The sequence below is a fragment of the Sminthopsis crassicaudata genome, chromosome 2 (assembly GCF_048593235.1).
Source record: "Sminthopsis crassicaudata isolate SCR6 chromosome 2, ASM4859323v1, whole genome shotgun sequence".
Taxonomy (NCBI): Eukaryota; Metazoa; Chordata; class Mammalia; order Dasyuromorphia; family Dasyuridae; genus Sminthopsis; species Sminthopsis crassicaudata.
The window spans coordinates 409,671,930-409,816,108 of NC_133618.1; the positions used below are offsets into that span (position 1 = coordinate 409,671,930).

General features: G+C 34.3%; 2 protein-coding genes across 12 annotated transcripts; one reads left to right on the forward strand and one right to left on the reverse strand.

The window, feature by feature from the left end:
- Nucleotides 1–3,298: 3,298 nt before the first annotated feature.
- TTC1 (tetratricopeptide repeat domain 1) lies at nucleotides 3,299–48,974 on the forward strand. Of its 3 annotated transcripts, none has more exons than XM_074291958.1 (8): nucleotides 3,299–3,438; nucleotides 4,776–5,111; nucleotides 18,205–18,265; nucleotides 22,667–22,779; nucleotides 25,073–25,109; nucleotides 29,668–29,816; nucleotides 41,957–42,011; nucleotides 42,735–48,461. In XM_074291958.1, exons 2-8 carry the CDS (start codon nucleotides 4,803–4,805, stop codon nucleotides 42,785–42,787), a joined length of 777 nt encoding a protein of 258 aa, XP_074148059.1. In that variant the 5' UTR covers nucleotides 3,299–3,438; nucleotides 4,776–4,802; the 3' UTR covers nucleotides 42,788–48,461. The 3 variants fall into 3 exon arrangements, with proteins under 3 accessions (XP_074148059.1, XP_074148060.1, XP_074148058.1); XM_074291957.1 differs by having other exon boundaries at nucleotides 3,300–3,438; nucleotides 48,319–48,974; XM_074291959.1 differs by lacking the exons at nucleotides 41,957–42,011; nucleotides 42,735–48,461 and adding an exon at nucleotides 39,244–41,950.
- Nucleotides 48,975–69,862: 20,888 nt separating this feature from the next.
- On the reverse strand, nucleotides 69,863–105,506 carry PWWP2A (PWWP domain containing 2A). 9 transcript variants are annotated; one of them, XR_012486667.1, is made up of 5 exons: nucleotides 103,413–105,506; nucleotides 87,382–88,349; nucleotides 75,554–75,674; nucleotides 73,447–74,010; nucleotides 69,863–72,253 (listed from the first exon to the last, which is right to left on the reverse strand). XR_012486667.1 is itself a non-coding variant. In XM_074291963.1 (4 exons), the coding sequence occupies exons 1-4, from the start codon at nucleotides 104,045–104,047 to the stop codon at nucleotides 72,166–72,168; spliced, it is 1,812 nt and encodes a 603-aa protein (XP_074148064.1). In that variant the 5' UTR covers nucleotides 104,048–105,506; the 3' UTR covers nucleotides 69,863–72,165. The 9 variants fall into 9 exon arrangements, 8 of the variants coding, with proteins under 8 accessions (XP_074148064.1, XP_074148066.1, XP_074148069.1 ...); XM_074291963.1 differs by lacking the exon at nucleotides 73,447–74,010; XM_074291965.1 differs by lacking the exon at nucleotides 73,447–74,010 and having other exon boundaries at nucleotides 75,550–75,674.
- Between the last annotated feature and the right edge of the window lie 38,673 nt (nucleotides 105,507–144,179).

Consider the following 144,179-nt stretch of genomic DNA (forward strand, 5'->3'; position numbering starts at 1 on the left):
CTGAGTAACCATTATCTTTTAGAGTCCAGTCTTCCGTCTTCCATGAAAACTTTCTGGTCCTACCAAACCAGTGATATTTGCTTCTTCTCAATTTCCATAGTACTTTTTACATTTCTGATACATGTTACCTACATTATGAAAGCTAGCATTTAACCTAAATACACTTTAAATCCTTAAATAGGTTGTAAATTCAATGAAGGTGATGAGGTCAGTGGTAGTTGTGAGGATGGGAAACCCCTTTGATCTGAGGCGCAGTTCTCTTGCAAAATAATTTGAAAACTCTAAATCTGCATGGCAAAAGGGATTTATTGGCACTGAGAAGTCAGCTTGCTAGGAAGACAGACTTCACCAGTGGCAAAAGATCCTGTTAGGAAGATAGCAAAAGTTAACACTGAGAAGAGAATATCTTCACCAATGGGCAAAAAAGTCCTGGCAGGACAGCTTGCTAAGAAGGCAGCTTCCTTAGCAAGCATAATCCTATTTAGGACTTCTGCAAAGATTAGGATTCAGAGTGATTTTTTTATTAGCTGGCTGAGGCTTCAATTCAAAATTGAATGAGATCACTTAACTGGAAGTTTGAGTCAATGTTGACAATAGAGTGCCTGGTCTAGAGTCAAACAGATTCATCTTTCTAAGTTCAAATCCAATCTCAGATCCTGGGCGAATCACTTAATCCTATTTGCCTCAATTTCCTCATCTGTCAAGTGAATTGGAGAAAGAAATGCCAAACCACTCTAGTATCTTTTCCAGGAAAACCCCCAAATTCAGGGTCTTGAATCAGATAAAACTGAACAACAATAATGTGGATCAAGCATAGTATTTTCACTTTTTTTGTTGTCCATGCCATTGTTCATTTGCTTGTTTGTTTGTTTTTCTCATTTTTTTCCCCTTTTGATCAGATTTTTCTTGGCCAACTTGAGGAATGTAGAAATTTGTTTAGAAGAATTGTATGTTTAACCTATATCAGCTTGCTTGTTCTCTTGGGGAAGCAGGAGAAAGGAAAGAGGGAGAAAATTTTGGAACACAAGGTTTTGCAAAGGGGAATGTTGAAAACTATCATTGCATGTATTTAGAAAAAATAAAATACTATTTTAAAAAATGGTTTCCTGAGGAGCTGAATGAAAGGTTGGAATAGTATTCTTTTCTTTGAGGAGTATTGACTCCTTGTATCACTCAGTGAGAAGCTAGCCATCTTTTCCTTTTGTCTCCCTTCTCCATCTTCCTTTCTGAATCTCAGTAATCACAAAGCACAATGATGCAGAGACTGAAGTAGTTGGGGAAAAAAAATTTAAATGCCTTTCCTTTTACATCAGGGTTAATGGCAATTGGCATCATGCCCAAAGTTGAATTACCTAGCAAGATTTGGGGCATCATATAACTGGTTTTTCAGTCCTTAAATAGGCATAGATATTTAATATAATGATGTGAGAGCTGGGAAATTTTTCCATAACTTAAAATAAATTGTGTGGTCCATGCTGATGAGCTCAGAGAGGTTTTGCTAGGTCAGGCCACGACAGCTTTGGCTTAGCCACTGAATTTCCTTTTTCTAACCAAAAACGGGTGCCAGCAGTGAGTGAGGAAGAGACCTTAGTACAGAAGCCATATCATGTTGGATTTCATATACCATAATTTACCCAACCATTCTCCAATTGATGGACATCCATTCATTTTCCAGTTTCTAGCCACTACGAAAAGAGCTGCCACAAACATTTTGGCACATATAGGTCCCTTTCCCTTCCTTAGTATTTCCTTGGGATATAAGCCCAATAGTAGCACTGCTGGGTCAAAGGGTATGCACAGTTTGATAACTTTTTGGGCAGAGTTCCAAATTGCTCTCCAGAATGGTTGGATTCTTTCACAACTCCACCAACAATGTATCAGTGTCCCAGTTTTCCCACATCCCCTCCAACTCATGTTGGATTTCAATATAATTTGCAGCCTTTTTAATGGTTTCATCCATTCAGAATATTCACGAATAATATGTAACACAGCATCTTCATCCATTTATTACTGCCATTAACAACCATTATCCACAGCCAGCTTCCAAACCACCATCTTGGACTTACTGTTTGTCACTAAAAAAAAAAAAAACTGCTGAGGCTTTTTAAAAATCATCTTTAGAGAATTTTTTCTAGTGATTATTATAATTTGCAGCAAGGAAGAGCAAGATATTAGACATCTAAAACCATATTGTGGTGGGAAAAATACTGCCAGGCTTGGAGTCATTTGGAGAGTTTCAGAAGTGTTTCTGACATTGGACAAGTTGTATTCCTTCCTCATCTCTAAAATAAGAGTAATAATTTTAAGAACTTGTATTACCTAATTATTATAAACATTATTATTATTAAATATTTCAGTTGTTAAAAACTCATTTAAAATTACACAAAGTAGCTAGGGGGTGCAGCAGAGGGGAGTCGGGAAAACCTGAGTTCAAATCCAGCCCCTCCCCCTCTAGCAGGCTAACCATAGTGGTGCTACTTAATATGGACACCCATTCAGCATTAGCCACTACAGCTCAGAAAAAGGGAGGAGACCAACGGCTCATTGAATTTGGGCGGTTGTTTTTTTAAGTAACTAAGTTTCCTTTCAAGACTCAGCTCCAGACAGCTAGGTGGCGCAATGGATTGAGCACCATCCCTGAATTCAGGAGGACCCGAGCTCAAATCTGGTCTCAGACACTTAACGGGTCCTAGCTGTGTGACCCTGAGCAAGTCATTTAACCCCAGCCTGAGGGGGGTAAAAAAGACTCAGCTCGCCTCTACAGGAGGCCTTTCCACTCTGAAAGTGGAATTTTCACATTTATGTACAATTTGTATTTTCTTTAAAATATTTACATGTTGTCCCCCCTCCCCCATTCTAATGTAAGCTTCTCGGGCATTTTATTTTTTCCTCTTTTTTTTGCTTCACTAATTACCTAGCAGTTGCAGGCAAATAATAAGCACTTAAAGTTTGTTGATTGGCTATTGAACAACTTACCAGAAGAAACCCTAGCGGGTTTTGGGAAAAGGCGTCTTACTCGAGGGTTGGGAAAGACTATCTCTTAGCAGGGGGTTGTTTTAAGTGTATTATTCCCAAGAGGGCGTTAAATGAAAAGGAGGAGGGAATTTCCGACTGATTATAGAGATTGCAGAAAATTTGCGGGGAAGTTTTCTAGTCTCACACAGCTCATTCCCTGCCGTAACACAACATGGCATCCACCTGGACGACACAGTCCGTACAGGAATGTAGCTCCGCAGGGATCGTTGCTTTCCCCGCCCCTAAGGCTCACAGCACGATTCCCAGAATGCTTCGCGACACCGAGACCATTGGTCGGCGCGAGCGGAAGTGCGCCGGACACCGAGAGGTGAAGGGTGAGAGTTGTAGGGAAGGTGAAGCAGTGTCGGAGACTGCTGGTTCTGCGGAGAGAGGAGCCCTCGGACCGGGCCTGACAGGCCTCCGGTGAGCGCTAGGAGGAAGGAGGCCTAGACATCTCAGTCTCTGGGGACGGTGGCTTCATAGTTCCTGGGAGCTCGGACTCCGGGGTCGGGGAGATTGGGCGCCGAGCCCCTTGGGGGAGGGGAACGAACGGAGCCGTTGTGGGCAGTCGGGTGCCGGGCTTTCCGTGCCAGTCTTCCAAAGCAGGCCTGAGGCGGGTTCTCCACGGGGCATTTCACGCTAGTGCTTGGAGTTTGAGGGGAAGCTAGGCTACCTGCACGGAGATATCCGGCAAAAACCCTAAGGAGGTGGGAGGGAGAGCCCCGAATTGGTTCTGGGAACTTTACGCTGCCCTTCCCCCCAAAAAGCACTATCTAGACCAGGGGTTTTCTACGGCCTGTGGGCCAGATGCAGCCGCTGAGGAAGTTTATGCGGCCCGCTTGGTTGTGGCAAATGGGCTGAGAGGCGGAGACTGAGTGTGCGCTTTTGTTTTTACTATAGTCCGCCCCCCCCCCCCCACAGTCTGAGGGATAGTGAACTGTCCCCCAATTTAAAAATTTTGAGGGCCACTGGTTCTAGACCTCTCCCACTATTGCCTGTCTCTGCATGTTTCTCTGTCTCTGCATGTGTGTCTTAAACTTTCCCTCCCTCTCTTTCTGTATTCTCACCTTTCTCCTCCCTCCTATTTTCCTCTCCCCTTCCCTCTTAATATGACGTCAAGCAAGTCCCTTCCCCTCTCCGGATCAATTTCCTCCTCTGAAGAAACCGACAAGTGTTTGACTAGTTCCTTTTCTAATTCTCTTACCATATCACATTGATATGTCATTGTGCAGACATTAGAAGGAGCTGGCTTCCCAAATCCCTTCACTTTCCCTGACTATACTCTGCTACTTAGTATTTATGTTTTATTACCCTACTAGAAAATTCGAGGGAGGGAGAGATCTAATCTTACTCTCCTATTAGAATGTTCTATGAGAGAGGTCAAGTTATAACCAAATTTTTCCTTTCTTCCATTGTTTTGTACAAACAATTGTTCTAAATAAATAATGGGTAAGTAATATATTAGCATTTCCAACAAAGATTTACCAGGGAAGAGATAAAAGATAAATTACCATTTATAAGCAATCCTGGTAATATATTTGACCTAGAAGGTAGTCCTTATTTAAAATTATTTGTATTCTTTCTTCTCTTGGCTTAAATGTTTGAGAGTTTTACTCTTTTCAATAAATGTAAAATAATATTGTTAACCACAGTTTTTTGAATCTTTATAAAAAAACAGTACTATATACACAGAATGGGACAGTTTCCTTTTACAGTACTGACCAACTTAAATAATATTTTTTTCTCTTTGTCTCCCAAAGTTCTTATCTTTGCCCCCACTTCCCAACATGGGGGAAAGAACAGAAGATTCTAAGCCTCCAGAGGACTTGTTCAATGGCTTAAAGATTACTGATCCCCAAGAGTCAGAGTGTGCTAGTTCCCTGGCATCTAGTGTTAAAGATGAGTATATTCACAACAAACAACTAAAGGATGTCCAGGACCAGGGAGAAGAGGAGTGCTTTCATGACTGTAATGACTCCTTTGAAGACAAGGAGGATCCAAGAGTGGAAGAGTCAAAAGATGAAATGAATCCCTCAGAACTAGAGGAAGAATACCTACTGAGATTGGAAAAAGATATGCCAGATGATGAGAAACAGGTAAATATCTTCCCCCACATTGTGAAAAACAAGTCACTTTAATTGAAGGTACATTTCTTCAACTTAACCAATTAAAGATATTTACAAATGATTACTAGATCCAGCAAGCATTTATTAATTTAGCACTTCACTTGACTTTCCTCTTTATTCTTATCCAGAATATAGTGACAGGATAGAATGTATAATATTGTAACAATTGAATGTGATCTAATCAAGTCTTAAATGTTTTTCTTTATGTTAACCATCTCAAATAGGAAAAACAAAAAGGAAATTTTGAGAAAACAGGAAAAAACCATTCTTATTCTTTAAAATGGAGGCCTATATTATAAAGTAGAGTTTCTTCTTGGTTTTTAAAGTTGGGTGGTAGGTTGGAGTTTTTTTCTTTTTTAAGTTTCATCATAAAAGTGAACATTTACATAGTATTTTAAAGCACTTGATATACATAATCTCATTAGTCACTAAGGATACAAATACCATAAATGAACTTTTTCTCATTTCTCATAAGGAGCTTTTGGTCTAATGAAAGACATAAGACATTTAACTGTTTCGTTTCCATTTACATTAGTAAATATTGTACATAAATAGCTTTATGCACACATAGATGCAAAGACTCATTAAATGGCAGCACAGCATGTGGACCTTGTCATGTCATTTTGACAATAAACAACCCCTTTAGTGGGTAGGCTCAGTATTTTAGAAACTAGGAAGTATGGATATTCTCTGAATATTTTGACTTAAATGACATTTTGATTTGTCTGTGCATCTGATAGATCACTAATAGTTGACAGCTGGTCACATTAGATTAGAAGAGGACTTGAACATAAGCCAACAAGCATTAAGCATCTCCTGTGTGCCAAGCACTATATTATGTGTTGAAAAGTATTTGGGGGGAAAAAAAAGAACAAGAACAATGCCATTAGGTTCTTAGAATGTCACTTTAATACTTATATCAGGGAACTGACGGGAAGCAGGGAGTAAAGAGTAGAATATCTTAAGGGTTTTCTTTTTCAAATTTATTGGTTTCAAATTATGACTATCTTGTAAAAAGAATAAAAACATGGAGATATTTTAAGCTACTTTAATGAAAATATCTCTGAAAAGGAAATTATTGAGCACTTAATGACTTGATAATTTTAGAGAAATTATTTCCAGAAATCTGTAAATTTTTTTTAGTTTAGCATTTGTTTCACTAGTACTATCTCTTTAATTATTCAATTGAAAATCTGTTTAAAAATCAGTTCAAGACTTCCTTGGCCTTCTACCTTGGTCTTTGCTAGAATGAAAGACTTGATAGATTAGAGAGCTTTTGAGAATGTTTTTAGTGTTTGTGTTAAGATGACAAAGCTTTTCTGGAAGGACTTTCAAGGTTAGTGCACCATGATGTATCTAAACATCTAACTTTTTTAGTCTTGTGAATCCTGCATCAGTTTTATTAGATCTTTCACGTTCACATGAAGTAATTGGTGATAAATAAACTTATCTTAAAGCTAGACTTCCAACTTGTTAATTTGTAGTGGATATGATAGCTAGCACTGGGGTGTTTGAGTACAAATTAAGAAAACCAAATTACATATAACTCAGAAGGTTGCTTAGTGAATATGGAATCATATCAAAAGAATTTTTGTTAACTGTTTTAAAGATTATCCTTCAATATTTTAAATATGGGTCTAACCCTGGAAGATATTTATACTCTTTTGAGAGTCTATATTTCTTAACATCCTATATTTCTGCTTCATTTAAACATCTTCATAATGCCAGCATACTTGAGGGAAAATGAATTGTTTTCATTGGACTTTTCCCTGTTGCCTCTGGAAAAGCTTCTAATTTCATCAATTATTATATTTACTTGTTATATCAACAATACAGTAGTTATATCACAAAAGGCATTTCTAAATTTTCTTTTTATTTTTCCCTACATTTTAACAATATTAACTTTTATATCACTGTATTCATCAACAAGTTGATATACTTATTAATATTTGGCTTAAATGAACACTATAAACAAATGCCAAAGAAGAATTATAAAGCTTAAGTCTGAACTAGAGAATATATCATTTTAATCCTTTCGAAGATTGTATCACTCTGCATGTTCTTTCTGCCAACACAGATAATAGCCAGTCCATACTTTAGCAGATAGCCTTTGAATTTTTCAAATTTAAGGATTCTATGTCTTGGTGACAGGCATAGTGCTTGATGTGGGAACTCTAGTTTGTACTCTGCTGCTGGCAAAGCAATAGAGCTTTAAAAAACAGTTTTGTTGAAGCTATTTCTCTGAAATTGAAATTCACAGTTACAGCCAATAAGGATTTATCAAAGTAGAGGTAATCCATTCCTTATGAATTAACTTTCCACAGTAAGATAAACAAGGATTAGTGATAAATTAGTTTTGACCATAAAGTAATTTGAAAAAAGATCTCCAAAAGTCCCTAGAATTACTGGTAATTTAGGAAGCATTTCAGGGAAGATCTTTGAAAGTTAATTACTAAACAGACCATGTCTTTTTGTGTAAATATTTTTAAAAGAAGCAATCTCTACTTTCAAAGGTAATAATTCTGGCAAAGTCACTATTTATGAGATTGCTCAAGAAAATGTGAATTCCCTCCTATTCTCACTAATCTTTAAATAGTTTGGAGGATTAATTTCTTCAGTACTTCCAGTTTTCTGAGTGTTTTGCCATCATAACCATCAGCACTCTTAAGATGTTATGTCCAGTAACTTAGAAAATGGCAGATTAGATCTTGGGATCAGAAAATCTGACTTCTAGTCTTAAGTACTCTTGACACTTATGGGTTTTATCAACCTGCCTCCCCATTTCTGTTATATGAGGGTGATATTTTATTCATTTGCCTTACCAAAAATTTTTGTGAACTATACACTTTATATAAACTTTAAAGAAATCTATACATATAAGTCTATCGAAGGATCACGGATTTAGATCTGGAAGAGCCCCTTCTAAAATATAATCCCTTCATTATATAGATGAGGAAACTGAAGCTTAGAGAGATGACGTGACCATTTCAAAGTAATCAGGCAAAGTTGAGATTTGAATGCAGGTTCTCTGATTCCAAATCCAGTATTCTTTCTACTGTCCCAGAATGTTTGATATTGTTATAAGAGCCATTATTGTGAGTATCTTAGTAAATTTATATCATTCTTACTTCTTGCTTGAGTTTCTAATGTGAATTTTACCTTTTTTTTTTTTTTTTGCTAATACCAGTGTTAAATTCAGATAAATCTTATAGCAACTTATAGCTTATAGTTTATAGCAACTGCTTCGCTAAACTGTAGGTGGTAGCAGATAGCTGCTGATAGAGTTAAGATTTGGGAATAGACTTGTCTGCCTTAAGTCCTTGAATTTATTCCTTTTATTTCTCAATTACTGCAGTTGTTTCTACAATGAGTCAAAAGAACCAAAAAACTTATGTTTAGAATAAGTATTTGCTGCTTAATGTCATTTCAAAAGAAGTGAATGTCCCTTATGCTCTAAGCAATTAGGTTACATACATTAGATCAGAGCCTAAAGACACATATTATCCAGATGAGCCTCCACATTGCCTAGGATCTCCTTGAAAGGAAGGGTCTATCAATGACTTCCTCAAAATGTAGAAGTAATTATACATTCCTCTTGTGTACTTGATTTTTTAAAAAAATATTTTCAGGATTTCAGGCATGGATAATGGCAACTAACATAGTCAACAAATGCAGTTGGAGTTTGGTTGAATGACTGTTTAAGTAACCATCACAGTGTTAACAAAAGATGTGGTACTTTGTTTTTCATAAGGTTTGTGTTTCTTTTTGCTCTTGCTTGGCTTCATTGTCTAAGGGAAAGGGCATTTTTGTAACCTGGTATGCAGTGGATAGAATGCTTGACATGGAGTTGGAAGACTTGCATTGAATTACTGTCTCAGACACATACTTCTGTGACCTTTGGACAAGTCAGTTAACCAACCTCTCAGCCTCAGTTTACTCATCTGCAAAATAGGGGCATCTACCTCATAGTGTTATGAAGGTTAATCAAGGTTATGAAAGAGAAAATCATGCTAATCATTATGATTTGATCCACTGCAGATTTATAGTACAGGACCTCAACTGGAACCTAACTGCTGCTAGGTATTCATATTATACTTATCTTCTCACAAATTTTCATCCCTCTTCAAACTTCAAACAAAGGGAGCCATGCTTCCCTTTCCTCTTCCTTCCCCCCACCATTTTCTTGACTGAGAAGCATGCCTGGTGTTTTACAGAAAGAAATTCACTGAGTTCGTTCTTTCTTCTTCCTCATCTCATAATATTAGTGCTCCTTTTCCCACTCTCTCTTCCTTCACCCCTGTCTCAAAAGTATCTTACCAAACTAATCCTTTGCTTGATCAAGCAATCCCATTCCATTCTGTTTTCTTCAACAGATTATTCCCTCTACTCATTCATCTCTACTCATCACTAATTTTTAAGTCTTTCCTTACTTACTAATTCCTTATTTCCTACAAACAGGCATATATCTCTCTTAACCTGAAAAAATCTTCACTTGATTTTTCCATCCCAGCTAACTAGTGCTTTTCTGCTCTTCTCTCCTTACACTTTCTTCTTAACCTGTTACATTCTGGCTTCCGAATATATTCCACTTTTAAGTACTCTCCAGTTACTAATGATGTGTTGCCAAATTAATGCCCTTCTCTCTCTCTCTTTTTTTTTTTTTTTTTTTTTTGCTTTTGTGCTGAGGCAATTGGGATTAAGTGACTTGCCCAGGGTCACGAGCTAGGAAGTGTTAAGTGTCTGAGGCCAGACTTGAATTCAGATCCTCCTGATTTCAGGGCTGGTTCTCTATCCACTGCGCCACCTAATGGTCTACTCTCAATCCTCATTCTCCTTGGTTTCTCTGCAGCCTTTGACACTGTTCACTGTTGTACATTCTTTCCTTCTTGATGCTCTTTGGTCCCTTTTCTCCTCTCCCAGTATACTACTTGGTGAATTCATCAATTTCAAGCAACTAATTACTATCGCTATGCTGCTGATTCTCAAATGTCCCTATCCTACCCCATCCTCTCTGCTGACCTCTAATCTCATATCTCCAGCTTTGAGGCATGTCAAACTGGATGACTAATAAGCATCTTCAACATGTCCAAAACTGAACTCATTTATCTTTTCTTCCTAAATCCTCTTTCCTCCTACCTTCCCTCTTACTACAGAGGGCAACACTATCCTTCCAATCCCTCAGGCTTATTACTTAGGCAACGTTCTGAACATCGCACTAGCTCCCCCTGACTTTATCTCAACTAAAATCCCATCTTGAAGGCTTCCCTGATCTCTCTTAATTCAAATGCCTTTTTCTGTTATCGCCTATATATCCTATATATAATTTGCTTTGTATATATGTACAAGTTATCGTCCCTATTAGATTTTGAGCTCCTTGAGGGCTGGAATTGTCCTTTGCTTCTCTTTGAATCCCTGGCACTTAGCATGGTGCTTTGTGCATAGTAGTTTAATGTTTTTTGACTGATTGAAATCTCTTCAACTCAGTATGTCTAAAATTAAGTACTACATTCTTTTCTCAAACCAAGACCTTTTCTATTCCTAATCTTACTATTGAGAGACACTGAATCATCCTGATAATGTATTATCCTTACTTTATTCACTTTTATTGCTAGAACCTCATATTTCCATACTTTGATCAAGTAATAAAAATTAAGAATAGGACAGAAATGGAAGATAAATAATAAATGAAAATGAGAATTTTTTTTTAGAAAAAAGGCAACGAAAAGGCACAACGAAAAGTAAAAAAGCAAACGAAATTACAGTTGGAATAGAAAGGAAATTTTACCCAACAACTAAACAGAAAAAAAAAAATTAGAGAAAGAATGAAATGACTAAGTAAAAGGAAGAAAAATTTCATGCTTTCCAAAACTAGTTCTTTCTTACATTTTCATTCTCCTATTCTAATCCCTTCCACAAATTCTGTGATCCAGTGATACTAACTTCCTTTTGGTTCTTTGAATAACATACTCCGTATCCCTATTCATTGCATTTTCACTGACAGTTCCAATTGTCTAGAGATTCTGTTCCCCTTACTGTTGCCTCCTGGCTTCCTTCCAGTTCCCAGCTAGAATCCCATCTTCTGTTAAGGCTTTCCCTTGACTGCTAGTATCTGTCTTTTGTCGATTATCTACAATATCTTGTTTGTACTTCGTTGTTTGCATATTGTCTTCCCCCTTAAATTCTGAGCTCCTTGAAAGCAGGAACTAGTTTTTGTTTTCTGTTTCTTTGTATCCCTTGGATTTAACTCATTGTCTAATACATATTAAGTGCTTAATAAATGTTTCTTGACTCAGTTTACTTGACTTAAAACTTCATATACTAAAATTTAAGTGCATTATGAATCCTGTCTTAAATAGTCTTTATTATAGGAAATGACATTTTAAGATTTCCTTCTTTGAAAAAAGGTTACCATCCAGGCAGCTAGGTGGCAAAAAGTAGACAGAGCCCTGGTCCTGGAAGCAAATCTTTATAAGTTCAAATCTGTCCTCAGACATTTAACAGTTGTGTGGACCTGGGCATGATGAATAGAGTTTCTTCATCTATAAACTGGAAATGATAATAATAGCACTGATTCCCCAGGGTTTTTATGAGGATAAAGTGAGCTGATAATTTCTAAAGCACTTTTCAAACCTTTAAATTGTTATTAATAACATCTTGATTTTCAAGTAATATTTTGCTACTATTTTATTGAATGCTATACCTAATATATATTTCTAAACCAAATAAACAGATTTTTTTGGTTAATTATAATTGAATCATTTTAAAATAATTAGAGTTTACTATTTAGAAGAATTCAAGAGTGTTGTGAATTATTTAATGAAGTGATGTGGTTTATATTTTAATATCCAAATTTCCATATGCCAGACTAGGTTTGCTTAAAGTAGAGTACACCTCTAAGTAATTTATTATCAGCCAGGTGGCATAATACATAATCAAGCAATACATTTATTTAAAGCCTACTATGCTCTAGGCCTCACAAATTAGTAGAGAAGATAATATGCAGATATATGCAAAGCAAATGATATATTTAACAGAAAGTTTTACTGGTACCTAAACACATATTCAGTCTTACTAATTTGATAGGAATTACTGGAGTTTTCACTCTGCTGAAAACTTTAAAAAACATCACATTACAAACATCAGAATAGCACTGACTTCAGAATCTATTAGAGGATTCATAATTGATTCCTGATTTTGCTTCCTACTACCTTTGCCATCTTGAACTAGTTTCTCTGGGCTTCATTTATTTGCCTCTTCTCTAAAATAAAGGTATTGAATTAGAAGAGAGGTGTCAAATATGCAGCCCACATGTGACCCAACAGTTCCTTGTGTGACCAAATCAGATTAAAGTATATTAACAATCCTTCCAAAAATGTAATAACTATAAATAAAAATACAATAAAATGCATAATATTAGATTTAAAAACCAAACCATTGTGTGGCCTAGAGATCCTTATGTAAAGATTGATATGGTTTGTCATTTCCATTTGAAACCACTAAAATAAAATCCCTTCTAGCTCTAAACCCTATATTTCTGTCTTAGTGATACCTCATCTGGATGAATTCAGCTTAAAGCAAAGTCATACATTCAGGGAAAACTCTTTGGAAATTGAGAGTTTTACACTCTTAGAGCATGGTGAAGTACAGCTGTGCATTTCTTTTATGTTAGGGATCTTATTTAGGGAATAGATGAAGCTATTTTGCTCAAGATACATTTTAAAATGATGAATCCTTTCAAATGTAGTAATGATTCAAGGGGACTCTTAAACACCTTGTCTGATGACCACTCATTTTCTGCTATTGATTTAGCAACAAGACTTTTATCAATGTGCTTCAGGATGATAGTAGGAAAAGAACTTAATTCTGTAGTTCTGATTTGTGAAACTTAATGGCAAATAAAAGAAAAGAACTTGATTCTGAACATTCACCTTTTGCCTGAATTGCCGGTTGTTTCTTTTTTTTTTTCTTTTTCTTTTTTTTTTTCCTGAGGCTGAGATTAAGTGATTTGCCCAGGGTCACACAGTTAGGAAGTGTTAAGTGTCTGAGACCAGATTTGAACTCTGGTCCTCCTGAATTCAAGGCTGGTGCTCTATCCACTGTGCCACCTAGCTGCCCCTGGTTGTTTCTTAAAATGTAACTTTTGTAGTGTTGTATTACTTACCAAGCAGTTGTCCAGAAGGCCAAAATTGTTGCTTTAACAGAAGGATATTGGTTTTGAGAAAGTTAAAGATTAAAACACTGAAAGATTGAAAAAGTAAGAAGAAGCAAAAAATGTATTTTCTTAGATACTTGTTTCAAACAAAAATAATTATTCTTAAAACTTTCTTTGTTTTATATATATATTTTTTAATCATCACAGTCTCCCATATCAGCTTTTTTTTTTTTCTTTTTTTGGCTTTCCCATTTAGGAAACCATTATCTGAAAAGTAAGAATGAATATTGAATTCTTTGGCTTCACAAAAATCCTGTAACATCTCTTAGTAGATGGTATTCTTTCCTACATTAGCAAGGACGGATAAGGTCTTCAAAAAAAACAAAAACAAAAACAAAACCCTGCAAAATGACCCTGCCATTATTCAACTAAACAGGAATCTGACATGCAACGCATATTCATCTGAAAATAGTTTCATGAGATCAGCAATTTAAGCAAACTGAAATCCACAGTTGAAACATTATTACCACCTTTTTTTTTTTTTTTTAAATGTGGGATACATAAATAGAACTCATAACTTAAAGATTCAATTATATAGCTCTGTGGAATTGTCCTTAATAGTATCATAAGATTTGACAGGTATCTTAAAAATCATCTAATTCAATGCTCTCTTTTTGCAAATGAGGAAACTAAAAGCCCAGGGAAGAGACTTAGCCAAAATGACAAAGCTGAGATAAGAACCTGGGATCTTCTGACTCTTGTGCTTTTTCCCCATTTGTTAATGAAAATCTGGCAGTAATAGTTAACATTTATATCATATAGTAAGTGCCAGGCACTATGCTAAATACAGTTATTCTATTTGATCCTTATAACAACTTTTGGCAATAGGTACTGTTATTCCCATCTTATAGACAGAAAGTGGTTAAGTGCTTGCCCAGTGTCACACAATTAGGAAGTATCTGAGACCAAGTCTGACTCCAGCCCATTACTCTTATTTTATACCACCCTGCTTTCCTCACAAGAAGTTAAATTCTTTTAGAACTTTTAAAGCATTACCATAAATCAGTTGTTAGGTTCCAGAGAATGTTCTATGGTATTCATTCTTCTCTTTTCTCTTGCATATATATTATTCAGATCCTGACCTTGGATGAAGTCAAACTCACTGTTTTTAGCAACAAAATAGTGGTTCCATGAACCTTGTTCAGTATATTCACTCATTTTAAGAGGACAAACCAAGCCACAAACTAAAAGTGTAGTTTTGTAGTTTTTTGTAGAATATTGGTTCTTTGATATATCAGTAGATCCATGATTTCATTTATGTGGGCATTCTTCCAACTATGTAAAGTGAAACTTGTCCACATCTTTTCAAGCTATATAGTATGAAAATTAAATACTATTGTTTATGACCTTCCATAAATCTTTCCTAAACTATCCAACCACCAGAGGCCTTTCTTTGTATCATATTTTGCAGAATATTTGCTATTCTGATGCTTGTAATGTGATGTTTTTAAAGTTTTCAGCAGAGTGAAAGGCATATTTTGTAGATGTTGCACCACCTAGTGCAATATTCAGGGTGGTATTTTTTGTTTTCCTTTGTACTCTTTTCTGATTATATGTATCTTTGATAATGTAATGTATTTTATACCACTTGTATGTAAGTCATGCTTAACTAATGTGCTATGTAATTTGTCATCCTTTGGATCACCTGCAATTTCAGTTCTAAAAGCATAATGTTCTTGGTCTGCAGCCATATAGCATTACTAGAGAAATATTGGTAATAAGAAATGGGCTCAGGGAAAAACTTGGTATCATTGAAAGCACTGCCTAATTTCCTAAAAATGAATTATTCTTTTATTCAATTTTGGACCCAATTCATCCAACTATAATTAAATATTCAGATAGTCCCACCAGGCTCCATAATCTAGGCAATATTTTTTTCATTTTTTTCCTTCAGTATATATTGATGTGTGATTCTTTTGAATATCCATGGATCTTTCTGTAGATGCAGTCAAGAAATAATCATCAGAAAAAAATGTGTATGTATATATTCATGTATTCACCAACTATTTTGTGTCTAATATTTATGAAGCTTTTGCTCTATCCCTAGCATTAGACTTGATGCTGAAAGATATAAAAGAAATGGTAAAATGTCTCTGATCTTCCAGAGTGTACAATCTAGTTGGTGACATAAATGAAAGTATTCACAAAATTAGAATAAAAATTAGGATATTATATATGTACATTGAAGTGATAATGATAGAAATTCTGAGAGAAAAGCATTTGTTTTGTGTACAGATGAAGAATTTGAATCCCACAGAGGGAAATTATTTGCCCAGAATCACATAGAAAATAAGTGGTAGAGCCAGGATTCAAACCCATGTCCTCTGACCCCTAATTATATGATCTTTATTAAGGGCCTTTTCTGTTTAGAATTTCTCTTAAGCAACTTCCACTAATGAAGTTTATTTGCAATACATTTTATTTTTTCGCTCCCTAAGTTTTTAATAGCAAATTGGGCACTGGATTCCTTGAATGCTGAGGTAAGAGTCCAATATAATCTATTCCATCTCTTACTGAAATAGAACGAGAGAGCAGATGCTTCCTTATGAGCCTTTCTGGAATTCTTTAAAAGGAGCTATAGAGGAATATGAGGGGGTTCCTTGCCATAATTAGAAACTTTTTCATTTTTAGAGTAAAAAGAATATATTATGAGAAGCAGTGTCTGTGATTGCTATAACCTTGCACCACTACCTAAGATTTCTTTGTAAACATCCTAATATAATAACTGGTATACAGCTATAAAGTTATCACAGCCTTTTAAATCTATATTTGGAAAAATTATTCCAGTAGTATGATATGTGGGGAAGTACTATACAGAGAATATACAGCAACAAAACAAACCCTCATCTTTATGTAAGAATAGAGCAGATCTCTTAGAGCTAGTAGATGCTGTAGCTCTCTGTGGAGTACTATTTTTAACTGTTACCAAGGAGATGTTCTGCTAGATATTGATAATTGCATTAATTCTCAATTTATACAATCTGTGCAAAGGGAAGCAGCTCCTTTTCTAATGTGTGCTATTTAATCGCTTATTGCATTGTAAATTTTTCAAACTTTTCTTTGTGTTCTGAGTGTAAAATGTATGCTGGTCAAAACATGAAATTGGCTTTAGGAATCTGTTTGGAAACCCACCACCTATTAAACTTTTTATTCCTAATACTCTCATTTCTCTAGGATTGTGTTATACATGGACCTTCAAGTAGAGAAATGCTTTTAGAGATACTGTGAAAATGCATTGTCAAAAGCTGACAGGCAGGGATGTATACTAATCTTATATCAGCAATGTAGTTAAGATGTTTATGGTTGAAAGCACATACATACTGAGCATGTGCCATCTTTGCTGTAGAATTGGGTTGTGTTTTTTTGTTTTGCCTATCTGTGAAATTCAAAGAGAAACTAATGGGGAAAAAAAAAGATAGTTTGTTTATTTTGATTTCTTAATCTTTCTGTTTGTCTCTTTAGAACATTTTAGTGACAGAAATTTAATTGTTTAGTCATGTCCAACTCTTCATGTCCCATGGACCATAGCGTGTCAGGCCTTTCTGTCCTCCACTAAGGTTTTAGACACCTTCCAACTTGAGGGGCTCATCTTCCAAAGTCATAACTTTTAGCATTTTCATATTGTCCATGAGTTTTTTTTGGCAAAGATAATGGAATGGCTTGCCATTTCTTTGTCCAGTGGATAACCTTTTGTCAAAACTCTCCAATATGACCTGTTCATCTTTGGTAGCTTTCATGGAGAACTCATGAGCTAAGTGAACGCTTCTGCCATTCAAGGCTGTGATCTATGAAGGGAAGAAACTAATATTTTCCAATTTGTGTACAAAGATTTTGTTGATTTTTTTTTTTTTTTTGGAGTATTCCACTACCATACCTGCTATGTGACAGGTACTATGATAAATCCTAAACAAAAAAAAAAAGAAAAAGACAAAAGACAGCCCTTCTACTCATGGAGCCCACAATGTAATGGAGAACCATATGCAAATAAACTATGTAAGAGATAAATAGGAAATAATCAATAGAGCAAAGGCACCAGAAATTAAAACCATCTTTGCCTTTACAAATTTCAAGACCAAGAATGAAGCACTTCTGCTATAATAATCTATATGCCTTTTTCCTACCAACACATTAAAGTTATCCTTTAGAAATGTCATATGTAAAAAACAAAAACTTTATAAAATTGGGGATTGAGCAGTGTTGGCTAGAAGGAAGAAAGATAAGTGAAAGGAGTAGCCAAGTGAGGGGCAAATGAGAGAAGTGGGCACTTTTCTTACAGTTTCCAGTTTTAGAAATAAATACCAGAAACAAAATTGATGGTCAACTACATCTGGTACCTCAGTTGTTACTTTTCCAACCTAGGATAATTAGTTTGATATGGGAAAACATGTGTTGTTTCAGCTACTTAAAAATCTTATCAAATAATAAATCTGAAAGTGGTAGCCATTTGAATTATGTCAAAGTATAGCATTTCTTTATTATTCTTGATCTCTCACAAAAAGAGTGCCAGACTGGATCCAAGTCACTCAAGTTTCTGCTTTGGTAATGCCATCAGGATAGCATTTTATAAGAGCTCAGTAGCGAGAGCCTAAGTTAGGGACATATAGGTTGTCTAATGTACCTAACACAGTGCTTAAAGTTTATTATCTAGGCAGTTAAATATTTTGTTGATCAGTTTATTTTTTTTTTCACCTTCCATGCAAAAATCTAAGCACCTTAATCTTCCACATATATCTTTAAAAATAGAGCAAGAACATTGACCAGATATCAAGAAAAATACTGTCTAGTCATAAACCATTGACCTGATTTGTCACTATTTAGGTATCATAAAATAAATTCTTATATGTTTTATAGAAAAGAAGAGAGGAGAGCACCAGATTAAAGGAAGAAGGGAATGAACAGTTTAAAAAAGGAGGTAAGTTTAAAAAAAAATTTAAATTGATGGTCTTCCTAAATAAACCTTTATCTTTTGTTAAAACCATGAAAAAATATTACAAAAAAAAATTTTTTTTGCAGCTCTTGCTAGAACTACATTCTTTGCTATTTATATTTAAATTTTGCTTCCTAAATCCGTTAAATTGTATTTACTTACTAAATCATAGACATATTCTTAGTTGAGATGGCTCATCTTTCCTAGGAATAATTTTAGCACAAGTCTCATTTTCTTTTCCTGTGATCCTATGACCTTTTACTACAAAAATTAAAGGAAAAAACCCTTAAAGTAAGGTTTGTAACCTTTAAGGCTTTTTACTGTTCTAATTCTCATTGCATGTATCTCTAGGTATGAGTCTTAACAAAATCATTCGTTTTTCCCATTACGCGGTTTTTGCTGTTCCTTTTCCTGATGTTCTACACATTTACTTTCATATCCTGTAGTGGCTTTTGGATTAACATGATTTTGCAAAATTTTGAAGAGCCATTTACTTTTGTAACAATACTGTGTCCCATAATTTCAGAAGAAATGTGTGTGCTTTGAACATTCTAGGCATATTCATATTTTTACTATTTTCATAGAAAAAAAAAAAAAGATACAAACCAGGTTATATGGCAAGTGCAGGAGCAACAGTCAAAAATGAAATAACCCTGTTAATGAGCATTTTATAATCTCATTAAGAAAGTCAACACACACACACACACACACACACACACACACTATCTCTCTCTTTCTCCCAAAAGTTTTAATGTAGTGTTAAGGTTTAATGATTTAAAACTAGTTTTTAAAGCTGTTAAAAGCATATAACCATGCTAAGGCTTTTAGGACATTGTATAACTATATACAGTATGCAAAATGAATGCCAAAGTAGTTTTGGAACAGAAAGTATTAGCAATTAGGGTAGAAAAGAAAGGCTGCATGGCTTTCTATAGAAGGTTGTGTTTATATACATTTAATAAAATTCAAAAGAAATCAGATATATATATATATATATATATATATATATATACATATTGCTGTTCACAAACTGATTTTCATTATGGGGTGTTTTTTTTAGTATGACATAAACAAAATAGAAATATTTTTCTGGCCAATAAGTTAGCCAATAACATTGATTTCATCTTGTGTCTTTTGTTTGTTTGTTTGTTTGCTTCATTTATTTTTTAAATAATAGCTTTTTGATTTTCAAAATATATTCAAATAATTTTCAACATTTACCCTTGCAAAACTTTGTGTTCCAAATTTTTCTCCCTCCCTTCCTCCCACCCTCTCCCCTAGACAGCAGATAATCCAATATATGTTTAAACATGTACAATTCTTCTATACATATTTCCACATTTATCATGGAAGGCTGATAATTTTTATCCAAGATTTCCAGAAGCAGAGGTAAAAAGTAGACACATTTCAGACATAAGGGTCAACCAGAGCAAAGGCATGGACATGGGAGGTGAATTAGAATGTCATGAGTGAGGAATAGCAAGTAGGCTACTATTACTGGACCAAATAATATATGGAGAAGATCCATATGTAAGAATAGGGAAGAAACTGGTTGTAAAGAACTTTAAGTGCCAAACAGAAGAGTATTTGTTTATTTTAAAGGTGATAAGGAACTATTTGGATATATTGAGGAAAATTGACCTGGTCAGGCCTGCAATTTAGGAAAATTACTTAGGGAGCTGTCAGGAAAATGAACTCTAACGGGGAGAGAACACACTTGAGAAGGGACGCCCAACCGGAAAGTTCTCATAATAGTATAAATAAGAACTGATGAGAACCCTGCATTCAAGTGTTGGCTTTGTAAGTAGGATGGATTGTACATGAGAGATGTTGTGAAGGTGTGAATGACAAGATTTGACAACTGATTGTTGATGTGGGTTGAATGAATGAGGAGTCAAGGATAATACTAAAATTGCTTATCTACAATACTAGAGAGATGGCAGCAGTCTTGAGAAGTCTAGAGACTCTTAGACCCTGCCTTTGGAAAGAAAGATTAATTCCATTTTAGACATGTTGAATTGGAGATGCAGGACATCTAGTTTGAAATGACCAATAGGCAATAGTTTAGGGAGATCTCATTGAGGAATTTTATTTTTCCTAGTGAGGAATTTCATTTTGTCACCTTCTCTGCAATTTGTCATTTTAGAGTTACCTAGGGATACTGTGAAATAGGTTAAATGACTTGCCTGAGGTCACGTGACTGGTATATGTCAAAGGCAAGAATAAGTCAACTCTATACACTATGCCAAACTTCTAAAAGCTATGCATTTTAATCTATTTAAATATTAGACCTAAGAAGGCATAAATAAGAAATTTTAATACTGATATTATGTAGGTGTGCATACATATATATGTACATGTAAATTATATATAAAATTATTCTTATAAAGTCATCACCCTAATGCAGAGTCCTCATCACTTTTCACATAGACTATATTATAAGAATCTCCTCCGTGTTCTCCCTTTCTTGAGTCTTTTCTCCCCCCACTCATCCATTCTTCACATAGCCCCCTAAGTGATCTTCCAAAATAGCATGCATGACTATTTCAGTCTTTTTCCACTAAACTCCAGGGATTTTCTACTGCCTCTAAGATTAATATTTGTGTGTGTTAGGTATGTATATAAAATTTCTTATCTCTGAGTAGTCTTTGGTAGCCATCCATTTTTTTTTTCCCCCCCTGAGGCTGGGGTTAAGTGACTTGCCCAGGATCACACAGCTAAGAAGTGTTAAGTGTCTGAGACCATATTTGAACTCGGGTCCTGAATTCAGGGCCAGTGCTCTATCCACTCGCCACCTAGCTGCCCCGCCATCCAATTTTTAAAAAATTTTATTTATGTCTTGTTTTTATATCACCTATTTACATATACATCTCCCATTTTTCTCCCCATCCCAGAGAGCTATTCTTAAAACAAAGAATTTTTTAAAAAGAAAAATATCAGTAAAACAAATCAACATATCAAAAAAAATTTTGTGTTCCATATCTGTGGACCCTTTCTTCCTCTGCAAAAGAATGGAACTGAGTATCTTTTTTATCTGTTTTTTGAAACCAGATTTTTGTTTACTTTTGATTGTTTTTAATGATTTTTTCCATTTATGTTGTCATTGAGTATATTAACTATTGACTTTGATTTACATCAGTTTGTGTAAATTTTTCCATACTTCTCCATATTCATCACATTTATCATTTTTTTTCCCCCCCCTGAGGCTGGGGTTAAGTGACTTGCCCAGGATCACACAGCTAGGAAGTGTTAAGTATCTGAGACCAGATTTGAACTCAGGTCCTCCTGAATTGAAGGCTGGTGCTCTGTCCACTTCGCTACCTAACTGCCCCACATTTATCTTTTCTTACAATGCATTAGTAATATACCATTATATTTGTATACCACAGTTCTTTTTTTTTTTTTTTTTTTTTTTTTAACCATTCCTCAATTAATGGACATTTGCTTTGTTTTTAGTTCTTTGCTACTACAAAAAGTGCTGTTATAAATATTGATGTATGTGGAGACTTTATTTTTGTCATTGATCTCTTTGAGGTATATCTTTTATCAGCGTACTCACTGAGTTGAAGATTAGTATAGATATATAATTCCAGATTGCTTTCCAGAATGATTGTTTATTCACAGCTCCAGAAATAATATATCAGCATTTCTCTCTTTACACAAGCCATCTAACATTGACTATTCTATCTTTAATCGTTTTTGCCAATTTGCTAGGTTTTGTGTTAAAACCTCCAGGTTTTTTTTTTTGTTTGTTTTGTTTTTTTAATTTACATTTTTCTTACTGATGATTTGGAGTATTTTTTCATAATTAATTTATAGTTTTTTGAGAACTGTTTGTTAATATCCTTTGATTATTTATTGGGGAATGGCTTTTGCCATTCAGTTTTAACCACAAACAAAATAACTACTTTTTACTTCCATACACACAGATTTAAATCCCTTTCTCTTTTTTCTACTTTCTCCTTTGAAGAAAGCTAAATTGATGGAGCTCTATGAAAGTTGAAATTTGGGATTTAATATAGTAGGAAACTTTGGGAGTTTTTAAGGATAGTGTCCCCTGATTCAACATCCCTAGAAATGAAAGCAATTATGGATGATGGGTTGTTGGGTTTTTTTGTTGTTTTTTTTAAAGGCATTAGTTAAATAGAATTCCTGCTTTGGATCTCAGTGAAGGAATGAAAATGCCTTGCAAGATGAGCATAAGGAGCACAATTTCTTTAAAACATACCAAAGATAATTATAGTGATTTCTGTGACCAAAAAATTACTATGGTTGTGACCACTGTTCTAAGTTAAAACTTCATAGAAAATACTATAACATACTAAGAGAATAGTGTAAAAAATGAAATAGTAAAGACTAATTACCTCATTACCTTACAAATTTCAGAATATGTGGAAGCAGAAAGTTCTTATAGCCGAGCTCTTCAAACTTGCCCTGCCTGCTATCAAAAAGACAGATCGGTTCTGTTTTCAAACCGAGCTGCTGCAAGGATGAAACAGGTACATATTCTTTATTGTTTCTGTCTTTTTTTAACAGTAAATTGTTAAATTGAAACTAATAGAACAGTAATGTTCCACAGTGTTGCTTCTCTTTGAAGTTTGTTTGGTGGTCTGATTGCCTCTCTGGATATGAAAAACAATAAACCAAGTGATATTTAACTTACAATAATTACCACTTCTTATTCAGACTCTAGGAAGACTTATGATAGGAGGGGGTGCACCCATTAAAATGTTCAGTTTAAATTTACTAATCTGTAATATTGAGCAAATCACTACACTTCTCTTTTATATATTTACGTGTGTGTATAGGAATATTTGGGGAAAACCTAAGCTCTTAATAGTGTTAGTGTAAAAGATGCTCTATAAAATGCATTTATAGTCAAGAGCCACTTGGAAAGTGTTTTCAAATAACTAAAAAAATAAAGATGGGGAGAATCGTTTTATGAAAACCCTATGATGTTAATTGAAATAAGCAGTAAAATTCTTCAGAAGAATTTATTTGCTAATGGTGAGATTTTTTTTTTTTTTTTTTTGGGTAGATGATGTTAAAAGTAAAAAGGTTAGAAGATCAGAATCTTTGCATTTTCATGTTGCCACATTCTAGGATGGGATGTTTAATCATTATTTAATTTAATTTAACCATATAACTTTAAAAATCCATAAATTCAGAAATAATACATATATTTATTTGCCTTTGGGAATTTGGAAATTGTGTGATTCTGCAATTAAAAACTTTTTTTTTTTTCCCCGAATTCATGGGCCCCTGAAACTATCCATGGATCTGAGGATTTAAAGTGAAGAAAAAGGAAAGTGCACTGATGAATTAAGCAAGAAAAGCTTCATGGTGCAATAGAAAGATTGCTAGATTTGTAACATTGAACTTGAAGTCATGAGTCATGAAATCTGAATTCATTCTTTCTCCTGCCTTTTGTAACCTAGGGCCAGTTAATTAACTTTTTTGTGCTTTGGTTTGTTTATCTATAAAATTAAGGGTTTTGATCAAGTAGAGCTCTAAATTTATGAACATATGTAGGAGTTTCCACAGGACAAAGACTTGAAACTAAAGCAGATATGAAGAGGGAGAGCTTATTTAAAGCAGATGGACAGTCCAAATTTAGAGGGAAGATTACAGGTTGTATTGCATTTCAGAAAAAGCATAATACTTTGAACTTCCCCAAGTTGTTTCTCAGCACATGCAAGGGGGGGGGGGGAAATCTGTTTTAACATCAGTACTCCAGTTATATTAAATGACTGAATCAGGAAATACAATAGTCTTCAAAAATCAGAATTTCAAGGCTGTGAAAAGATACATAGTGGATCTAGATAGTCTACATCATATAACCTACAATTTCCAAGAAAGATTAGTATAAAAGGTAACAGGAAAAATAAAATTGTAAGGAAAAAAAGGCAGCAAATTTGATAGGTATCAAAAGCACAGAGTAACAGATGGACAATATGATACATTGATACTTTTGGAATATCAAAAATCAAAAAAAGAGTAAAGCCTCCAGCTCATTGGGTCAGTTTAAATCTTTTACAAAAGGACGATGTTATGGACCAGAACTTGAAACAAGATGCTGTTAGTGGAATTGATAGAGACAATAGTTTTCTAATTTAGCATGGTTCAGTATGATTGATTTAATCCTGCAAGAAGATGTTATGGGCCAGAACTTGAAAAAAGATACTAAGTGGAATTGAGGAGACAGTGGTTAAGTATAGTTTAGCATTGATTTAATCCTACAACAAATAATGGTTTCCTAGTGATGTAATGATTGGTGTATACTCAGGATGGGGCATATAAGTAAGAAGCTCTTAGGGCCAAAGGGACAAGCGCACTAGAAACTCTCAGAGCCTTAGCTAGGATTCAGTCGGGGAGATTCAGAAGCCAGAGAAGGCCAGACAGGAGCTCAAGCTCTCGGAACAAAGACTATAGAAGGCCTCTAAGAAAGCTAACCGGGTCACAGGAAAAGAGACAAGACTTGGAAAGAGACAGTAAAGGATTTGGACTTTAATGCCTGGCTGCATTTGGGGTGATTACTGAACTGAAACTAAGGCTGCCTCCAGAGACTCCAAGGAAACCTCAACAGAGAATATTACATTTTAGAGATTAGGAATCGCATAGTATTAAGGAGTACATGAGCTGCTCCCTGCCACAAGTAAGAGATAGTACTCGTGTTGAAGAAATCACAAATCCATTGAAATATAAAAACAATAAAGTAGGATCCGTGTTACTAATTTTTATATTAAGTCATTAAAATTGGATAAAGCAAATTAATGGTGTTTTTCTTTTTAGGATAAAAAAGATGCTGCTATTAATGACTGTAGCAAAGGTAAGATGATTTTTGTTTTAGTCACAATCATTGTGAACACCGGACTGTTAGTATTTAAAGAAGCAAATGTAGGGACTTGTATAATACTTATCTGTTGGATGAGGAAGGAGAAGGGGGTTTACTAGTATGGAAACAATTAAAAAGAGACTTTGTTTTTCAGGTAAAAGCAATGACGTTGGATAGTCATTAATCTAACATCTTTCTCCACTTGGTTTTCTTATTGGTATTTTAGGCTTGTTGTTATCTCTTTTCCCTAAAACTATTTTCCTTCTTACTTCACTATTTCTTTGTGTTCTACCTCATTCACTTGTTTTCCCCCTTTTAAGACCTTGGGCTAATTTGGTCTATTTACTCTTCTTCACCTCTTAATTAATTATCAATTTCTTTTGTTATCTGAAGTAACTCATAGGTACCACTTTCTCTATATTCATAGAATACAAGGATTTACACTTAAATATCATGTTGTGTAGGAGCTCTTAAACTCAAGTCTATGAATTTGATCTTTTGCTGCTTTAAAAAAAATTTTTATGTTTTAACATAATTGGTTTCCTTTATAATCCTGTTATCGTAATTAATGCATTTAACATTAATCTAGAAGGGGTTCATAGGTTTCATCATACTGCCATAGGAGCCCATAACACAAAAAAAGCTTAAAGAGCAAAGATTCTTAGTGTAGCCTCCTCATTTTATAGTGAGGAAGATAAGGCACAGGAAATGAAGTGATTTATCCAAAGTATTCTAGTTAGGAAGTAACAGAGCCGGTATTTGAACACAAAAGCAGTTTGCCTCCAAATGCAGTGACTTTTTCCATATGCTTTTTTGCTACTACACCAGTATAGACCCTAGTCACACCTGCTAACTATAGGTATTCTCCAAAGTTCTTCCCTAAGTTCTTTTCTTACACACTATTTCACTTAATATCTCCTTAGTTCCTATAGAGTCAATTATCAACTCAATGCAGACAATTTTCAGATCTCTTTATCCCGAACCTTTCTCTTGACCTCCAGTCTTATATAACCAACTTACCATTAGAAAATATGAAACTAGATATCCAATAGGTAGCTTAAACTCTTTATGTCCAGAATTAAACTCATCATCTTACCTCCTTGAATAATTTTTTCTGCCAAATTATTACTGTAAATTACCACCAGTGACCCATCTAGGAAAGTAGTCATTACTAATCTCCAAACTCCTTACTCTTTTACCTTCCATATAATCTGTTGTCAGTTTCTCTTTTTTTTGGGGGGGGGGAGGCAATTGGGGTCAAGTGACTTGCCCAGGGTCACACAGCTAGGAAGTGTTAAGTGTCTGAGGCCAGATTTTGAACTCAGGTCGTCCTAACTTCAGGGCTGGTGCTCTATCCATTGTGCCACTTAGCTGGCCCTCCAATCTCACTTTTATACATCCTTTTCTCTTTCCTGTTGCTGCCAGTTCCCTGGTCCTCATCACCTTATTCCTCAACTACTGCAATAGCTTGATGATGGATATCTCCTCCCTACTTCATCTCCACACACTCCAGAACAGCTTCTACTTAACCTGCCAGAGATTTTCTTGAAGATTAAATTTGGTCATGTCTCTTCCTCCCTCCTGCTATTCCCCATAACCTTCAGGATTAAAAATAAAATCTCTTCTGGGGCCCGCTAGGTGGCGCAGTGGATAGAGCACCAGCCTTGAATTCAGGAGGACCCAAGTTCAAATCTGGTCTCAGACATTTAACACTTCCTAGCTGTGTGACCTTGGGCAAGTCACTTAACCCCAGCCTCAGGGGGAAAAAATAAAATAAAATCTCCTCTTTGATATTTCAAACTGTTTATAATCTTGCTCCTTCTTAGTTTTTCAGACTTCATATACTTTATTTCCATCCAGATACTTTGTGTGCTGACCATACTTACTTTTTCTGATGGTTTCTTGCACAAAAGACTTCATCTCATCTCACATCTACCTTTTTAGGCCTTTTTCTGAGTTTGGAATGCACACCTGATTTCCTTCAAGATTCTGCTCAATCCCACCTTTTGCAGGAAGCCTTTTCTAATCTGCCCAGTTCCTAGTACTTTCTGTCTGAAAGTACTTTTATCTACTCATATCTCTTCATAGGTATATAATTATTTACAAATAGTTTTCCATAGAGCGCCAGCCCTGAATTCAGGAGGACCCTGAGTTCAAATCTGGTCTCAGACACTTAACACTTCCTAGCTGTGTGACCCTGGCCAAGTCACTTAACCCCAGCCTCAAAAAAACAAACAAACAAACAAATAGTTTTCCAGTTTAAATATGAGTTTCTTGATCAGAGACTGCATTTTTTTTCTCCTTTTGCATATTCAGTACTTACTATGTACCTTAAATGCTTGTTGATGTGTCTAATAGACAAATGCTTACACTTGAGTCTAGTAGTAGTAGTAGTCATTGGAGTTTGTTCCTTGCAAGACTGACTTAGAACTTTGCTTAAAGAAAATAATTTAGACAGCTGAGTAGAGTATGAAGAGAGTCTTGAAGGGAAACACTGATTAGAAAGTCTTGAGCTAGGCATTAGGTTGTGAAGGGCATGAACTAAGGTGATAGCTGTGAAATGCAAAAGATGTTATAGCAATAGAAATAGCAGAATTTATCAACTAATTAGATAAAAGGGAGATGGAGAAATAAAGGCCAATACTAAGTACACCAATTAGAAGAATGGTAGTGGCTTCTATGGAAATATAGAAGTTTAGAAAAAGGATTAAGTTTAGAAGAAAGATCATTTGTTTTGGATCTGCAAAGTTTGAGAAATCTCCAGGATGTCTGGTTTGAAATATCTTGTAGACATTTGGTAATATAGAATTAATACTTGGTGGAAAGACTGGAGCTAAATATTTAAATTTTGGAGTTGTCTGCATAGAGGTAATAATTAAACCCATGAGAGCCAATTCTGTCAACAGGACATTGTAAAAAGAGAAGAATAGGAGGCCTATTTAGGAAATAACTACAGTTGTGGGGCTTCATGTAAGAGGAAATGTTTAAAAAGGAGAACCATAAGAGAGAGCAGTGTTTCAAAAGCCCAGAAAACCCCTCCAGGAGGAGGAACAGGGAATCAATGGGATCAGATCCAGCAGATGAGCCAAGAAAAAAGAGAAGTGGGGGAGGGTGGAGGAGATTTGGCAAGAAAACCATTTTATTTTTATTTTTTTAATGATTAGGTTGGAAGCCAAATGTCAGAGGGTTAAGGAGTGACGAAAGGAAGTAGAGGCAGCAAATGAAGAAAGCCATTTACTAAGATTTTGATAAAGGCAAAAGATTATATAGGAGCTTGAATTGTAACTTAACTAATGAAGCAAAAGGATAGGGGGAACTTTGGCATGTTTGAAGGTAGTAGAAAACATACCAGTGAATGAAGAGTAGTTAAAGATGGAGGTGGGGGAAATGATATGAATAATATGAAATAAATTTGGAAAGGTAGTTTGGAAATAAGTCTTAATACTCAAGTATGAAATAAGAGTGAAATGTTTGTATTTTATAAAAATTTTATTTTAGCAGGAGAGTGATATGGTACTTGATTGAGAATTCAATTATTGTAGCTCTATATCATACCTAAACATGCAATAAACAATTTCTTCAAATTATTTTACTTGGTTGAGGGAAGTATCACCTGAAGGAATTTTGGGGAGCTATTTTCTGATTTGTTTTTGTTTCCTCATTATTCCTCTCTTGTACATCTTGAATTTAATTATTATTTAGGATATTGTGGTATCTCCTTCCTGACTCTCCATATTTTACTATGTTTATTAGTTTGAAATCTTTCTAGACTTTTCAATGTCTAACATTTGCAAATTAACTTTTACTTACCAGTGCCTTACTTAGGCCGGAACTTATTTAATACACTTTTTCTTTATTAATTGAGAAACAAGAAAAAAACTTCAATGTTATAAGGATTTTTCATGTTGTATCTCTTGTGTGAGAATTGTAGTTTCTGAATAGCTTAAATTAGATAGCAGCCTGCTTTTTCTCTGTTGCTTCCTGTGTAACCAGATGGGTGGAAAAATGCCTTGAGGGAGTGTATGATTAATAGTTTGAAAAAGAAAACAGTTTAGCATTCAGTTCCAGCTGTAACACCAAAGTATTGTGTTCCAGCTGTAGCACCAAGTATTGTCATTCCAGCCAAGAAATTAAGAGGAAAGAAAAGAATAGCAATAGTGCTTCCCAGGGTTTTTTTTTTCCTAGTGTTCTTCTGCCCATTAGTACTCAAAAGAGATCCCTTGTATTTATAAGTACCTCCCATTAGACATGATTTAAAAACCCATCATTTAAAATGATCCAATGTCTTATAGTGTATTCTTCAAATAGAAATTTATTATTTCATTTGAGCTTCACAGCAAAACTCCTTGAGATAAATAGTATTATTCCCATTTTGCAGAGGAATAAAGTGGAACTCAGAATAAATTGATTTCATATAACTATTAAATAGATCCATGTTGAAAGAGAGTCTGTGACAAGAACAATTCCATTTTGTACCATTGGGTGGCATCATTAAAGAAGAAATCTCAAAGCAGATATAATCATAATAACAACTTCTTCATTTATTCTCCAGCAATTGAATTAAATCCCAGTTATATCAGGGCACTATTGAGGAGAGCAGAATTATATGAGAAAACTGACAAGCTAGATGAAGCCCTAGAAGATTACAAATCTGTTCTAGAAAAAGATCCATCAATATACCAAGCAGGAGAAGCTTGTATGGTAAGTACTACTTAGATTTGCAAAACCTTTTCTGTTTCATCTTTTTCTTCTACTCCCTTTGTTTTTACATATCTGAATCACAAGCCTTTGGACCATATTGATTATACTCTTAGCCTAATTTTGGTTGAGGCAGTTAGGTGGCCAAATGAGTAAAATGTTGGGCCCAAAGTGAGGAATCTATGAGAGTTTAGATCCTGCCTCACAAATATACTAGCTGTAGGACCCTGGATAAATCACAACCCTATTTTCCTTAATTCCTTATCTGTAAAATGAGCTAGAGAAGAAAATAACAAAGCACTCCAGTATCTTTGCAAAGAAAACCCCAGATGGGATCATGAAGAGTTGTCACAATTAAACAGTTTTGACTAAGACACTCATTGAAGTCCAAGAGAGGTCTACTTATAACATGAATGTATATCCACTCTAACTATATGCTCAGTAATATTTGCTCTAAAACCTAAACTATTCTTAGAATAACTTGTTGAATGTTCCAAAGTCCTACATGGTAGAGGTTACCTTATTTTGCTGCCATTTATTAGGAGGCTTTTAAAAAATTAATAGCTACCATGCCTCACATCCTGGTAATAAAACCTTTAATTTCCTCATCCCCTGTATTCAGTTACCAAATTGATTTTTCCTTCAAAATGTCCTCTGGGTTCACCCAACTTTTTAATTTACCACTATTACTGTACTAGTCCAGCCCCTTGGCATTTAATGTCTACAGTATCTTAACCAGTCTCCTTGCCTACACAGTCACTTTGCTTTTATTTGGGCTTTCAGTTGAACAACTAACTCTGGATTTATTGACAGTTAAACTCTAACACTCCCAAACCAGACAACAGATAAACCTTAACCTCTACCAAACTTACCATTATTTCCTTCCTCTTCAACTTCTAAATACGAATCAGGTTATCTTAAATGTGACCTGATGTAAGGTTTTGTAATAAGTGCTATACTGTGAATGCATGCATTGTAAATGCTTCACATTGCAGAGATCTGCAGTGTGTAGCCAAATGTTAAATTGTAGAAAATGTTTTCTCCAATTAATAGTCTTTGAAAATACATGTCAGTAAGCTATTTGGTAGCTTTGTAATCTATAGTTACCCAATTGATTTTTCTTTTATATTTTGTTTATATTAATATATTGCTTTTACTTCAACTTTTTCTCTACATCTATCTTTCTCCCCTCCTTTATTCAATGAACCATTCCTTGTAACAAAGATTTGGGGGGATGAGGAAGCAGTTGAGCAAAATCAACCAATATATCAATCATATCTGACAATATTCCACATTTTTAGTGGCCTGCCTCTCTAAAATGCACAGGGTAGTTCATTTCCTTTTCTTTGTACTCCATTGATTTGTCACTCTGTTCTGGGTGAAAGTGATAAAACCAAAGATTGAGAAGGTTAAACTCAGAAATTCTATTTATTTATATTATGAGTATGACATTCTTGAGAAGGGTGAAGCAATTTCCTAAAACTATATAAATTATTGGTTCCTGTCTTTTCTGACATATGTACTTATAAATAGCCTTTGTTTGCTTTGACAACTTAAATGTGCCCCTGACATACCTTAATCTATTATCTTGTTTAAATGAAAAGCCATCTTGCTGTAAATAGAATCCTCTTCTTATTTAATTTCCTTTTCAATATTAAGGGAAATTAGATTTCCCACTACTTCAATCTAATACCCCCAAATATAGAAGAGCTGTCATTCAGTCAACAAGCATTTGTTATGTGCCAGACACTGCGCTGATCCCCGAGAACACAAAGACAGGCAAAAATCTGGATCCTGCCCTCAAGGACTTCATATTAAACCAAAGAGATACTGTGCAAACAACTCTCAAACCCTCTGTTTTAACTTTCCATTCTTGTTTCATTTAACTTCCTGCTCCCTAACTTTAGAATCCTGTAACTCCTGCATTCTGCATTCCTTGCAAAGAACATTTCACCTCCCAACTGTATGTACAAGAAATAAACAGTAAATGGAAATGAACATAGGTACCTGGGGAAATAATGGGTCTCCTCAATAGTTATAGGGAATTTGGAGGAGGGGAGAGTTTAAGGGAAAAGAATTCAACTTTTCAAAAAACAGTTCAACTTTTCGGATATGGTGAATTTGAAATTATATGACAAGAATTTATTAAGCACCTGCTATGTGCCAGGCACTATGATAATAATAACTGGGGATATAAGGAAAAGTGCAAACACTTTCTGCTCTCAAGGAGCTCACATACAGTCTGGTAGAGACAATATACAAATAACTATGTACAAATAAAATAGACAATAAATTGAAACAAATCAACAGAGGGACAACACAATCATTTAAGAGGGATCAAGAACTGATGGATTTGACTTTTGTGTTGTTTGTTTGCTTGGGTTTTTTTTTTTTTTTCTTGTGTTTTTCCCTTTTGATGATCTGATTTTCTTATGCAGCATGACAAATATGGAAATATGTTAAGGAGAATTGCAGGTTTAGCCTATATCAAATTGCTTGATATCTTGGGGAGCGAAAGGGAAAAAAATTTGGAATACAAGATTTTGCAAAGGTGAATTTTAAAATGTTTGTCTTTGCATGTATTTGGAGGAAAAATATTAAAAGAAAAAAAGGGAGCCGGATCAAGAAGGACTTCCTTCAGAAAGTTAGATTTGAGCTGAGATTTGAAGAAGTGGAAATGAAAAGGGAGAGAATTCCAAGCATGGAGGACAGCCAGTGGAAAGGAACAGAGTTGGGAGGTGAAATGTGTTCTTTGCAAGGAATGCAGCTGTTACAGGATCCTAGAATTATGTGGAAAGGAGTTAGGTGTAACAATAATGGAAAGTTAAAACAAAGTTTTATTTTATTCTGGAAATAATAGGAAGCAACTAGAGTTATTGACTAGGTGGTAAGATGGTCAGACCTGCGCTTTTGGAAGAGTGGGGGAAAGTCATGAGTTAGGGTGACCTATCAGAAGGCCATTGTAATAGTCAAGACACGAGGACGACCTATACTCATGGTGGTGGCATTTTCAGAGAAGAGTAAGAGTCATTTTGCTAAGATAAAATCAACAGGACTTTATAACTTTTTGAACATAGGGAGTTTGAATAAGAAGGCAAGAATTATAAATAGATTTTGTGATTAAATTCCTTCAAGTTGACATAAAAGTGAATTGGGAGAAGAGGAGGATGAAGGGGAGTTAGTTCAGTTCAGTATTTACATATAAAGTTTAAGATGCCTATGGGATGTACAGTTCAGGATGTCCAAAAGGCATTTGATATTAAAAAAAAAAAAACAAAGGTCAAGAGGGAAACTAGGATTATGTATTTATATCTGGGAATCATCTGCATAGAAGTTTTTGAATCTATGGGAGAGTATGTAAAGGAAGAGAAGATAACCCAGGACTACATTACTCAGGCACTTTTGCCCTATTTTTCTTTTCCTTTATCAGTCTTTCAGGAATATGTAGCCAAAGAAGATGCATCCTTTATCTCACTTCATCTTCTTCAGCAGATTGTCTCTTTTATCATCCTTCCCTCTCTTCAATATGGCATCCAATAATGGACATAGCCTGGAGGAAGAACCAGCAAAGCAAACTGAGTAGTTAAATGGGTAGGAGAACTATAAGAGAGTAATATTACAAAAACCTAGAGAGGAGAGAATATCCAAGTGAAACAGGTGATCAGCCATGTCAGATGTTGCAGAAAGGACAAGAAAGTTGAAGTCTGAGCAAAAGACAATGAGTTTGACAAGAGATAATTAGATCAGTTTCTGTCATATGATGATGGATTGCAGAGAGTTTAAAAGAGGGTGAGAGGCGAGGAAAAGGAGACCTTTAGTATAGCTTTCTTAGGAATTTAGCTGAAAAGGAGTTGAATAATACCTACCAGGCATGATAGTCAAGTGTGGAGATTTTTAAGGGTGGGAAGAGACGCGGGTATGTTTTATGTAGTAAAGATAGAAACTGGGAGAGAGAGAGAGGAGGATAGATGATAGAAGAGGCAATCTGCTGAAGAAGATGGAGTGAGATCAAGGATGCATCTGCCTTGGCTACCTATTCCTGAAAGACTGATAAAAAAAAAAACAGGACAAAAGTGCCTGAGTAATGTAAGATGAGAGAACTCTTGGCAAATGACCCTTAGTTTTTTTGTTTATTGTTTTTTTTTTGGTGAAGTATGAGACAAGATCCTTATCCAAGAGAATGAGAGGAACATGCCATGGAAGGCTTGAAAAAAGAAAAGATTTGGAATAGCCTTAATCAAATCGAAGAGTATAAAAGGATTACTACTACATTAAGGGCCTAGTTAATATTATAGATATAAATTTGTAGTAGTCCCAATCAGCACAGTTTTGTGACTTTTCTCTAGCTCTGTTCAATAACACATGAATAGGAACTTAGGTGATAGTGGTGGGAGTAATCTAAAATTGGGCTTTGGAAAAGCATAAATACAAGCAAAACAAAGGTGTAAGGGATTTAAATGTACAGAATAGTGTAGAGTTGAAGTGATTTCTCCAAGGAGTCAAAATAGAACTATTAATTTTAGTTAATATAGGATGATGCCCCAGGAAGGGATTGTGGTATGGTGATTATGGTGAGGATAAAGAATAGTTAGGAGGCATAATGCAGAGGAAAAATTGATGTTATAGAAGATTATCATGAGGTAAAGGAATTTCAGACTCCATATACATGAGAATTAGAATACTTGTGGGTGATGGCAAGATTGAAGGTATGACCATTTCTCTATGTTGGACTTGAGATAGAATAGAGGAATGAGCGTTGAAGTTGAGTAGTTTAAAAAATGAAAAGTTAGTTAGTGTATTTGAGGGATATAAGTGTAATGAAGTCTCTTAATATGAGTGCAGAAGATGGAGAGAAGACTGTGAGCCAAGCAATGAATTCCTTTAGGAAGAAAGGAAAATATTTTATGATATCAATAGAAAACACTCACAAGAATCCATATTGGGTGACAAATTTGATGAGTGAACCTCAAAATAGGAGAGATTACTGAGAGGTAGGGAGAGAGCCTAGAAGTGGCAGTAAATTGCCTGCAATAACCAGTGAAATGAAGGATTTTGTGTGCAAGTTTGGAAAGTGACCAAGGATGCAGTATCATGAGGAGGGAACCAAGTCTCAGTGAAAGTCAGCAGACAGAAGGTATGAGAAAGAAAGGTTTAAAATGGAAAACAGGTTTGGTAATTATGCAGCTGGCATTGCAAAAAACACAATGGAAGGGGATGGATATTGGAAAAGGTTGGGAGGGATGATGGGAGCAAACAGTTGGGAATGGTGAATATGAAGTACCTGGTAGTTGGGAAACACTGTCATATCAGTATGAAGGGTTATGCTAATTACTGATGAATAAGTCCAGGCAGAGTATTTGTAGCTGGAAGGAGATTCATTGAGAATGAGTAATTATACTTTAAAGTTGCAATTTCATAGAAGGTCCCAGTGGTGTATCTTATTAGAACTAGGAGGTCTATTATTCTATAGACAAGAGTAGGCAAAAATATACCCTAAAAGAGTCCAGTCAGGAGACAAGAACTGGCGATTCAAGTTGGGTCAAGTTAGGGAAAGGCTTCTGAAATAGAAGACTAGAACAAAGAAAACAGGCTGACACAGCACTCCCAGAATAGAGTCTAGAACAAATATGTATTCAATAACATTATTTCCTACACATGATGTTAGATGTGACTTCGTTTTGATTCCAAGTTTACTTTTATATGGCTCTCTGATAGAAAAACATGTTCACGATTTCATCCTTAAAAGATGGTTATGGTTGGTATGTTACCAAATTAAGACCCCCTTTAAGGTGATGGGAGTCTAAAAGATGTTCATGAAATTCAGATGTGCATATCCATGTGCTGAATAAAAGGTCACAGAACAAGTTTTTAGACATTTCCAATAGCTAAGTAGTGATGTGGCCAACAGTGGAGTTTGAACACTCTGTTGAAGAAAAAAAATTACTAAAATACAAGCACACAATTTGCTTGGAATATAGTCATCGTCATCAATCTGGGTTGAATTGCCAGCCAAGCTCCAAAGAGCAGCTAATGTACTCTTGCTCTCCCACCCGCCTGCTTCCAATCTTGTTTTTTGCTTTTGATTTGTAAACATTCAGCCCTATGTGCATCATTAATTCCCATCTGTGGTACCTTATTATGCTTCATGCTGCTCCTCTCAAATGGTGCCAGGGTAAAATAAAAACACCAGCCTAGTCACTGTCATTGTCCCGTATGTACAGTTTTGCAGAGTGTAGTAAATATCACTTGTGTCCTTAAATCTTTAGCTTTTGATTTCCAATAACTTTTAAAAGTGAAAGGTAATAGCAACCAGAGCAAAGATAAATGTTACAAGACTCATGGAAAAGAAGGAAGTTAAATGAGGCAGGAAAATGCAATAAGAGATCTTTTGGAGCCTTTTAAGGAAGATCCATGTACATTGTCATAATCGGTCAATATTTTTATCAGCCCTTTTGTATTTACATAATCAAGTTAGGTGATTTTTCTCTAAAGTTGAATTTTGTCTTTCACTATTAAACAGATGATGTCTGCTTCTGAATACATAAAGTAGATGAATTGGATAATAATTCCACACTGAATATGGCTACAAGCATATGTAGAAACTTCCCAACTTCTCCCAAAAAATTAAATTTTCAACTATTTAGTGACCACATATGCCAAGTTTTAAGACCCCCAAACTAGTAATTATAGTTAAAAAAAAATAATATATATATATATATACCAAAAAGAAATAAAAAATAAACTCAAAGTTAACTGAAACTTTAATTTTAGACCCAGTAGAATCTCATAAAAGTCTCACATGATAGCATAAAAAGATGGTAATTTTGAAAATGCCAAAAAGATTTGTTATGTTAACATGTTATACATGAGCCATAGTTGTACTACCCCTCCTAAGATAAACTAATTTCCCCCCCTCTATTTTGAAAGTTTGAGTTAATTTTGTTTTACTCAAAATAACTTAATACTATTTAAGCAAATTTTGAGAGGCAATATGCATAGTGGATAAAGGACTGGCCTCAGAATCAGGAAGATCAGATTTCAACTCCTGTTTATGACACATGCTGATTGTATGACTCTGAACATTTCTTGATGTGCATTAGACCAAAAGTGTCAAACACATGGCCCACAACACACCAACGTGCTCCACACTAGACTGAAATATGTTTGGGAGATACTTAACCAAGTAAACAAAATTCAATAAAACATAGATACTACATTTTGAAACTTAAGTTAATATGTGGCTCACAGGAATCCATATACATCTATTACTAGCTCCCAATAATGGGGGCTATTCATATAGTTCATATAATGAATGAAATAAATTTATATAAAATGCTAGGAGAGTCCTGCTTTTAAGCTCTAATTATTATTCTTAAAAACAAGTCTAAAATTTTTTTGCATTGTCTACCCCATTGCTCCTAATTCTACATGCTGGAACCAAATAGAACAAGTTCTCTAGATGGAAATATGGCAATTCTACACACAGAAAACAAATATTGTTTCCCTTCAAAATCTTCTTTATACTAAACATCCCTCATTAGTTCTACCAGTATTAAGGTGGCTTATCTGTTCTTCACCATCTTAGTTATGCTCCTCTGGATGAGAGTACCATTATTTTTCCTTAACTATGGCTCCAAGAACTGGACTCACCAGGATAGAATACAATAGGACTCTCATGTCCTTATTCCTGCTGTGCTTCTCTTAATAGATAAGGCTTCCAACAAAGTAAATGCAATCTTAAACCAATATAGGTTAAGATTTGCATTTACTTTATTGGAAGCCGGATCACCCTGTTGAGTCATTCTGTGATCTATAGTTGACTTCCTATTCATTAAAACCCCCAAATATTTTTTTATACATTGTCATAATTAATAAACTAATGGCCAACCATACGTCTTTCATTTTTTAATTGTGAAATCTGTTTTTTGAAACCTATGTTTAATATATTATGCTTATCCCTGTTAAAGGGTAAAGGAATATGAGTATTCATTTCAGTCCAGTTTTATCTTGATCTTTTTGAATATTAATGCTATCTTTCATTGTATTATTTAATTATCCTTCCCAACTTTGTATCACAGACAAGTTTGATGAGCATGCTATCCATGTCTTTTTCCAAGTTACATATAAAAATGTTAACTATCACAGAACTAAAGACAGGTGACTGGCTCACTGTACTAGAAATCTCTTGCCAAGTTGACATACAAACATTAATGGCTATTCTCAAGTCAATTCATTCTGCCAACTCCGAATTCATGCAGATATACTATTATATAACCCACATTTCTAATTCTTTTACACAAAAATGTCATGAGGTATTTTTTACTTGGATGCGTCTCTTAAATAAGGAAATGTTTTTCAAATGCCTATTATGTGCTCGGCACTCTGCTAAGCACTTTATAAATACTATTTAATCCCTGATTAAATACTGTTTAATAAATTAATAAATTCTTTTTAAGCCCTGAGAAGTAGGTGCTGTGGTGGTTTTTTTTTTTTTGTTTTTTTTTTTACAGTTATGTAAACTAAGGTAGACAGATTAATCACTTTGCCCAAGGTCACACAGATAGTACTGACTTCAGACTCATTGCTTTCTCCACTGTATCTTCTTGCTATCTTTAAATCTAATTAAACCATCTATATCCTTTCCCCTCAACTACCATTTTATTAGTCATGTTCAAAAAAAAGAAAAAATTGAGAGTAGTCTGGCCTAAACTGTTTTTGTTAGAACCATGCTGGTTCTTTGCTATCACCATTTCTTTTTCTAGATGATTACTAAACATCTCTTAAAAATCTGTTTTAGAATAAATCAAGCTCACTCCTTTAGAGTTTGTTGTCTCATCTCTTTCCTTTTTTAACATGTGCCTTTTTACAGGCTTTTTGTCCCATTTTTCCCTGATGTCAGTTGACAGAGCCTCACCAATCACATCTGCCAGTTATTTCAGTACCTGAGATGCAGAATTAAAGGTGCACCCAAAAAGAATTTTCAAAAGATGTTTTGAGGCTGTATTTGATTATATAATGTTTGTAAGCACTATACATTAGTAACATTGAATATTTCACATGAACTGTCTTAATAGATGTGGGAGTCACATCAGAATCAGGCAGAATTATAATAAAGGCCAAGTTCCACATTGCCTGAGAAGAAAGGTTAAAGATGTAAGAAATACATTGTATATAGTTGCAATAGCATCTGCTTGATCCCTCCAGATAAACTATTGATAGTAAAAAATGAGAAAAAAAAGAGAAAGGACAAAAATTGTTTACCTTCACGATCACCATCTCTGATATAATATAATGCTACAGCTAGTCACAAGAGCCTAGGCACCTCCTTGGCCAACAAATTCTTTTATTCCTTGATGAACAGAGCGATAATGACAATCTCTATTTATAATGTAAACTTTTTTTTTTTTTTTTTTTTGGTAAAACACTACAGAAAAGCATGTCAAAAGATGAACAATATTGCATCATGAAACAGTAAGAAACCACAGAAGTGAAAAGGGCAGAAAACTTGATGTGGAACCCAAAATTCATAGATAAAAGTGAGAAGACAATATACAGATGTTTAATATGATAAATATGTTAGCATTTTAGTAACAGTTTGTTTTCATCATCTATGTCCATGGAGTTATCTCATTTGATCTCTTCACATTGCAGTTTTCCTCTCCATCTTAACAAGGCATATGAAGAAATAGAAATGGAACATAAAAGAGAAAAATAAGAATAATAATGATTGAACTGGACTCAGCACATATAGAGATAAATCTATCCAACAATAGCACAATCTTAAAAATACTGAAATATTGTTTTACACAGTAAAGAGAAAGAAGTTTTAAGGTTGTTATTGTTTTTGTTTTGTTTTTTTACCAAAGACATCAGTAACTATGCATATGCCTTTCTCATCCTTGTAAAATTTAGGGAAATTTATTGAGAGGTTATTTGATGAAAATAGGTGAAGAAACTGATGAGGCTTTAAAAAAAAAAAAGCAAACAATTATATACTTGACCATAAAAGATGCAGAAAATAAAAATTCCCAGTGTATTTATTTATTAATTATGAAAAATATTTGGCTCAGCAGAATAAAGCACAGCCTTAAAGTTATTCTCTAATATGGAAAAGATAAAGTGTTAAGGGATTTTCACAAGCTTTATGCCAGTATTTATGAAGAGAAATTAATGTATAAGTTTGCATCTTAACTTGAAGATAACTATACTTCAGTAGTATATCATGTATCCATTTGCCAAAGGCAAAAATGGTTCTTCCAGAAATCTTGTTCATATAGTGCAAAATTTAGAACCAAAATGTGTCCATTTCTGTACCTTCTCATTGAAGTTCCAGGAGGTGGGAACAATTTTATGCCTACTTAAAATCTAATTTCTTTAAAATTCCTTTAGGCGGGGGGAAAAAAAAAAAAGCTATAGTCTACAGCTAATGTATCTGAAGTATTTGTGTGTGAAGCAATACTATTTGTTGACAGAAAAAGATAGGTAGTCTCCAAGGAAAAAAGTAATCTAGTCCTTTGTTATACTGTAACTTTTTCTCTTTCCCACTCCAAAGTGTTTTTATTTGCAAATTAAATAAGAAGTATGTTTTCTGCAATGTCACCCAGAAATAGCTCATTTGCTCCAATTCTGTACAAAAGTCAGAATTTTTTTTTCTCTTGATAATTTGGTGTAGTATCTTTGCAACTCAGGTCTTATAAGCACATTTTTGCATTAGGGCCTATATGGGAAAATCTGAGCAATTTATATTTACTTATCTTTGTACACATTGTAGCATCTCAAGAGAATGTGAGCTTCCTGAGAATACGGATTATTTCACTGTTTGAATTTGTATCCTCAGTGCCCATTATAGTTTCTGAGATGAGTACATAGTAAATCCTTGCATATTAATTTGGTAGAATTTTTAAAAAAACCTTCATTGAACTTCTATACCTTTTTTCCCTCAGAGGAGAAAGTTTCCCCAGGAAAAATAAAAAAGTCATTTTATGTAATATTTTTCTGGCATTTGTGTCTATTGTATTCTAACCCCTACAGATTTATTTGGTCTTCCTGGATAGTGTTTTTACTCTTTAAAAAACAGTACAGTGATCTAGTCTGCTAATTTAATTTGATTTAATAAAAGAAAGGAGTATAGACAGTATTTCAATTTCTTAGAGTTTTGTTAAACTTCAAAGCTATGATTTCATTGAAATGGATTGTAACCTCTCTGCACTGCAACAGAAGATCTTTAAATTGCTGTGGCCAAAAAATTCCTCATTCTGGAGTGAGTCTAAAGATGAGTCTTTGAACTCTGGCTGCTCTTACAGAGCTCTGGAGAACTCAGAGTCTCCTCAATCCCAATAAGGCATTAAAATTGGACTTTTGAAAAGAGCCAGCCTGCATGAACTGACCTCAGAGAGGAAGACTTGACTTTGCGTTCTTCCTCTGACAAATCTTTGCTGTGGCTGTTACCTGGGGACCCCAGCAGCTCTAAGCATTGCTAGTCACATAATTGCCCTTATGTATATATAATATAGAGAATTTTCTCACCACAAGTATATGTTTCGTAGAGCAATAAATCTTAGATCTGGTCCCTCCCCTCCTTCCCCCCCCAAAAAAAAACAAAACCAATATGACTTCAGGAAGATTTTCCAACAAGAACGTTTTGATCATTTAATTTCTCTCAAAGCTTTGTTATATCTCAGCATGTCTCTCTTAATACAAGGCTTATAGAAGGTGAGCATTTTCTTTTTATAACTTACTTCTCTGACCTTTTCTGCTTCTTCCCACACTATCAAGCAAGACATGAGTCTACCGACATCTTTGTTACATTCACTTTGGAAACAAAAAAAACTGTTATTGTTACTGGAAATATCAATTGAGTAGGCAGTGGAGAGAACAAAAGTATTATTTATTATAGGTGTGTTTTTTATACATTTAGAGCTGTGTTGATTTCCATTTTAGGACATTTTTACTGTGGTAATTCTTAATTGATTTTGTGTGTATGTGTGTGTGTGTACTTTGATTCCTAAAAATCAAACCATATCTTTCATGAAAGTAATGTGGCCTTTTTTTGGCTCCAAATAATTGTTTTCCAAGTAACCTAATCCAAGACTTTTATCTGTAAGAAAAACATCTTTATTGTCCCTCTCCTCTTTTTCCCTCAGAGATTACCTAAGCAAATTGAAGAACGGAATGAAAAACTAAAAGCAGAGATGTTAGGTAAGTACATTCTTTCTTTCTGAAGGAGCTATTATTCTGAGAAAATAGCTATTTATGATAAATTCAGTATAGTACTTCAATAGATAACTTAGAGATCTTATATGACTTTTAAGAGAAAGATTTTTACTTGAATCCCACAAACTATTATTGAATAAAGTCCTATCCTGTTTTGAAAAATACTGTAGATACTATGAGAATTAACATACTTTGCTACTAGCCTAAATTTTTCTTCTGAGGAAACACATTTCATTTGGGCCATCAGAGTCTAGTTGGCAGAGTACTTCCTCTGCCTCTGGGTACCTTTTTTTTCCCCAAGTAGACCAAATATAGAAAGACTTGGGTTAGCTGCAAACAAAATCTGACCCTATTGTTATTCCCAACTAATTCCAACTATTCTGTGTGATTGAAATCCTAAAAGAAAAATACTCTTTTATTCTCTTAGCAACAGTAGTTTAATTATCTTAGTTGTTTACTGTTATATCTGTTAGCTCTCCAGTGCCTCTGTTTCAGCCTAAATTCTCTTGGTTGCTTTCATTTGGCACTTAACTTTCAGAAGATTTTTAGAGCTATGTCTAGCATATGATTTAATGTTGTTAAATGTTAGTTCTTTTTCAGTAGCCATATTTTTAATGAATATAAAAATCATTAAAATATTGTTTCTAAATGTGACCCTGCTACAAAAGAAAGGTAAGTTACTTTCCACATTAACTCTTAACCCAACAGATGATCCTTGGAGTACTTTTCTTCTGATTTGCAGCCTAACTGACCAAGATTGATGTACTTTGAGATCCTTCCAAAGAGAAAGGTTAATGTTGGCCCAAGATAGTATTATTTCCTTAAGTACAATTTCTCTGACAACTTTTTGAAGTCTGCTATACATTTCAATAGTGTTGGTACCCAAAGGAGTGACAATTATGGCTGGAGAACAATTATGCTAAGAATAACTTGTAAAAATTGCTATTTGTTATTGGAAAATATGAAGTTTTTATGGTTATATTTCCTTTCTGTTAGAAGTAGAGGCCATTTACCTCATAGGAAGAAAGTCCTTGAGGAAATTGTTAATTTTTTTTTTTTTTTTTCCTCCCTGAGGCTGGGGTTAAGTGACTTGCCCAGGGTTATGCAGCTAGGAAGTGTTAAGTGTCTGAGACCAGATTTGAGGGTCCTCCTAAATTCAAGGCTGGTGCTCTATCAAGGCCACCTAGCTGTCCCCTTGAGGAAATTGTTAATGGGCTTTACAATTTTTGTCCTTTATTAATATAGTCCATTAGAACTCAGAAAGATTCCCCAGATAACAGTTAATTCTTTGTTAATCAGACCAAATGATTGAGATAGCTCCAAATTTGAGAAGAGGGATAGGCAGTAGGAATTCTTTCTTTGATTATAGGCTCTGTTTTGAGAATATGAAGTAAGCAGAAAATGTTTAAAAATGTATAACATGTTGTACATGGCTACCTTCCCATTTTTTGGCAACATTGATATTTCCTGAAAATTAATAATAGCTCACTGGGTCTAGATTTTAGATACTAACTCTTGAAACAAAATCTATTTTGGGGTGATGTGTAGGAAGCAATTGTACAACATCTCAGGTGAGTACCAGGATAGAATTGGACATATAGCAGCAACAGCAGCTTGGACTAGAAGTTCTGTCCTGAGGAGAAATACCCAACACAAAAGAGAATAAAGGTGTACAAGTGAGCATTATTTTTCACCTTTGCTTCATGCTACACCAGAACAGGAGTGGGGGATAGAGAGAGCTTGTCTAATGTTTTGCTGCCTATAATAGTGAGTATAAAACGAATCTGCTAAAATGCTTGGGATTTTGTTTTCTCAATGCTGCCATCTCCTGTGACTCCACCTGTGCTGAATGCACAAGTATTTGGATTGGTTCTTAGCTTTAGCCCACTATTCCTTGCATCTTATTGACATGCATGCAGGGAATTGATAGTACTGTCTTGAGTGGATTCTAATTCTGAAAATTTGATAGAGGTGATAGTAACTAGTCTATTGAACCAAGGCAATATTGTTGGAATAACAAATTATTTACGTGTAGCTAGACAATTATTGCTCCTCTGTTGTGAAAATCATGGATTTTCTGGGCCTACAGTAAGAATGAACTGAGGTCATTATTCCCTCTTTAGAAATTGCCAAATAATTCTGGCTGTCTATATGTATCACATTGCCTTCAGTGCTACTTCTAAAGTCTTTAATGATTCTATTCCTTTGTCCTAATTTCAGCTGTGCTTCTAGCAGTTTCTATAAATAAGATTTTTTTCCCCCCTCAGTATGTTGTGGCTTATTGGAAAGCAGTTCACACATTACATTAAGTTTAGTTGATTCTTACTTGTTGAGGAATTAGATTGCCATTTGCAAATGATCTAGAGTCTTGATTTGTTCTTATTTACCTACATTTCTGCTTCTTAGCTCTTATGTCCAGGGATCATTCGTGCTCTTTTGAGTATGAAAAGAAAGAGTCCATATTCCTTTTTTTATCTAGTAGCTAATGTGAGAATCTCTAGGTATGGAGTACATTTTCTTAGAGTTAGGCCATTGCTTCTAGAAAATCCAGAGTTGGGTGCATGGCTAAAATTTGTGCTTCATGAAAGAGGAAATGCAGTGTCAGGATCTAATTTTAAGCTGTTAGAGGAAAGGAAACCCCAAAGTAGTTGTATATTGTATATACATCAATATCAGTGTTAAAATGATGAAAACAAATGGTGTTTCTCTTATTTTTTCCATTCAACTGACTTGTAGAATACTTTCAAATTTAAGCTGCCATACTCTCTGAACTGTGTATGATTAATCTGCCTGAGATACTGGCATATTTGACCAGTAGAGCTCATAACTTGACTGGAAGGCATAAAAATTAACATATATTAGAGCTGAAATTCATTGATTTTTTTTTTTTTTTTTATTTTTTATTTTTTTAAGGTAAACAGAATTGTAATGGCTGAAAATGCCTGTCTAGCAATACAAATGACCTTCTGGTTACCCTTTCTTCCTTAATATTTCAAAAGGAAAAATAATGACTCTTGCATTATGAAAATTCCTAAAAGTTAGGAGCTCATTAAAACATGTAGTTAGTGATCATGTTGTAAGCAGAAATGAGGACGTTTAATTGATTGTTTCTCATACAGGGAAGCATAGAATTTGATTATAAAACATAACAGATTGGTGAATCTAAAAAGTGAGCCTATTTTGAGTGCAGGGAAATTAGCAAATAAGTTCTATTGATAATAGCCTCATATGATATCTCTCCCATTGCCATCACTGTTATTCTTTCTTACCTAATATTATACATATAACTGAGCTTTACCATTTCTAACTTCATTTCTCCTCCATAGATTGCCAAAACACCTTCCTAAGGCAGAACTCTGATCACATAATTATATGGTTCCAAAACTTTCAATTAGTCTTCATGTCCTATAGGCTGGGCCTTGTATTCTGCTGCTTCCCAGCACATATTCAGAATGTAAAAGTTGAAATAGACTATAGGTGCCATACAGCACAACTTGTAAAGGGTGCCCCATACAAAGTATTCGACAAGCCTTCCTTCAGAGACTTTTTATTTCCCTGCTCTTAATATAGAAGCAAAAAGTTAAGGGCAGACAATGTTACAATCATGTCAGGTATGATTAGTGTGTTAGCGGGTTTTGTTTAACTTTTGTTACCAGAGGAAGCTGTTTGGGCGAGAGACTGTTAAACTGTATCCACAGCATTTTCTGATCTGCCAGTCTCATAATCCTGTCTAGTCCTCTTGACTTTAGGGCTGGTGCTCTATCCACTGCGCCATCTAGCTGCCTGAAAGGAAATGATGATGTCTGCTATGCCCTTTTCTCAATCAAACCGTGCTTGCTAACTCTATGTTCACGAGACATTCTGTTAATATTTTTCATAATTCTACTAGCAATAGAGGTAAAACAGAATAGAATAGAGGTATTTTACAGGTCTGTAGTTTTGACGCCACTCTCTTAAAAAAAAAAAAAAAAAAAAGACATTTTTGTCTTTCAGCCCTACTGTACCCCTCCCTTTCCATGGAAAATGTACTGCATCCTGAAATGATGATTTGAATTCTTTGAGGGCAGCTAAGTTGTTTCTTCTCTCTTTATGTGATATTTCATCTCAGAATTTCAGAATCAGAAAATTAGAAGAATCTTTCAGAGGCCAAATAATAACTATACCTAGTCTGATTTTCTGGTGATCGTATTTTGTTTTGTTTTTTCCTTTACAGTCCAAAGATTATGCTCCTCGGAAAATAAAGCAAAAATAAATTAAGATTTCTCTCTATTATCTTCCATCACATCCATCCCAACATTTTTTAAAATGCCCTTTTTATTGCCCTTTGCATTTGTCACTAACCTTGGTTCATTCTGAGCTTTTAGTACTCCTGAATTTTCTTGTTGTTAACTGAAGCCAATGACACTTCACAATTCCCCTCCATAGTTTATGCTTTTCCTAAAATCTAGGGCTATTCCTTCCATCACCATCTCTTTTCTGCATTTCCGTACATTAAAAATTCATTTATTTTTCAATACCCAATTCATGTCACTTTGGCTGCCTGATTTCTACCATTGGCTTCACACAGAAAGTTTAAAAAAATGTATATCCATTTTGACTCCCTTCCCTTTAGAATCTCCATGATGGAAAAGTTTATTAAATGAATTATATTCAGCTTCCTGGCATTCCCTAAATAAGAGACTGTTGTGGTGATCTCTACAGATCAGAGAGCCTGTAACCATCAAGACTCCCCAGTAAACAGAAACGTCAAACTTTTGATTAGGTACAACTACAGAAGCGGGAGGGAGGGGGTGGAGTAGAGTGGCAAGGGGAAGAAAGACAGTGACACAAAAGAGAGCTGTATCAGAAAATGTGCATAGGTACGCTGGGGGAAGAAGGCATCCAGCTATAGAAAGTAAAGGATCAAGTAAAGTCAAAATTAAATGCTCCATTTATATCAGGCCCTATTTGAGTCTATCTGTTCCTTGTAACTTTCTTGCTCTGCTTTTATAGGAGTATTTATTTTAAAATGGTCCATCCTTTATATACAAAGATCAGTGGATCCATGTATTGAATTCTTTTTCTGGTAATAAGAGGTTGTACTGATTTGGACCTACCCTAATCCAGCTGCTCAGAAGATCATTGAGACTCTGTCAGACAGCCCTAGGCCAGATTGCCAACCCTACCCATGCAAAACCAAAGTGGCCCCCATAGGAATTGAACCTGTGTTCCTTAGGATGTGTTAACTCACTAAGTCCCTATATACATTGTTGGGGCCAATTTAGGTACAATATTATTTTCCCAGGACTTGTTTATAAATTTTCCTCTCTCCTTACTCCCTTCCACTCCCTTCAGCTAATGATATACTGTGACTGATCCACCTGTCTAATAGTATTGGTTGTTTTCAAAAGAGGATATTTACCCTAGGCATCTGGACAACTATTCCAAACCCAAATGGTTTCAAAAATGTTAAATGTTCCTCTTTATTTTATGGGTAGCAGCTTAACTTTTGTATGGTAAAGCAACAAATAATTTATTGAGTACCTACTTTGTATAAGTACTGATGGAGGAGAGAATGCAAAAATGAGTTTCTGAGTTTGGTACTGTTTTCTCCCTTTGTAGAAAATAATGTCTAGATTCTCCTGTGTCTTTTCTTATATTGTTCTTTGCCCCACCTCCATCAATTCAGATTAATGATAGATATTGAGAAATTGTAGAAAAAAGGTTCTAGCATGGGCCAATTATGGTTGAACTGAAGTCTAATAGAGGAGAAGAATTTTTTGAGCAACAAGAAGGACAATCAGAATTAGAGCCACTCTTTTTGATGTTTGAAACATGAGACTCGGCAATTTTTTCTCATCAGAAATAATGTTTTTAATGTACCACACAGACAGTAGATTTTTTTTTTTCCCCTTCTCACCCAGTCTCATTGATATCTCTTGCCTGACAGGAAATTATGAGCTTTTAAAATTCTTTCTAAGTGATTCTATAATTGAGACAGGAACTTCCTATTATTTGATTGTGAACTTTTAAAGTTCTTTCTAACTGAGAATATATCTAGAATAGGCTACAGAATTGAAGTGACTCCATGATTGAGACAGCAACTTCCTATTATCTGGGCCTTGATGGAAGAGTAAAGTTGGAAGGTGTTAGAATTCAGCATCAGGTACTTAGATTTGCTTTCCCCTTCTGGCAAGGAAATGCCTAAGGATTTCTTCTTTACCTTTTTGCCATCAGATTACAATGGAAGACAACTCGGTTTCTCTCTGTCTCTGATCCCATTCCCTTATAAGTCTTTTCTTTTGCACTGCAGGTAAATTAAAAGATCTTGGGAACTTAGTTCTCCGGCCTTTTGGATTATCCACAGAAAACTTCCAGATCAAGCAAGATTCCTCAACTGGTTCTTACTCTATTAATTTTGTTCAAAATCCAAATAATAACAACAGATAACATAAGATAACCATAGTAGCTACCTTAAAAAGTTGGCTTGGAAATTGTGTGCAGTTTGTAATTAGGAAGGGAAAAAGCACTGTCAATGTTTAAGTTATAAAAGCTACCTAAAGGAAAAGCTATTCAACAGAGCACAGTACTTCTTTTTCCCTCTTGTTTTACAGTCAGAGTGAAATACATTTACTGATGCAATGGGCCTAATTTTATCTCCATTTTATGATGTCCAGCTACTACCCTTAGTGCCCTCTGCACATCATTTGTCCTCTTTCCTGGGGAGACCTGCAAAGTAAGGCTGACCCCTAAGCAGCACAAAGCCATTTGTTCTTGTTTGATACTAGGAAACAGCTCCTTGAACTAGCCAGGCCTGTCTAAAGAAAAGAAGTTATTACTGGTTTCCCAACCAACATCCCTTACTCCCCTCCATCATTTCTCTCCAAATACACTGCCAAAGCTCTTGTGATCTCCAATATTTTATTATATCCCCTTGTGGTAATAAAGGCTTTCTGTGACTTACCTGGATTTGGTTGTGACTTATTTTGGTTGTTTTTGCCCACATGGACAAAGGAAACCCAAGTTTTTCTAAGATTTTTAGTGTCACTTTGTTAAAATAAGCCCAGCAGCCTTTGTCCTTTCTTTGCAGATATTGGAGACTTTTCTCTTTTAATCTTCTCTTTTAGAGAAGGATTGAGACGAATATATTTGGAAGTAAAAACAGAAGACAAAAATAAAAATAAACCCAATGCTAATAAGTTGGTTATAATACAAAGCAAACATTTAAATATCATAGATCTGCTCAGTATATTAAATATCTACCCTGAAGATTTTCTTTAAAAGATTAATGCTGGGATGATTTCAGAAAGTCCTGGAGAGAATTACATGAATTGATGCTGAGTGAAAGGAGCAGAACCAGGAGATCATTGTACACTGCAATAACAATACTGTATATGATCAATTCTAATAGACGTGGCCCTCTTCAACAGTGAGATGAACCAAATCATTTCCAATTGTTCAATAATGAAGAGAACCAGCTACACCCAACGAAAGAACTATGGGAAATGAATGAACCACAACATAGCATTTCCACTGTTTTTGTCCACTTGCATTTTTGATTTCCTTCTTAGGTTTTTACCTTATTTCTAAGTTTTCTTATGCAGCAAAATAACTATATGGATATGTATACATATATTGTGTTTAACATAAACTTTAACATATTTAACATGTATTGGTCTACCTGCCATCTGGGGAAGGGGATGGGGAGGAGGGGAAAAATTGGAACAAAAAGTTTTGCAAGGGTCATTGCTAAAAAATTATCCATGCATATATCTTGTAAATAAAAAGCTATAATAATAATAATAAAAATTAATGCTGATAAATGTGAACATGTTTAAAAGAACTTGATGTGTTTAACCTATATTGAATTGTCATGGGGAGGAAGGGAGAAAAATATGGAACACAAGGTTTTGCAAAGGTAAAGTTGTATTTTGAAAAATAAGGCTATTAAAAACTTTAAGGAATAAAAATATTTTGATTTTTATATTAAAATAAAGTTGGGGGGGAAAGAGATTAATGCTTCATTGGAATGTTGAGATTTCCAAAGTGTCACTTGCATGGTGCTGCAGTGTACATCTCTGAAGGCTGTTATGAAATTGTTTAGCAAAATCCATTTTTACCTCCCTACTTAATATTCCACCCTTTCTCTGACTTAAGAAACAAATAGCTTCATTTTAATATATGCAAATCCCAGAAAAATTCATAACATTTCCAAATTATGTTAATGCTATGAATGAGGCAGCTTTTAAAATGGATTTTCTTGGCTTTTATATAATGTATGGAGATTTTTGTTTGATAGTAACACTTGTCAACAGTATCTGTAATAGTATCTTTTTTTTGTCCCCTTTACTTTTGAGGCCCCAGAATGAGCATCATATAGATAATGCTCTGATAGAATGTTTAAAGAAATAGTATGGTATCATACGTCATACATAAAATATGAATTATGTGTCTCATTGGTTACAGGCCTGGAATCGAGATCTAGGTTCAAATGTGGCCAAAGATAGTGACTAGTTCTGTGACCTCGGGAAAATCAATTACCTTTAAAATCTCAGTTTCTTTAACTGTAAAATGAGGATAAAGATAGCATTTGTCTCCTAGGGTTGATGTGTGGTGCACATAATGTTATATAACGTTTGTAAAATGTTTAACACAGTGCCTGTCATATAGTAAATACTCTATAAAGTGTTAAATTATCCATTATTATTACATGATCATTCCAGATCTGTTCTTAAAGTTCTCTTGATATGATAATGTGTAGGAAGTGTTGCAGAGCCTTTATTGAATAGTACTTTGTCATATCTATTTCCTATATTGAAATAATGCCACTGCCTGATCATAGAATTTAAAAAAAAGAGAGAGATGGAAGGAACCTTAAAGGATCTGAAGCTTTTCTCAAAATGTAACTTAACCCCAATTGCCTCAGCAAAAAAATAAATAAAAATCATATTAAATAATAGTTTTTATTTTTCAAAATACATATAAATACATATTTTAATATTAACTCTTGAGAAACTTTATGTTCCAACTTTTTCTTTCTCTTTTTTCCCCACCTCCTCCCCTAGACAGCAGGTAATATGTTAAACAAGTTCAATTCTATACATATTTCCACATTTATCATGCACAAGAAAAATCTGATCAAAAAGGAAAAGATGAGAAATAAAAAATAAACAACAAAAAAAGGTGAAAATGCTATTCTGTGATCCACATTTAGTCTCCATTATCTTCTGTCTAAATGGGGATGGCACTTGACAATGCAAATCTATTGAGATTGCCTTGAATCACCTCATTGTTGAAAAGATCCAAATCTATCACAGCTGATTATCACATAATCTTGTTGCTATGCACAATGTTCTCTTGGTTCTACTCATTTCATTTAGCATCAGTTCATGTAAGTCCAAGCTTTTTTGAAATCAACCTGCTTGTCACTTCTTAAAGAAAAGCAATAAGGAATGTCTGATGTTGCCAGGTTTGAAATAAATATGGTTGATTACTTGAGGAATAGGAGTTGAGAAAATACCTATTTTAGACCCTTAATCATTAAAATTGGTCCCTTTGTCCTAGCTGCTAAATCTTGTGTTCAGAAGAACAAAGATAATCAAAAATTTAAGGCATCACTCACCAAGTTGGCTAAGGGTGAATATTCAGATTATTCACCTCTGCCATTTACACACATTACAGTAAAATAAGTAGTCCAATAAGTATTGGACACATCATAAATTATCAAAATAACATGTAGAGAGGGAAAAATGAAATTCATGATCATAAGTGTACTATTTAAACATGTTTCCTTTGTTTAAGCCAAGAAATTTTTAGCATTGGACTTCTCTGGGAAGATGACCTTCTAAATGAGAGGCAAGCTACCCAGTTCTCTCACACTTACTCCAACAAAACCTAAAGTAAATTCAAATCAAACCAAATAGCAACTAGAAAGGTAAATGAAAAACTACAGTGAATTCTCCAACTACAGGCAGCCAGAAACCCATGGACAATAGAAAAAGAGATCTTATCAGCAAAGCCAGTACTAGCTGAACACAAAATAGTATAACTCAACCAGAGACATGTACCCTACAAGAGTCTCTCTGAACATACTAAGAGTGGTGAATTCCCTGGAAAAAGCCTCAGGATAAGTACTTTATATACTCCAGGGAGTGACAGCAGACAGCAAATAGCTTGGTGCTAACAACATACCAATAAGCACTGTACTGCAAAGCTTGGCAAAGGAAAACAGATTTGGGTTCTGAAGTCCCTAACACTATTCATTAGTGCCTAAACAAGATTAAGTGGAGACCCAGAACAAGCCCTAGCAAAAACAGCAGAGGCACAACCTTAACCTGGCACAAATTTTCAGTTTAGGAAATAAAAGCTGGAAACGTGAATAGAGGAAAACATAAACTAGTATCAATAATGTTTTCTTTTTTTTAATTGTTAATTATAAGGAGATACTGAAATGGGGAAAAAATGGATTTTCTCCAAGGATTACTGGTATACCTGGAAGAAACAGTTCAGTTTCTTTTTTTTTTTTTTTTAATAGCATGAAAACTCAAAAGCATAAGTAATTTAGAAAAGAAAGTAAAAGCAGAACTCAAATCCAAAGAAAACTAAAGACCAAATCGATTTATTGAGACAGCAAAAAACATCAAAATTATTGAAAAAAAAATAACAAAACTGACCTAGAAAACAGATAAGAAAACAATTAAGAAATTATTGGATTTCCTGAATGGGAGGAGGGAGGTCTGGGACTATATCTTAAAAACTCAATAAATTTGCTTGCCATCTGGGGGAAGGGTGAAGGAAAGGGGTGGGGAAGGCAGAAATTAGAAAGAGATTTTGCAAGGGTCAGTGTTGAAAAATTGTCCATGCATATGTTTTGAAAATAAAAAGTTTAATAAAAAAAATCCTAAAAGCTTCCTGCTTCTGTAGAGCCACAGGACCAAATAAAACAATATGTGAAAGGAAGCTCAAAAGGAGGAGTCCCAGGACTAGGATAGCCAAAATCCAGAGCTTTCACATCAAAGAAAAATTACTGTGAACATTTAAAAGAAAGCAGTTCAAGTTAAGGAACCATAGTATCATACAAACCAGAGATTGGAAAAACAACATTCAAAAAGCCAAAAAATAGTCCTCTCCAGGTTTGCAAAACATTATTTTTTGTTTTTTAAAGTTTTTTGTTTTCAAAACATATGTATAGTTTTCAACATTCACCCTTGCAAGTAATGAACTGAACCAGCTACACTCAGCGAAAGAACTCTGGGAGATGACTATGAATCACTACATAGAATTCACAATCCCCCTATTTTTGTCCACCTGCATTTTTGATCTCCTTCACAGACTAATTATACATTATTTCAAAGTCCAATTCTTTTTGTACAGCAAAATAACTGCTTGGACATGTATACATATATTGTCTTTAATTTATACTTTAACATATTTAACATGTATTGGTCAACCTGTCATGTGGGGGGAGGAAGGAGGGGAAAAATTAGAACAAAAGGTTTGGCAATTGTCAATGCTGTAAAATTACCTATTTTAGTAAAAAACTACTAAAAAAAAAATTACCTTGTGTTCCAAAATTTTTTCTCCCATTCCCTTCCCTAGATGGCAAGTAATCCATATATGTTAAACATATGCAAATTATTCTATACATATTTCTACAATTATTCTGCACAAGAAAAAAAATCAGATCAAAAAGAGAAAAAAAATGAGAAAACAAAATGTAAACAAACGACAAATAAGTGAAAATACTATGTTGTGATCCACACTTAGTCCCTACAATCCTTTCTCTGGGTGCAGATGGCTCTCCATCACAAGACCATTGGAACTGGCCTGAATCACCTCATAATTTTTATGGTACAATAGTATTCCATCACATTCATATGCTGTAATTTATTCAGCCATTCCTTAATTGCTGGATACTCCCTCAGTTTCTAAGTCTTTACTCTTTTACAAAATAAAGCTATATTTTTATACATGTTGGTCCTTTCTTAATTTGATATCTTTCAGATATAAACCTACTAAAAAGATTGTAAGATCAGTTTAATAGTTTTGGGAAGAGTATATTTTAAACTTTTCCAGCAATAGACTAGTTCACAGTTCTACCAAATGTACTGATTTTCCTAGATTTCCTCCAGCATTTGTCATTTTCCTTTTTTGTCATCTTTTTCAATACATGGTTATGAGGAGACAGCTCAAAGGTATTTTAATTTTAACTATTCTAATTATTAGTCATTTAGAGCATGAAATTATTGATAGTTTGGATTTCAAAATCATCTTCCTAATTAACATGCCCATCAAGTAATTTTCTTACTTTTTTTTCCCCTGAGGCAATTGGGGTCAAGTGACTTGCCCAGGGTCACACAGTTAGGAATTGTTAAGTGTCTGAGGCCAGGTTTGAACTCAGGTTCTTCTGATTTCAGGGCTGTTCATTTTCTTACTCTTAAGTATCTTTTGCTTACTTATCTATTGCTCTGTCAAAAAATATAATCTCTTCACCTTGGCATTTTGAAGCCTGCTACACTTTGGTTCCAACTTTTCAGCTTTCCATCACATTACTCTTGACATGTTCATGCATTCTCATTTCGAGCGCGTTCTCATTTCAGCTAAGTCACCAGATTGCTAGCTATTCCCTAAAATTTAAATTCCATATCTGGTCCTCTGGATTTTATATTTCAAATCTCTGTCAACTGCCATCTCCACAAAAGTCACCAGGATTCTCTGCTCCAGCTAGTTATTTGGGAATTTCTCTTTTTTCAAGTTACCAAAATAAAAATGAGCAAGTAAAGGAGAAAGAACATAACCACAGATAACCACTATAAGAATAGAGAAGATCTGGGTTCATATTTAGAGGAAGATAATGAAGTTTTTAAAAAGACATTCTTTTTTCAGTGAGAAATGTGAAATGGTCCCAAGCACAAAAAGATTTCTTAGAAGAAATTTAAAAGGACTTTAAAAATCAAATCATAAAAAGAAAGTCAACCAACTTGAAATAAAAAACTAAAAACTAAAGGAAGAAAATAATTCCTTGAAAACTAGAATTAGATAAAGAGAAGCTAATTACATTTTAAATCACAAGGAAATAATAAAACAAGATCAAAAGAATGAAAAAATAGAAGAGAATGTGAAACATCTCATCAGAAAAACAAGTGATCTGGAGAACAGACCAAGGAAAAATAATATAATAGTAGTCATCTGCCTGAAAATTATGATAAAAAAATCTTAACACAATATTATAAGAAAAAATATTAAAGAAAATTGCCCTGTAGTTCTACAACAAGAAGGCAAAACAAATAGAAAAAAAAATTCATTGGTCATCACCTGAAAGAGGACCCAGAAGAAAACAGGAATATCATAGTCAAAGAAGCTCCCAGGTTAAGGATAAAATATTGGAAACAAGAAAAAAAATTATAATAACATGGAGATACAATAAGGATTAAAAACCATCTAGCAGTTAATACATTGAAGTACCATAGATCTTGGAATAATTCTATATTTCATAGAGCAAAAGGGGGAGGGTTACAAACAAAGGTAACTTACCCAACAAAGTTAAGTATCATCTGAATGAAAAAAGAAATGGACATTTAATGAACTGAAAGATTTTTCAGGTATTTGTAACAAAAACAATAACTGAACAGAACTGAAGGGAAAATCCAACATATAACATCCAGGAGAAATATAAACACTAAGAACCAATTATAAGGGACTCAATAAGGTAAAATCATTTACTTCTTATCTATAAAAATATTACTAGTTCTTTTATCTCTATCATATTTATTTGGATAATTTGAAAATTGAGTAATTCAAAAAAATAAAAAATAAAACTGTAGAGAGAGATAAAAGCAATCAGTTATTTCATATAAATGAAACAACAAAGGAAAAACCGACACACAGAAAATAGGATGGAGGACAGGTAGTGCTGAAACCTTACTCTCATCAGGAAGAAAGAAGTTAAAGAGGGAACAGTGTGTGTGTGTGTGTGTGTGTGTGTGTGTGTGTGTGTGTGTGTGTGTGTGTGTGTGTGAAAGTCTTTTATATACAGAAAGAAATAAGGGCAAGGGGATAGTGTTGGGGAAAAGGAGTGTGTAAGTTAAGGAAGAGAAGAGCAAGGTAGAAAGAAGGTAGAAGCAAAGCAGAGACATGAAGAAGAATAGGAATAGGAGAAAGACAGGAAAAATTGAAAGGAAAAATACAATAAATAGTTATAGTTTAGAATATAAATGGGATGAATTTACCAATAAAATGGAAACTGAGAGCAGATTAAAAATTTTAATTCAACATTATGTTGCTTTCAAGAAATGCTATAAGGATGAAAGATAATAAACATAAAATAAAGGTCAGGAGTAGAATTTATTATGCAAAAAAGCAGAGGTAGTAATAATGATTTCAAACAGAGTAAAAGCTAAAATAGATTTAATCCAAAAAAAAAAAAAAAAGTAGAAACTACACTGTCACCAATATTCAATATTGTTTTAGACCATTTAAAATAACAGAGTAAAAATACCTGAGAGTATACCTCTCAAAACAGATATAGAAACTATACAAATACAAAAATAAAACATTTTTATACATATACAATTAGACCTAAATAATTGAAGTAATATTTCTTCATGGGTACATAAAGCCAATATGATTTTAAAAATAACAATTTTACCTAATATACATTTATATGATGAGAAGAGGAAAAGAGAATTAAGGGACTTGCCTGTAATCACACAGCTAATAAGTGTTGGAGGCCATATTTAAACTTAGGAAGATTAATTTTCTTGACTCCAGATTTGGCACACTATCCCCCTGTGCACTTAGCTGCCAATATGATGTCTAGGCTCCTTCTTTGGTTGTGGCTTTAGAAAGTCCAATAATTCTTAAGTTATCACTGTTTAAGCTATTTTCCAGTTGTTTTTCTTTTAAGGTATTTCATATATTTCTTCCATATTTTGTTTATTTTTTTAGTTCTTAAATTTATTTTAACCTTAAATACAAAATAAGAAAAGAAAAAATTGCCATGTACACAGAGAGGATTCAATACAAAAATAATTTTCCATTTCAAGAAAACCTATATAATATATACTACACATTGTTTTCAAAGATGTCCAGTTTTGCTTCTTTGTATTTTTTTGTTGTTGTTCTCACTCTACTTTTTTCCCCTGCTTTCTTTGAAGTTCCTGATTTTTTGTTCTTCCAAATGAACTTTATTATTTTTTCTAACTCAGTAAGATAATTTTTCAGTAAGATAATTTGATTGAGATGTCATTACATTTAAAATATAGACCATTTTCTCATCCATAAAATGGGCTAGAGAAGGAAATGGCAAACCATTCCAATATCTTTGCTAAGAAACTCTCAAATTGGGTCATGAAGAGTAAAATATAATTGAATAAGAAAGACACCTTATTTCAAGAAATTATGAAGGAAAACTGCCTGGCAATTTTAGATCCAGAAGGTAAAATAAAAAAAAGAATCTATTGATCACTAACTGAAATAGATCTCAAAATTAAAAAACCAAGGAATATTAATCAAATTCCAGAATTCCCCCATCAAAGAGAAAATACTTCAGGCTGCCAGAAAGAAATAATTTAAATATTGTGGAACTACAGTCAAGTTTACACAAGATGTAATGGCTTCCATGTTAAAGAAGTGGAGGTTTGGATTATGATATTCCAAGAGGCAAGAGAATTTTGCATAACAACCAAGAATCATCTACCCAGGAAAACTGAGTATAATCCTTCAGGAACAAAAATGGATTTTCAAGCATTCCTGATGGAAAGACTAGAGTTAAAGAGAAAAAAAAAATTTAAATAATAGGTTTTAGAGCAGCCAAGTGGTGCAGTGGATAGTGCACTAGCCCTGAAGTCAGAAGGACCCAAGTTCAAATGTGGCCTCAGATACTTACCACTTCCTAGCTGTGTGACCCTGGACAAGTCACTTAACCCCAATTGCCTCAGTCAAAAAAAAAAAAAAAGAAAAAAATCTTTTTATTTTCAAAATGCTGGAACTCTGTCTTCCCAGAAATCACTCAGAGTCAGGATCACTAAACGTCTTTATTCTTGATCTTTTACGGTCAAGGTCAGGGGGTTAGGCCTAGCAATCTCACACACACCTTCCTCCCTCAAAGGCCAGGAGAGACTGACTCAGCTTCAGCGTCACAATTTCCTCTTCTTCCTCCTTCTCCTCCCATACACGTCACTTCCCCCTCTTTGTCCCACCAATCAAGTCAGCACAGAACAGCTGGGGAGGGTCAACCTTCAAACAAGTTAATAGGGAACTGTCCAATTGGCAATTAGTCTCACATGCTTCATTATCCAAGTGCATTGCTCAGTTCTAGCCCTTTACATCAAAATATATGCAAAGATAGTTTTTGACATTTACTCTTGCAAAATCTTGCATTCCAAATTTTTCTCCTTCCTCCCTCCCCTGAACAGCAAGTTATATATTAAACATGTGCAATTCTTCTATATATATTTCCACATTTATCATGCTGCACAAGAAATATCAGATCAAAAAGGGAAAAAAAGCAAACAAAAAAGATGAAAATACTATGTTGTGATCCACATTCAGTTCCCATAGTGCTCTCTCTGGATGCAGATGGCATCACAAAGTCTATTGGAATTGGTCTGAATTACTTCATTGTTGAAAAGATCTACATCCATCAGAGTTAATCATCACATAATCTTGTTGTTGCTGTGTACAGTGTTCTTAAAGAGAAAATTTATAATTCAGACACAAAACTTGATAAGTATTACAAGGTAAACGAAAGAGTAATCATAAAAACTCACAATTAAATTTTTTGCATTCCTATGTGGGAAAATCATACATATAATTTCTAAGAACATTATCATTATCAGTCACAATGAGTTTACAGACTTAGAGGGCATGGATATGAGTCAATTATATTGGAATAATCTCTCCAAAAAAAAAATAAAGGGGGAAGAATAAGGGGTGTACTGGAAGAAGGAAGAAAGAAGACAGAATGGAGAACATTTTGTCACATAAGAGGTATGCAAAGAAGGGCTCTTGCAGTGAAGGGGAAAATGTGAAAAAGAGGCAATGCTTGAACCTCACACTGGAATTGGTTCAAAAAAGGAAGAAAAAAAAAATATATATATATATACATATTCAATTATGTATAAAAATGTAACTTACTCAGTAAGGAAATAAGAGGGGAAAAGGATAAGAGAAAAAAGGAATTATAAAAAAAAAAAAAAGAAGATTTGGAGGCAGTGGTTAGAAGCAACATAGAGGGGGGGGGGAAATTTTTGCCCTTTGAAAAAGGACAGAATAGGACAGCTAGATGACACAGTGATTATAGCACTAGCTCTGGAATCAAGAGGACCTGAGTTCAAATTCTACCTTAGACATTTGACATTTATTAGCTATGTGATCCTAGGCAAGTCATATAACCTCGATTCCCTTGCCAAGAAAAAAAGATAGGATAAAAAAAAATAAAACAAAAACAAAGGAAAAAGGAAACAAGAAAACTTGATTGAGAAAACACATGCTTAGTAATCATAACTGTGAATGTGAATGTGATAAGTTTACCCATAAAACAGAAAAGCAGATAGCAGAATAGATTAGAAACCAGAAGCCAATAAAATGTTGTTTACTAGAGACACACTTAAAACAGAAAGACACAATTAAAGGACTAGAGCAGATCTAATAACTTCTAAAGAAAAAAAAAGCAGAGGCAGTAATGATATCAAACAAAGCAAAATCAAAAAAGGTCCTAATTAAAAAGGATAATCAAGGAAATTATGTTTTTCTAAAAGGTATCATCATAAACATTGAAGTAATATCAAAAAATTATAGCAAATTTCTCAAAGGCCTCATTTTTCAAATATATGCTGAGCATAAAAGTGAGTCAAATTTATAAAAATAAGAGCCATTCATCAAGTGATAAATCATCAAAGAATATACATAGGCAATTTTCAGAAGAAATCAAAGCTATCTATAGCCATATGAAAAAATATCAGAAATTACAAATGCTCAAGAGGATGAGGGGAAAATAGATACATTAATGAACTGTTGGTGAACTGGAGAAAAGCTGAACAAAATGTGGGTATGTGATTGTGATGGAGTTCACTGAGGGTAATAACAAAGGGAATGGTTTCAGAAAAATATGGCAAGATCTATGTAATTTGATGCAATGTGAAATGAGAAGAACTAGAAAATCATTATGCACAGTAATATCAAAGTTTGTAAGATCATCTATGAAAGACTTGGCTACTCTGATTAGTATAATGATCCATGACAGTTCCAAAGGACTCATGATAAAAAGATGCTATCTACCTCCAAAGAAAGAACTGATGAACTCTTAGTACAAACTGAAGTATAATTCTTTCACTTTATTTTTCATAGTTTAAAAAAATGGTTAATAGTGAAATGCTTTGCATGGTTTCACATACATAAACTGATAGATATTTCTTGTCTTCTCAGTGGATTTAGATGTGAGGAGGGAGAGCATACGGAATTAAAAATTTAAAAAGAAAAGAATGCTAAATAAGTAATTTTTTTTAGCTTCCTTGTATTCTTTTATCTTTATAAATATGGCACTTCTTCAATAGTAATAAGAGATCAATAAGAAGTAAGCTTTTTGCCATATTCTTCTACTTTGTATCCCCAATGGTAAGAAATTAATAAATCTTTGCTGAATTGAATTTAAGAGGATGGGAATACATAAGCATATTAAACTGAACTGCAGGTTCCCAATCAGCAATTCCTTAGTTTGTGGAACTTATCCAACCTTTGCTAGTACCCTGAGTTCCTGCCTGCCCCCAGCTGCCAGTTATGACTAGCTAAAAAGATTATCAAGGAAACAGCCAACAGAGAGCAGGAGCTAGTCAGGGGCTGGGGCTTATGTGTCTTTCTGCCATTGAAGTCATGATGACATATGTGGGGAGACCAAGCCAGAATAGTCAGCATTCAAAAGCACAAATTAGCAATTTTGTGCCTCTTAAAAAGTAATAATAATGTTATTACAAACTTAAAAACAGATAACTGATATTTTTACATACAATTCTTAATATGTTCCAGGTACTTTTTAATTTTACATTTGATTCTTATACATCCCTGGTAGGTGGGTGTTGTTATTATCCCAGTTTTATAGATGATAAAACTGAAGCAAACAGAGGTTAAAATGATTTTCTTTCCCAAATTCATATAGCTAGGAAGTATCTGAGGTCACATTTAAATACAGGTTTTCCTGACTCCAGGCCAGCTAGCTATCTCTGAGGATCACTGTACCATCAAGATATGTGTGTGTATTTATATATATATATATATATATATATATATATATATATATATATATATATAGTGTGTGTGTGTGTGTGTGTGTGTGTGCGCGCGCGTGTGTGTGTGTCTAGAGAAACTTTTAAAATATTTGTGCTTCTTCCAGTTGATCAATGATGGACAGAGGTAGCTACACCCAGAGAAGAAACACTGGGAAGTGAATGTAAATTGTTAGCACTAATATCTGTCTGCCCAGGTTGCATGTACCTTCGGATTCTAATGTTTATTGTGCAACAAGAAAATGATATTCACACACATGTATTGTACCTAGACTATATTGTAACACATGTAAAATGTATGGGATTGCCTGTCATCGGGGGGAGGGAATAGAGGGAGGGGCGGTAATTTGGAAAAATGAATACAAGGGATAATATTATAAAAAAATATATATATATAATAAAAAAAATTAAAAAAAATATTTGTGCTTGAGTGATACCCTATTTCATGTTTTCATAGCTTTACAGTTATAAAACTATATAATTTCATTGACCTTTTCTAGAAATGGATGGATTTTGATAGTTTAAAATGTCCCAAAGAAGGTGATAGTCCTTCTTCATGAGCCTAGGATGAGGATGTTTTGAATGATCTGATTAACACAAACTCAATATTCCCCGATTCTCTTATCTGTGCACTGTTGTATGTTAATTATATTTCATCTGGTTTGTGGCATTCAGAGATAGCAAGAAAAAAGTTCTGTTATATATAATACCTCACTTTCCACTATATTACTTAAAAAAAATGTATAAAATCCAAATTTTTGAAAATTGTATTTAAATAAAGCAAAGAGGCCTGCTACTTAAAGGATATATAAAAAAGACTTTCCCGATATGAGTGTCCAATTTCTCCACCTCACTGAGATCACAAGACAGAGGTAATATTTTGCTCTCTGATATATCCATGAAGTTGGTGGGCTTCATTGCTCAGACTTATTGTCTTTAGTTCATCTCTTAGACTCAGATCAGCATTAGAGCTTCAGATAATATCATGCTCTAAACTCCAATATAGCACTTGAAAGTGTACTGATGAAAATGGCTGAAAAAATTATGATATATGAATGTAATAAAATGTTCTAATGCCAATGGAAATGCTTTCAGAGAAACCTAAAAAGATTTCTTGAAGAATAAAATGAGAATAATTTATATGATAACAGCAGAATTGTGAAGATGAACAAATTAGAAAGACTTAAGAAATCTGATATATTGACTAAAGATTCCAGAATACTAATGATGAGGAATGAATGTCACTTTCTAACTGATAGGAAATGAACTCAAATATATAGAATGAGACATATGTTTTTTTTGGGCTTAGGCAATGTGAGCATCTCTTTTGCTTGACTATGCATATTTATTAAGAGGTTTTTTCTTTTTCTTTTTTTAGAGGGGAGGAGAAAAATATATATATACATATTTCCTCATTTCCTCAACCAAAAGTATTTCATCTGGTAAATAGATGAGGAAGTGGATAGAACACTTAACACTTCCTAGCTGTGTGATCCTGAGCAAGTCACTTAACCCCAATTGCCTCAGCAAAAAAAAAAAAAAAAAAAAAAAAGGTACTTTATCCATCATGATTGACATAACTCTTCTCAGCAATGCAACAACCCAAGATAGACACATGATGGAAAATGCTATTACCTTTTTGGAGAAAAAACTGATGGAGTTTGAATGCAGATCAGAGGAAATTGTTTTCACTTCATTTTTTTTCCTTTTGTTCCATTTCTTTAACAGCATGACTAATATGGAAATGTTTTATATGATTGCACATATATAACATATCAAATTGTTTACCATCTTAGGGAAGAGGGAGAGGAGTAAGGAAGAAAACCTGGGACTCAAAATTTTATTTAAAAAATGAATGTTGAAAATTGTTTTTACATATAATTGGGAAAAATTAAATACTATTTAAAAGAAAGGGGGAGTACTTCATCTCTATGGACAAACTTTATATGGCTAGCAAATTCTTCTAGGATTCTTGTCCCATTTGCCTCAGCCCAACTTTTCCTAAGTCCCAAGCTAGATCTGCTCTTCCCTCCCAATTTGTTGTCTTGAACCCAGTTGTAACATTAACAGACTTTTCCTCTTCCTCTCATGTTCCTTCTATCTAGTGGCACTCATAGTAATTATGGATTGAAAAATTGAGACAGAGCAGCTAGGTGGTGCAGTGGATAGTGCACCAGCCCTGGAGAGCACCCAGGACCTGAGTTCAAATCTGGTCTCAGACACTTAACACTTTCTAGCTGTGTGACCCTGGGCAAGTCACTTAACCCCAATTGCCTCAGACAAAAAAAAAAAAGAAAAGTTGAGACAAAGTGAAGAATGGATGGAAGGATGTTCCTTTTCTATCTCTTCTTTTGCACATTGGATCACATACATTTGCTTAAGAAGATTCAATAGCTCCTTTAGGCTTTTGACAAAGTACGTAATTTTTTTTGTCATTTAAAGATTTTCCTGATATTAGAAAAGGCCAGTCTGTTATTGATTCATGGCTTTTGTAAATTTCCTTATTTTTAAATATATTAATAAAATTTAAATATATATGCATAAATAAATATATGTATGTATTAACATACATACATATATATAAACAAGACTGTCACAAATTGCTTCAAAGTATGTACAAAGATAATAAGGTATCATGGATTTTTCATAGGACTTAACATGAGGAAGACCTTAGATTTGAGTTATACCCTTGTACCTCACTTTCCTTGTCTGTAAACTTCACAGAGCTGTAGTGCAGATGAAATAATATGATTTGAGTAAATCTTAAAAGAATCACAGATGAATTATTGCTTGGCTTCTCTCCCTCCAAACTCCAATCAAACCAACTTTTTGCTGTTTCCCGTATTCAGTCATGTACCTACATGCTTTTGGACAAGCCATATCCCATGCTTGAATGCTGTGTCTCCTCTTGTCTATTAAAAATCTTAACTCTTTTAAAGGTCCAACCCCTGACTCACCTCATACAGTAAGCCTTTCTTGATGGCCTTGAGTGTTTGGACTTCCCCTCATTATTTGATATACATTTTGCATTTATTTATATATATATATATACATATATATATACACTTGCTCTTCTTCAATAGAAGGTAAATTCTTTGAGGAAAGGTTCATTTTCACTTCCATCTAACATATAGCTGATGTTTAATAAATGCTTATTTAACTGAATAGTAATTATAAAGAAGCTGCTCTCCAGGAGGTTCAAAAAGCATCAAACCAGAAAGACATTAGTACTCTGGTTTTCATTATACTCCAATATCATACCTCTCAGCATCAAGATTAAATAAAAAGCCGTTTTTTTAAATCCATATATTTCCATCAAATTCACATATTGTTACTGATCTGTCCTGATTGGTAAGAAAGGCCTGGCAAGATTGGATTCTTATACTTTTATGTCACAGACTCCCCTAGCAATCTCTTGAACACTTTTTTAAATATAGAAAACTAAAATGCACAGGATTCTAAAGAAAATAAATTATAGGAAAATACAATTATAGTTTGTTCAGAAGATAGAGTCAAGATGTTGGAGCAGAAAGATGCAAAGCTACTGAGCTCCCATTCACAACTTCAACAAACATATAAAATGTACTAGAAGTTCCCATCCCATCCCTGAGATCTTGGAATAACAACACGTAATATACCAAGAAAGAAGTTGAGTGGAAGAATGGGGTAAGAGGAGGGAAAAACCCAACCATGAGCTTTTATGATGGCAAGGACAAGAAGATACATAAATGCAGAAGAAAATGATTCCAAAACATGTATGAGCAATGCCTCAGAGAAAAAAAACTATATCAAGCACAAGCTCCTGAAATTCCTGGAAGACAGACATGAAGCAGGATTAAAGAGTTTAAAAATATTTTTTATAAGTAGAATGACAGTGTTTCTGGGAAAAAATTGAAAAAGAAATGATAGCCATGGAGGAAAGAAATGAACAGCTTGGAACAAGAAGAACAAAACATTACCCACCATTATCCTGAAAATCAAAATGAACCAAATAAAAGTCAATTTCTTCATGAGGCCAAAAAAAAAAAAAAAAAAAAAGTTTAAGTCAAAAGGTTGAAAAAATGGAAGAAAATATAAAGTATCTCATAGCAAAAATGACTGACCCAGAAAACTGATTAAAGAGGGAAGAAAAAGAGAATCATTGAACTATATCAGCAGCATAAAGAAAACAAAAAGCCTAGACATACTTTTTCCAAGATTCCTGAAAGGAAACTACCCATTTCTCTTAGATCCAGAAAGCAAAGTAGAAGTACAATCCACCAATCATCCTCTAAAAGAAACCCCAAAATTAAAACTCCCAGGAATATCATAGCCAAAATCCATAGCATCCAGTTTAAAGAAAAAAATAACAAATGCAGCCAGAGAGAAAGATTCAAGTACCAAGGATCACACGTGATTTAACAATGATTTGAATTCAGGAAACACTAAAAATGAGAGACATATTAAAAGATAAAGGTGGGAGTAGAATTTATTATATAAAATATAAGTCAGAGGTAATAATTATGATCTCAGGCAAAGGTAAAACTAAAATAGATTTAACAAAGAGAAAAATAGAAAAATGTTATGTGTCGGCAACATTATTCTATATTGGTTTAGATCATTTAAAATAACTAGACAGTATAAAATACCTGAGAGTTATCCTGTGGCTGTTTTGGCAGGTATACTCTCAGGTATTTTATACTCTTAGTCTGGTCTTACACATATATGTATATGTATATATGTGTATATATGTTTATATATTTATTTATACATATCTATGTATATGTGTGTATGTATGTGTAATTAATTGTAGCCTATTTTAGGATGGGGAAATAAAGGGAGGGACAGGGAAAAAACCAAGTAGAAAGTATACATCAGAGAATAAAAGAAAACCTACAAGGAAGCAAAGAAAAGCTTGTGCTGCATGATAAATGTGAAAATATATATAGAATAATTGCATGTCTTTAACCTATATTGGATTATTTGCTGTCTAGGGAAAGGAGGGTAGGGGAAGGGAGGGAGAAAATTTGGAACACAAAAGGTTTTGCAAGGGTAAATGTTGAGGATTATCTTTGCATGTATTTTGGAAATAAAAAGCTATTATTAAAAAAAATTAGATTCTGGAAGAATTAGAACATAAGTCATTTGAGAAATTCTAGTAATCAAATATAAAAGGGAATGAAGCAGAATTTTTATATCAGCAGGGAATTTTTACCACTAATGGAGAACTCTATGTAGAAACAAAATTGTATACTCTGCACACAATATTCAAAGGTAAATAATACTGAAAATATGCTTGTAATTTATACTAATTGAGGAATAAATATTTTTTAAAATCTGTTATGTAATACATGTGTAAATATCCATACATATGCACAATATGATGAATATATTACAAATCTCATTTATTTTATTAAAAGATCAATATTAGAAAATTAGTCAATATTTTTTATTTGCCTTTTTCTACTGCACTTAACTCTAGTCTTTAAAAAAAAAAAAATGGAGAGATTACACTACAGTTAATTTACCAAAAAAATTGTGAAAAGAACCTTGCCTTTGCTACTTACTGTGTGACACTGGACAAGTCATTTAATGCTTCTCATTTTCCATACCTATAAAAAGCAGGGAGCTGGATTAGATGACCCTATGCAAGCCATTCAAATTCTGTGTATTTCAGGGTCTCCCTAGGACTAAGCTGCTAACTACTGGAACTTTAATCACAGGTTATTTAAATCACATCCTTTTAACTGCCAAGTTCCCCAAGATTTATCCTTTCTGTTTGCATATGAAAAAAATAACATGAAAGCTAGAATAAATTTTAACCATTATTTAGCTCAATTGCTTCATACTCTATAGAAGAAACAGGAGCTGTGGAATGAAAGACTGAGTATACACAACAAGTCCAAGTTTCAATCAGGATATTGTAACAGTCAATCAGACCTCATCTCCTTTATTGTAACTTATTATGTATCTTACATAAAATACATACTAGTGTAATACTCTAATGCAGATGAATAGGTTCATAAAGTATAAATCTAGGCAATAAATATATACATTCTGCTTAGAAGAGGCAAGGATAAGGAGAGGGAGCAGGGCTAGGAAGATTGGAGCTCTACTTTTTAACTTCTCTTTGATGATCCTAACTTAAGAGTCAACTACCACAGGCATTTAATTAATGCTTATTGACAAAGGAAATTATCTACCAAAGTATCACTATAAAATATAGCTCTATTTTTATTCCAACAAATCATCTGATTTGTAGTCAGTAATAAATGTGTTTAGTTAAACTTCAAGTCTTTAGGTTTCACATTAAACTCAAAACACAAGTGATAAAAGAATATATATATTGCTGATACTTTGAACAAAAGATGTCAACAAATATAGGACAAATACTCAGTTTTTCTAATGTGCACCTAACCAAACAACTAAAATATCTGTTCCTTCAATAGTCTTTTTATGTCATTTAGTTAACAAATATTCTATTTTACTCTATAAATTTAAAAACATGATTCTGAAGTGTCCACAAACTATACCAGACTGACCAAAGAGATTTGTGACATGATTTTTCACCTCTGAACCAGAAGATCTCTAGGATTTCTTCCAGCTCAAAAGTTCTATTGTAGTTACAACACTTTAATGACATATAGTTCTCATTTTATATAGTGGACCAATTTATATATTATATAATGTGAATTTGCTCTCAGACCAGAAGAGAGAGGGAAATAAGAAGGGACTGGCAAAACTGTGAGAGGTTGGGAGGAGGAGGGAAGCAGGACAAAACCAAGAGAGAATACGGGCTAACACATGTGGACTGGACATGTTCAGACAGGAGAGAGGCAAACACAGAGTCCAGGGACAGACCCATGGAACTGGAACACACCACACTCAGTAGACAGAAGACAGACAAGGATACTCAGCAAGGTAGAAAGAGTATAGCAAAGGTCTCCTCTTTCGGGCCATCGGTCTTACTTACACCAACCCCTCTATTGGCAATGGAAAATCATTCTACTTTCACTTGGAGATTTTTTTTAGTTTTTCTTAAACATTTGACAAAATCCAATTCCCATTTCTATTAAAAACACTAAAGAGCATAGGATTGGAGTTTTCCTTAAAATGATCAGTAGCACTATCTAAAACCATCAGACAGCATCATATGTAATAAACTAGAACCATTCCCAATAAGATCAGGAATGAATCAAGGTTGACCACTATCACATTATTCAGTATTGTATTAGAAATGTTAACTTTGGCAATAAGAAAAGAAAAAAGAAATTAAAAGAATTAGAGTAGGTAACGAGAAATAAAATTGAGAAATGACTCAAATTTATAAGAATGCAAGTCACTCTCCAATTGATAAATGGCTAAAGATGAAGAATATTTTTCAGAAGAAATTAAAACCATTTCTAGTCATATGACAAAAAGCAAATTAAGACAACTCTGAGCTACCACTACACACCTCTCAGATTGGCTAAGATGACAGGAAAAGATAATGCTGAATGTTGGATAAGAAGTGGGAAAATTGGGACACTAATACATTGCTGGTGGAATTGTGAGCAATTTGGAGCTGTGGCCAAGAGGCTATCAAACTGTGCATACTCTCTTTGATCCAGCAGTGTCTCTATTGGGCCTGTATCCCAAAGAAATATTAAAGGAGGAAAGGGATCCACATGTGCAAAAATAGCATTTTTATAGTTGCAGCTCTTTTTGTAGTGGCAAGGAACTGAAAACTGAATGGATGCCCATCAGTTGGAGAATGGCTGAATAAGTATATGGTATATGAATGTTATGGAATATTATTGTACTATGAGAAACGGCCAGCAGGATGATTTCAGAGAGACCTGGAGAGACTTACATTAACTGATGCTGAGTGAACTGAGTAGAACCAAGAGAACACAGTACATAGCAACAAGATTATATGACAATCATTTCTGAAGGATGAGGCTCTTCAATAATGAGGTGATTCAGGCCAATTCCAATGGACTTGTGATGGAAAGAACCATCTGTATCTAGAAAGAGGATTATGGGGATTAAATGTGGATCACAACATTGTAATTTTACCAGTTTTTTTGTTGTTTGCTTTTTCTCTTTCTTTCCCCTTTTGGCTTTTTCTCATGCAACATAAATACGAAAATATATATAAAAGAATTATACATGTTTAATATAACATACTTACTGTCTAGAGTAGGGGGTAATGGGAGAAAAATTTGGAATATAAGGTTTTGCAAGAGTGAATGTTGAAGCATATATTTTGAAAATAAAAAACTGCTATTAAGTTTTTCTTTTTAAGATTTACTTTTCTTATGGGGAGGAGGTTGTTAAGGGGCAGGAACAAGGAAAGAGCACAGTAAAGTTGGCATAGGCTATTTTTGGAATGTGAATTTCTCACAGAATTCTTTACACAAAGTCAAATTTGCATAATGCAAATTTACATAAAGCCAAAACTGTCTGTAGTTACAATGTATATTTCTAGTATTCAATTCCTAAAGAATCTATCCTAAAATATCTATCTCAAGATTATTCCACACTTGAATGTGCTTCAGATGATGTATAGTTAAAATCAACTTAAAAAAAAAGGAAATATCAAAAGAAAACCAGCAATTTTAATTTTTAAATATAAAAATCCAAGACTTTATTGGAATAAATGTTACATGACATTCTTTAACATTAAACTCTGAGCAAACTTGAGAGGTGATGCAATTTTTTTCCATTCAAGTCTAAAATGAAATAGGTATGTGACCATTTAGAATAAAGTTAGAAGGAAGCAAAGCTTAAATATTAAGCAACTAAAGCAAAGAAAGCAAAAACCAACAATACAGTACATCTACATTTTAAATACCACTGAATTTCATTTTTAAAGAAAAAAAATAAAAATCCATTTTGCAGTAAAACAGCTTTAGTAACTGATCATTAGAAAAACCTGTGAATGTTTATCTCAGTTTCATTTTTACTTTACAATCTGTTCATTTTCCCCACCCAACCCCCTAATAAAGATTCCTTATTCTCTCTTAACTATCATAATTTTGTAGTCTCCATACAAGTCAAATTTATCAAGTCCATAAGAGTTCTGCCTGTGTAAAAACTGCAGGAGTCAGATGGAGCCCCTGTAGTAGATGCTATTGATTAGTGCTGGTGAGAGGACAAGACCAACTGGAGTTAAGCAGGTGGGAAAGTGCACTGCAGGGCTGTTTTCCTAAAAATGTGCATGTCTTAGCCAGGGTACTTCAGTTATATATGTAACATTCCTGCTGTTCCAGGCCCTGAGCTTACCTTCTATTATGTCAAAATGGAGACTTTTTGTAACATGAAAAAACATCCAGGAGGTCAGAACTAGGGCAAAATCCAAAACTTTATTTATTTTAAAATCTTTAAGATTTCCAGAAGCAAAAAGATGGATATACTTTGAGATGCAAAAATAAATGCTCCAGAACTCACCCAGAACTTTAAATATTCATCCTGAACACTTGGGCATTATTAAAGGAGATGCTACATGGACCAAAAGAACAAATTTCCAAATTTACACTGGATAATGAAAAATTAAGTAAACTGAGCTAAATGCTCAATTATCTGATGTTGCTTTAAATGAGTTGGGTTCTCAATATATATATATATATATATATATTTATTTATTTATATATGTGTATGTGTATATAAGTAGGTGCTACAGATTCTCTTTCTGGTTTTAAAAATAATTTGTTATTACCACTAAAAAATTTTATGTTTATTATAAAGTATGGCACCATTAAATATAAAATTGCTTTAGAAATTTAGTACCTCTAATAGGTCCATCTGGTTATTTTCATAGTATAGTATGCTTTTCTCATTCAACAAAAGTGGAGGAGAGAAAATGAATTTCCATCTATATACTTACAAAAAAAAAATGGCCAAATAACTATGGTCACTATTATTAGGAATTCATGCTTCATTCATGAAAGATTTGAAGCCATCTCTAAGGGTCCATTCTTGCATTCTTCCAACAGACTTAATTTCTACTGATACTACTAGGAATTTTTCTTGCATTTAGCCTGGACAGACTTCTTCCCAAAAGGGGTTTTTTCCAGATGTCTTCTCTAAAACCTAAAAAAGTAACTATTTTCCGAACTAGATGGAACCATCAAGGAAAGAAAAATTACCAAATCCCTTCATAGAAACAGAAGTTAATTCTGTATATATTGTCATTCCCAAATACTAATTCTCACCAGTGAGAAAAAGTCACCTCCTTTACTCCTATTCCTAATTTGAGAAAAAAAAAAAAGTATTTAATCATTAAAAGGTGCACAAAATGTTAAATACTGGTGGCAAATAAATAAATTTTAATATTTCTTAACAAGCAAACCTTTCTATTTAGAATGCTACATCCCTGCTTTAGGGAGAAAAACATTCCCAGGAGATATAAAGTTGTTCATTATCTCTCTACTGGGAAACCTTGGTCTTGGCTTCAAGTAGTTTTAGAAGCACCATTTGTTCATATCCACACTAACATAAGCATTGGAGGAAACACAAAAATATAACAAAGTCTAAGAAGATTGAAAATGAAAAACAAAAATCTAACAGTTCCTGCCATCATTCCATGTTTTAATCTTCAGGGATTTACATTTAAATGGACTGATAGAAACTCCACAATCAAAAGTTTTGGGAAAAAAATTTTTTGTCAGGTATTCTTCAAATTTAAAATCCAAGTGAGTCCTTACATGTGTACTTCACATCATTTTCCTCATCTCATGCATTATTTATTGCAAAAAATTTTATCAAATATTCCTCTAATAACATTTCTTCAATTTAATATAATAAAAACAATTTACAATTTACAAATACCATTTCCAGGTACATTAAATTTGTTTTAGTCACGGCTCTTAACATTTTCTCCTTGCTAAAGATGTGAAAAAGGAAAAAAAAATCAGTCCCTAGTTTCTTTTAGTCCTGAAGAGCTGGTGGTTTCTTGTGGCAGTGTAGTAAGTTCTAGGAAACCAGCTTGCTGCTAATGTCTTTGTGCTGAAATACAGTAAAAAAAGAAAAAAAAAGTTATTAGGCACAATTATAAATTCATATAAAAACAAAGTCCTATATCATTTAAAATTTAGCTCTATTTTTATTCCAACAAATCATCTGATTTGTAGTCAGTAATAAATGTGTTTAGTTAAAACTTCAAGTCTTTAGGTTTTACATTAAACTCAAAACACAAGTGATAAAAGAATATATATTGCTGATACTTTGAACAAAAGATGTCAACAAAGATAGGACAAATACTCAGTTTTTCTAATGTTCACCTAACAAAACAACTAAAATATTCGTTCCTTCAATAATCTTTTTATGTCATTTAGTTAACAAATATTCTATTTTCCTATGTTAAATATTTTACATTAATCTTTACCTACTAAAAGTCAACATTATTAGCTCCCATTAAAACTTGACTTTATAAAAATTTTATTCAAATGTTATCTAAAATGATATTTAAAAGGGAATTCATCCTATCTTCATGAATAAAATATCCTACAATACAAACAGGACTGTCTGAAAGTCTGAGCATCTATTTTATATAAATATATATGTATAACTGTTTGTATACATATATATTTTGCCAATATTTATCTTTTAAAAACGTTTGTGTATATATGTGCATATATTGTATGCACATACATACAAACACACATAAAGACATATACACACACACATACACATACATTACCCCAAGATATAAAAGCTATTAAATACAGTAAAACTACTCAACTACTTGGTACTTCTGGGAAGCAAAAGCAACACACCAGCCCTACAGTGCAGCAACAATGGGCACTTAGTACACATTTGTTGAATTATGATATTCATTGATTTTTTATTTTAAAAAAAGACTAGTCACATATCCTAAAAGCAAGTCACAAACAAGTAGCAAAAGCCTATGTGAAATCAGCTGTAAATTAAAAGATCCTTGTGTGTGTGTGAAGTGGAGAAAGGATGGCTGATTGCTTATCCATCTCTTGCAACAGAGAAACAGACAAAAGCATCACCAATCTAATAATATAATCTTCCAAAATTAAAAGCATACAGATATATCTAGAAAGCAAGCTAATTTTTTTAGCTACTTTATTTTCAGTTTCATTAATTTGCAAGCATTTTGTCCAAGCAAAGATGTTCTCTGAAATGGAGAACCTTTGCCTATAACACAGCACAGGGCATAAGCACATATATACCTTATGTAAAAGATAAAATTGATTCTGATATGATGACCCACTCCTATCAGTAGTAGTTCTCTCATGATCTCACTAGCATGCCTAAAAGTTCTCTCTCTCTTCAACTGTATCCACTCCCAAAGGAAAAAAAAAATACAGCATGAGTAATTTTACAATATCCCCCCCCCAAACCACTATGATCACCGAAAAGTTCTCTTTACAAAAGGCAGAAGAATAAAGATTGATGTAAAAACAGTAACACAAGAAATCAGTTATTTAAGAAATTTATTGCTATATCATTACCCCTTCCAAGATACGATGATCCACACAAAACTCCAAAACTGATGGTCCATGAGAAAGAAATTTTTGTGAGGCATATTTTCTAACAAAATTAAATGACTTTTACTGTTGCCTAAGAATAAATTAGACATCATGCACAGAATTTAAAAAACAAACACCCTCATAAGATTATATTTCAAAAATCTCAAAATTTTATTTATCATTTCTACTATTTGCCAGATTGCTTAGTGTTACTGCTAATGCGCAACAGGGGCTTTGTGCTTCATCCACTTGCTGGCTCAAGGCCTGTAAAAAGTAAGACTAATGTGAGAAAAATATTATATTATAGCATTCTGCATCAGTGTTTTGCTCAACCAGTGAGAGACATGTTTCTGCCAGAAATACTTCAAATAATATGAAGATACTGGGTCTAAGTTTAACCAACACATCCAGCCCACTCAAAAGGACACTCTGGGTAGAATATTTCTTCTGGAAGCTAAATTTATAGACAGCCTATTACAAGTCACTGCTTCTGAAAAAATGTTAGTTGGGCAATTCAAAACGTTTTTGTCCTTTGGCACCCATGTAAGTTACAACTTTATGAAATTAGATGCATCATTGTTAGACTTATAATGCTAATAGTCTTTTGTTTATATAGATCTTAGGTTCAAATGTCTTAGAAGCCTGGTAAACTATTCTTTTGAACAAATGAAAAAAAAAAAAAAGCATTAAGTTAAATGTCTTGCTAGAAATCACATTAGCAAATCAAGATCATACCCACAAAGCTAATGATTTCTGGTCCCCCATTCTTAATGGTGCCCCCTATTTTGCTTAAAAATTGCATCTAGTTGTCCATTCGTAGGTTTTCCTTTTGTCAATCTCAATGTCTGTCTTCTTTCAGTATTATAAATCATTGGGTTTCAAATTCATTAGAAGGAAGTGAGCAAAGATATAAAAGATTTATGCCATTAATACTATTTTAGAGCCACTAAACAAATTTGTCCATTTTAGACCAAAACAAATAACCTAAAAGGTAGTCAACCACCACATATAAGTACAAGTCCAGAATATTCAAATTTTCACTGTTCTAATTCAATCATTTGCTTACAATTAGAGCCAATATGCTTCTACACCTCCAGCACAACAATGATAGTCTTAGATTCTCAAAAATTCTGGAAAGTTAACAAATATACAAAACATACTCAAATTTAAAGACAACAATTAAATCCAAATCCCTTTCCTAACAAAGCAAGAACTCAAAATTTGTCTAACAGAGTAAGAACTACTCTCTTGTACCAAAATCTTTCAGGCATCTCATTTAAAATTTAAAAACTAAAATGTAACAGTATTTTGGCATTATCCTTTTCTCCACCTTCTCAGTTTCTATTTCGTTTATGTAGCCTTTCAAAGATAAATTGACCAAATATATGTGTAGAAAGTAATCCAAACAAAAACAAAACCTGTAATGATGTAATACATATAAAAAAATTAATAAAAAAGAAAATGGCGATTGAAAGAGTTAAAAATACTTTAAAACTACCACTTGACCAGGATGCCATCATTACTCAATATGATTATAAAATGTAAGGCCCTGCATACCAACCAAAAAAGAAATAAGTCCAGATTTTCAAAAGTACAGACTCCAACCTTGCTCTCTGAGCAGGGCAAGTAGAATCAAGTAGACTTTAATTACAGTCTAAAATCTACATGAGGTACACAAGTACCAATGTCAATGAAAACAAGAAAAAATAAATGAGTTTATCAACTCTAACCTAAACTATTTGGGGAATGATTAAGTGATGATATGATGCCCCCCTTCACTTTGGGGCAGGGCTTAAAACAGACAGACCTGCCCGTTTCACTGTTAACTTCAATGCTCCCAATCTGAATCCACAGTGGTCTGTCAGACACTGTAAGGGAGCAGCAGGACTCGTCACTGTCTGATGTAATATGCTGCCATTTGTTGAGACCTATGGTAGAAAAAATCAAGTTAACAAAAATAAAGTAGCCATTCAAGTAATTTTTTAAAACCTAATTTATTAAAAAAAAAAAAAAAAAAAAAAAAAAAAAAAAAAAAAGTTTTTTTTTAAAGTGACCAGATTTCAGTTGTCATTATGCATTTATGTTGAATAACTCTTTGACTCCATAGAATGTATAAATAAAAAGAATGATGCTACAACAAAACACTAATAGAAAACAAAAGACTTTAAGGGCCCTATGTATAGTTGCAACTAATTACACAATAAAATGGGCCAATCTGCTTCCAGAGAAAGACAATTAGCAGACTAAGTTGCTCATAAAGCAAATTGAGAAATACAGGGAAAGTGGTGAATGTCATATTTAAAGTATGGTTTTGATCTGAGCTTTGTTTTAGCTTAAGAATTACAGAATATGAATATAGGAAAATCTTAAATATCCATGAATATGCTCAGCTTCTATTGCACAAAAATGCCTTGACTACTTAAGGCCCTTTCCTCTTAATTCCAGTAACCACATAAGCATATTTTTCCATGCCTAAAATTCTTATCATATGAAGTAATAGTTATTACTGGTTTCCCTAAGCTTTTCTGAATAAATAACAAACCTCTACTAAATGAAAGGAATAAAAATAAGTTATTAATTATTAAAATAACACTAAATAAAGGTGTTGATATTAATGCTTTATTTTGTAAAATATTCTATGAACATAATCCCATGAATCTGTCCCTTTCCTTACTAAGCAAATATAAATGAACAACAAAATTTTTATTCCTTAAAAAACTCATTTCCTCCTTCAGATTATCCATTTGCCTTTTAGAACCCCTATTATGGAAAATAACCACTGCCCACAGCTAATATGACAATTATTTTTTTAAGTACTGAATAAAAGTAATAGAAACTCAAGGGAGAGAAAGGTTCTATACTTCTACAAGACATTGATGACAAAGTACCTCAAAAGGAAACATTCAAAAAACCTCAACTACAAATGGGATTTGGCTATGAATATAATAATTACAAGTTCTAGGAAGAATGTAATTTTTTAAAAGTAATTAGAAAAATAATCAGGTTTTATCAAGGAAATTTTGGTCAGGTATTTTATTTTTCCTAAATCAATAATAATCACAACAGGGGCAGAAAGAATTTGAAGAACTCTATGGGTATTATAAAATTTGTTTTTTTACAAGGCCCCCTCACACTAACAAATAGTGTTTAGTACAATATTGAACATTTAAAGACATTACATAAAAATTCATTGAATTGTTGAACTCAATTGCCATCCCATTGACTTTATAATTTTACTTAATTAAAAAAAATTCAAGATACCATATTGGCAATACACAAAGTGAAATCTACTTGTAGTCACTAGCTATACAGGTAGAATTTTAGTTAGATATAGAAGAACAGAAGAATCATGCTGGTCTAGCCATAAGCAGAAAGCAAAACCAAATCTTATGAACTGAGAATAAAGGTAATGGCTTCAAATGGCTTCTTCTATCTATAAATTATATATTCTTACCTCTAAAATCAAAAGTTAGGCATAAGTAATATTTAAAATCTTTTATAATTATCTTTGAGTAAAACAGTGAAATGGCACAGACAGAACAAATAGAAGAAACTGAAGTTTATTCTATTAAAATTAGTGAGAGGTTTCTCCTCACTATAATTTGAAGCAAAGACTTTTTACTGAGCAGCTAATCTTTGTATACCAAAAAAAGGAAAAATACCTTTTTGGATGGGTAATGACAGGCAAAATGGTAATAGTGTGAGATAACCATTCTTTCAGGAGTTAAAGGAGGAAAAGAACAATTGTAGTAGGAAAAAACCCTGATTTCATACATGCTCTGTACTACAGATAGAGTAAAAATAAAAATAATAGCAGTTATTGCTAAGAAGCAGGAGAAAAAGGGGCAGTAGAGAGTTACCAAAAACTAAAAATCAATCTTCCAATAGTTCTGGAAAGGGGGAAATCTGAGAAGACCAAGGGCTTTGGAGTAAGTCCAGAAATAAAAATAAAAACTTAGAATATATAGATAAGTATTCATCTTATTACAACTAAATTCAGAGATGGCATACGTTTTCTCTACTCACAAGCATTTTATTGAAAATGGGTATAGGCAAAGGGAACACTTTAATATCCTTACTTTAGAAGGGCCAAGAAGTTTTTTTATTCTGTACTAACCAGTTATTTTCTCATGATTTTAAACAACTTTGAATACAGTTCCACCCTACCCCAGGTTCTAACTTGAAATTAAATATTTAAAAGAGAATCAAACATTTAATGAGTAGTGATCCCATTAATATTGTCCCAAAATTGGACCAGGCCTAAAAATTAGTATTTCTTGAAGAAAACTTTCTTTTTTTTCTGTCAGCCCGTCCTTCCTATATCCAAAAGGCTAAAGTTCTTGTGATATGGATGCATCTCAGATAAAGTGAAAAATTATCTCCCCCAAATCCTAACTAATGTATTACCAAAAAAAGATGGGAGGACATTTGCAGGGGTTTACAAAGAATTCCTAAGAATAATTACCTATTACTTTTCAATCACTCTTGAATCAGTAATGTTGCTTAAAATTATGAAATGCCAGATTTTCTGAGCATAATCTACTGGAAATGAACTGATTCATCCATCTAACAACAGGGTTACTACATTTTGACAAATTTCTATGAAGAAAGGAGGCATCATCATCCCACATTCTCTCCAATGTTACAATGGATTTTTTTTGCAAATGAGTTGGGATTAAGTGACTTGCCCAGGATCATACATCTATTAAGTATAAGGCCAAATATGAACTTAAGTCCTCCTAATTTCAGGACTGGTGCTCTATCTACTGCCCCAACTAGCTACCCCATACAATGGACTCTTAAAGAAACAATGTGACACTAAAGAACTAGGATGAGAAATCTGGAAGAAAAAAAAAAGAGCTAGAAGACACAGAAGATCTGTAAATCTATTCTGTTCTTACTATTCTTCAGCAGTCTTTGCAACTGACCTTATAGCCATCTTTTTAATTTTAGTCCTTAGCTTACACTTCAATTTGTAGGATTTTTTTCTCCAGTTCTAGCAAATTTTCCTAATTCTTCAGGTTTCTAGAAAGTAGATGCTTGACAAAAGACAAAAGAAAATGCCCAAAATTCTAAAATAAACTAGCTTTAAACAATTCACCAAAAATACACACACACATGATCACTTTAAAAACAGCATAAGGAAAATCTGAGGCAGCCATGAAAAGAAAGCACAAATTTAGAGTTGGAGAAATTGGGCTTAACTTGCTGTCTGTCACAGTCAATCAATAAACATTTATTAATTACTTACTTTGTATAAAGCACCAAGCTAATCTCTGGGAATAAAAAGAAGGGCAAAAAACAATTCCTGCTCTCAAAGAGTGCAGTCTAATTGAGGAGACACCAAAACAAATGAACCAGTAAGGCAACTAGATGGTAGAGTGGATAGGGCACTGGCCCTGAAGTCAGAAGGACCTGAATTCAAATTTAACCTCAGATGCTTAATACTTCCTAACTGTGTGACCCTGAGTAAGTCATTTAATCTCAATTTCCTTACAAAAGTAAAAGAAAAAAAGATTAAAAAAAAAAAAAACTAATATTGGGGAAGATAGCAAAAGGCTTTTGTAAAAGCTGGGATTTTAGTTTTGAGACTTGAAGGAACTGAAGAGACAGAAATGAGGAAGGGAAATATTCTAGGCAGAGAAGACCAGACCCAGTGAAAATACCAGTTGTTTTTGAGCAAGTTACTTCTCTGTGGTGGTTTGCTCTGTAAAATGAAATGATTGGCTAGATGAACACTTATGTTCATTTCTAGCTCCAAATCTATCCAATGATCAAATAGTACACAATAGACTTTATACCAAAACATCTCAAGCTCTTCAGCCCAAAGACAGATATAATATGTATCTATTCCTCTGAAGCACAAGTATGTTTTTTCCCTCTATGGCTATATGCTACTTATTCTCTGATCCAAATGGGGAGAAGAGTAGGTTAATGATTGGGCTCATTACTAGACTATAAACTCCTTTTAAACAAAGTGTTATATATACATCTCTGCAAACTCGCTTTGGATATAGTTTATGTTCAACAAAATTTTTTGAATGAAAGGATACAGAAGCTGATCTGTTTGAGACCATTTTTTAAAGGCGAGTTTCACCTAAGATTTCAAGCTTTCAACCATTTTATATCCAAAACTTTCCTCCAGATTTAAGATATCTCATATTCCAAGAGAATACAGGTTCTTTTTCAAAATGTAATGAAATGGAATTTTGCAGTTAAATTATATGGCCATTTTCGAATATATATTTCCATATTAATGATAAGTATAAACAACTATATAATATCCAAGTATGTAATAAAGAAAATATTACTTTTCTATATTGGATTGCTTGCTGTCTAGGAGAGGGGGAGGAGGGAAATTGGAACACAAGGTTTTGCAAATGTGAATGTTGAAAACTATCTTTGCATATTATTTGGAAAAAACAAAAAGCTATTATTTAAAAAAAAAAAAGGAAATATGATTTACATCATGACACTTTAGCAAAATACAACATTCCAGACTTAACAAATCAGTAGATTAAACCAGAAATATCATCTTCTTTGAGAAAAGAAACCTTAAATACTAATCTAGAATGATCTTTAAAAGAATTCCAAGGGGCAAGTGGGATGAAATTACAATTTTGGGTGAGATATTAATTAGTCTAATCTTCTTACTTTTGAGATTAGCAAACTTAACCCTCAAAAGGCTAAATGATTTATCTAAATCAGGCAATTAACAAAATCAGCACTCCCAACTAGATTGCTTTAACTATAAATCGCATATTACATGATACCATCTTCATTTATTCCTCAAAGCCCCAAGCCAAAAAAAATTATAATCTTAAATATTATATACCCAAACTTATAGTTTGAAATTAATCACGGACCAATACAGAAGGCTTAAAAGTAATTATTGTGTTTAAAATGAAAGAATATATTATAGCTCTTTAGTTATAGGTTCTACAGATACTAGCCAATCCATCTCCAACTTCTATACTTAACAGGTTGCACTTTACTTATGATTACTTTTCTGCCAAAAAAAAAAAAATTATATATATTTATGTATGTGTATGTGTTTACCTAGATGAACAGTTCTATCATATTCTACTTAGGAAAAACAAATTTTCTTCCAGATTTTACAAATGCTTTAAAACTGAATCTTTGCTCCAAAGATAAGTTTATATTCTTTAAAAGTAGCTATAAAAAAATCTCAAATATGAGCTATATTTTAAATTCCAAGGTAGAAGGGAAATATATTAATTACCTGAAAAACCAGACCTCTCATTTCTATGCAAGCATGAAAACCATTATAACCAAGTTAAGTCAGTTAAGCAAAGCACATTCTATTCCTTTGCTTAGATTTGCAACTCAGATGTTTGAAGATTTAAAAGAATATGAAGATGCAGACCCCCCTAAAGCAATGAGCAAACTCCATTATAGGAGTTAGATGTTCTTTTGTCTCCATTTTCTTAGAATCTTAAGACTTGGGAAAAATTTTTTTCTTTGGGGCAACTTTCTAATTCTCATCTTCAAAATCTCACTTTTAAAAGGGCTTACCTAGTTGTACCCATTACCATCAGAATTTTGTGGTAGCACATGCTTTTTAAAAATAGCTATGGGCATTAAATTTAAGGAGAAAAATATAAGTATCAAAGTACTGCCTTTTCCCTTCCTATATATCATAGAAATGTGTTATTCTCATCAGCATGAGTCTTCTCTAAAGCTCTTTTTTATAACCCTTTATGGAATCTTCCATTCTTATCATTATAACAAATAAGCTTTCTCTTAATAAATTATTTTAAATGAATTAACAGCAAAACTTTTAAAAAATTTTTCAACCTAGGCACCAAAAATCAAGACTTGACTTGCCATTACTCAGTCCATCTCTTTAAAAACTAAGAAAAATACCTGGACTTAGGACAGTTAGGTGGCACAGTGGACAGAGCAGTCTGGAAGTCAGTAGGACCTGAGTTCAAATTTTACCTCAGACACTTAACACTTCTTAGCCGTGTGATCCTAGGCAAGACACTTAACCCCAATTGCCTCAGCAAAAAACAAACACAAAAAACCTGGACTTATAGTCAAAAATTAATAATGTGTTTCTGGCTAAATAAATTCTAGATCTTTAAAGCTCTGAAGGAAACAGTTTTTATTAATGATATAAAACTTGGGAGGGGAAGGCGGGCAGAGGATATCTTTTGCACATGGAAAAATTTAAAAATGTACAATGTAATTTTTTGATCTTTTCAGTCATATTTTTAAAATACCAAAATCTACAGAACATGAACACCTCAATTTTGCAAAGAATTTTAACTTATCCAACAATTCTTTACCTGAGTTATGGTGTCCAGGTATTTGTAAAGATACTAAAGAGCAAAAAACGGGAGAAAAAGCAAATACTAGAATTTATATAACCAGAAATTAAATGTATCTAACTTGATTTTAATTATTATGAATTTTCTTATGCTAATCTTACGTTCCATTATTTCTCAAAGTATGTTTCAATTAGGATTGTTTACAATGAGTTCTACTAAAAAGTATTGTCAGTTACACAGTGAAACCATCCCTTTTGGAAATTCAACCCATTTGAGATGAATTATGAAAATATCTATTGGAGTTACAACCAGCTTTGGTGGCAAAAGTACCCAAATATATAAAAACACAGATACATGAAAATATGCAAACTAAAGAGATTTGTGTATCTTATCTTTCCTCTGGTATCAGCAATTTTGTACAATTAAAGCCCATTTAAATGATAGTATAGCAACTCATCCATGCATCCTTTAATTCAGCTTAATATTTATGGCACATAGTAAATAGTTATTAAATACTTATTCACTGATTTAAACTAAGTTCTTTCTAAGCCAGATCACCCAATTTAAATTACTCTAAGAGAACATGCCAATTAAAAATACATCAATATTAGTATACACACTGAGAAATCATAATTCTTTGATATAAGTCTAATATGACCCCATAATGTTAGTTTCCTGAAATGGGCATTTCATTTCCTACAAGTGTTTAATTATTAAGTGGAAAATAGCAGTACCCCAAATATCACACTTTAAATACCCTGACACCAAAGTCCTATGTTATTAATGTATTTTTCCCTTTTAGGTTTACCTAGTCCAAGACATCCTTGAGCCCAAGTTTTAACATGCCATGCTTTTAAGACATTCCAGAATAAACATTTTGTATTTAACAAAATTAATTCAAACTCAGGGTATTACTATATTATAACTTACTAGGTAAAATTAGACCTAGTAGATAATTATAAAGAGAATAAGATATGCCCCACAATTCACTGGGATCACTATTTAGTGTCAATAGGTTAGAAAAGTCATTGGAGAAAGCACGTGCTTTTACTGGAAGTATAATCTCTCTTTCTGGCCACAGATGATACATATCAGTCAACAAGTATTTATTAAGCATTTACTGTATCAGATATTGTTCTCAGTAAGGAGAGCTTTAAGAAAAATACAAAAACAGTACCTATCCTCCAAGAGCAAAATTAGTCAAGATTAGTGATCTTGAGGTTAGTGGAAAATAGTCTGGCAGGAATGCAAAATTAGGAATCAGACCTTTTTAAAATATATTTAGCTGTCATTTTGGACAAGCCAATCTTTGAGTTATTAGTTTTATAATCTGTTAAATGAAGGCATTAATAGGTTTGTAAATATAAATCAGCAACCTCTGAATCCAAATTTAGTTCATTTCTTACCTTCCAACTTCATTGAGAACTTATATCATTCAGTTCTGAGTCAACTGAGAAAGCAACATTTTCAATATCAAAACAATGATTCCCTTTCCTTGATCGGTTTTTTAGCTTTTAGTTCCCCTTTTTCTTTCCTTTTTATATTCACTTGTCCCTGTCTTTCACATTTTAAACATCTTTTTTTTTTTTCCTCCCCTTCTTTGCAGAGGAAAAATACCCATGTAACTACACATATAGGGAGAGAAAACAGAATTAACGTCTTTTTTTTTTTTTATAACATTCTAAAATGAACTTAAAAAAATTCATCAGGATTACCTATCCATCTCAGTCTCTTTTTGTGGCAAAGGGAATTTTAGTGTTGAAACAGGAAACTATACCTATCAAGGATAAAATGTTTTGAGAAAATACATTGCAGCAGAACACAAGTTTGACGTATTTACCGTAACAAGCCATTTCAGTGTCAATTTAACAAAAAACTTTTGAGATGAAAACATTTTCAAGTCATAAACTTTAGTGCCTTATTTTATAACAAGAGGCAATCACCGAACTTGGCAATTAAAACAGTAAATATGTGGTTATGATTCTTTGCTTACCTCAGAAAACACTGCATAAAACATCAATCATTCAGTTATGACAGTATTTTTTCCCTCCCTTTCCCCCAATAATGTATTAGCATATGCTACACAAAAATATTCTTGGTCAAGGGTCATTGATAATTCTATTATAGTCTTCCAAATCACAAAGCAAATTTCTTTCACATTAAGAAAATAACTGTCAAAACACCATTAGAGGTGATAGACATTAGGTAACCACTATATGCACAATGTATCTAGGATACTTAAGTTTTACAAAGTTGACAATTAAGGGTGATTGCTTTTGCCCTTAAAGTTTAGGTTCAAACAAATCTATTAAGTTCAAACCAAAACTCCTCAGAAAATGTGTCTACTAACAAATTATTCTGACCACAGGGCAATCAATAAAACTATGGATTCAGCTTTCAGATTATCAACTTGCTTTAATTACGGGATCATAGATTTAAAACTAAAAGGGATTCTGAGGTTATGTAGTATAATTCCCCTCATTTTATAGATTAGAAATGTGAGGCCCAAAAAAGTTCTAAGTGACTTTCTCAAGGTCACACAGAAGGTAAAATAGAGCTGAGATTTGAAACCAGGTTCTGACTCCTGAGATTCAGCACTCTTTCCACTGCACCAGTCACATCACTAAAGATTTGAAAATGCAGAGCAAATTAAATCCTGAATTATTGTGGTTGTTTCTGTTTGCAGGAAAGAATACATGTTAGAGAAGTGAAACAACATCTCACAATCAAAAATTTTCAACTTGTGTGTTTACTACAATCAAAAAGCATTGAGTTCTCCTGGAAGTTATTTAATTATCCAGCAGAAAATCTGGTTTTCAAGTTTGTGCATAAATAACTGTAAACTTAAGCACAATTGGCCAAATCCAGATGAGTAACTACCAATAGGCAGTATATTAAATGTGTAATAGCAAAAAAGTTTCAAATTTGAGTTACTTGGAAATCCACCAAAGTAATTATAAGTATCTTATTCTGTCATCCTATACACACTAAAGTCTGTGTCAAATTCTCTATCATTTAAAATTACATAATGCACATGTTTAAAAAAAAAAAAAAACTAAAAAAACTATTCACATGAAAAAAAGTATTGCCTTTGTATGAAGCAACTTGGGAAAACAAAGTACATAACTTGCTTTAATACATAGGCAAGGGAAATTTCCCTAACAGGGTAAATCTGAAAAAGGAGAAAACAATTAAAGTCAAATGGGCATGAATAGAGAATAACAAAAGAGAGGAAGCCCAGTAACCAGCATTTAAGAAAGAAAAAAAGCCCCAATTGGGCAATAAAATTGGGCTAAGGAGCAAACAGACCAGGAGACTAAATTTAAATACCTCCTTCTGAAAACATAAGCATGTGATGAAAAATTAAGACTTATCAATGAGAATTAAAACTCATACCTTTAGTAGCTAACAAACCTAGAAATATATCGGCCCCTTCTTAGTACTATATAAGATCCAATTTTTAAGGACTCTGTACTGGATAATGTCATGAGCCTATTAAAAAATATTCTGTGGCAGGGCAAATGAGAAATTAAATTTTTTATCTGTTACTTGCTAAGTACTATATAGAAAATAACTCATTTTCTAATGTTCTGAAATTTATTTTCAAAGCTTTTTGAGAAACACACACAAATAATTCAGATTTAGTCAATTTTATTTACATTTTTTGTACATATCCGAGCATTACACAATTACATTTTCTTACTTTCTGACCTGCAAACAGATACCTTAAACGGAAATATTTTTTTTCAAAATTATGAAATTAGGTACATCCAAAATGCAACAATTACACATGACAAGTAATTCACAAAGTGTGGGAAGTATCCTAAAAATTTAGGAACAGCCAGTCAGGAGAAAATCTGACCAATTTAGCAATCAATTATTTACATATTTCAAAACAAACCTCTTTATCTAAAACTCCCAAGTCAGAACCTTGGAAGATTTTTTTCAATGGAAGAAAAACAGGAAGTTATGATTTACAACTAGGCAGCATTGACAGCCCTTGATCCCAAACTCTTGAGCAATTATGCAGCTTGCCTCTGAACAGTAAGCATCCATTCCTATTTCAGCTTGCCAAAAACTGAAGTGTCAAACTTATGCCCTTGTGTGCATAGAAAGGCTTATGTGTTCTTTAATTTATAAAAAAAATAATAATAATAAAACAAAATAAAAATAAGTGGTCACTAAAATCCCAAACGTTTCTACTGGACCACCCCACTCACAGCTATTACTACCATCCCCCACCTCCGTAACCTATACCACATTAGGCTACATATTCGGAAGAAACTGATGCATATTCCCTGCAAAAAAATGCCTTTCAATTGAGGCTATGGCTCCTATGCCTTGGGGTAAGGTTGAGGAATTTTAAAATGCAAGTTTTACTTGAAAATATTGCTAATAAACTTTAAGAAAAAATTTGATTGCATGTTCAATTAGTTTAGTTTGCCTATCAAGAAAGTTATCAAGAGAGCAATTTTAGTATTAAAAAACAGCAGCCAACTGAGTGCAATTTCTTTTTCTCTTCCTGGTTTTGGCCAAGTCTACTTTGTGTAAGTTATTTCTAACTAGCCTAGTAAAATTTTATGGAGCCTCCAAACTTTTCTTGCCTACCTTACTGTCCAAGTTCACGTTTCAAATTGTGTCAACAGGGCCCGCACTTCGGGAGTCAGCTGCTTTGCAGCCTTAGCTGCCTCTGTGATAGCCTTGCGATACAAGCCCTTTCTCTTCTTATTAAAGCGTGACTGGAAGTTTTCTAAAAAGGGGGACAGTTGCGATAGTGCAAGGAAAGATGTTGTTGGAGACCCAAACCATGAAATACGGGCCTCCTGTCGGACTAACAGGCCGTTATCTTTCCGGCTTACAGTTATAGTGAGAATACGGGCTGGCCACCATGGGAAGCCATAAATCTTGGCCCAAACAATGTCCCCTACACATATGGTCCTGCCATCTGGTGTGATGCATTTAGAGACGTTTTTGGAAAAGACTTTCATTTTCAAGGAATTACTGAGCTTTTTCTCTTCCTTTGAAGAGGATGAAGTGGAAGAGGTGGAAGGTGCATGCATACTGCCTGGAGGAAAATCAAAGCTTTCAGTAGAACTACACTCTGAATTGGAAGATTTCAAATCATCTGTGCTATCAATGCTACACACTGATGCACTGGAAGAGTCAGATTTCTTTTGATTTAGGGTCATGTAAACAGTGATATTGCTTTTGCTGCCCTTTTTGCCCAATGTCTGCTGTTCATCCTGCTCATCAGGGACATGTACTTCACTTCTGTCCTGAACCTCACTGTTGGCCTCTTCAGGACCTTTTGAGGGATTCTGATTTTCTGAAGGGGCCTCACCTGCTGAGCGGGTAGAGGTGCAACGAGACTGGGGTTTGGGTGCCATCTTGCCACTCCGCATTTTCTCAAGTCCGGCCTTCAGGGAAGAGTCGTTTTCTTCATTCCTATATCTTTGTGGCTTTAAACGCAACCGGGGTGGAAGGGAACCTGAGCTGGTGTTCTGAAACCGTCGAGTGAAGTGAACTTTAGAATGTGCATTTTTGGAAGTGGAAGTTTCATTCTGTTTCTTTTGTGCCTTTTCTTTGGCCATTTTCAACACTTCCCGAGCTTTTGCATGATCCATGTTCTTACTCTGGAGGACTTTTTTAGTATTTAACTGGGCTTTTGAAGTATTTGCCTGAGCAGAGACTTTAACTACTCTGCCTCTGCTGTGAGCAATATTTGAAACTTTGACCACAGCATTTCTTTTCTGGCTTTCGTTTTGGTTTCTTCCATCCATTTTATGGTCAGTTTTAAGTTTTTTATTCACAGTAGTTACACTTTCATTTCTCCGTTTTTTGTTATCATCATATTTAGATGAGTCAGTTGCATTGCCACCTTTTTTAATTTCTTTTTTTTCTGCAACAACACTGTTTTTACATTTGTCACACAGGACTTGTCTGGGTCGTAGTTTGATGGCATTCATTATAGAAGTGGGCTCCTCCCTGTACATTTTCCTTTTGGGTCGTTTAATTTTCCGAGGAGGAGGTTGAGGTATTGATTGGTTATACGTGTCCCTGATAAACAAAGGGGGAGGATAAGGTGCTCCTTCATGAAAGAGAGGAGGTGGTTTAGAAGTCCACAGGCTTTTAGCAAGGCTAGGTTCTGGTGGCTGAATGGGAGAATGGTCATCAGGACCAGCACCATTCAAGTCACACTTGATTTCTGTTCCTTCTTGGAATGATCTACTGTGGAGCTGCATGGCTTCAGGTTTATCTTTGTATTCTCTTTTGGGAAAAATTGTCACAGGGATTCCATGGGGCCCAAACCTTTGGGGGAAAAAGAAATAATTAAGTTAATACTTAAAGGGAATTCAATTTCTCACAGCTACATTTTAACTTAAGATGGCCAGTCCTGGAAGCTAAAACAAAATGTTTTAAAAATATGACTATAAGCAAGAATTCCTTTCTTACTTATTCATTAAAGGGAAAAAAACTGCTCACGCTTAACAGCACCCTCCCTCTACATGTCACCTCATTTTCCTAAGCATAATTAGTCTCCTATTGACTTCCTATGTTATTCCAAAATTAAAAACTTTTCAATAGATGACTTACATTGTAAATGGTTCTCCTTCCATGGTAAGGATGCCTAACTTTAAAATTTTCTGCTATAATGTAGAATTACATTCCCTGAATAAGCAGGTAATAAAATTCTAGAAATATCACCTACAAATTTAAGAAGCATCATCTAAAAACATTACTATTTCATTGTAATATTTCCAAACTGATTGTTTTTGACTACTGGAAATAAGTTAAAGAATTCAGTCACAGCTTGAATTTTCAAATTAAGTCCCTTGATCAAAGAATACCACATAAAATATTTAATCATGTGAATACATGATTATAGAAGAAAATCAGAAATAACTACCTCAAAGCAGGGATACAGCCCAACCCTCTGAATATGAATTCAGTCCAACATGCTAACATGTCTCCCTAATTAGTTAAAAAATGAGAAAGAATTTTAAATATTCTAATGAAAACTTCACATTCCAGTGGAGGGCAATTTTATAGAATGTGTTATGATTTTGCAATCATATCAAATATCATATATCATAACTCCTAGTTTCACTCAATTCCATATCCCATTCTCATCACTCTTCCTGTATCTCCTCCATTAAAAAAACAACAACAAAAAAAAAAAAACTGGAAAGCACTGAGTCTAATTACCACAAATACTATGACAAAATCTTTCTATGGGGGGGGAGAAGTCAATGTCCCACTCATATAAAGTAATATTTGATACAACAATATCTAGTTAATTTTATATAAGAAATTTGCAAAGCACTTTATATACATTATCTTCCTTTAGATTCACAACAACCCTATAAGCTAGTAAGTATTTCAAGTTTATTACCCTTCATTTTGAATATGAAAAGGAAAACCTATGTTCCATGGGATTAAATGTTTTGCTATGATTACATTGCAAAGAAGCATTAATACACTATTTATTGTGCCTAACAACAGACCATCACATAAAAGCATTCTGAAAAATATTTTTAACCCCTTAGAGTTTATTATATGGAATTTATCTTCTTACTTGCCATCCACATAATTCACATATATGTAGATAAAAACATTTCAACCTTGAAATTTGGCCCTTATCTACATTTTGATTTATCAATCAAAAACCATTTTTAGGTAGCCTAGTAGCTAAGTAAATACAAATACAAAAAAGAAAGCCAGTCCCTGGGGAAAATGGGGAGAAAACATAGAAAAGAAGTTGAACGAACAACTAGAGTATTCTTGTCCATAGCTAACAATGGAGAGATACCCAAATGAAGCCGCTGACTAAATCTAATACCAAAAAAAGTGGTGGTGTTTGTGAGACCTTGTTTAAGTCTGGCAGACCAAACCATGTGGTTAGGGTCCTGAGGTCTTCAAATGAGAGCACTATAGCCAGCTACATACATCATTTCAAATAGGAAAATAGTCTGAGATAGTTGGGTCATGGTCTATTTGTTCCTGAAGATATATTCCTGATTGTAATCTTACCAATTAATCTTGCCTCTTCCACAATTTTTATAAGGAAATTGTTGTAATATATTGCTCATAGTAGGCATTTAAAAATATAGCAGGTAAAAAGTTCCTAATTTTCTGACTACATTAAATAATAAAATCAATTCATGAAAAATGGACTATAAAACATAAAACTATGATATTCCAAGTTTTTAAAACATGTTTAAGCCTAAAGTTTACATTTTGGTCCTAGTACAACTTCAGAATGGAATTCAATAAATTGTCATATTTGTTGTCATGTACTCATGACTAAGGATGGAAATAAACTAATAAAACTTTGATTAACTGTGTTTTTTTCCCCCATTTTCATTAAAGAAATGTATAAAGCAGAACTTTAGGGAGCCATTTTTCTTAAAATGCCTATATTATCCTCCCTAAAATCTTTTGAGCTTTCTTCAAATGGATATTTTGATATAAAGATTTTTTTTCCCACATTGTAGACTTTTACCCTTTTAACTTAAAAGTACTCTAATCAATAATTACTAATCAAGGAATCCACAAAATGATCTATGCCATCATGGGTTTCTACATCATCATTATTATTTCAAACCAACTTTCCCTGAGCCCCAGCCTTTCCATGCCACTAAATTTATGTGAAAAGTTGTTAGTTTTGTAGTGTCTCATTAAAGAAATAACTAGATTTTATATAACTAAAAATATCACTTGTCTTACTAATATGTGGAAGTGATAACCTTTATATGTCTGTGATAAAGCACTGTATATGTATACAGATAATTAAGATAAATTAAGAATCAGTATATAATGCTCCTCTCCTCTTTATTCTACAGGAATTTTAGAAAACAAAAAGGTTTCTCATTTCTTAGTACAAAAGTTATACATTATCTGGGAAATCATCAATATATTGTATTTGTTATAGGTAAATGGTTCTATTGAAATTCTATGGAACTCAACTTTCAAGATTTTTACATATATTGGGGGGAAAGGGCCTTCTCTGAAATACAATCCTGAGGTTAGTGAAATTATTTTAATCCTTTTAAAATAAAAATAAAAGCTTATTATCCATAATTCTAAGTAATGATAATTTTCCTACAATTTTTAAACCTTTTCCCCATATGGTCATTAATACCATAAGATGGAAGTATGACTGAATTTTCCAAATTATTACAAAAATGGTTCAAGCAACAAGCTTGAGACAAAGTTAATGTGAATAAATGGAGAGATACTCATGAACAGAAGATTGGCTCCCAAGTAAAAATAAATTTTTCAGCTATTGTAATTGAAGACACATAGAAAAATCTTGATCTGTATCAGTGGAAGGTGTATTCACAATAAAATTATCTTTCACAGTATTAAAATGGAAAATAACTCATTGTATAGTACCTTTTGATTTACAAAGCCCTTTATTCTTAACCATTCTGATGTAAATAGTCCAAATATCACCATCCCCAATTTACAAAAGAATGGAAAAGGTCTAGCCAGAAGTCTTATAATCAGTGTCAGAGCCAGAATTTGAACTTCATTCAGTCTTATGACTCCAAGACTAGCAATTTCCAGCTTCTCTACGATATCATGCCATTAATATACTTGAAAAACATATTTAAAACTTCTTAAGACAAAATGGACATTAATTCAATTCAACATAATTATCATTAAGTGCCAACTATGTTCAAAGCACTATTATTTACAAGGTCAAGAAGCTAGCTTTCTACTGGGAGAAAGAAAAAAGTATGTGGTCTGAAGAACTCAGAAAACAGCTTCTAATAGGAGCTTATAGGAGTATTAAATGAAACTTACTTAAAGATAACTAAATATTCTAAAAGACAGAAAGAGGAGTAGCATTTTAGGTGTTAGGCCTGTACCAGAATGCTCAAGGAAACACATATAGGCCATTTTAAGCAGAGTATAGTGAAATAGTATGAATTAAGTCTTAAAAGTCCAGTGATGATAGAAGGTGCTAAATTTACTCAGGAGTATCAAAATAACTGATTCAATTGGAAAAAATTTTTTTTTATTGAGAACTCACCTAGTCCCTTCCCCCAATAGCTTTTAGAAATCTACTGACCAAACATTAAGAAACAGTTTTAATGGTAATCTTCCCAAATTACAAAGAACTGAAAAAGACTGACCTATCTACCAATGGCTAAGTTTTGTTTCCTCTTTATAAGGTTGAAATTAATTATGTTACATAATATGAATATCACTTAATTATTTAATCTGTATGGAAAGCTCTAAAAGAACTGACTTCTAAATCCAATTAAGACCCTTAACAATCATATGAAATTTAACTCAAAATAGAAAAGATTGTCAAGCTGGTCTAAATATTGTGGATTAGATTATTCCAGATATTTATATTAAAGGTATTCAACAGAGTATTTAAAACTATAAATAAGTTTTTAAAAACATTTTACAGCCTCTTAAAAATTATAAATTTTTTTTAAATAAATTTTCCATTTTAGGACAAATGGTAAAATGGAAAGGCACACATGCCTAAGTGCTCAATATAGGTCAAATTTCCTTCAGCTCTACTTGTAACATAAGATGAAACACATCCTTGGGGTTTCTGTTGTTCCTAAGCTATCTTGTACTTTAAGCAGTATTTGTCTACTAGTAAAGCCCACATACAGAGAGGGAAGGTTTATATGGCTAAGAGAAACACTTTGTATCAAAGTTAAAAGTAAAGGCCTAGAAGTGAAAGGCAAGGCAAAGAAAAGGAATGATGAACTCATGGGAAAATGAAAAAGAATGAACTAAAAATGGTTAAGCAGTATAATGCTACATCAAATTAAAAAGAAAAAAAGGTCTGTGTAAAATACCTATATAGTCTTCCAACTAACCCAATTATTTAAAATTTAATATTCATTCTTTCCACCTGATTATTTAAAAACCAGGTAAGCCTTAGTGCTACCTTTTGTAAAAAGAGATTAGAGGGAGAGAATCAATAGATGGAATATAATTATTTCCAAAAGGTTCTACCATTTGCCCTCAAGTCAGATTTTCTGTTAGTAAAACAACCCTGAAAAAGGACTCTATTTCTGGCCATCTGACCACCACTCCACCCCCACCTCATTATTGTCAGTACAACACTGTTACTTTTAGAGATAGTTTCTAACACTAGAAATGCACTTACTAATATAATGTGGAAACAAAAAAATATAATAAAATCAGCCAAAAAAGACTATTCTATGCCTTTAAAAACCACAGATGTGTGTTCCTGATTCAAATCCTTAAGTGGTATTGATGGTAAGGTACTTGGTTATGTTCAAATTGCTCATTAGCTTCAAATTCAATCATACTTAAATTAAGCCTGGATCTAGTTTCTAGTTCCTGTTTAGATCAATTTGTCCATGCTGAACTTATTGTCTTTATAGGTTTCACCCCAATTAAAACATTTTTTCCAGTTAACATAATTTTCTTTTAAAATATTAAACTTATTATTAGGAAAGGGCTGAAGGGGTTACTAATCAACTCAAGGCTCAAAAACACGGTGGGAAGAGATTGGTTCTGCAGGTTTCCCAAAGATAATAGACCACATTTCTCCCTTCTGAAAATAACAGAAAGATCAACAGAAGACAAAAGGAACATGTTTAAAAAACAAGTTCCTTCCAGAATTAATTTTTCTTAAGAATAAGTATAGACAGTGAAGCCAACCAGGTTAAAAAGCAATACTGCATATTGAAACCTTGTTTAAAAATTCTCCCAAGGTTTATTCACCATCAAGAAATTTCCTACAAACTGTGTCATGTAGAAGCATTAAAAATTAATGATAAACTTTATCACAAAATTAGTTTAAGACAATTTGACTTTAATATAGATATTTCCTTGAATAAGGAGGGTTGCATTTATGTTAGACATATTTACACCAAGTATCTGCATTAAAATTAAAGAGTTCTAGAATTACAATGACCAAATTTCATAAACTATATTTATAAATAATTTCAAAGTAAGTTATATGCAGAACAAAAGAAAACCACTAACTCAGAATGTTATTCAGACCTATTTTCCAGGGAGACTAGGTAGAGTCATAATCTAAGAACTGTGCCTAAAATCAGGAGGAACCGAATTCCAATTCAGTCTTAAACATTTAATTTGCTATGACCCTTAGGCAAGTCACTGTCTGCCTCAGTGTCAACTGTAAAAATTAAGAATAACAGCACCTGCCTCTTAAGACTGTAGTGAGGATCAAGTGAGATATGCTCAACACAGTGCCTGGAACACTATATAACTGCTTGCTATTTTGATTATCATTTTAATTACTGTGACCTTAGTACTATAAAAAAAGGCATTCTGGTTTAACAAAACCTTCTATCAATAATAAACTATGGTTGACTGTTAAAGCCAGAAAAGATAATATATATGAAGTTCTTTGTAAACCTTATATATAAAAAACATATACATAGGCTATTATTAGTGGACTTTAGCATAAGATCAGCATTCAAACCACAAATGTGTTAATTAAAACCAAAGCACAAATCTGAGCACCAAAGAGATAACCAAGCATTGTATAAGGGCTTTGGAAGAATACAAAGCATAAAAACAAGTTGCTACCCTTAGGGAACTTGTGGTAAGAGGCATGTGGGGTAGACAGATATTCTTTTTAAGAGATTATCAACAATTAAGTAAATTATCTACTAAGTACACAGTGAATGTTAAAAATAATAAATAATTCAGAGTGGAACATTTAAAACTATAAACAAAAATACAAAGAATAAGGTGTAGGTGTCCTTAAAAATTATCTCCCTCTTCCTAATACTAAGCTTTCGAAAAATGCAGGGGAAAAAACATTAATTTCAATCACTAATATCATACAATCTACCTGTCTAAGAAATTGGAGGTTAGGCTAAGGAGATGGGAACGTTCCAATTTTTACTCCATAACCTCCTAGTTATATATGCAATGAACCAGTTAGCTAATTTTCTAAGAAATGTTTTACATGATTTATTGCCTTCCTATTATGTGGGGGGGAGGGTCAAATTTTTTTAACATCAAGTATAATTTCCTGAAAAGATTTTTCTTCCAGTCTATTCAAGGTGAGGGACCTCTCACAAAGCTAGCCTATATTCATTCAAGTTCATTCAAGAACTCAGCTTCAAAGTTGTGCCCCATATATTTACCAAAAAAGCATCCTTTGAGGCAAGGGGGAACATAGCAACTAGAGGGGAGTGCCCATGAATAGATTTTAGGAGTCTAAGAACTTGGATGGGAAGAAAAGGCTACATTCTTCATTTTCATTCACCTCTTGATATTTACCATTTCCTTAAATTATCAATTAAAAATTAACATTCTAAGAAAAGGTTCGTAGGTTTTGCCACATGGCAACAGGGGTATGTGACACAAATAAAAACTTTTAAGAACCTCTACCTTTGGGGCAAATTTACTTAATCATGGAATGTTATTTTAAAGCAGAATGCTTTCTTCTCATTACCCCATCTCAGGAATCACACAGATAGGAGGATGGTTGATGATGGACAGAACTCATTTGAAGATAGTGAAAAAACTTGACTGATTTAAAGCTCTCAAGCATGTGGTTTCAAAACAATCCTTTAAAGAAAATAGGATAGGCTAGGAAACGAAATAAAAACAGTAACAATTTAAATGTTTGGTTTTTTTAATCAATTAGCATTTATTAAGAATTTGCTATATGCCAGGGCTGTGCTAAAAACACTAAGGGAAAAATAGTTCCTTAAAAAAATTATGTTAGTCTTTCTTAAGTTAAAATATGTCTATCTACACCACCCAAAGTTTTTCATTCCATGTTTCCCGCTATTTGCAATTGTGACTTCTTCCATAATATGTTTTAGGTTAGTAAAACATGATTACATTCTTTTATTAAGAGAGAAAACACTAATTCAAGAGGATAACATTGTTAACTAGGCACCTGAAAGTTCTTTAAGAAAATGAACACTTCCATCAAAGGAACTTCTCATTAAAAACTATAAACATTTACAAGAGTTTCCAAATGCTTGGGTCAGAATACCATTAAATTCTAATTTCTGGATTTTTAGTTACCAATAACTAATTTAGTTTTTCATTTTAGTTTAAATCTACTAAAATAATGTTGGTCAGCTCAGCAAGAGAGATGCTTGGATGAATATGTCAATTATTAAAAGGATCAAAATATTCCATAGCAAATAGTCATAACATAAATCATGATTTTTTTCAAACTAATTATTTTATGTATTTCCATTTAACTTCAAAGTATCCACTTTTTAGTTTCTATTAGCAACGAAAAGCATAGGTTCTTTGAAGAACTAAGAACCAAACAGAGATTAGTCACCAAATACTGAGGCGATCAAATCTCTCCCTTGCATTCAGACAATGACAGACACATAACTTTTTAAATTGTCTACTGGGTGACTGGCTGGCTTCAATGGTCAAGGAAGAATCATTCTATCCTTGGAATTATTTTAGTTGGAGATGCAGGGGTATGAAAGGGGAAGAGAAGGATTATAATTCCTAGAAATGTCCTAAGAACTCCAGACTATGAGACTTTTTAAAAAGTTACTTTTAGATACATCTGCCATTTCTACAAAGTACCAAAAGCTCTCACAACCAAAAATGAAGTTGTCTAAACCAAGGTACATGAAAGTGTATTAAAAGAATGGCAAAGTGAAAACTATAGATCAAGAAAAACTGTACTTGAGAAAATCATTCCCAGATGAATTAAATACCTGTTTGGAATGTTCATCTCATTGGTATAAGCATTCCTACTCACTCCGCAGTGCAGACTGCAACTCACCTACTTCTAAAATAAGATCTGCATCCAAATGTTTATACTTTTTTGTACTTTCAAATATCCTGCCAAAATTCAAAGCACTAGGATTTAAAACATTTAGGTTACTACTCAATTATTCTTGCAATTGATAGCCTAAAATATGTCCCCTTGAACATCATTTCTACTTGAGGTTTCAGTAAGGAATATGAATTTACCTATTTCTTTTACAAATAGGTCATTGGAGCAAAGCTTTAAGACTTGCAATGTATAGATGAAAAAAAAAAAAAAGAGAAATGTGGTTGACTTTTAAATGTTTTAAAGAAAATAATCCACTTCATAAATATAACTAAGTAGATTTTTAAAAATTCTTACATTGTTCAATTTTATAAATTGCCTGCCACCTTAATAATATGTGTACATATTTTAAAAAATAATTTTATTAATGTGATCTGTCTCAAGAAACAGCATTGTATATAGGATAAAGAACTGGCCTTGGAGCTAATGTTCACTGACCTGTGTTCATTGTACAGTCTCAGACATTTAACTAGCTGTATTACTCTGGACAAGACATTATGCTCTCAAATAATTTAAGACAACTTTCAGACCATAAAAATTACAGTTGGCAGGGGTATAGTCTCCTCATCTCAGTTCTCTATATTCACTATCAAAAGTCCAATTCTTATCAAGAGTCTTAAACAGACTGTTGGGATGAATAAAATTACAATACAAATGTTCTTCTGTAAAATGAATAGGAAATCTGGCTGGATTGAATCGGGAAAGGTGCACATTGTTTTCTACTGACTTCAAATCCATCTCTTTTAATATAAAAATTATCCCTGTGGCTACTCGATTGTGGAATATATACAATTAATATAAACAATTCAAAAAAGCAATGGAAAATCCATTGTAGGCACACTCAAGAGCTCAAAATTCACTATGACAAATTTGCATGCAATAAACATTTTATAAGATATTATACAGGATACATATTAAAGAAAAAAAAAAAGGGCCAAGGCCAAGATTTGACAACGAATACATGAGATACAATGGTACTTCTAAGATACTGAAAGAACAAGAAAGTCTCAAACATACTGAGTTAATAAGACACTTTATGGAAGATAAATGGGAAAACTAATAAAAATCAGACAGTATAAGAAATTTCAATTTCCTTTATTAAAAGTAATGTTCAACCAAAATTTTGAAATTCTCTTCTGTGGATGGACTACATATAAACTCCAAAAAGCTTGGTGTTTTTAGTTTTTTAATTAATCTAATCATTTTACTTTTATAAAATGCTCAATGTAGTAATGAGAATGAACAGAAATTATTATATCACATTAGGGGGTATATGCCTCTGAGTGAGAAAGAACTAGATTCATAATTCCTTCCCTCTGACATACAGACTGTGACTTTAGACAATATAGAATGTTCCCAGTGTACCAAGGCAGTTTTCTATGACTAAAAGCGGTAGATAGGTGCTAGCTAACCAGCACTGGTAGAAAGGGAACTAGATATACCAATTAAATCATAGGTTTAGATACCCCTTCCCCGAAAAAACCTTGCTTCTCTCTCTCTCCCTCCCTCCCTCTCTGTCTCTCTGTCTCTCTCTCTCTCACTTTCACACAAACACAAATAAACATACACACCCAGAGTGTCTTACATTTAGAACTGGAAGGGACCTTAATAGATGTTCTACTTCAGATGCTTTCATGTTAAGAATGAAGAACTTGAGGCTCACAAAAGTGAAGTGACTTCTACAAAGTCACAGGCATTCGGGGGCAAAACCAAGATTTTGTAAAAGCATGTTTTGATTCTAAAGCCAGCACTCTTCCCATTGTACTGTGCCTAGCACAATAAAATATCATTAGTTATTTTCTTAAATTAAGATTTTTAAAATATTGTTAAAATTTCAAGAATTCATTTACATGCAAGGACCTTACAACTTTTGTGTTTTGCCTCCAACAAAATGTTAATGGTTACAAGTAATAATAAAATAGTAGCATCCATAGTACAAAATTATTACATGCTCAATGGGAGTAGAGCATTCAGTGATTTTCAATGTATTTTAGCTGTGGGTCCTAAAACTATTTTTGAACAAGAAAATGTTCTGGATGTGCCTATTATATTTTACTCCAGAAAATAACTTAGGAATTTAAGATCTGGATGCAAAATAAACAATAATTTAAAAAAAGTTTTAAAGGGTTTAAAATAAAACCCATCAATAAAATTCAAGCAAACTAAGGTCCATGTTCTCAACCTTCGTTTTGCCTTAGTTTACACTACGGATACTACTACTCACTGCTTCACCAGACTGGCTGCATATAATTCCCACCAAAAGTAAGGCTAGTGCACCATGGTCTCTGCAAAAAAAAAAAAAAAATCATATCTTGATTTGTTATTTTGAAATATATGTAATCTAACAAACTTATTCAAACTGCGTTTGCTACAAATTATATCTAAAAATATCTACAACATCAATGGTTCTTTAAAATACAAATCCTGTTGTTTTCTAGAAGGGATGGGGAAAAGGAAGAGAGAAAAATTTGGAACAAAGTTTTACAAGGGTGAATGTTGAAAACTATCTTTGCATGTATTTTAAAAACAAAAAGCTATTATTAAAAATTAAAAGAAACAACAAAAAAAATTTTTTTTAATACAAAAACTACACATCAAAATGTGAATTTTCCCAAAAGATAGACATTTTTATCTCATTTAAAGTATATAGCATAAAGACTCTTTAGATAGGAACTGCATAGTTTATGCCAGGAAAAAAAAAATTTATTTAAAAAGTCACTAGTATGAAAATGGTTTCCTCATATAAATTTAGAAAATTATTGCTATAAAAGTAACCTAGGATCATGTAAGTATGTTTTTAAGTTTTAAAGGATACATAGTAGCAACAATTTTTTGTTTTACAGAATAAGCAACAGTTTTGCCTTCAAAGGTGTTGCCCACATTTATACATTTCATTTTCAGCTTTTTAATGGCTGATTAAACCTCACTGCATTAATATTCCAATAAGGAGAGAAAGGTAAAGACACAAGTGTCCATGAAAAATGAAACATTATAACAAGTGCTTTCTCTTCCCATCCCCTTATAAAAAAAGGAAAAACAAAAAATAGTTTACATGATATCGGTCAATTTGGCATATCTATTTGTTCAGATTGACTCAGTGAGAACTTATAAAAAATGAGGCAGCCGTTGGTTTTGGAAGACTAAAAGAGAAAAACAAATATTCACAATTCAATAAAATTTAATGTTTTTACTCAATGGATGAATTCAAGACATTTCTTTTATTGTCCTTCAATTAAAACTGAAATCTGTTCCCTAATATTTTGTATTTAGTGCCATAGCAAAATGGAACAGATAGGTCTGCGGTTCATGCCTATCTATACATGGAGAAAGGAACACCAGTGCAATCCTTGGAATTTACATAGTTCTGAGCTTCAGAAGGGCTAAAACAGAATAGGCCTTCATACTGAGTTCAGTACCAATATAAGACCACCCCAATGAGCAACTAGTGGCTATCCAAGCAGATAGGGAAAAGATACTTTTGGCCTAAATGAGACAAAAAGATTCAGCCTCTTCCCCCAGGCTCCCACTCAAAACAAGTGACAGACCATTTCACTTCTCAATAAACTTCCCTTTGATTTGCTATTTTGAAGAGACCATCAATTAAATTTTGAAAATATATGTTATCTTTATGCCTGTTACTTTATGGTTGTTTTGAATAGAAGCCCAATTATTGTTTTTAAATTTGACTAAAAGTTTATATTGTCTTTGTAAGAAAAATAACTCATTGACATATAATAGTTGTAGTCACAGATGGCTATGTATAAAATTGCTAAGGGATTCAAGTATTTTTAAGATCAATTAAAAAACCTTTTTCAAATTGATTTTTAAACGAAGCAGCTCACCTTGCAAAATTAAGAGTTGCATTCCTCACTCTGACCTTTTAGCTTCTTTCAAGGTTTAGCTCAAGTTCATTCTCACAGTTCTAGATCACCATATCAATGTTACTTACTCTTCCTTTTAAGTTATCCTGTATATCTCATCTATATACTTGATGCCCTCTCCCCAATAGAATTTAAAGTGAGATTATTCTGTACACTTAAACACAGCTCAAATACTTCATTCTATAGATTTTTGCTACCAAATAAGTATCCCCTACCCCACTTATTTCACAAATATTTTACATTTATTTATCCATAGGGTTTCCTCCTTATCTGAAGATAAAGATTGTTTTGCTAGTCTTTATTTCCTCATCACAGTCTATAACACCATGCCTTGGTAAACAGGTTTTTACTAATTGCCTGTTGGTTTGGGTCTGCTCTCTTAGTGGGATTCCATCAAGATCTATTTAATTTTCATTTATCAAATATCTATCTACTTTGTCCAAGGTGCAGATTGTTTAGAAAATTTCTTACATTAACTATGTCATTTCCTTACCACTGACCTCCACCAACTAACCAAGTCTTCTGGAGGCAGTAACTCAATCCTATAAACCTTCGGCACCAAGTAGATAATCCAGATATTAATGAATAAATTTGAAAATGTAGTTAATTCAACTGCAAAACTTTTTTTTTTTTAAATCAATGTTTCCTGTTAAGATTTATTCATTAGTCTCAAAAAGAATAGTAAACTGCAAAAGGTCAAAGTGAAAGGAGGTGAATTCTCCCAGCTACACACTCAACCAATTAAAAAAAAAAAAAAAAAAAAAAACAACCCACTATTACCCAGATTTTTTTAAAAGACTAAACCAAAACAATCACTATAGCTTCAAGTTTGATAACACATGGACCCTATTTACAGGAGCAACTTACCTTTTTGTACCTTCCTTTTGCAGATATTAAGTCCAGAGTCTCATAATCATTGGTCCTCTGTTCTGTTTGATTCAATAGCATACATATTGCTGAATGATTTCTACTTCAAAACCTAGTAAATGAATCTGTAACAATTCCAGTCTTTTTTTCTACTATACCCACTTTTCAATACTAGAAACAAAATAAACTCACATTTTTTAAGTTCTGAAGTCACCTGAAGTCTGTAAATAATTGTAAAGCCTCTTGGGGTTTTTCCCCCCTAAAATCTAATGTCTTCTTTTCATAATATTTTCAAGAATACAATTTAGATCTATTTTTAAAATGCAGCATGTCAGGGATTTTGTGGGTGAAAGAGGATTTTTGGTAGAAGAGATGGAGAAATGGCCAATCTAGTGATAAGGGACAAACTAATGAGCCATTTAGAAGAAGGTGAGATACCATCAGCAGAAGGTATGCTGTTAAAAGAAACAGAATGGAGAGCCATGAATGAGAGGCTCTGCACTTCAGATCTGCAAAAGAAGGGAATAAGAAAGTTAACACTGAACTTAAAAACATATCACCTATTATTACCTTAATATATACTTAATTTAGACATACAAACAGATATAAATTAGAAACTCTGGTTAGTTAGATTTTGTTGAAGTTTTGAGTCCAAAAATTTCATTCTTCCAGTTTTAAAATAAGTATCTTACACAATCTTCAACACTCATAGTCAATTACCATGATTACTCCACTGTCAATTTTTCCTCAAACACTTATACAACTATGTGCTGCACAATGTGAAACGATGATAAAGGGAACAAGGGTTTAACAAGGTCCCTGCCAATAACAAAGCTACATTTTTTGGAGGCCCCACAGAAATCTTATATCCATTAAGCCTTTTTTTCTTCAATTTTTCATAAGTTATATCATCATTTAAAATTTTCTTTGGAGTCAAATTAAAGGAAAAAATGTTTACAAAAATGTTAGATCTGTATCATAAATATACACGTGTGTAATTCTTTTCCTTGTAGTTAGATGTAGCCTAACAGAAAAATCCACTTGAAGTCTAAAAGCACCTTGTTAAACTTAAGAATCCCTCAAGATTCATCAAGCTTTAATGAGGTTCCCAACTAAAATCTCCAACCTATTAAATGAATTTTATCCTCTGTTCTCTAAATAATTTAAGGTTGGTAGGGGAAGAGATTTGGTTTTGCTACTGTCTATGGAATCACCTCAACTGCATTATAATTATACCAAGGATAACCCCACCCAAAGGTCCTCCCAAGACCATCTAAATGAGGATACTTCACAACTTCACTCCCGCTAGAGATGCACTATCCCTCTTTCAAGGGCAAGATGCCATACCTGTCCCATTCCAGATGCCTCTAAGAAAGAAGAAAAGGGGGAAGGAATGTTGCCTGAGCCCCTCCTGAAGAACGGGGATGGGGAGAGGTTAAAGTGGCTTTGTGGACCAGCTTCCCCACTATCCAGCCCACCTCCCCCCCCACCCAAAACCCTAGTACCCCACCTCCCTCGGTCCATCCAGCCATTTCCCAGACGTGGTGAGAAAATGGCCAAAAAAGAGATCTTATCCGTTTATCCCTTGTGTGGTTGTGAGCCCCGGGGACAGAGGGAAGCCAGAGGTTGGGGGGCTCCTCCCTCCTCCCTTCCCTCAGAGCATCTCCCTCCCGGGCGTACTCTCTCATAGCCCAGCTTCCCTCCCGGGCGCTGGAAGCACGTTGCCCCAGGGCCGGCCCCGAGTAGCTGCAGCAGCCGCATGGACAGAGAAGGGGGCGGGAGGCGGATCCGCCGCGGGGGTCCCCCACCCGGGAGCGGTACCTTTTAGACAGATCCATGAGGACCCCCGAGAAAAGCTTTTCCCCGAGGCGGAAGGACACCACGAGCGCGTCCTCGATGATGTGGTCCAGGGTGACCCGCACCTCCGAGCCCGGGATCAGCTGAGCCACAGCAGAGTCCCCGCCCGCCGGCGGGAGCAGAGCCGGGGCCGCTGGCTGAGACTGGGGCTGAGGCGGCGGCGGCGGCGGCTCCTCGGGAGCCGGTTCTTTCCCTTCCTCCGGCGGCGGCGTTAAGGGCTCGGGTGCCCGTGGGGCTATTGTCGCCTCCCCCTCCTCTTTCGGTTCTCTCTCCTCAAAGCGAGCGGGAGGTTTCTCTTCGGGCTCGAGCCTCTGAGAGTCGGGCTCCAGCCGAGGCTCGGGTTCGGGGCCCGCCACCCCGGGACTCCGGGCGGGCTCCCCCGCCGGCGGAGGCAGTGGCTCATCGGCCTGAGGAGCGGGCTTGCCTTCCGCCTCATCAAGAACCAGGGCTTCGGTGGCGGTCACAGGCAGGGGATCGGTGCCGGTTTCGGCACCCGCTTCGCTGCCAGGGATGGGCTCCATCTCTGGCTCGGCCTCGCCGGCGCCCCCCTCCCCCGGGGACGCTGCAGTCGCTGCCGCCTCCGCAGCCACGGCCGCCATTTTCTTTCTGGCTTCTCCTCCTCCGACTCGGGCAGCGGAGACGGCGGCGGCGGCGGCGGCGGCGGCAGCGCTAGGTTCCAGGGCCTTCCCTTCCCTCCTTCAGAGAACCCCTTCCCGCCCCTTTTCTTCTCCGTTCATCTATGCCGCTGCTTCACTGGCTGCCTTTCGCACCCCGCCCACAGGTAGAGAGATCAATTGGCCGGATTGGATGCCCATCACTTTGTCGAGTCTCCACCCAGAGCGGGAACTTCTCATTGGCCGGTCGAGTTGTCAAACGTCAAGGGTTAAGCGATGGAGTGGGAAGGCGGGCTCAAAACGGGAAAAGAAGAGTAGAGGAAAGAAGCTTGGCTTGGGGCAGGAGGGGCTGCCAAGTTTTCTATTGGCTAGTAGAGAAATTAAGGGTCTTGTGGTTTGCCGCTGTGTCTGTCCATTTTTCTCTTTGAGTTCAAAGAAGAGAATCACATGGCTTGCCAATCATTTCAGAGGCAGCGGATGAAGGAGTAAGAGAACAAGGTGGGGTAGGGACTGAGAGGAAGAGCGGTTCCCATGATGCACTGCGCCACACCTTAGAATAAATGTTATTTCTAGGCAAGAATCTGTCTGGCTTCACATATGGGGCACTATGTGCTTGTTTGGGGAGTGCACCAAAGTTTGGTAACCTAGGACCAAGAAGAATCCTTTAAAAAGGATTATCTTCATATCTTCATCTTCCTTATCAGTACAAAAAAAAGTGGGTTTGTTTTTTTTTGTTTGTTTTTTTTTTTTTGCAGAAATCTTTGAGCACAGAGCTGCCATAAAGTGAACTGGATAGATACTGATGTTCCTGGGTTTTTCTAGAATTAAGGAATTGTGCCTTGGAACCCCAGCTTCGACTCCCAAGTATTCTTTGGATTTGGTCTTTTTTTTTCTTTGTAGGTTTACAGCACATTGGAAACCTCAGTCTCCTTATTTGAATCCCAGCCCTTCTCCCATCAAGTGTACACAATTTATGTTCTTCTCCTCTGTATCCAACTTGTTCTCAACTCCCTTTTCTTCTTGCCTATGTTCAATAACCCTTTCTTCCATCAATCTCCCTATATTTCTAAAACTTCCATTTCAAAAGTACTTCACCTTCTGTCTAAGGTGAGCAACCCCTCCCCCCAAAAGAGGTGGTTGAAAGAAGAAACTTTGAAGGAGTAGAGAAGAGGGAATGGAGATCATCCACACGGAAGGAAAACAAATTCTGAATAGAAAATTTACTCGGAGCAAGCTTCATGGTTTCCATGTGAGGAAAATGTCATGGTGCTTCTATAAGAACTCATCCTTGGCTTGAAGACCCTAGGAAAATACTGAAAAAGATTGCTACAATTAAGATTCTATTTACAATTAAATTTGAAAAAACATGACATTCTGTTTCACTGTGGATACTTAATAAATTGTATGTAAAATGTTGCCTTCCTTTAAAATAAAGCTTTCTGAGCTAAATTTCTGTGCTGTCATTCAATCATGCTATATGATATCCCCTGGTGAGAAAGCACTCTTTGTGGTTTGTGATGAAGATTTTACTTGTATAATTTTCCAAATACATACAAAATTGATCATGAGAACACTCCTATTATTATGTCATTCAACTGGAAAAGACCTCTGAGATCATCTAGTCCAATTCTCTAATTTTATAGATGAGGAAACTACAGTTCAGATAGATTGTTATATGCCCAAAGTCAACAACTATTAAATTGCAGAACCTAGATTCAAATCTGCTTCCTCTGACTCAAAATCCAATGTCCTAATCCATCATAGTTGGAATCCCAACTCCAGTATTTACTTAATATGTGACCAAGGTTAAATTACTTAAGCTATTTGAGTCCCAATTTCTTCATTTGCAAAATAGAGGTAATACTTTTGCTCTGTGCTCTGTAGGGTTGTTTTGTAAGGAAAGCTTTGTAAATCTTAAACATGCTATATAAATTAGAGATTATTGCTGTTATTCAACCTTATTTCCACTTTATTTCATGAATTGTATCAAGGATGAGGAATAGTATTCTGAATGCCATACTAGTATCTCAAAAATGGGATACCAGAAGGCCTCCAGTACATTGGATAACTGCTCTGTGGAGGTTTTGGGGAAAAACATGAGCAAGATTCACACAAGATGGGATGACATTGATTGATTACTATCTGTATTGCATTGGAGATAGTACGCACATAAATGAGGTCATAGATCTGCTGAAGTAAATACTATTTTCAATCTACAGACCAGACAAATCCATAAAATCTCTTCACAGTCCTTTACATAGGCTATTATTCTAGCCTCTGTGTTTTTGCTCTTGCTGTTCCCCCTTCCCTGAGATTCCTTTTCACTTCAGCTTTATTTTATCCCTAAAGACCTATATAAAGTTTTAAAGAAACTACATGAAATCTATCTTAGCTCTTTCAATATTTGTAATTCTCTGAACTTTCATAGCATTACGGTCATTAATACTCAGGTTAACCTTTTTATGTTCTTTAATTGTTTATGTTTTAGAAACTAGTTATAGTTTAATTATATTGTAAGCTCCTTCAGAGAGGAGGGTCACATTTTTTCTTTTCTTTTTAACTTTTGTCTTCTGTACAGTTGTGGGCACATAGCAATATATTCATTTACTTATTATAGAAAGTGCCTTACACTATCTTTTGGAAAGACACCTAAGTATGTCAGAGGCTCTGACCCAAAGCTTTGAGCAACAAATACTAGTCTTAGTTAAAGAGATATAAATATTTCTGGAGTCAATTTCATAAATCTAAAAAGAGACATATTGTGATGTAGTGAAAAATCTAAGTAAAACACTCACAGATTTTGGATTGTTCTTGATTCTGTTACTAACTTGTTTTATATAATCTGGGGAAAAAATACTTAACTTCTGTTACCTTTAGTTTCCTCATTTATAAAAATAAGGACCAAAATCTACTTCACGAGATAATGCTTTAAAATGCTTTGTAAATTCTAAAGTAGTACATAAATTTATTTTAACATGGTTGTGTTCTGTATTTCATATATGATGTATTTGATTTATGAGAATACAGAATTTGCAAATTGAAGCACATACCTAACTAAAGCAGGAATTCATCCATTTTTTTAAAAATTTGCTGAGCATTTCATATATTCCCCACCCAATACTGTGTTCTTTCACGGCTAGGTGCAAACATAGGAATTGAGTAGAAAATATTGTTTTAAATCGCTTTTACTTGTTTCTATATCAAATTTCTACTTCTTGATCTGAATTTCTTTTCTTCTGAATTCTTTCTAAATTTTTTTGTTGGATTCAGTGGGGAATAGCTGTTAAACTGTAATGCTTCTATGAGTTGAATGTTTCCTGGGATTTGATTTGGTATGTGGTGCCCCCATTCAAAATATATAACTTTGTAAAGACTGCATTTTCTGTTCTTTTGCTTTACAACAAATTGCAATCTCTGTGTGTGTATATGTGTGTGTGTGTGCATGTGTGTGTGTGTGTGTGTGTGTTTGTACTGAATGAAGGAAAGAAGCTACTCTTATAAGGTTTTTCAAGGACTCTAAATGATTCATGAAGAGCTTTCAGATTCAAGGAGGACAGATGCAAGAACTAGGTCTCTCTCCTTTTTTTTTTTTTTTTTTTTTTCTTTTGATGAAATGAGGAAAATTCTAGAAGATGAACCCTTCCTTAGAAAGTGGCTTTTCCACTAAAACCTGGTTCCTAAGCAGCCTCAGACCACTAAATCAGGGTGGTAGATGATGTGGATGCTGAAAAAGGAAGTAAGGGGAAAATGATGCCATACCTACATAGTTTCTTTGTTCCTATGACCTTGAAGCAGCTCAGCAGAACTCACAGTGCTGCAAGAAAATAAACCTGAAGTGAAATGAAGGAGTCTTTGGCTAGTGTTAGGATTAGAGATTATTCTTCCTAGGGCTCAATTGCCACAGTAACTTCACTCTGAAATCTCTAAATCCTGTGTTTTTAACATCATGGAATCTCACAATTAGAAGAAACTATAGAGATAATTTAACTTTATTTATCGTTCATTCATAACAACATTAACTAGAGTTTCTTATCTTTTGGAGCTCAGGGCCCTCTATGATTTCACTCTTGTGACACGAAAAGGAATGTAAATATGGAAATTGGGAAGACTTGAGAATTGAAGAAATCAAATGACATATCTAGAGTTTAGAATAACACTGAGCTAGCTAGTTTTATGGCCCAGATTTCCTGACTTAATGGTGCTTTCATGGTGCTTTCCTTCCCACCCATCTCCTCTTTTTTTTTTTTTTTTTTTTTGGACCAATTGCTGAGTTGCATTGCTTCACAGTAACAGCCAGAAACAACACTCAAATGTACAGTGGAGTAATTAAGGAATACAGCTGGTTTTGGTAGCAAAAGTATTCATCTGTTTATCAACAACTTGATCTATTTCAATGTTTTATACAGAAATTATACTTTATTTGTCCCTAACAAATATATATTATTGATAATGATAATAACTATTTAACTCAAAGCATTGGCTGGTTCAAGCTCATCTAATGAATAGAGATGATAAAAAGTTAAATACTTCAGTGGATCCATGGGAATACTCCCTTAACATTGTAGATGAAAACACTCCATCCTTTTGTATAAACCCAGACAAAGTAAAACAAGCAGAACCAGAAGAACAATTTATAAAATAACATTGTAACAACTCTTTCTAAAAACTCTGGAATTCTGATCAACCTAATGATCACCACGAAACTTATACTCTTTCTCTCTCTCTATCCCGGCCTCCCCTCCATATATTTTATTTATAATGTTGTTATTGGACATATTTATGTTTACGTTGTTGGACTCCTACAATTTGGGAATTTGGTTTGCTTGACAATACACATATAACCAATTTTGTTTTTCTTTCTCAATGGCAGAGAGAAAGGGGAGATGGTTTTTCATTGATTGAAAAAAAATTTTTAATTAAAAAGACACAAAGCCTTTCATTCTCATCCACATTCTATCCTTATGAACTACTTAAGGTACTTGAAGATCTTTTTCCATGTCTTTTAACATTCTAAGGTTATAAGTCCAGTTTCCTATTATCCTTCACTTACCTATTAATAGTCTCAGGATGATCTCTCTTGTTCCATATCTGTTATCTCTGGCTTTTATTGTTATTGTTCAGTCATTTTAGTCAAGTCTTTCTCTTCATGACTTTATTTGGGGTTTTCTGGCAAAGATATTGGTGTGGAGTGTTTTGCCATTTCTTTCTCTAGCTCATTTGACAAATGAGGAAACTGAAGTAAACAGGGTGAAGTGACTTCCTCAGGGTCTCATAGCTAAGAAGTATCTGAGGTCAAATTTTAACTCTTAAGCTCTCCTGACTCCAGGACCAGAACTCTATCCACTTGGTCACCTGGGATCTTTTTATATTACTGGAGAATTTCCTTTTCTGACTGTAAATTTCCTAAATAGTATCTTTTTTGGGGGGAAGGTGCATTTTTCCTCCTCATTATATCCTTGATTACAAGCTATAGCTTACCCATGCCTACAATGAGTCACTCCATTGCCTTTTTGGGCACCTACAATTTTGATTCAGGAAAGAAAGTGATCCATGATTCTCAGCATATGGCATTATTGGGAAAATATTGGTATTAAAATACTGGGTTTTGTGTAAGGCTGTAGGTTTGGACTGTTGAAAGTGTTGCTCTGAAGTACTTTGGCAACCATAGGTCAATGAAAAGAGCACTAAATTTGGATACAGAGGAATTGGTTTCAAATCTTTAATCTATTACTTCTTAGATAATGTTAGTCAAGTCATATAACTTCTCCAGGCCTTAATTTTCTCATCTTTTAAAAAAAATTTTTAAAAATGAAGCAGTTAGACTGGATAGCAGCTATGATATCTTAATTTCAAGTCCATGAACCTACTATAATCACCAAAGAAATGGAATCAATACTTTTGCTTATTTCAATCTAATCTACTTTTTATTAGTATATTCAGAGTTATCAAAAGTCAAGATTAATATATTTATAAAAGGTAATGACTCCCTTTCTTTATAACTGAGGGGAAAGACACATAAGCCTCAATATCATATTGAAAAGCACTCAGATCGCTCTCAACAGTTACATCTTGGATTTGATTTGGCTAGTCTTGTTTCAAGAAAAGAGGGGTCTACAAGTAACTGTTAAAATTGACTTATGGCCTTGTTGTTACCTCTTTTTTGATACAAATAAATTTTATTTAGGTAAATTCCCTGTGAATGAGTGCTATGTCTCTATTACTTCAAATCCTTAACTGAACTATAAAATGTGTGATTTCCCAAATACAATCCATCCTGATTTCTTCCTAATCAATTCTGGACCCAGGTTGATGACTCTTTGAATTAGCTATCCAAAAATATATTTTGAGTTAATCCATAAGAACTAAATCAGTGAGCTGTCCTCAAAGGATGCAATATTTTGGACAATAATCATTCACAAAATTTTTTTTTGTATGCAGATTATTTGGTCAAACTATTTTGAGTGGTTATGAATCTCGCTAAGAGATCTAATGGTATTCTGAGATTTATTGCATTTAATACAATATTACTTTCAAATAAGACTATATTAAGTATCTTTTAATTTATAGGAAATTCATTTTTATGTGGGTTTATACACAGAATATTCTTTATGACACTGGCAAAGTTGGCAAATATACAAAACTTTTTTTATATATCAATGCATATTGACATCATTCCATTTTCACTAATGATAAATATTGGTCATTATAAAAATGTCACATTTTAAATCTATTTATTGTTCTTCCAAAATCATCTATAAATATTCTTATAAAATCTAGCTTTGTTGTGCCTCATACCAAGATTTTTGCTATCCTATTTCTTATTTTGTGAGCTAACCACTTATAATCTACCTTCTTCCTTTGAATCATTTTGCAAAATAATATTGTTGCTCATACTTACTATCTCTTCCTTTGCAAGGAAATCAAGTATTTGCTTGCTGAGACATCTGCTTTATTTTGCCATCTTTACTGAAGAAATCCCTTTTTAAAATTTTTTTTTAGAAAATTATGATCATAGTTAATGTCTTTTTTAATTTATTTCCAATTTTCAATCACTGCCTATTTGAATAGGTCAGGTTGAAGCTCTTGTAATTGTGCTAATAGTTTTCTTCTTCCTGTTATCCTTCTAATTTGATATTGATTTTTATCTTTATAATTAGTCAACCATATATGACTCCATATAGACAGCTGATTTAGAAGTAAATCCCACAGAAGATTGTATCAGTTTCCAAGATATAATCTGGTTAAATAAAAAGAGAGTCATTATCAATAGTTGGTCACTAAGGAATTCTTTGGCCATAATAACTCAAGAAACACAAAAACAATAAGCAGGGCTGTCTGTCAATAAACAATGATTAAGTATCTACTATATGCCAGGCACTATGTCAAATTCTGGGGATATACAAAGTGGCAAGACAGTCCCTGCCCTCAAAGGTTCACAATCTAATATATAGTTATGTCAGAACAGTAAAAGCAAATATGTATGCTAAGAGCTGGTGCTGTGCAATCAGTCAATTTAATAATGGAGTGGTTTCATTAACACTGTTAAATAATAGTCAAAATAAAGTGACATAATGGTATTCAAAAAATTATTCCAACCACTTCAGTTTACTTTACAATTTTAAATTATTTTTTACAATTAACTAACTTCCATTCTTCCTCCTCCCCCCACAAGAAGAAAAAGAAAATTCTCAAAACAAGTACACATAGTCAGGCAAAGCAAATACCCATATTGACTATGTCCAAAAATACATATTTCATTCTATATTTTAGGTTCATCACCTCTATATCAGGAAGTTAGTAGCATCCTTCATCAGTGGTCCTCTGGAATCTTGGTTTGTTACTGCAGTGATCATAATTCTAAAATCTTTCAAAGTTATTTTTCTTTGTAACGTCATTGTTAGATATAACAATCAAACAAGAAACACAAATTGAAAGAATAATCATAAACAAAGAAGAAACGTTTTTCTTTTTACAGATGATATGATAGTTTACTTATAGAACCCTAGGCAATTAACTAAAAATCAACTGAAATAATAATATCTGTAAAGTTATGAGAGAAAATAAAACATCAGCATTTTTATATTGCAATAAAACCCAGTAGAATGAGATAGAAGTTACATTAAAAATAATCATAGAATATATAAAATAATTGGGAATGTACCTACCAAGAGAAACATAGGAACTATAAAAATACAACTATAATGTTATCATATGACTTGTTCTCCTAGTTTTGCTTACTTCACTTTACATCATTTCATACAAGTTTTCCCAGTTTTCTGTGAGATTGTTCACTTCATCATTTCTTGTGGCTAAGTAATATGTCATTCCATTCATATACCATTTGTTCACCCAGTCCCTGATTGGTAGACTCCTCCTCTCTTCCCTTGGTTTCTATTTGTTTAATGTTTTTGTTTTGCTACTATGAAAGCAGCTGCTGTATTTTCAAACATATGGATCCTTTTCCTTTTTCTTTGATTTCTTTGGCCAGTCTCTTTAGCTTAGAGATAAGGAAAGTAAAATTGTGGAGAGCTTTTTTTTTTTTTTTTCTCTTTTTTAAACATCTCTAGTAGGACCTACAAACTATTCTCTCTTCTCTCCCCACCTCACCCAAGAACTCTCTCTTCTAAATCACAGTCAGGGAAAACAAAACTGATACTTTGGCTCTGTGTGTGTGTGTGTGTGTGTGTGTGTGTGTGTGTGTATTTATCTGTAGTACATTACCTTTCTGAAAAGACCTCAGCAACATGCTCCATCATGTCTTCTAGAGTTTAGACACTTCATTGATAATAATTCTGAGTGGATACCCATCAATTGGAGAGTAGCTGAACAAGTTATGGTATATGAATGTTATGGAATATTACTGTTCTGTAAGAAATGACCAACAGGATGATTTCAGAGAGGCCTGGAGAGACTTACCTGAACTGATGTCATGAAGTAAGCAGAATCAGGAGATCATTGTACACAGCAACAAAAAGATTATAAGATGATCAATTCTGATGGACATGGCTCTTGCTAACTAAATGAGGTGATTCAGACCAGTTCTAATGGCCTTCTTTTTTTTCCTTTTTTTTATTATACCTTTTAATTTACAAGATATATGCATGGGTAATTTTTCAGCATTGACAATTGCAAAACCTTTTATTCCAACTTTTCCCCTCCTTCCTCCCACCCCTTCCCCCAGATGGCAGGTTGACCAATACATGTTATATATGTTAAAGTATAAATTAAATACAATATATGTATACAAGTCCAAACAGTTGTTTTGCTATACAAAAAGAATTGGACTTTGAAATAATGTACAATTAGCCTGTGAAGGAAATCCAAAATGCAGGCAGACAAAAATAGAGGGATTGGGAATTCTATGTAGTGGTTCATAGTCATCTCCCAGAGTTTCTTTCCCTGGGTGTACCTGGTTCAGTTCATTACTGCTCTATTGGAACTGATTTGGTTCATCTCATTTTTGAAGAGGGCCTTGTCCATCAGAATTGATCATCATACAGTATTGTTGTTGAAGTATATAATGATCTCCTGGTTCTGCTCATTTCACTCAGCATCAGTTCATGTAAGTCTCTCCAGGCCTTTCTGAAATCATCCTATTGGTCATTTCTTACAGAACAATAATATTCCATAATATCTAATGGTCTTCTAATGAAGAAAGCCATCTATACCCAAAGAGAGAACAGTGAGAACTGAAAGTGGACCACAACATAGTATTTTCACTCTTTTAGTTGTTGTTTGCATGCATTTTGTTTTCTTTCTCATTTTTTCCCTTTTGGATCTGATTTTTCTTGTGCAGCATGATATTTGTGAAAATATGTATAGATGAATAGCACATGTTTAACATATATTGTATCACTTGCCAATTGGGGAAGGGAGGGAAGAAAGGGAAAAAAATTAGAACACAGGGTTTTGATGGGATGAATGTCAAAATGTATGCATGTATATATTTTGAAAATAAAAAGCTATAATTTTTTTAAAAATATAATAATTCTGAGACTTGATCTAGGCTTTAAATAATGGGTAAAATTGCTATAAATAGATTAGGGAAGAAGGGATTAAGTAAAAACATGGGATTACAGATGATGTCTTTTGCAACTACTTCTTGGGATTGTAACTGCAAATCAGTTCTGTTTTGGCATAGTTCAAAATATTGCTTCTATACAACTATTTTTTATTCCAGTGACAGCTGCTTAATAAATGTTTATTAGAATGAATCCATTCATGATGTCAGACTCAATCCAATCTAATTCAATAAATATTATTAATGAAAACTTATTATATCCAAGGCATAGTTTTGTACTGGGGGTACAAAGACCAAAAAAAGAGAAATAGTTCCTGGGTGTGTAGTCTACCTGGGGGAAGAAGATAAATAAATACCGAATATATACAAAATAATGTATGGATGGTGGTGGTAGTAGTGAAATAACTACTAGGAGAATTTCAGATCCAGTTGATCAATGATGGACAGAATCAGCCACACCCAGAGAAGGAACACTGGGAAATGAGTGTAAACTGTTTGCATTTTTGTTTTCTTCCCAGGTTATTTTTACCTTCCGAATCCAATTCTTCCTGAGCACCAAAAAAAAAATTTGGTTCTGCACACATATATTGTATTTAGGATATACTATAACATATTTAACATGTATGGGAATGCCTGCTATCTAGGGGAGGGGGTGGAGGGAAGGAGGAGAAAATTCGGAACAGAAGGGAGTGCAAGGGAAAATGTTGTAAAAAATTACCCATGCATATGTACTATCAAAAAAATATTATGTTATAATTATATATGTATGTGTGTGTGTATATATATATATATATATATATATATATTTTTTTTTTTTTTTTTTTTTTTTTTTTTTTTGAGGCTGGGGTTAAGTGACTTGCCTAGGGTCACATAGCTAGGAAGTGTCAAGTGTCAAGTGTCTGAGACCAGATTTGAACTTGGGTCCTCCTGAATTCAAGGCTGGTGCTCTATCCACTGCGCCACCTAGCTGCCCCTATAATTATAAAATTAATTAAAAAAAATAAAAATCTTAAAAAAAAACTACTAGGAGAATTTGATAGCAAAAGCTTATAGGAGGTAACATTTGAGCTGAACTCTAGCACACATTGACAGGAAAACAAACAAAAAACCCCAAACTCCAAACCCATTCACTATCCTTGAGAAGCAGCAGAGTCAATCAGAAAGAGAACTGGCTGTGAAGGTAAAAGATCTTGCTGGTTCAGATCTCACTGCTGATGTTTACCTCCTCTGTGACACTGGGCAAGTCTCCTAAATTCCCAGAGCTTCAGTTCCTTCATTTTGAAAAAAAAAAAAAAGGGGGGGGGGATTTGGACAAAAATCGTGGCCTTTGCGATCCCTTTCAGCTCTAGATATACATGATGCTATGGACTTTACAACCCATTTTGTAGGGTGAATTAGGAATACATTCAGCCCAATTTTTAAGGAGAGATACAAGAAGCCCATTGATTGGAGAATGGCTAAACTAACTGTGGTACATGAATGTAATGTACTATTCACTGCTGTGTAGCAATGAATATGATGAATACAGATAAACATGGACAAATCTTATATCAATTAATATAAGATTACTTCAAAGTGAAGTAGGAAGTCAAGAAGACAATCTACATAGCAACCACAACAATGTAAGTAGAAAGAACAATCACAAAGCTATTAAAAATGATGATTGCAAAAGTATAAAAAAAAAGCATAATCCCCTTTTTAAGATATGAGAAGACATTGCCCCATCCCGACTGCTTTGCAGAGATAGGTTCCCAGGTGAGGAACAAAAACATTGAATACATTTTTAGATTTTTTTGATGTATTGATAGGTTTTTCTGATTTTTTCCCCTTCTTTCTTTTCTTTAAAAAAATTAATTTTTTTTTGCAAATTAAGACAACTCTGAGATATCACTATCACCTGTCAGATTGGCTAAGATGACAGGAACAAATAATGATGAATGTTGGAGGGGATGTGGGAAAACTGGGACACTAATACATTGTTGGTGGAGTTGTGAAAGAATCCAACCATTCTGGAGAGCAATCTGGAATTATGCCCAAAAAGTTTTCAAAATATGCATACCCTTTGACCCAGCCGTACTACTACTCTGCTTATATCCCAAAGAAATGGGATCTAAAGAGGAGAAAGGGACCTGTGTATGCCAAAATGTTTGTAGCAGCTCTTTTCATAGTGGCTAGAAACTGGAAGATGAATGGATGTCCATCAATTGGAGAATGGTTAGGTAAATTATGGTATATGAAGGTTATGGAATATTATTGTTCTGTAAGAAATGACCAGCAGGAGGAATTAAGAAAGGCTTGGATAGACTTGCATGAACTGATGCTGAGTGAAGTGAACAGAACCAGGGGATCACTGTGCACTTCAACAACAATGCTGTATGAAGATGTATTCTGATGGAAGTGGATATCTTCAACATAAAGAAGATCCAACTCACTTCCAATTGATCAGTGGTGGACAGAAACAACTACACCCAGAGAAGGAACACTGGGAATTGAATGTAAAATATTAGCACTACTGTCTATCTACCCAGGTTACTTATACCTTCGGAATCCAATACTTAACGTGCAACAAGAAAATTGGATTCACACACATATATTGTATCTAGGTTATACTGTAACACATGTAAAATGAATGGGATTGCCTATCATTTAGGGGAGGGAGTAGAGGGAGGGAGGGGAAAATCTGGAAAAATGAATACAAGGGATAATGTTATAAAAAAATTACTCATGCATATATACTGTCAAAAAATTATGATTATAAAATTAATTAAAAAATAAAAAATTATTTTTTATGTGGGATGGCTCTTTGGAAAAGAAGAAGGTGAAAAACATAGGAAGAAAATACATTTATTTAAAATTTAAAAAGATATGAGGTCTTATTGCTCTTATTAATCAACACTAATTTTTTTTTTATATTACTGTTGGGGAAATACAAAGAAACAGAAGACAGTAATTGCCACAAATTTCATGAGCTAATGAGGAAAACAAGGCATACACTGAATGAAAAAAAAATTTTTTTAAACAATTTTTAGTAGAGAACTTAAGAGGTGACATGGGGGGGTTAGGTTGTTTTATTAATTTAAATTTATTTATTTACAATAAAAATTTTGAGTTTAATTTGTTACATGATTAACAATTTAATTTGTTAAATGGTAACACATTTAACCCAAGGTTTAAATGGTAATATGGGTCTGTGACTCTGGTAGAGTGGAAAGAACATGAGATTTTCTAATCTTAATTCTACTTCTGACATTGTGACCTTAGACAAGTCACTGTCTGGGCCCAAGTTTCCTTATCAGTTTTCTTCATTAAGTGTTTCTCTGGATGAGATTGACTAGAATATATCCAAAACCCCTTCCAGTTCTATAATGTAATGATTTTAAATCACCTTCCGGTTTTCCCCTTCCAATCCACAGAAGCCAAATAATTGGCCTTAGAGAATTGTCTCAGAGAATCTCGCGCCAAGTGTAAAGGAGCTCAATCTACATTTCAAAAATCTTTAAACCTATTGGGTTTATTAGTCTATAGCTTCCATTGTATCTCTAGAGAATCTAGGGCCAAACAAAAGCCAAGTATTCCTAAACCAATACTTGCAAAGTGAATTTGAAAGGCATTTTCATGGTTTAATTTTGCTATTTAAAAGTCTCAATACTCTAGGAAAAAAATGGGAAGGAAGAGGAAATCATTTACCACTGTAGTTGGGGGAGGCCAACATAAAAATGTAGCTAATGACTAATATTAAGAGAAATTCCATTATGATTCCTACCAAAGAAAAGTTTCTAAGGTTAGATATAGGATACAATAAAATTATATCCAAATTAGGGGAACAGTTATAGTTAATACTGGTAATAACAGTGACACTAGTATTTATATTCTCAGAGTATCAACCACCAGAATTAAGCTAGTTGAATATTCAACAATAGCTCCAACTAGGACTGAGACTGGAGTTGTGATTTCAATGCTCCTGAGAATAACTAGATGAAATCTGTGATGGGCAGGTCAGCCAAGTTAAATGACTTACCCAGAGTCACATAGTATATGTCTGGCAGAACTTGAACTCAGGTCTTGGTTCCATGCTACCTATTCAATACCCTCACTATTGCTTTAAACTATTGCTTTTACTGCACTTGAGATCAGGAAGACAGGTTCAGATCCTAGGCGTGGGCTTAATGTTTCTGAGCTTCAATTTCCTGATTTGTATTGTGAAAATAACATCTTCCTGGTGGTTTGATAATGTATCAAAACAAACATATCTACAAATAAGATAATGTACTGCGAATCTTAAAACTAGGTATGTATATATACATATATTTATACATGAATGGTAGTTCATAAGATAAAGGAAAGAATGAGATTTAAATGATAAAAGGAAATAGGGAGGAATTAATAGTAGTTTTATATAGCCAAAAGTAGATAGTTTGAGGAGCAATTTAAGATAGAGATTGAACCTGTTCTTGCACATATATTCTAGTGGGGATTCAAAGATTTTCCAAATGAATGAACTAATCATTAATGACTCTAAATATTATTTCTTTAGAATTTCTTTAAAATGCTACTGTCATGTAAACTCTTTGAAATTAAGGACAATTTTGCTTTTGTATCCTATCCCAACACCACATCTAGAACATAGTAGCTGTTTAATAAGTGGTCACTGAAAATTGAATTGAAAATATGATTAGTGATCAGCTATTCATTATTTATTCCCTTAATCCCAAATAAGAAAGCCTAACTGGAGCAATACTTTGTCCAAGTATCCTAGTTAACAATTTGAAATTACTGAAGAAAAATTTAAATCCAATTTAGATCCAATAAATTCTAATAGTGAATTAAAAATCTCATGGAAGACAATGTTAGAAATAAGGAACCCACATGTACAAAAATAGCACAGTTGAGTTCTTTATAAAAATAAAAAGCTGAAAACAATCTATGTTCCCAACAAGTGGGGAGTGGCTAAACAAAATGTGGTATATGAATGTTATGGAATATTATTGTAGTGACATAAAAACAAAAAATCTGAATCAAAAGAATAATATATACAGCAGTAAGAGTTTCTTGAGAGAAAAGATTGTTTTTGCCTTTCTTTGTGTCCCCCACATTTAGCACAATACCTGGCACATAGCAAGCATCTAATAAATAGCTTATTAGCTGATTGTTTTAGAAGAGCTTAAATTCTCATGGTCAGAAATAATTTACACAGATTATTAAATACAATATAAATACATAACAAATACAATCATGAGGTGAGGGGTTGAGGAGAAAAAACTAAGAACTGGGGGAATGTTGAAAAAGACTTTTAAAGGAGGTGGCAGTTAAAGTAAGCGTTAAAAAGGAGTTAGGGTTTCCTAAGATGAAGAAATGAGAAGGGAAGACATACAGGCACCAGGGACAGGGTGTACAGGAATATAGAGGCAGAAGATAGAATGTCATGTTTTGGGAATAGCAATTAGGCCAATTTGGCTGGAATGTAGCATGCATGAGGGGGAGTAATATGAAATCAATCTGGAAAGATATGTTGGAGCCAAGTTGTGAAGTATTTTTTTATGTGGAGAGTTGCCTTTTGTCTCTGATGCAATGGGGAGCTACTCAAACTTCAGGAGCAGGATAACATGGTCAGATTTGTGCTTTAGGAATAGTGATTTGTAACTCTGTGGAGAATGGATTAGAGACAGGCAATGGAACATCCAATATGGGAACAGCAAGCAGGCCAGTCTGGTTAAAATGGCAAGTATTTGGCCTTGTTTTGGAGTCAGTTCTTGCTGAAGCTACAGTAGAGAGCAGAAGATTGCTAAATTTTTAGTGTGAGCACTTACATCTTGGAAATTGGCAACCATCACAAATCAGCATTTGATGGCTGTTTTACTTATTGGTCCACACTTAAGAAAGTGTTGGAGAAAAATGAGAGAAAAAATACATGATGTAGTTTTAAGAGTGTGTCTTAGATACCCCCCCAATACTTACATTTCCCCCATCCCAATCTATTGTTAAACATTTATCAGCATACCCCTAGAAGTAATGTAAAGTAAGTTTGAAAAGATAGGCTAGAGTTTACAATAGCAAATGAAGAAGATCTTGGGGGAGCCACAGGAACTTTTTCTGAGCAGGGGACTGACATGTTCAGATCTGTGCTATAGGAATAGCTCTGATATCTGTGTAGAGGAAGCATTACAAAGGAGAAAAACTTGAGACAAAAAAACCAATTAGAAGGCTAATGCAATATTCCAGACAAATGTTAATGAAAGTAGGATGGCAACCTTATAAAGAGAATGGGATTAGAAAGAAGAGACTTGGTAACTAAATGGCTATGGATGGTGAGGGAAAGAGGGGAGTCAAAGAAGACTTAAGGCTTTTTAAAGATAGTGATAGCCAAGTCATGAATAGGGAAATTAAGACAAGAGGTGAGTTTAGAGAAAAAATAAATGAGTTCTATCTTTGGGGTACTTACGGAAGCATCTATGTGGAGATGTTGGTGATGTGGTACTGGAACATCAGATAAATAAAAGTTGAGTGTGTAGATTTGGGAGTTTAGCTGCATTTTCCCAATAATGAGAATGCAAATGAATTTGAAAAAAAAGTTAATTACATTTGAAATGTCTCATGCACTTATAAAGGATGTCAGCATGCTGTACCATAGTGAGTGTTAACTGGGAAAGATGATTTTGATCTAAGATAGCATTCAAAGTAGGTTGAAGCAAATCTAGCAGTTGAGAGAAAGCACCAAGATGCTTCTGTGGCAAAATCCTGCTGAAGACAGTGCATTGAGACTTAGTATTTGAGTCTAAGGACTAAGCTTTTAAGTTGTCTTCTCACATGCTAGGAAAAATTTGCAAATTTTCATTCTTCTCAAAAGTACTGAAACTCTCTAGAGATCTTAACTGCATTTGGTAGGAGCAGAGCTACAAAAAGGCCTGGCTTTGATGGGGGCATGGGCAGTTACTAGAACATTGCAGTTCTTTTTCCTGCTTGACAAGGGATTTAGGAAACCGGTTTCATATGCATGAGCTACAATTGATTTCTGACTTTTATACTTCCCCAGTTTCCTCTGATGCTTAGCCCATAGGGAACTGGCTGTCAAACTTTTAAAGGTGAACCTAAAGTAGCTACCTTTCTCAATCCAGAAATTGCAAATTTGCAAGATGGAGGATTAGCAGAAGATGGGAAATTGAAATGGCTGGGCTGAGCAGAGTAAATTCAGGTTATTATGCTGATCTTCAATTTAATTCATTAAGTACTAGGTGTAATGAGACTGAATTATAACCTGCCAACCAAGGGAGGTTTTAGAGGTTGACCCAAGAATTATATTTTACCCAAATACACTGAAGCCCTTTAAGACCTAGAATGAATGATAACTTCTAAGGAAGGAAAGATTGGGGAAGACCTGAGTTGCCTAAATAAGGCAGCTCCTTATTATGGATTTGATTATGGATTTGAGCTCCTAATGGAGCAATAAGACCAACTGAGGAAATGATATGCTGATAAGAATGCTAGTCTGGAGTTAAAAGACTTGATTTTGAGTCCTAGCACAGATGCTTCAGAGCTGCATAATCTTAAACAAATCATTTAACCCCTCTGAACTTCAATTTGTGTACTTACAAAATGAGAAAGCTTCTTGCACTTTGACCCTAGAGAATGTATTAAATTGAATTACCTTACAAAGTTATTGTAAATCAGATAGAAACATAGGGATTATTTCATTCTTTGCATACCCAAAGCCTAGTACTATGACAGGCATATAATAGGCACTTAACAAATACTTGTTTTAAAAAATGTTTTGTAAAATTTAATGTCCTATGTAAATAAGAGATATTATCACTGTCTAAACCAGAGCTCAAACTATGCTTTGTTTTTACTTGGGCCCTGACCTTGTTTGACCACAAAATCCATAAAACAGCTTAGTTTTATTCATTGTTTTAATCTGTATTTATGATCACACCTTAGCCTACCTTCTCAATCAGTCCTGTAGTGAGCCTGTGACCAAAACTTAGTTTAAACAGACAGTGATTTCACTTAGTCTTCTACAGGTTCCTAGTTCAACCATGCACCTCACTTAAGGTCTGCCAATATTTCTTTATACCCCAAATCACCAGATTGTATTTCCTATTTAATTCCTGATGATTTGGACTGTCTCATCCAGCTGTATCAAGACAAGACTAAACATAGATGCATGAAATTTGTAAAAATGTTTTTATAACTATTTCAACATAATTAATTTGTGTGGTATTCCTATGTAATTTTATTTTGTGTAGTTAAAAGACATCATTCTGAGAAAATATCTATAAGCTTCATCACCCTGACAAAGAAATATATGACATAAAAAGGGTTAAGAACCTTGTTCTCCACTAGTAGTATCAAACTAAAATAGAAATGAGCCACTAAATTCTAAATAAGGATTCCCAGAGACTAAATATTGGCTTAGAAAGCCATATATTAACATTATCTATGTTTTATTATATTTTTATTTATTTCTTTAAATTACATATTAATCTGTTTTGGATTGGTGTGTGAGACGTCTGATTTAATCCTAATCTTCCTTGTTTCCTTGATAAGAAAACTGGACAGCCTGGATTTTTTACCCTCAATGTGAATATACATACATACATATATATATATATATATATATATATATATATATATATATATATATATATATATATATATATATATATTTAACCAATCGTTATTTGCCAAGTCAAGTTTCATTCTGAGAGATTTCATATAAGTCATTTCAGAGATTGAAAGTCAGGACTAAGTCTTAAGGTGGAAACATTTTCAAAGAAGAGAAGACCCATTTCTGCCCTCCCCCCCACCTATATTTGAAAAGGAATCTTTATTATGATATACCTACTCATTTAGTCTCTTTTTTAGGCATTTTTATTTTTCATTTAAATAAATTTTAATGCATTTCTTCATAAATTTTGGTATTTATTCCACAGCTACTAGAACAGGGGTCTCCCACTATTTGCTCTTGAAACCTGACTTAATGGATCTCCTAAATGACTATCATACATTGTTCCTAAGGACACTGAAGTTAGGGAGAACAGCATGGGCTAATTCCTCTTCTTCCCTCCCCCTCCCTATCAGCAACTTGAATTCAGCATCATTACTCTAGAAAGTTCTCTTTTATGATATGATATTCTTGTACTAGAATTTCAAGATGCTCAATACCTAGCTATATATGGATGAAAGAAAGAATACCCACTCTCCATCCCCATCTGAAGGAGATGGCCAAACCACTCATCTTTTTTTTTTTAATATAGTTTTTATTTACCACTCATCTTTTTAACAGGGTCTCAAAATTTAAAAATTTCAATCAGGCTATTTTTCCTTTAAAGAAAAAAAGAAAGTGGTTGGATAGAGGCATAATAAATCCATCTAAGTTGTGATGCAGTGAATAAAGAGCTGGGCTTGGAGTAAGGAAAACCTGAGTTCAAAACCAGTCTCTGACACTTAATAGCTATAAGATATTGGGAAAATCATTTAATTTCATACAAATAAATGCCTCATTTTCCTCAATTATCAAATGGGAATAATAATAGCATCTAATTCCCAGGGTAGTTATGCAGGTCAAATGAAATATATCATTTGATATAAATCTCTTGGCACAGTAGTAGACATTATATAAACTCTAGCTATCATTACTGCTGCTGTTGCTACTACTATTCATAATGTAGCTACAACGGTATAAAATACAGGCCTATTATTCCATCTTTACCATATAATGGGGTGTGATCTCATACAACTCAATTTCTCTGAATTTCAGGTTCTTCAACTATAAAATGATCTCAGGTGATTTGTAAGGGCCCTTCTAGCTCTTAAAATCTGATTGGCTATCTAGTTATTGACACTGGCTTATAAACCATGTAGAAGGTATGAAAATGTGAATCACACAATGACCCTAAGACCTAGAGGGAGCTCCCAATTGAAAATAAAATGCAGTTTTAGTAGACTTTTGAAAAAGAGTGTCTTTTGTCAGCACATGTCTACTGATTTTTGGTGCCCAAATATGTCACTAAGTTATACTTTCTTGTTTCCTGGGACAATATTATAGACTTAAATGCTCTAACTGGATTGGAGATAAGGTTAGAAAGACCAACCTGCTAAGAACAGAGAATGCTTGGACAGATCCCTAAATACTACAGTGCCCAGCTGGGAACAAAGACATCAATAAAAAGAGAACCTCCTCTCAACCGCAGCCTCCCCCTTTCACCCTCCCTTACCGAGAAGCACAGATGCTAAACCTTGCCATTTCCAATTCTGGAGCTCTGCAAACAGAAGCTTATCACAGGGCTGCTACAAACTAAATAACAGGTTACATTTATATAGTGAGTTCAAGTTTACAAAACCTTACCTCACATCAATTCTCTCCCTTTCTTGAGCTTTCTCTCCTCCCTCCCTTTCCTCTCCTTTCTCTCTTCTCTTTCTTTTTTTCCCCTTTCTTTACTCTGATGCTCCCCCTTTCTCTCTTCCCATGTCCTCTTCCTCCCTGGGGGGTATGCTCTCGGGGAGCTACTGAGCCTGTTCATTTCCCATTGTTCTTTCCAAACATCAATCAAAAACCGTAGTGTGTCTTGGTAGCAGGTTTAAAAAAAAATCATTCTCTCTGCCTTAGCTTGTGAATAAGCAAGGAGTCATCTCCTAGAATGGTGTTCAGTGACAGAAGCCAACAACAAAAAAATCTTAAGATAACCAATTTGCTACTTATTTTACACCTCTTTTTTCTCTCCTTTTCTTATTCTCTCTCTCTCTCTCTCTCTCTCTCTCTCTCTCTCTCTCTCTCTCTCTCTCTCTCTCTCACACACACACACACACACACACACACACACACACACACACAATTTAAAGGAAAATTTGAGCTTGGCATCTTACATCCTATTAACACTTTCTAAGCGAAGGTAACAAGACTATGTGGCATATAGACTCATCTCTCACCTTCCCAGAATACTTTCTTCTTTCTATTTCTAGCTCTTCTTTCACCTAAGTCCTTTCCTTTTCCTGGGGTGGCTAAGATACAGATTTATTAATTGGTCACTGAATTCCCTGGATATCCCAACCCTGGTGAGGTAAAGCATAGTGGGAAAATAGGTAGTCTGAGAGGGTAGACTAAAGCTGGGCACCAGAGAGCTCCACCAGCCCTGACAAACAAAACAAAAATAAAACCCCACAAACCCCACAAAACCACCCTGTAACAGTTTAGAGACAGACTAGCAAAACCTGGATAAGAACGATGCATCTTAAAACCTAGAGATGGCGGAGGTAATGGCGGAGGTAAAGAACAGCATGAAGTTAGTTGTCTCTTCAGATCCCTGAGGGATTTAAAAAATAGTTTTTTTGGGGGGGTTAAGAGGAGATGATCCCCCAGGGATTCTAGATGCTATGGTGATGGTAACCCTTGGTCAACTGGGCACAGAAGTATTAAGAATATTATCTATCACTGTTTTAAGGAAGGAACCAACACAACTATACTTCCCCTAGGACAATGTGGGATTTCCTCTTTGGCAATTCTATTACCTGGCAGAATCTTATTTAAATGAAAGGTAGGCCATTTTTTGTGTGTGTGTGATGAAAATTTTTTTTCCTAAAGTCAGGCTTCCAAGAAAAGGAGTAATGGAAGCCATAACAAGTCTGAAAGTCCTCTCTTCTCTTTCTATCCAGTTGTTCCCAGGGATTTTGGAAGAATATTATAAATTAGAACTGAAAGAGAATTTGATGATTCTATAATCTTTTACAGGTGAAGAAATAGGGGAATCCACAGGGATAATGATAGCTAAATGATAGTGATAGAACTCTGGACCTGGAATCAGGAAGATCTGATTTCAAATCCGGCCTCAGACACTTAAATAGCTGTGTGACCTTGGGTAAGTCATATTTGTTTGCCTCATCTGTAAAATGATCTAAAGAGGGAAAATGGCAAACTTGAGTGTCTTTGCCAAGAAAATCCCAAATGGGGTCTCCAAGAATTGGATAGGACTAAAACTACTGAATCAGCAACAGCATAGATTAAATGATTTGGTCAAGGTTGTACAACTAGTTTAGTTAGTAGGAGATGAATATTCTCAAGTGTTTTAGCAGGTATTTTTTGACTTTATACTCTGTGCTAGCTGTACTACTTTCCCAGATTTTTGAGGAAAAGAGACAGGTAAAAGTCCTATTCCATACTCTTCTCTCTTTTTTTCCTCAGTAGATGTTTATTGAAACCTATATGTATGAATGACTCTGATAGAAACATTTCTTTTTTTTTTTATTAAAAAAAATTCAGAATTGAAACATCAAAAGAACATTTCCAAGCAGAGAGTACAAGATGATTCTATATGAAACTGTAACTCATTTCCTACCACTTGCTTTAAATAATATGTAATATATAAAATAAATTCCAGAGGCTATTTTCAGTATTCAAACATACACACACATATAAAAATATATTTTAATGTTGGGGAATTACTATTATTTACTTTCATTGAATTCTCTGGAAATACTGGGAGGATACTATCCACTGACTTATCTGCTTTTTTTGTGTCAGGGTAACCCTTTCTTATTTTCCCTGAGCTTCTGTCTGACTTTTTATGCAGCTCTGAAGTAGAAGGAATGACTAAGTTTCTCCCTGGATTTCCTGGTCAGTATTTGATCTGGTGCAAACTTCAAGATTTTACTTGGAATGTATATACATGGGAGCTGACCTATCTATTCCTATTTAAATAGTCATCTTGGTTGGTCCCCAGTTTTAAGGAACTAACAATCTACTTGATTAGAAAAGCAGCAAAAGACATTTCCTCATATTGGTCCTCCTTATAACTCTCTCCTGACCCACATCTTCTCTTCTTTAAATTATCTCTAGTACTTTCAACTGACTCTCATATGGCATCATTTCCCATTCCCTTTTCTGATTGTACTCCTTTAAATAAACTCTAGCTTTCCTTTTCTTTTTTTTCCTTTTTAAAATATATTTCCATATTTGTTATTTTGTGCAATAAAAATCAGACCACAAGGAATAAAACATAAGAAAGAAAAAACAAACTAAGATGAAAATGCCATGTTTCAAGCCACATTCAGTCTCCAAAGTTCTCTCTTTGTTGCAGATGACATTTTTCATCCCAAGTCTATTGGAATTTTCATTGTTGAAAAGAGTCAAATCCATCACAGTTAATCATCACATCATCTTGCTGTTACTATGTACAATGTTCTCTTGGTTCTACTGACTGCACTAATCATCAATTCATGTTTTTTCAGGCTTTTCTGAAAATCATCCTACTCATCATTTCTTATAGAACAATAACATTCCATTACAGTACACCATAACTTATTCAGCCATTCCCAATTGATGGACATCTACTCAATTTCCAATTCTTTGCCAATATAAAAAGAGCTGCTATAAATATTTTTATAAATGTAGAATTTTTCCCCTTTTTTATGATCTCTTTGGAATATAGACCTACATACTCTAGCTTGTCAGTGTTAATTCTATATCATAAAACTACTTTTAAAAATTGAAATGAATTAAATTTAGCTTTGTTTTGAGCATAATACCAAAGAAAGAGTGCTCTGGTTTGTGGCAAATCCCTTTAGGCTCAGTTATTAGTGTAAAAAATAAGGGATAAGATTAAATGACTTCTAAGGCTTTTTCCCAGCTATATAGGCTCTAAATTTAAGATCCTATGAACCTTGAGAGGAAATCTAAGTGGTCCAGTAGATAGAGTACAGGGCCTAGCATAAGGAAAATTCATCTCCCAGAGTTCAAATTTTAACTCAGGGAAATTAATTAACCCTGTTTGCCTTAGTTTCCTCATCTTTCAAATAAGCTTAAAAAAGAAATGGCAAGCCACTCCAAAATCTCTGCCAAAAAATTTCCAAATGGATCACAGAGAGTCAGATAAGATTGAAAAAGATTTAACTACAACATGAAACTTATCATTATTTGGATGTTTTCAAGAGTATCCTCAAACTAGGATTAGCACAGGGTAAAAAGGAGAACTACTTATAGATCATATAGAGTGAAAGAAAGATAATTTTGTATATGTTTTATTGACACAAAGACATTTTCTTTTCTAAAACAAATAATTTCTCTCCTAAAATAGATTTTAAAATTAATATCATTTGTTTTTCATAGCACTCAGATTTCTTGAATTGATTTCTAATCTTCAATTATAGAGAGTTGTATTGTTATATTGTTGTTTATACATTTTTGAGTAAGATGTGAATCTTTGTGACCTCTTCTAGGATTTTCTTAGCAAAGATACTAAAGTGGTTTGCCATTTCCTTTTCTACCTTATTTTACAGATGAGGAAACTTAAAGCAAACAGGGTAAAATTACTTGCTCAGGGTCACACAGTTAATAAATGTCTAAAGCCAAATTCAAACTCAGAATAAATCTTCCTGAGTCCAGGGCAGACACTGCCCACTAGATCACCTAGCTGTCTCCAAAGAGAGTCATCTCTTAAAACAAATATTTTTCCCCAATTAGTAGTAGCATTTTATTTTTTCTAATTACATATAAAGATCATTTTCAACATTTACTTTTTTTTTTTTATTCATTTTTCCAAATTATCTCCTCCCTCCCTCCACTCCCTCCCCCCATGGCAGGTAATCCCATACATTTTACATGTGTTACAATATAACCTAGATACAATATATGTGTGTAAATACCTTTTTCTTGTTGCACATTAATTATTAGCTTCCGAAGGTATAAGTAACCTGGGTAGATAGACAGTAGTGCTAACAATTTACATTCAGTTCCCTGTGTTCCCTCTCTGGGTATAGTTATTTCTGTCCATCATTGATCAACTGGAAGTGAGTTGGATTTTCTTTATGTTGAAGATTTCCACTTCCATCAGAATACATCCTCATACAGTATTGTTGTTGAAGTGTATAGTGATCTTCTGGTTCTGCTCATTTCACTCAGCAACAGTTGATTTAAGTCTCTCCAAGCCTCTCTGTATTCCTCCTGCTGGTCATTTCTTACAGAGCAATAATATTCCATAACCTGCATATACCACAATTTACCCAACTATTCTCCAACTGATGGACATCCATTCAACTTCCAGTTTCTAGCTACAACAAAAAGAGCTGCCACAAACATTTTGGCACATACAGGTCCCTTTCCGCTCTTTAGTATTTCTTTGGGATATAATCCCAATAACAGCAATGCTGGGTCAAAGGGTATGCACAGTTTGACAACTTTTTGGGCATAGTTCCAAATTGCTCTCCAGAATGGCTGGATTCTTTCACAACTCCAACAAACATTTACTTTTATAAGATTTTAATTTCCTTTTTTCCCCATTCCTCTCTCCCTCCTCTAGTGTCTCCCCAAGATGGCAAGCAATCTGATATAGTACATCACATTAGGCATATTTTTACATTAGTTATATTGTAAAAGAAGAATAGAACAAAAGGGAAAAACCACAAAAACATACATAAAAAAGTAAAAATCATTTGCTACCATCTGCATTCAGACTCCATAGTTCTTTCTCTAGATGTGCATAGCATTTTCCATTATGAGACTTTTGGGATTGTCTTACATCATTGTATTGCTGAAAAGAGCTAATTCTATCAAAGTTGTTTATTTCCAAAATGTTGTTGTTACTGTGTTAAATGTTCTCCTGGTTCTATCCACTTCACTCAGCATCAGTTTATGTCTGTCTTTCCAGGTTTTTCTGAAATCCACGTGTTCATTATTTCTTATGGAACAATAGTATTCCATTACATTCATATACCACAACTGGTTCAGCCATTCCCCAATTGATGAGCATCCCTTCAATTTCCAATTTTTTGCCACCAAAAGATAGCGGCTCTTTCCCCCCTTTTATGATCTCTTTGGGATATGGCCCTAATAGTGGTATTCTTACATACGAATTTTTTTAAAGAAAAAGTAAAAATATTTTTACCTTTTTTGTTATTTGTTTGTTTCTATTTTTTCCCTTTGGATCTGATTTTTTTGCATGCAGCACAACAAATATGGAAATATTTGTTTTTAGTAGTTTAGAAGAACTACACATTTTTAATCTATATTGGATTGGGGAGGGAAAGAGGGAGAAAAATTGGAAAACAAGGTTTTGCAAAGGTAAATGTGAAAACTATCTTTGCATGTGCTAGAAAAATAAAATACTATTAAAAATTCTAAAAAAGAGTTAAAAGTCAGCAAAATTCATAAATATATATATACATATATATATATATATATATATATATATATTTTTTTTTTTTTAATGTGGATGTAGACACCCGAGCATATTTTACATCCGCCACAATAATTATCGCAATTCCTACCGGTGTTAAAGTATTTAGCTGATTAGCACCCTTCATGGAGGGAATATTAAATGATCATCATATACAATGCTTCTCACCTGTGGTATTCCTCACTTCTGCAAAAGAAGGTGGAGAGAAGCATTCAAAACATTCATTTTGCACTGGATTGTGATTACTGTTCTTTTCTATTTTCACTATTGAATTCATTGTGTATATATATTTTTTAATTTAACTTGGCCTGTCATCAGTTCCTCTATCTTTTCATACTGCTCTGTATTATTTTTATTGTTTCTACAATACAATAATATTGTTACGTTCAGAAACCACAATCCTCTAGCCATTTCCCCAGTCTATATACTGTATCTTCGTTGTTTCCAATTCTTTGCCATTACAGAAAATAAGTGATTTCTTTCAGTTTCATATATGAACAAACATTTTTTTCAGGCACAAGCTTTAGTGGAAAGTGAACTTAGAAAATCTAGGTGCAAGTTCTAAATTCTGTTCCTACCCTTTTTAGACTGTGACTTATACTGTCATATAGGCTGAAGAAGTCAGGTCATTTTTTGGGACTGAGTTTGCTTATCTGTGTAAAATGATGATAACATTTGCATTATCTACCTCAAAGGTGTGTTGTGAGAGTAATGAAAAGCCCTTTGAAAACCAAAATGTTCATACTAAATGAATATTATTATTTGTGACCTTCAACTCTGTAAGGAATTTTTGAGGGTGGTGTGAGATTACAGAGAAAGTCATTAATCCTCATTATTTGTTTCCAGCCCAAGGTTTAAGCATCAATAAAGTCAAATCAAGTCAAGATGCATTTATTAAGGACCTTTTATGTACCAGACACTGTACTAAACTCATTCAGTAGTGCCACTAGAAACATGAGTAGAGTCAGGTGTTTAGTTGAGAACTATATATTATTATTATTTTTTAAAAGGACTCCAAGACTTAGAGTTAAGATAACAAGTTCAAATCTTTACTTGGGATACTTATTGATTATGTAACCATGAACAAGTTGATGTACCCCTCAAAGTCCCAGTTGGTTCATCTATAAAATGGGGTTAATGATTCCTGTGTTATCAACTTCATAGGCTTATTTAAGGAAAGTCATGTACAAATCTTAAAGTATACATGTCCAATTAAATTGTTTTGGCTTACAGTTCCTAACACATGACATTCCATCTCCTAGCTCCATTGGCCTGTAGACTGGCTTTGCATTTTGACTAGAATGTACTCCCACTTCACCTCTAAAAATCCTTTGTGTTCTCTCCATATGCTAGCATTCCTTCATTTACCATTATTTATTTTCTATATGTAGTATTTGTTTAATGTATATTTTCCTCCCCTTGTAGAATGTAAGTTCCTTGAGGCCTGGACTATTTCATTTTGTGTGTATGTGTGTTTTGGTATTTGCCTGCCTAATACATGTAAATGATTAACAGATGTTTGTGGCTTGATTATGTTACTTAGGGTAAATTACTTCATAGGTCATAATTCCTTATTTGGTAAAATAAAGGAAATTGGGGTAGGTTATTTGAAGGGTCCTTTCTAGCTCTGATTCTGCCAAGAATTAGTTCCACAACTACTTCATGTTCTTAGGCTATAACATCATGCCCAGTTTGGCCTCCGGGAAGCAAAAATTTCTCAGAACCAAATTCAGATGAACAGTTCACAAGAAGCAAGTAGGTTTACTCCACTGTTAGAACTCAAGTGTCACCAAATCAAGTCAACAAGTATTTATTAAGCCCTTTCTTTGCCATCCTCAGATCAGGCCCCTGGTCCAACCCAGCCCAGAATTCATTCTCTTACAAAGGCACCAAAAGACTGGTTGTAGAAGGGGTGGCGCTGTCCCATGTTCCAAAGATTCATTCATGTGTAATATGCTGCCATTTTGTAAAAGGGAAAAAAGAAATGGAGCAAAGGCTAGATAGTACAATTTGGTTTGAGTAAATCTCATTAAAAGGAGTATTGAGAAATAAGGTAGGAAAACATCTTACTTTCTTATACTAACCATTCTAAAGAGATTAGGAACAACTTTGTTCCATTGCCAGAACTGTGGAAGCTAGAGATGGGGGTGGGGAGGCAACCTGGCCATGCCATGCCACAGAAGCATAACAAGTTCCTGGCTTCCTACAGCTCAAGCTAGAATCACAGAAGAAGAGGGCCTCAGAACCATTTAGTACAAACAGGGAACAAAGAGCTCTAACTTGAGCAGGTCACAGTTTCCTAGGAGAAACTTACCTCTCAAAAAGACCTAAGTATTAGCTCTATGATCCTGGTAGACCACAGATTTCAGTGATATGGGTAGGTTGTCTCCAAAGGGAGTTAAACCTGCTTTCAGTTATCTTGTCTAAGTGGCTATTTATTGTGTGAGCCCTAGAAAGCTAGAAACTCACCTGGTTGAGTCAACTCCTAGATAAGCCCCTAGGCTCCTTGACTAGTTGGTAATCAATGTCCTTTGTTCTCTGCTAGGTTTTTTTTTTTTTTTTTTTTTTTTACAACCCAGGAATTTCCGGGCCTAAAGCATTTGTTTCTGAGGTCTTCACTAGTGATTTTACACAAAGGAGCAATGCCCCAAAGCTATCTTCTCTGTAATTTCAAGGGGCACCTCTATTCACCCAAGGGAAAAAAATAAGTAGCTATATAAAAATATAAAGCCTTTTTCAATTTGGGAAAAGCAGGAATCTGTTTTAATAATGATTAACATTTTAGATGTGCTTGGAAGCAACTTCCTTCTACCTCATGAGGTCCTAGGGGAAAGAGTTACCCTGTCCCCATTTTTAGATGGGGAAACCAAGAAACAGTTAATGCTTGTACCTAAATGCTAGGCCCTTCCCTCAGAAATGTCCTACTGCTTATCTCATACATGTTTAGTCTCTCCATCAGAATTTGAGATCCCAGAGTGCAGGAACTGTTTTTGCCTTCTCATTAGATTAGATGACTCTGCTCACAAAAAAACTAACATTCTACATCACATAGCTTCTCCCTAAATAGAATCAGTTTCCAGTTAACTACATTTTGTCTTTGTAATTTTTAAAACTTTCACTTTTTCCCCTTAGGTTTCTCTTCCAAGAAAAAAGATCTCCAGATGAAAAAGGATAGAACAAAAGTAGTTAACAATGAATTGAAAACAAAGATAAGTAAGGAGATAGTTAGAGAGACCTGGCTACAAATATTTATAGTGGAGAGCAACAATCAGAGTTTCTATCTTTTCTCAGTGTTCATTCCTTGTACGACCTTGACAAGTTACTCAATTTTCCTGGGATTAAGTTTCCTCATCTGTAATATAAGGGAGTTGGACTAAATGACCTCTGGGGATTGTGGTTCCATCTGTGATCTCATTATATTCTTTATATATATATATATATATATATATATATATATATATATATATATATATATATATATATAATGATACAATGGAAGGAGGAAAATGAGACATGATATGGGCACAAAAAAGTATGATGTGAGATGGACTCTCACAAGGGGAAAGGAGAAATTCGAATAAAATGCTCTAAGATAATATAAGAAAAGACCGTTTTTATCGGGGGAAACAGAGGAAAACTTTGTGAAAGTAATGTCTCTTAAACTGGTTTTTAAAGACTCACCTTTTTTGAGCTCAAATACAGCCTTAGACAATTACTGTGTGTCCCTGGGCAAGTCACTTACCTGTTTGCTTCAATTTCCTCATTTGTAAAATGAGCTGGAGAAGGAAATGACAGACTATTCTGGTGTCTGCCAAGAATCCCAGAGTAAGATCACAGGGTTGGGAGATGGCTGAAACTACTGAACAACAACAAGAATTTCAAAGTACAGAAACCCAAAGGTCTATATTTCAGGCAAAGGAGATGGCTTTCACAAATGTATGAAGGCAGGTTATCATCAGTCTATGATTACAGTATTACAGACTTAGAATTGCCAGTCAGTGAACTTCACTTTGAATCCTAACAGAATTATAGTATTATAGGGTTGGTATCTCCACTAATTTTTTTTATTTGTGTGTGTGTGTGTGTGCGTGTGTGTTTCTGACTCTCTAACTCTCTGTCTGTCTGTCTCTCTCTCTCTCACACACTCACACTATTTAAAAGGTTGGCTTGTGTGTACTTAGAAAGGGAAATAGTGACCACAAAGAGCCAGCAAGATAATGAATCATAAAAGACTAGCCTGGTTTCCTTTTTTGACAGTTGCTTGATTAATAATAATAAAAGCTAGCATTTACATATGGTTTTAAGGATTATAATGGACTTTATGAATATTATCTCATTTAATCCTCATAACAATCCTCAGAGATATGTGCAATTACAATCCCCATTTTAAAATTGAGGAAATTGAAACAAATGGACACAGCTAGTAAACAGATATTTGATTTGAATCAGATCTTCCCAACTCTAGGTCTGGCACTCAAAGAGGCCCTAAATAAAGGGGTGGGGTCATCAGAGAAAGCCTGAAATACTGATATTACTCCCTGAGGCAAGCAGGGAAAGGCACTTGATGGGGATCAGCTTAACCTTACAGTCCTACCACTAGTGGAGGTCTTAAGTAACCCCATCTTGCTGTATTCAAACAGAAAGCCAAGTTATGTCAAATTCCTGAGATTAAATTGTCCCTATAAATCTGTCTGTGGCCTACATCATCTTTGCCAAATCCCTTTTGGGTTACCCCACCAATGTTGTCTTTCTTCTCATCCCTTCCACCATGCCTCATTCTTGTTATAGCTAACTAATCCTGTTAGGGTGCTAAACTCCTCTGGATATTTGGTCTGCCATTTAATGGTGTACTCCTACCTTAAGATGTATTCCTTTTCTCCTGGTTAATTGTGAGTTCCAATGAGACTTGTCTTTTCCATGGTTAATTGTTAAAACCCCTTTCCTTTCCTTGCTAACTACATAGTCTCCCAAATTTATTTCATAGTTGCTACTCCTGGTGCCTATTTTACCTCTTTATTTTGTATGTAACCTTTTCTCTATTTTGTATGTAAAGGTACCTTTTGGCAAAGAGAAAGGCTACTAATTCTTCACATATGAATTGCTATTGAACCCCATCATTTGGTGCTGGATCTAAATCTCATCATCAGTCTCATCAGATCCACTATGTCACATAGTTGCCTAATCTCTTAAAATGGGGAGAACCGTAGACAATTATATCTGAATTCCACCTGCACTTTGAAAAAAATAAAAGATCAAAAGACTCATGTCAAAAATGGAGATGTAGACAAAATGATAGCATAATTGTGTCAATTCAGAACTAGCTGAATGATTAAACCCAAGAGTAGAGATTATTAAACTGATGTTAATCCAGGAAGAAGTCTGTCCTGAAGTGCCATAAGGTTCTGCTCTTGGTCCTATTCTAGTCAACATTATTATGGGTGACTTGATCAGAGGAATAAATCTATATACCTAGTTCTAATACGTGCTCTGGATTTCACTACACAATTAAGTGACTATTGAATATCTTTACCTAAGCATCTTGTTGAAACCTCAAATTTACCATGACTAAAATTGAGCTCATCATCTTCCCCTAGGATTGGTATCTCCACTGAATTCTTATATTTTTCTCTCTCACACACACATACATGCAAACATACACATGTATATATACATATACTATATATATATATATATATGTACATGTGTGTGTATGCTTTAAAAGAGCTTATAGGTATTAGGTACTCCTTTGGAAGAATCAAACCAAAAATAATTCACTAGTACAATTGATATAGTCACCAAGTAGATGTGTATCTAAGAACATACAAAGGAAAACTAGGTACATTATTTGCTCCTAAAACAGTTATTAATAATTATGAGAGGTAGAACTCCTCATTAGATGAGTCTGTACTTCTTCCTCCCCTCAAATCCTTAGAATCCTTTAACTTCCTCAGTAATAGCTAATACTTATATAGTTCTTTAAGATTTGCAAAGTCCATTATATGTTATCTCCTTTGATTCTTATAGCAATCCTGGGAGACAGGTTTTATTATTACCATCACCATTTTACAGTTGAAGAAATTGAGGCAGACCAAGGATAAATGATTTGCCCAGAGTTACTTACCTAAGAGGTGTCTGAGGTAGGAACTCAGGTGTTCTTCAGTTCAACTGCTACCTCCTTTAGGAAAGGCTTTTCTGATACCATCAGTGTTCTTTCTTTTCTCAAATATCTTATATTTACATATATCTTGCATTTATTTATCTTCATTAGTGTTTTATATTTGTCTAGTAGAATATAAGTGAAATAAAATATGGTTCATGTACAAAGCACTTCTCTGCACGTGGAGAAGTTGGGGCCTTTGCTTCTGGAAGAGTTATATTTACTTGTAATGGAGGAAGTGTAACCTTGAGTGAGCAGCCAAAGGACAACATGACCAGGGCTCTGATTGCTGATGCCTTTGTAAAGACATCCCCTATTCAGTCAATCAAAGAAATTTCTTCTAATCCCCTGGATAGCAGACTGGAGCCAATGCTCCATAGTCCACCCAAGATACATTTCCAACTCTGACATCCTATAATTGGTGCAAATTTGTTTTACTATCAGTCACAGATTTTGAGAGGAATTAAAATGATAGATACAAGGCACCAAGAATGAACAGGTTTATATGGAGTCCCTGGACAGGCAAGTTAACAATACAAAGTCTCAGGATACTGTAATCAGATAACTAAATTTAGATTAACTCAATAGGCATTTATCTAGTGCCCATATGCCAGCTATTATGCTAAGTGGTATGAAAACAAAGAAACAAAACAATTCCTTCCCTGAAGGAGCTCTAAGTCCTTATACCCTGAGTACAAAATAAAAATTATTCCATATAATTAAAGATAATAATAATAATCAATGGATAACTTTAGGCAGTTACTTGTAGTAACCTATACTAAGAGATGGATAGGGAACCTTGTAATAGTAGCATATATATCTATATATGCTATTATTATAGCTATTATATGTGTGTGTGTGTGTGTGTGTGTGTATCCAAGTGTTCTACATATGTTATCTGAGCATTTTATCTTTACAACAACCCTGGGAGGTAGGTGCTAGAATTATGCCTATTTTACAGGTGAAGAAACTGAGGTACAATGAAATTATAGTGACTTGCCCTCAGATACTAGTAGATGTCTGAGGTAAAATTTGAACTTAGGTTTTCTTGATTTCAAGTCCAACCCTCTATGTGATGTGCAAGTTGTGATCTATTCAACTGTAATGTAATCTCAGGAGCAAGTTGTAAATTGGAATTTACCTTTTCAGTTGTAATATTACCAGATAATGTTAAAAAGAGGCATGGACAAGGGGAAAGGGAGGAGGATGTAATCTTATATAATAGAAAAAGGAGTCAATTGTCAGTATTGTTTCAGTTGGAAATCAGAGGACCTATGTACAAATCTCAACCTGCTATTAATTACTTCTGTGATGCTGGTGGGGCAAGTTGCTCAAGCTCTCTAGGCCTCAATTTCCCTCATCTATAAAATAACAGAGTGAGTTAAATAACTTTTAAGATCAATTTTAGCTCTAGATCTGGGATCTATGTCTTTTTTTTTTTCTAAGTCATTTCAGTCCTGTTTGATTCAACATAGCCCCACATGGCATTTTCTTGGCAGATATTGGAGTAGTTTGCCATTTTCTTCTCCAGCTCATTTTACAGATGAGGAAATTGGGGCAAACAAGGTTAAATGACTAGCAAAGAGTCACATAGTATCTAAGACTGAATTTGAACTCAAGTCTAACTCTAAGCCCCAACATTCTAATCACTGTGCCATCTAGCTGTCCACAATAGAACATACATAATATTAATATGTATTTTTTAAAGTCAATATGCAGCCTGCAAGGATCCTTATATCCAGTTCAGCAGCCCCCATTTCTATCTGGGTTTGACACCAGTGCTCTAAGGCCTTTTTTGCAGAGTTTAGGAATGGGGGGGTTTACCATAAGTAGAAGCTCAGCACCTTGGAATAAAGTTCCATTCACTTTGTTTTGGTTACAGCCAAATATGGAAAACAAGAAAACAGCTAGTCCCAGCTCTTTTACTGATTTCCTGTGGGATCTTGGTAAGTTCCTTCAGTTCTCTAGCCTATTTTTTGCTTCATCTATAAAATGAGAAAGTTGGACTGGATCATGAAATGAAGCTTATAAAGTTCTCTATCATTCCAGCACACAGAGATCCTTTTATTTGCAAGGCATAACATTCTTTTGGAGTGACAGTTCTTGTTTTATTATCTTTGTCCTGATTCCTTCTCCCAAATGATACCTACTTCTTCTGAATTTTCTATAGATTGCTTATACTTCCCTTACTAATCATCTTAAACTATTATATTAGATAGTTCCTGTTATATCTTGTTTTTATCTCTTTAAACTTTAAGTTCTATAAAGGTAGGAATTGAATCTCAGTCCCTTCTGTAACCTCTGCCTATCCCAGAGCCCTAGAGGACATGAAAAGGAAATTATACATGCCTATATGACTAAATTGAAAATTACAATTCTCTCAGAAACCAAGGATGCCAATATTTAGACCAGAATTCTCCTAGTTCTTCTCTGAGATCTGGAAGTCAGGATAGAAATAGATTTCTGGATGTTCTAGGGAACACATACCATCAGGTCACATGGGACCCATAACACTCATGAACCAGATTAAAATATAATTGGAAAATATTTAAGAAAATAAATAAAAATATGATAAAAAACAAATAATATTAATATGTGGTTTTCTAAGTTAATAAGCAGCTCTGCAGGAATCCTGATATATGTTTTCCTTTTTGTGGCTCCTGTTTCAATGCAGCTCTAGGTGAAGAGGTTTGGTTCTTAGAGAGTAAGATCTGCTTTTGACTCACATTTAACAGTTCTCTCACTCTCCCCCCACTCTTTTCCCCTGTGCTTTTCTCAAAAGAAAGGAGTACAGGAGCTCATCATGAGGAAGCTGGGTGCCATGTTTGGAGTGCTGAGGCTGCCTTGTTAGTGCAGCCGACAGCCAGCCTGGCAGATGGCCAGGGCCAAGAGCTCCCTGGGAAGAAGAGTAAACAAAGCGCTTGGTGGTCGGCTGTGACCCAGAATCCTCCTAATGCAGAAGCAGTCAGGCAGGAGGATGAATGCCTAGGAAAGGGGAATCTTGAATCATTCCCTTCTTCCAACTTCACTGAGTAACTGCAGCTGCCAGGATGGGCTTCCCCCAAGAGGTCAGCCGGATATTTGCTGAGGGACTTGTGGAGTAAGATGAAATTTTCCAAATGACTGAGAGAGTATGACAAAAGCCCTAGTCCCTGAAAATCCTGCCTGGTGCCATCATCTATTGTCCTGAGGCCTTGCCTGGTTAGTTTTGGTAAGTAGGTCTACTAGGGTAGAATCCAATTTAGATTTCTGATATGTTTTCTAGAGGTGCCCTAAGGTAGGGAAACAGAGCTGGGGAAATGTGCAGAGAAAGCTTGTCCATGAGCCAGGGCAAATTTTCCTATAATTTGGTCCAGATGAGAGATTCCTTCTGGTACTTGTGGTTTTCATGGATGTAGAAGTATACAGACCATTTCCTAACTATGCTCCAGTCATCAAACCTAGGATAAAAGCAAACAAAATGCCATCTTCTATCCTTATTGGTCCTTTAAATAAGATGAAATGGTACAGCTGGAGCACATATATGTTTGTGTGTCTGGCTGTATTTAAAGATAGACACATTAACAGAGTTCCCAGTGAAAGTTCCTGTTTTCTCCTTTGGGAAGGCATTTTTTTAAAAATTAAAAGTGTTTTTAATTATTAAGCATTTTTCTTTCTCCCTTCTCCTTTCCTCCCAAAAAGAAAAAGAAAAACTTTATAATAAATATGCTTAGACAATATAAGCAAATTCCCACAATGGCACATGCCATGTCTCTATAAAGTTTCCAGATATATGTTTATACACCCTGGGGGGTCTTCAAGCACTTCAGAGACAATTTTATGCGCTAGTTTTTCTAATTGTAAGGCATCTAGGTGGCACAGTGAATAGAGTTCAGGGCCTGGGGTCAGGAATACTAATTTCAGTGAGTTCAAATTTGGTTTCAGACACTTACTAGCTGTGTGACCCTGAGCAACCATGTGCCTCAGTTTCCTTATCTATCAAATTAACTGAATGGCAAACCACTTCTTTACCAAGAAATGGGGCCATATAGAGTTGGACACAACTCAATAATAACAACTATTCTAACTCTGAGAGACAGCTCCGCTGGGATCACAAAACATTGACCATTTACATCTCCTTGCTTTGCAAGTAGTTTGCTCCAAATTCAGTTCTTGAGTTGCTAGCCACCAACATGATGAGTTAGGCTCCTTGTTCCCACACACTTCAACTAGTTAATTTATCCATTCCAGGATAATTTTACTTATTTACTCATTTACTTAAAACAGGGAATTTTTTTATTGAAGCTTTTTATTTACAAAGCATATACATGGGTAATTTTTCCAACATTGACCCTTGCATAATCTTTTGTTGCAAATTTTCCCCTCCTTCCCCCAACCCTCTCCCCTAGTTGGCAGGTAGTCTAATATATGTTAAATATGTTGAAATATATGTTAAATCCAATATATGTATACATATTTATACAATTATCTTGTTGCTCAAGAAAAATCAGATCAAGAAGGAAGAAAAAGAAAACATAATGCAAGCAAAGAGAGTGAATGAGAATGCTATGTTGTGTTCCACATTTTGTTCCCAAGGTTTTCTCTCTGGGTGTAGATGGCTCTCTTTGTCAAAACAAGAAAATTTTAAAAGGCATTCAATATACAATAAAATTTCATTTTGGAATAGTTAATTTTTTCAGATACCCAAAAGCAATTCTGAATACAGAACATTAGAAACTGCACATTTGACAAAAACAAACTTATGATATTACTTATAATTTCAGTTGCAAACTTCTGAGGGAGAGGCTGATAATTTAAAATTCATCAGAATGTAAAGCAGTTTATACCCTGATAATTAGATATTTTACATTTCACCTTGACTCTGCTCAGTTACTTCACTCCAAACTTCCTCTAAGTTATGGTCAGCTGCTTGCCATCTAGCTGTCCCTGCATCTGCTACAAGCAACTGCTTCCCTCTTTAGGCCTGGGAACCTTTGACTTCTTTTACTTACAAGTTTCCTCCCCACCAACAGATAGAATTCAAGACTGATGACATTTGATCACCTACTCAAGAAAGGATACTTAAAGCAGAAAAGGTAGTCAGGGCCCAGGAGTAAATTAGTCCAGCTGAGTCTATGTTCCATGTGGGAATTGTAGCAAGACTGAGGAAAGCGCATAGGCTGTCCCTACTTCCCCACCCCACACAAAGGGAATCTAAACTGGAGAGTATGTTATTTGCCATGGGAAAGTGAAAGTAGAGAAAGAGAACAATTCAAAAATTCTTCTATTAACTGATACAGTGCTCCTGCCTGCTGTTGATGTTACAAGGGCAGGATTTAGACCAAGGGAACTTTTCATATCATATCAAATTGCCTAATCCAACACGGGGCAACTACCTAGCCAGGCTTCAAAGTTCCTGTATTATAGACTACTAGGAAGGACAAATTTGAGCATACTTGTGGAATGGCCTGCTGCTATTCTATAATAATAATAATAATAATAATAATATAACAACACATTTAAGTACATAATGACCCCAAAGTCTTAATACAGTTTAAAAAGTGTACTTTTTTTTTTTAGGGAATTGGGGTTGTGACTTACCCAGGGTCACACAGCTATAAAGTGTCTGAGACCAGAAGTGAACTGCTGTCTAATTTGGATGGAGGCTAATTTGGATGAATTGGAGCATGACAGAGAGGAAGTCATATGCACTAAGGTTTGAAATTTAGTCTGGGTCCAGGTTGTGAAGGACCAAGGAAGATTAGAGGAAGTATATTTGAACTTTGATATTACAGGAAGCCAATGTAGTTTGAATTAGGTTAGTGATATGGTCAGATTTATGCTTTAAGAAAATTAGTTTGGACAACAATCAAGGATGGATTGGAGAAGGAAGAGATTTGAATCAGATAGACTACACAGGAAACTCTTGAAATAGTATAGATAAGAAATGACAAGGGCCTGAATTAGGTGATTGAGGGGGAAAAAGGGAACAGATGGCTTAAGAGATGCTGTAAAGGTAGAAATAACAAGATTTGGCCTCTTGAGTGAATTGCGGGATGAGAGTGAGAAGTCAAGGATATTGTTGATGTTTGATCTTGGGGAGTAAAAAGCTGTAAATACCATCAAAAAGAGGGAAGTTCAGAAGAGAAATGGGATGGGATAGGGGAGAGGAGACAGAAGATAATGAGTTTAGTTTTTGGATGTGTTGAGTTTGAGTTACCTACAGGATATCCAATTGAGAAATGTCTGGTAGATAGTTGGTGATGTAGAATTGGAACTCTGGAGAGAGACTGAGACTGGAAGTAAGATATCTGGGAGTCATCAACATAGAGGTGATAATTAAATCCATGTGAGTAGATGAGGTCACCAAGAAGGAGTATAGAGAAAGAAGAGAGGGAGCCTTAGAGTACACACATAATTAGGTAGTGTGTTGGGAATGATAATCAAGGAGACCTTGGCAAGATTAGACAGGCAGGAGAACCAAGGAAGCCTTGTACTCTAGAGTTTCTGTCCCTTTCTCCCTTCTTCCCTCTCTCCCTTCTCCCCTCCCTTCCTCACTCCTTTCTTCCCTTCCCTCTCTCCCTACCTCTATTCCTTTCTGTCTCTCTCTCCCCCTCACACACATACTCTCTCCCACTCTCTGTCTTTTTGTTTCTTCCCTTTGGAAAGCAATGGGGTTAAGTGACTTGGCTAGGGTCACATAGCTAGTAAGTGTCAAGTCCTTATTCTCAAGGTTATGATAGGCCATTTTGTTTGGCTGGGGGATGCAACATATGCACAGATGAATATATACAAAACAATTTGAATAAGGAAAGATTCCTAACAGCCTATAGCATCCAGGGAGGACTTCCCTTCTATAGCCCTTGTCACCCTAGAGAAACTTCCATCCTAGAGCCCTGATGTACTAATTGATGTCTCTTTTTTTAGATTAATATCTCATGATATCCCTAACCATCCTGCTTCATTTTACTCGCTCCCCACTTTCTGAACATTTTTTCCACAGCCTCATGCAACACCTTGCAACGTTTCCCCCCTCCCCCCTCTAATTCTAGAACCATAAACCATCATTAATTCAATTTTATTATTATCCCTGAATAAAATTTGTCAGCCTACTATTTTGTTCACTACTCCTGAAACTTTTTTCCTCCAAAATGTTTTGTCTGGTGACTTTCCTTAAAAAAAAAAAAAAAAAAAGTAGCTCTTTCTGGTCACCCCCTCCCCCATGTTTGTAGTCTCTCCCAAAAGAACTTAAATTTTTCCAGGGCAAAGAATGTCTTTGCTTTTGAATCCGAATCTCCATGCTAAATACTTAATACATACTTTTTAATTCATTCATTTATGTAGTTGGTGACACTTGAGTGTAGCTATAACAAAAAAATAAAGATTCTGAGAAGTGAAGGTAAGGAAGGAGTATGGTGTGTTTTAGGCATGCAGAACAGCTGATGGGTGTGTGCTGAGAAAAGAGACAGATTACTGAATTTGGAAAAGCACAAGTGGCTTAATCTAGTTTGGCTGGAATATAGCATGTGTGGAGAAGAGTAATATAGAATAATTCTGAAAAGAATCCAGATTTTGGAGGGCTTAAATGCCAGACTGAGGCATTTCTGTTTTATTCTAGAGCGAAGAGGGTACTAATAAAGATTTTTGAGCAACAGAGTAAAATAGCCAGCCAGGTGAAAAATGGATTGGAGAGAAGAGAGACTGGAAGCAAGAAGACCCATTGTCCAGACAAAGGATAATAAAGGCTTAAATTAAACTGTCATTTCAATGGTATCTGACTCTTTGGGACCTCATTTTGGG

What these genes read in the sequence shown, in the direction of transcription:
- TTC1 (XM_074291957.1), top strand. Translation starts at nt 4,803, where the DNA reads ATGGGGGAAAGAACAGAAGATTCTAAGCCTCCAGAGGACTTGTTCAAT. An exon ending in TGAACAGTTTAAAAAAGGAG is followed by an intron (nt 18,266 to 22,666) that starts GTAAGTTTAAAA and finishes TACAAATTTCAG; the next exon opens with AATATGTGGAAGCAGAAAGT. An exon ending in AAGCAGGAGAAGCTTGTATG is followed by an intron (nt 29,817 to 41,956) that starts GTAAGTACTACT and finishes TTTTTCCCTCAG; the next exon opens with AGATTACCTAAGCAAATTGA.
- PWWP2A (XM_074291961.1), bottom strand. Translation starts at nt 104,047, where the DNA reads ATGGCGGCCGTGGCTGCGGAGGCGGCAGCGACTGCAGCGTCCCCGGGG. An exon ending in CTCATGGATCTGTCTAAAAG is followed by an intron (nt 88,350 to 103,412) that starts GTACCGCTCCCG and finishes TTTCCCCCAAAG; the next exon opens with GTTTGGGCCCCATGGAATCC.